Raw genomic sequence first — 144,179 nt, 5'->3', positions numbered from 1 at the left:
GGGTCAGAGGAAGTGTGTCTTTCACCAGGAATTGTACAAGGTTTCGTTTTTGCCAGATGAAAGACTAATTTTTGAGGTTTGCTGGAATCAGTGATATTTGATGGTATTTTACCTTCTTGTAGTGTGCTTTACAGGATGATTCCAAATATTTCCCAGTGTAATTTTAAATAATTTTAAATTTGTACTGATTCTTGAAAAGTTTGGCCTATTTCTACTGAACTGGAAAAAAGTTCAAAGTTTTTTTCCGTATTAGTTATGCCTAAAATAGCTCTGTATTCAAAAGCCAGAATTAATTTCCCAATAAAAAGGGACAGTGAACTTTGCCGCAGTGGAAACTTATCACCTGGTTTTCGGAGCATGCTCATTCTGAGAACATGTTCCTGTTTCTGGGAACTGCTCCTCCATCACTGCCATGGTGTTGCCATCCAAAATCCCAGCACAGCTCCAGTCCCCAGTCACGTTTGCTGATTCCAGCACTAGCATCTGATCATTTATCTATTTATTTATAGTTAATTTATCATTGGAACTAAGAAAGTTAATCAGTTTCTTCCCAGTGGTAGAATTAATAAGAAACATTGCCCTATTTCCCACCAAAGCCAATAGGAAAATGAGCATATGTCTGGGGTCAGGCCCAGAGTGCTTCTGGACCATTTGCCATAGGCTAAGACTTTCCTAATCTGGGAACATATGAGATGGCAAATTCTCAACAGAAGAGCAGGATACAGAAATGCATAGGTTGGTCTGTTTCCTTGAGATTCTTTTTTTTTTTTTTTCCAATTTCAATAGTATGATTGATTTGAAGCTATGCACAGTTGTGATTTCTGCTTATTTTTTAATTTGTTTTTAATTGGAGGATAATTGCTTTACAATATTGTATTGGTTTCTGCCATACATCAACATGAAACAGCCATAGGCATACATGTCCCCTCCCTCTTGAACCTCCCTCCTACCTCCCACCCTGAGATTAGTTTTATGTTAGGACAAAGGCAGAGAAATAATGAATAAATGCCATGTTCTTGCCCCATCACATAAAATTCTTGCTATCTTGCTGCTTTGAAATACCCCTTTAGAGGTATTTCAAAGCTGTGCTTAGTCACTCAGTCGTATCTGACTCTTTGCAACCCCATGGACTGTAGCCCATCAGGCTCCTCTGTCCATGGGAATTCTCCATGCAAGAGTACTGGAGTGGGTTGCCGTTCCCTTCTCCAGGGGATCTTCCCAACCCAGGGAGCGAACCCAGGTTTCCCACATTGCAGGCAGATTCTTTACCATCTGAGCCACTAGCAAAGCCCCTTTTAGAGAGTATACAAAGCCTCAAATATAAAGAGAACCTGGAATAAGATATCGTCACCATCAGTGATCCTGGACACAAAAGAGGGATGCAGATTGTCTCGAGGGAGAAGCGCTGACTAGCTCATGCACGTGATGCTTCGTGGTAAAGGAACTTTTTATTTGTCTCCTCCTAAGATGGGGAGTAGAGTGAGCCCCAGATACGACTGCTCTTTGAAACAATTAAAGGGTGGATGGATGTGTCACCAGAAGAGAGTGGAGAAAAAAATGGAGGCCATCTTCAAATTTTTACCCAATGTATCTAGAGTAGGAAAAGTATTGAATTTTGTCCAAAAAACATCTTCTGATGTTCCTAAAGTTCTAGATCTTCTCCTTATGACCTTTTTAAAGGTACCTGTTAGTTCATTTGATACCTAGCTAAGAAAGATGCTTCTTCTCTGATCCTTAGAATTTCTCCTAAAATATTCTGATGTCATCTGTAAGAAGTCTGTGAATGACTGAAGAATTCTTGTAGGTAAGCAATATGAAAGAGAGAAAGCAAGTTGAGGCATGTATGAATACAGGTTCATTGCTCAATTCCCAATATCTGGTTCAGGGCCTGGTATGTAGTAGGTGCTTAATAAATGTTTGCTGAATGGATGAGTGAATAAGTTTGACGTTGAAACATGGACTGGTAGTCTAATTACTAGTTTTTCTTTCTTTGTTTGCATTTGGTAATCTGACAAAAAATATTTACATGTGTAGTGGTTTGAAAACTTTTTTCTAAGAATCGTAAGAAAAAGTCCACTTTTGCTTATTAAATGAAAAAGGGCTGAGAAAGTAGCCTTTAGGAGGACCTTACATTAAAATTTTTGCACCCCCTAATGGTTATCCATGGGATTACACTTCAGAATTAGAAAGTAACCTAGTTGGAAGTAGGACCATATCTATTTCCATTCAAGTGAGAGGTAAAGAATAAAAAGGCTATCAGTTGAGAAGAACAAAGACAACAGGAGTTAGGTCAAATAAAACCAGAGATTATGCAAATTTCTATGAAGTTTGAAACGCTGAAAATGAAATGGTAACCTGGTAACTGGCCTTAGCTATCCAGGTGAATCTTAAACCTGGTACTGCCAATAATGACGGTCACAAGAAATAAGTGATGAACTGCCAGCACAGAATCCAGGGATGATGCAGGAATTAGGGACACCAGTTACCTCTAAGCGAGGAGGGGGGAATCTGTAGGGTAAAGCTGACAAGGATTTGCTGCTAGTTTGAATGTGAAGCTGATAGAACCCACTACCGCAGATCAGCCCCCTTACCCCAGGCAGCCCAGGAACCTGCTAGCAGAGGAAGGAAGATTTAACTTCTGGAGGGCTGCACCATGGAGGATGGGGAGAGATGTTGCACAGAGGAGTCAGGCTTGCACTCTGGGTGATGACGCTTCTTGGACTGAGTTCCTGTCTGGTATGGGAGCTCTGGTGTCAAACCTGTACATCATGGGAAGAGACTGGAAGACTCTTTTCTGGGGGCTCTGACATTTAAATCTGTGTTAAGTCTATTACTTGGATTCAAACAAAATTAAACTGTAAGAAACAGAGTGGAGGAGCTGATATGTGAATCACCAGGAAGCTGTGATTTATAGCAGACCTCTGGGATAGTGTATGTCATGTGGCTGAGAAGGTCATGAGATGAGCATGGGAGGACAGTCAGCTTCGCCTGGAGACACTTTTCTGAATATGCTTGGGTGAGAAGTTGAACTTACTCTGGATTAATACTTCGAGTGAGAAGAGTAAGGAGTTTATGATAGCCCCAGTTACAGGGTGATGGGGAACAAATCTGGTCATGGGAAACCCAAGAAGGAAGAATTGGATATTTGTAAGGAAAAGTCTCCAAACGCATCTTCATCTCCCACCTCTACCCCACTGAGAGGTCAAGGACAGGGGTCCTGGATGACCTGCTTGATTTACTTTATTTTTTAGCGACGTGCAAGACGTTGGTTTCCCCAGAGAGTCATGTCCCACTATCTTGTTTTTTGTTGCTGTCATTTATTCACCAAGTCATGTCTGAATCTTTTGCGACTCCACGGAGTGTAGTCCACCCGGCTCCTCTGTCCATGGGATTCTCCAGGCAAGAATACTGGAGTGGGTTGCCGTTTCCTTCTCCAGGGGATCTTCCTGACCCAGGGATCGAACCCGCATCTCCTGTTTGACAAACTGACTCTACCACTGAGCCACCTGGGAAGCCTGTCCCAGTGTCTGAACAGATTCTAATGGAGGCAGGTATGGTGGGCCCTGTGACTGGCCTCCTGAATTCCCTTTTCCACCTGGCACCCCTATCACCAGTGACTGCAGGGCTGCAGCCACTGGCTTACATGGGTGAGCTCCCCACATTAGCCTCGGCTGGTGGAAACTTCCTCACCAAGCAGTGGCCTGAGAGGTAAAACCCCCACTCCCCAGGGATGGGATCTAGACAGGGCTGTATGCCTCTCCTCTTGGGAACATTTGACCTTTTTCCCTAGAATTTTTCCATTAAGCCACTTTCAATGTAGACTTACTCAAAGGAGGCTCTTTTTAAAAACTGCTCCTTACCCTTTCGGTAGAACGTCTGCTCTTAGATTTATGAACCTTTTATCTGGTATTCTCTCTTTTGGCTTAGTTTCTGGAATTGTTAACTCTCCAAATAGACAGTTAGCCAAGGCTTTTGTTCTGACTGCAGTGACTTCTGAGAGTCTATCCCGTACTTATCATATGCTGACTTCTTTTTTTAAGTTGTTAATTAACTAGTAGACTTGTTGCAGATTTGGGTTTTGGGATTTCCAAAACCTGTGAGCTCCAACTGGACACTTTGTATGGCACGGGCAACGTCCACTCATATGGGACAGGAAGTTGGCTGTTGAAGCCTTTTTCTTTAGCCACATCACTATACTTTCTTCTGCGGTAGCCCTGTGGCTTAGGTTAGGCTAACTAGAAGCAGAGTCGGTGATAGGTATTTGATGCATGTGGTTTACTGGGGGACTGATCTTAGAAGAGGGGGGATGGAGGGAAACAAGAAGAGGCAGGGGAAGTGGCTGAGCAGGGACATGATCCCAGGTAAAGTCCAGCCTGATCCACAGCTCTGGGGTATGTATCTCACCCCAGTATTGCCCCACCTTAAGGCAAGGAGACATTGTTTCATAGACCCATATCAATCGTTGGGCCCCCAGATTGAGGATTAACCTCCTGGGGATCTCCAGGTGAGGAGACTCTCACCAAGAACAATTCTGAGAAGAAGGTCATAGAGAGCAAAGACAATTCCTGAGAGCAAGTTTGGGGGTACGGAGGCCTGTGTATCTGAAGCTTGGCAGAGGGCGAAGAGAGATGCTGTGGAGCCTTGTAAGTCAGGATGCAATCCTATCATCACTGGTAGGTCGTGAGTGGGTGGGGTAGATGACGAGATGCACATTTCAGAAGGCCCGCATCTAGGGGTGGAAGAGAAGCAAGCACTGGTGCCCACAGCCCACCTGAAGGCTCTAGAGAGAAATGGTGAGGGTCTATATAGGTGTGGTAGGGCTGGCAGGCATGAAAGAAACTGATACTTTGAAAAAAGCATGTTGTGAAAGCGGAGTCAACTTTATTTGCTATTTGTGCAAGAACCAAAGTAGCCAAGATTGACTACATGAGTTTTGCTCTGACCAAAAAAGGGGGAAGGGGCACCTTTGTAGAGAATACGAGGGCATGTGGAAAGAAAGGTTTAGTTTGGGGTGTTTCAATAGTCCTTCCCTTTACACTGCTGAGTAGTGGTCCATCATACTGCGGTAACATGGCTTATCTATCACTCACTGATTGTGGACACTTGGGTGGTTTCCAGTTTGGGACTATTAAGAACTAAAGCTTATAAACATATTCTTATACAGATCTTTAGTGACTATGTGAACAAATTTCTGCTCCACATATATTTAGGAATAGAATTCTTGGGCCAGGGGGCAATTGCAGTAATTTTTAATTCCAGCATTACTATTTGACTGTTGTTTATATATTCCAGTTCTCTGTGGCATTGTCTCTTCCTGCACATACTGTTTATTTATGCAGATGTTAATGTCCCTCTCTGACAGCTCCAGTGACATCACATCCGTGAATCCACTATTGCGTGTTTCTCTCCCAGTCCAGTATCTTACGAAGGCTTTATAATCTCTTGTTGAGCGCTGTGTATTGTGTCAGACTGTAGATACCCTGAATGATGATTTCTCTCTCTAAGAACCCTCAACATCTCCTCTGGTAAGCAGATCGTGAAGTGATGGATCACCTTAATCCAGGCAGGGAATGAGCAGTTCAAGGTTCGGTTGCACTTTGGGCATGAGTTTGCCCACCTCTGGTCCCCCCGGCTTCTGCTGTGTGGTCCTTTGGGGTTTCTGATTGAGCTCCTGGGTTGTCAGTTGGCCTTCTCTCTCAGGATTCATTCTAACTTCAGTTTTTAATTTTCTTAGTACTACAGAAGTGCAGAAGATGCTGCTTTGCCCTTTTTCTTTCTTCGCAGAGTCTTTCTTCCTTGCAAGTTTAAGAATTTGACAAATGCCTCCAGGAAAGCTGACAGCATAAGACTCACTTCTAAGTACTGGCTTCTCTCACTGGAGTCTTGGGCCAGTTTAGGCACCCCCACACCCCGCTTTTCCTCCCCATGTCTGTGAGAGTGTTAGAATTTCTGCTTGATTCTCTGTTAACAATGGTTCTCTAAAGGGGGTGGGGAGGAGGGAAAAACTGGGAGATTGGGATTTACATATACACATTACTGTATATAAAACTCATAACAAGTAAGAACTTACTGGATAGCGCAGGGAACTCTACTCAGTACTCTGTAATGACCTATATGGGAAAAGAATCTAAAAAAGAGTGAACATATGTTCATGTATAACGGATTCACTTTGCTGTACAACAGAAACTAACACAACAGTGTAAGTCAATTATACTCCAACAAAAATTAATTAAAAAACAATGACTCTCTAGCTGTCTTTTCCTTCTGCCTCGGTCAGTGCCAAGAGCTGGCAAGTTCCCTGAAGGCAGGACAGTTCTGGAATGTCTGCTCACCAATCCGCAGTTCTGTTCCTCCAAAATCCAGCCCAGAGCCATTCTGTTTGCTCAGCTGTGCTCTGTAGTCTCCAAACAGAAATTTCGTCTTTTCCCTGGCCTCTCTGGTCAGTCCTAGGAGAGCATCAGTCTGTTGCAAGTCTCTGCATCATATCTGGAAGTAGACATTCCCTATCAGTTAAGTTGGATAACTTTTCATCATGTAGCACGTATCTTCCTTGCATTTGTTATCTTATTTTACTATTTTTAAAATTCCCCTGTATCTGTCACTTTGCATCATTATTTTAAAAACCCTATTTATGAAAAAAATATGGGATTCAGCCAACGTGCACCAAGAAGAAACTACAGAAGATGCATATTTTCATGTTCAAACAAAAGCAAATTAAAAAAATTGTTAGTGAACATTTGACTCGCAAAGTTAGAATACACCAAACAAATCTGAAAAAGAACAGGAGGATTACATCAAGGTTAAAGAAGATGTTAAAGAATTTGACAAAACAAATATATTAAGAGAATGAAAACGCAAACCAGAGACAGGGTGGAAGTCTTTGCAAAACACATGTCTAATGAGGACTGATATCCAAATACAGAAATTCTTAAGACTCAACAATTAAAAAAAAAAAAATGAACAACCCGATTCAAAACTGGGCAAGAAATCTGAACAGACACCTCACCAGAAAAGACACACAGCTGACAAATAAGCACATGAAAAGATATTCAATTTTATATATCATCAGAGAATTGCAAATTAAGACTATAATTATGTACCACTACACACACATTAGAATGGCCAAAATCCAAACCACTGACAACACCAAATGGTGGTAAGGATGTGGACCAAGAGGAACTCTCATTCATCGCTGGTAGAAATACAAACTAGTACAGCCACTGTGGAAGGCAGTTTGGCAGTTTCTTAGAAAACTGAACGGATTCTTACCATGTTGTTGTTCAGTCGCCCACTCGTGTCCAACTCTTTGTGACCCCATGGACTGCAGCACACCAGGCCTCCCTGTCCCTCACCGTCTCCCAAAGTTTGCCCAAGTTCATGTCCATTGCATCGGTGATGCCATCCAGCCATCTCATCCTCTGATGCCCTCTTCTCTTTCTGCCCTCAATCTTTCCAAGCATCAGGGACTTTTCCATGAGTCAGCTTTTCTCATCAGGTGACCAAAATACTGGAGCTTCAGCTGCAGTGTCAGTCCTTCCAGTGAGTATTCAGGGTTGGTTTCCCTTAAGACTGACAGGTTTGATCTCCTTGCTGTCCAAGGAACTCTCAGGAGTCTACTCCAGCACCACAGTTTGAAGGCATCAGTTCTTTGGTGCTCTGCTTCTTTACAGTCCAGCTCTCACAACCATACGTGACCACTGGGAAGATCCTAGCCTTCACTATATGAATCTTTATCGGCAGAGTAATGTCTCTGTTTTTCAACACACTGTCTAGGTTTGTCTGCTTTCCTGCCAAGAAGCAACCGTCTTCTGATTTCATGGCTGCAGTCACCATCCACAGTGACTTTAGAGCCCAAGAAGAGGAAACCTGTCACTGCTTCCAAATTTTCCCCTTCTGTTTGCCATGAAGTAATGGGGCCAGATGCCACGATCATAGTTTTTTTTAAGATTTAGTTTTAAGCCGGCTCTTTCAGTCTCCTCCTTCGCCCTCATTAAGAGGCTCTTTAGTTCCTCTTCGCTTTGTGCCATTAGTGGTATCGTCCACATATCTGAGGCTGCTGATGTTTCTCCCACCTATCTTGATTCCAGCTTGTAACTCAGCCAGCCCAGCATTTCCCGCAATGTGCTCAGCGTGTAGGTTAAATAAACAGGGTGGCAGCAGACAGCCCTGTCGTCCTCCTTTCTCAGTCCTGAACCAGTCAGTGTTTCATACAGGATTCTAACTGCTGCTTCTTGACCCGCAGGTTTCTCAGGAGACAAGTAAGATGGTCTGGTATTCCCATCTCTTTAAGAGCTTTTCACAGTTTGTTATGATCCACATAGTCAAAGGTTTTAGTGCAGCTGATGAAGCAGAGGTAGATGCCATCTTTTTCTGAAATTCTCTTGCTTTCTCTACGATCCAGTGAATGCTGGCAATTTGATCTCTGGCTCCTCTGCCTTTTCTAAACCCAGCTGGAACTTCTGGAAGTTCTTGGTTTGCATAATGCTGAAGCCTAGCATGCAAGATTTTAAGCACGATCTTACTAGCATGAGAGATGAGTGCAATTGTCCGATGGTTTGAACGTTCTTTAGTACTAACCTTCTTGGGAATTGGGATGAGGATTGACCTTTTGCAGTCCTGTGGCCACTGCTGGGTCTTCCAGATTTGCTGACATATTGAGTGCAACATTTGATAGCATCATCCTTTAGGATTTTGAATATCTCCACTTGAATTCCATCCCATCCACTAGCTTTATTGACAGCAGGGCTTCCTAAGGCCCACCTGACTGCACACTCCAGAAGGTCTGGCTCTGCCTGACTGACCACACCATCGTGCTTATCCAGTTCATTAAGGTCTTTTTGCACAGCTCTTCCATGTACTCTTTCCATCTCTTCTGCGTCTATTAGATCTCTACCGATTCTGTACTTTATTAGGCCCATCTTTGGGTGACATATTCCTGTGATATTTCCAGTTTTCCTGAAGAAACCTCTAGTCTTTCCCCTTCTGTTGTTTCCTTCCAGTTTTATGCGCTGTTCATTGAAGAAGGCCGTCTCGTCTCTCCTTCCTGTTCTCTGGAACTCTGCCTTTAGTTGGATGCACCTTTCTTTCCTCCCTCGCTTTTCACTTCTCTCCTTTCTTCAGCTATTTGTAAGGCCTCCTCAAACAACCACTTTGCCTTCTGCTTTTCTTTTCCTTTGAGATGGTCTTGTTCTCTGCTTCCTGTACAGTATTACAGACCTCCACCCGTAGCTCCTCAGGCACACTGTTCACTGGATCTAATCCCTTCAGTCTGTCTCCTCTGCAGCACATTCATAGGGCATTTGATTTAAGTGGTACCTGGCTGGCCTAGTGGTGTCCCCCACTTTCTTTACTTTAAGCCTGAATTTTGCTATGAGAAGCTGATGATCTGAGCCACAGTCAGCTCCAGCTCTTGTTTTTGCTGACTGTGTACAGCTTCTCCATCTTTGTCTGCAAAGAATGTAATCAGTTTGATTTCAGTATTGACCATTTGGTGATGTCCATGTGTAAAGCCATTTCCTGTGTTGTTGAAAAAAGGTATTTGCTATGACTGGTGCATTCTCTAAGCAGAACTCAGTTACCATACAACCCAGCAGTCATGTTCCTTGGCATTTACCTAAATAAGCTGAAAATGTATGTACACACAATCACTTGTACCTGAAGATATATAGTAGATTTATCTGTAATTGCCAAAACTGGGAAACAACCAAGATGCACTTTTTTAGGAGAATGGACAAACTGGTACATTCAAAAAAAGAGTATTATTCAATGACGAAAGGAAATGAGCTACCAAAGCACAAAAAGACATGGGGGAAAGTTGAATGCTTACTACTAAGTGAAAGTGAAAGAAGACAATCTGAAAACATTGAAGTACAGAATGATTCCCGCTCTGTGCCAACATCCCGGAAGAGGCAAGACTCTGGAGACAGTAAAAAGATCAGTGGTTGCTAGTGGATCTGGTGGGGAGGAAGGGAATGGCTGGATGAAGCATGGGAGACTTTTAGGGCCGCGAAACTATTCTATATGATATTGTAAAGATGGATGTCTGGCGTTATACACTTGTCAAAACCGATAATTCTATCATATTAAAAGTGAATTCTGATATAAACAGTGGACTTCAGTGAATAATTTATTAGTATAGGCTCATCAACTGTATCAGATGTACCACACTAATGGGGGATGTTTATTAAAGGGAAAAACTTGTTTGTTGGAGGGAGGGACAGGTATGGAAACTCTAACAGTTCAGTTCAGTTCAGTCGCTCAGTCATGCCCAACTCTTTGCAACCCCATGAATCGCAGCACGCCAGGCCTCACTGTCCATCACCAACTCCCGGAGTTCACCCAAACTCATGTCCATTGAGTCAGTGATGCCATCCAGCCATCTCATCCTCTGTCGTCCCCTTCTCCTGTTGCCCCCAATCCCTCCCAGCATCAGAGTCTTTTCCAATGAGTCAACTCTTTGCGTGAGGTGGCCAAAGTACTGGAGCTTCAGCTTTAGCATCATTCCTTCCAAAGAAATCCCAGGGTTGATCTCCTTCAGAATGGACTGGTTGGATCTCCTTGCAGTCCAAGGGACCCTCAAGAGTTCTCCAACTCCACAGTTCAAAAGCATCAATTCTTCTCACTCAGCTTTCTTCACAGTCCAACTCTCACATCCATACATGACCATAGGAAAAAGCATAGCCTTGACTAGACGCACCTTAGTCGGCCAAGTAATGTCTCTGCTTTTCAATATGCTATCTAGGTTGGTCATAACTTTTCTTCCAAGGAGTAAGCGTCTTTTAATTTCATGGCTGCAGTCACCATCTGCAGTGATTTTGGAGCCCAAAAAAATAAAGTCTGACACTGTTTCCACTGTTTCCCCATCTATTTCCCATGAAGTGATGGGACCGGATGCCATGATCTTCGTTTTCTGAATGTTGAGCTTTAAGCCAACTTTTTCACTCTCCTCTTTCACTTTCATCAAGAGGCTTTTTAGTTCCTCTTCACTTTCTGCCATAAGGGTGGTGTCATCTGCATATCTAAGGTTATTGATATTTGTCCCAGCAATCTTGATTCCAGCCCAGCGTTTCTCATGATATACTCTGCATAGAAGTTAAATAAGCAGGGAAACTCTATACTTACTATTAAATTTTTCTGTAAGACTACCATGCTATAAAGAAAATAAAGCCTATCACTTTTTAACTGAAAATAATAAGATATAACTGATTAATTAAGTTATGCGCTGGTTTCCCCAGGGGCTAGGGAATCAATAATAAACAAGACTAAAATCTGTTAACAATTAACAAAGAAAAATAGTTAACACTTATCACACACCAACACAACAGTCCTAAGACATCAGTGCTATTACAATTTCCATTTTACAACTGAAGAAACAGCTAGGGTAGGTTTGGATAATTCATCCCAGCTTACAAAACTTGCAGAGGGTCACATAGAAAGTGATGGGGCTGGGTGTTAACCCAGTTTATGTTGCCCCAGAGTCTATGCTATTAGCTATGAAGAGGCACTCCCAGAACAGTAAGAAGCCAGTAAGTGATACCTATGATTGTAACAGTCATATAAGAAATAGATTTTGTTGATGACTAAACATAGTAATAAATGTAATAAAGCTGAAAATAAGAAATTGTTATATGTGACGGTGTGACAGAAACTCTCTTGTCTGGGACCCCTGCCCACCCTCCTATGTATGGATTTCTGGGAACTGCCCTAGTTTCCACGGTGCCACACCCACTGGAAGTCACTGCTGATTCTCCCCAATCCTAGCCCCTGACGGCCGCTAATCTACTTTCTGTCACTACAGCTTTGTCTATTCTGGACATTTCATATAAATGGGATCCTACAGGATCAATACCAATGGATCTTGGCGGCCTCACTGAGCATCATGCTTTCAGGGTTCTTTGACTTCGTGGCCTGTTTCAGCCCTCCATTCCTTTCCCGTGCTGAATGGTGTTCCATGGCATGGACGCAGAACCACGTTGCACGTATTCATTCGTCAGCTGGGTTGTTCCCACTTTGTTACTATTGTGACTAATACTGCTAGGAGCATCCTGTAAAAGGTTTTATGGGGTCTCATGTTTTCATTTCTCTTGAGTATATATCTGGGAGTGAAAGTGCTAGAAAATATGATCACTGTTTATTTGAGGAACTGCCAGACTGTTGTCTGCAGTTGTCGGGCACCATGTTACATTCCCACCAACAGTGTATGATGGTCCCAGTTTCTTCACATTGTCACCAACACTTATTATTATCTGTCTTTTTGGTTATAGCCATCCAAGTGTGTATGAAGAGAGTCTCTCACTGTCGTTTTTATTTCATTTTCCTGATGGTTAATAATGTTGAACATCTTTTCATGTGCTTATTGGCCATTTTTATAGCTTTTTTTTAAAGAAATATCTGTTCAAATGCTTCGCCCACTTAAAGAATTTTATTGAAGTATAGTTGATTTACAATGTTGTGTTCCTTTTAACTGCACAGAGAAGGGACTGAGTTATACATGTATGCATTCTTTCTCATTACGGTGTATCACAGAGCATTGAATACACGCCCTGTGATATACAGTAGGGCCCTGTTGTTTATCCACCCTATCTATCCTAGTTTGCACCTGCTGATCCCAACCCCCACCCCCAACCACCCCAGGCCTTTCCTCTGCCACTTCGCCTTAGGAACCACAAGTCTGGTCTCTGTGTCTGCGAGTCTGTTTCATAGATAGGTTCCTTTGTGTTGTATTTCTGATGCCACAGATAAGTGATGTGATGTATTCGTCTCTCTCTCTTTATGACTTACTTCACTTAGTGTGATCATCTCTAGGTCCATCCACGTTGCTGCAAACGGCATCATTTCATTCCTTCGATGGCTGGGTAATATCCCACTGTGTGTGTAATACAGCACATCTTCTTAATCCATTCATCTGTCTATGCACATTTAGGTTGCTTCCATGTCTTGGCTATCTTGAATAGTTACTTTGCCCATTTTTGAAATGGGGTATCTTTTTTTCTTTTAACTGTTGAGTGCAGGAGTTCTTTTTCTGTTCTGGATATAATTCCCTTATTAGATATATGGTTTGCAATGTATTTGTTTTGAACGTTAAAAGTTTAAGGAGTTTATAGTTGATCAAATTTATAGGAGTGTGAGTCTTTTAAAGCACAAATATGTTATATTCCCAAGACTGAGTTATTGACAGAGAATGTATAAAGTTTGTAAACCATTCTACTAGATTATAAAGTAGAAACTAATCTCCAAAGATCTATGTTTAATAATGAAACTTTCCATATTTCACTTCAGCAATTCAATGTTAATAAGGAATGATTTCATTTTTCTCTGTCTTAAGAAATTTTATTAATAATGCATCATCCTTAGACTCCTTAGACTAGAGTAACTATATCAGAACCTCAGAAGAAAAATTGATGGTAGACAGCATTTGAAAAAAGAATTCAATCAACATTATGCCCTGATTCCCTTTCGTGTAGCCCAGGTCTCCAAACAGCAGAGACCCACATGACAAGGTACATGGGGATGTCCTGGAGCAGTGTGCTAGGGACGCCAGTCAATAAAGGGACCGCAGAAATGACCCCTAAGCAGATTCTTGCACGCAAAGCATTCCTTTATTCATTCAGCAAATGTCTATCAAGGCTTGCTGCATGCCAGGTGCTGTTCTAGACACTGGCATGACAATGGAGAGTGGAAACAAATATAGTCTTCACGTTAGTGGGGAAAGATATGTTAGTGAAATAACCACCCAACGGAATGAAGTGTTACATCTGCGACCAGGCAGTGCCAGGGCACAGTTAGGGGTGATCAAGGAGAGCCATTGGAGGCACTGGCATCCAAGCTTTTTCTGAAGACAGAGCTGGGTTGATGAAAAGGAAGGCTGAGAGCTTCTCATTGCTCTGAGCCGGTCTTGAGAAGAGGGGTCCAGGGATAAGTGAGGAACAGAGGTCACCAGTGAGCGGAGAGGCGCTCCCAGAGCAGGTGTTCCAGGCGAGGCTGGAGGTGAAAACCCAAGCTGTGGGTGAAACAGGCTGGGTCCAGGTCTCCCTCTACCTCCAGCTGTGTGACTCTGCATAACTCATTTTCTCTCTCTGATCATGCTAAATAGGAATCTTCTTACCTAATAGGATTGCTATGAGGATTAAAGGAGACGCAGAAATAAAATGCCCAGAACAGTGTTTTGTCTCTAGTAACCACTCCAAAGAAGTGGGAAAAAATAGAAGCCAATACAAGACCACAGTGTCTTCCTTGCCTCTGGCTCCCCCATCTCACCTCTGGCGCAGTCATGGGCCCCCAGCTCTTGATGCCATCCTGGGAAGCCCCAGAGCCCCTCTTAAGCCCAAGCTTTCTTCCTCCAACATATGTAGCTTTTGTTGCATTGTCTTCCAGTATTTTCACTTGGGGATATCAGCAGGGAATTTTAAAAATATTTTTATCTGTTTATTTGGCTGTACCAGGTCTTAGTTGCAGCCTGTGGGATCTAGCTCCCTGACCAGGGATTGAATCCAGGCTTCCTTCTTTGGGAGCTTGGAGTCTTAGCCACTGGACACCAGGGAAGTCTCTCAATAGGGAATTTTTTAAAGTACTATAATTCATATTTTTGAAAATTTTAAGAATCTTTTCCTTCTGAACAGAAATGCACCATCTCCTTATGGTATAAAGTTTTAAAAATAAAAAAAGTTTTCTATTCATATATTTATCAAATATTTATTGAACAACTATTAGGTGTCAGGCCCTGTTCTGGGCACTGGGCAAACAGTGACCAACAAAAGCAGGTGTCGTTGCCGGAACGTGGCCTCCAGTGGGGGAAGACTGACTTTAGTCACCAAGGTTCAAGGTCTTGTTTTTACTGGGGACTGGATTTTCTGAAGTTTCTGCAACTGGCTTACAGATGTTCTCTTGCCCTGGTATTGGCAGAGCTCCCTGCAGGGTATCTGAATTATTCTTGTATGTGTAAAGCTCATCAGATTCTCTGTTGTTTCATCATTGAGGGTTTTTTCTTGCAACATGGAATTTCCTGATAAAGCCAATGACAACCATAGTCTACCTGATGGCTTTAACCATCCTATCATCTGTGGATTTTCTGATTTCAGCATGTATAGCTCTTCCCTAACAATGATTCCAGCATTTTACCAGGCTAGCCATGTGAAACTCAGTTCAATCAGATGTTCAGTTCAGTTCAGTCGCTCAGTCATGTCCGACTCTTTGCGACCCTATGAATTGCAGCATGCCAGGCCTCCCTGTCCATCACTAACACCCGGAGTTCACTCAGACTCACGTCCATCAAGTGAGTGATGCCATCCCACCATCTCATCCTGGGTCATCCCCTTCTCCTCCTGCCCCCATCTCTCCCAGCATCAGAGTCTTTTCCAATGAGTCAACCCTTCACATGAGGTGGCCAAAGTACTGGAGTTTCAGCTTTAGCATCATTCCTTCCAAAGAAATCCCAGGGTTGATCTCCTTCAGAATGGACTGATTGGATCTCCTTGCAGTCCAAGGGACCCTCAAGAGTCTTCTCCAGCACCACAGTTCAAACGCATCAATTCTTCGGCGCTCAGCCTTCTTCACAGTCCAACTCTCACATCCATACATGACCACAGGAAAAACCATAGCCTTGACTAGACGGACCTTTGTTGGCAAAGTAATGTCTCTGTTGGTCATAACTTTTCTTCCAAGGAGTAAGCGTCTTTTGATTTCATGGCTGCAGTCACCATCTGCAGTGATTTTGGAGCCCAAAAAAATAAAGTCTGACACTGTTTCTACTGTTTCCCCATCTATTTCCCATGAAGTGATGGGACCAGATGCCATGATCTTCGTTTTCTGAATGTTGAGCTTTAAGCCAACTTTTTCACTCTCCTCTTTCACTTTCATCAAGAGGCTTTTTAATTCCTCTTCACTTTCTGCCATAAGGGTAGTGTCATCTGCATATCTGAGGTTATTGATATTTCTCCCGGCAATCTTGATTCCAGCTTGTGCTTCTTCCAGCCCAGCATTTCTCATGATGTACTTTGCATAGAAGTTAAATAAGCAGGGTGACAATATACAGCCTTGACGTACTCCTTTTCCTATTTGGAACCAGTCTGTTGTTCCATGTCCAGTTCTAACTGTTGCTTCCTGACCTGCATACAGATTTCTCAAGAGGCAGGTTAGGTGGTCTGGTATTCCCATGTCTTTCAGAATTTTCCACAGTTTCTTGTGATCCACACAGTCAAAGGCTTTGGCATAGTCAAGAAAGCAGAAATAGATGTTTTTCTGGAACTCTCTTGCTTTTTCCATGATCCAGCGGATGTTGGCAATTTGATCTCTGGTTCCTCTGCCTTTTCTAAAACCAGCTTGAACATCTGGAAGTTCACGGTTCACGTATTGCTGAAGCCTGGCTTGGAGAATTTTGAGCATTACTTTACTAGCGTGTGAGATGAGTGCAAATTGTGCAGTAGTTTGAGCATTCTTTTGCATTGCCTTTCTTTGGGATTGGAGTGAAAACAGACCTTTTCCAGTCCTGTGGCCACTGCTGAGTTTTCCAAATTTGCTGGCATATTGAGTGCAGCACTTTCATAGCATCATCTTTCAGGATTTGAAACAGCTCAGCTGGAATTCCATCACCTCCACTAGCTTTGTTTGTAGTGATGCTTTCTAAGGCCCACTTGACTTCACATTCCAAGATGTCTGGCTCTAGATTAGTGATCACATCATCATGATTATCTGTGTCATAAAGTTCTTTTCTGTACAGTTCTTCCATGTATTCTTGCCACCTCTGAATATCTTCTGCTTCTGTTAGGTCCAGACCATTTCTGTCCTTTATCAAGCCCATATTTGCATGAAATGTTCCCTTGGTATCTCTAATTTTCTTGAAGAGATCTCTAGTCTTTCCCATTCTGTTGTTTTCCTCTATTTCTTTGCATTGATCGCTGAAGAAGGCTGTCTTATCTCTTCTTGCTATTCTTTGGAACTCTACATTCAGATGCTTATATCTTTCCTCTTCTCCTTGGCTTTTCGCCTCTCTTCTTTTCACAGCTCTTTGTAAGGCCTCCCCAGACAGCCATTTTGCTTTTTTGCATTTCTTTTGCATGAGGGTGGTCTTGATCCCTGTCTCCTGTACTATGTCATGAACCTCCAACCATAGTTCATGAGGTGCTCTATCTATCAGATCTAGTCCCTTAAATCTATTCCTCACTTCCACTGTATAATCATAAGGGATTTGATTTAGGTCATACCTGAATGGTCTAGCAGTTTTCCCTACTTTCTTCCATTTAAGTCTGAATTTGGCAATAAGGAGTTCATGATCTGAGCCATAGTCAGCTCCCGGTCTTGTTTTTGTTGACTGTATAGAGCTTCTCCATCTTTGGCTGCAAAGAATATAATCAATCACACCTACTATATTCTACATGTTCAAAGAAGATGCTGATTCTTATTTCCCATGACTGATCTAACGTCCTTAAGTCCCCACCCACTGGGTTGTAAGGAAAAGCAACCAACCAAACTAACAAACCTTAAATGCTCCAGTGGATGGTTTCTCAGTCTCTTCTGATTTAAAGCTCTTCCTTTGGATCCCTGAAGCTTTGGGGGCAGATATTTGAAGAATTTGAAGATTCTCTATCATGGAAGTTCCTCCCTTCTATCTCCTTTTTCTCAACCTGGCAAATGAACACGTGGGGAAACTTGGGAATCTACCTTCTGTAGGAGGGGAGAGGCCTCTTTGCATCCTCTGGGTCCTTATACACCCCAGTTAAGGTATCAGATCTTGCTTGTGTCTGGGCAAGAGCCTCTGGTCTCCCTGGGATCACTGACCCTGTCACTGGTTCTAGCCAATGTTTGGGCTGGTAAGAAAGTTCTTTAAATTTATCAGAGACCAAGGCTTCTCCAGGTTCTTACTTCTGTTGTTAATGGATAACCCAAGATGTCTTCATATCTACATTCCCTTCAGCAGAAAGGAGAAAAGGGGAAAGGGAAGTGCAAGTTGCTCCCTTTAAGAATGGCTCCAGGAAGCTCCACATGCTACTTCCATTTATATTCCATTGGCAGAACTTTGTCACATGGCTATACCTGGTGCAGGTCAGGCTGGCCAGGACTAGTGGTTCTTCTGGATGGCCAGGAGCCCTGATACTCAGAGGAAGAAGGCAAGATGCTGAGGGTACTGGTAATTCATTTTTTGTCTGTAAAGTAAGACAACCCTGAAATTGTGCTCAAAGGGATAAGAACTCAATCTGTAGAATCTCATCTTGAGGGAATTTTCCTGGGACCACTCCTGACACCAAGAAGTGTATCAGTCAAGTTCCTGAGGAGCCACCCTAAATTTTTGAAACAGAAAATTTAACGCAGGAGATTCTATGCCAGTGATAGAAAACCTGGGAAACTAAACAGGGAGATGGTACTGCTACTGCTAAGTCGCTTCAGTCGTGTCCGACTCTGTGCGACCCCATAGACGGCAGCCCATTAGGCTCCCCCGTTCCTGGGATTCTCCAGGCAAGAACACTGGAGAGGGTTGCCATTTCCTTCTCCAATGCATGAAAGTGAAAAGTGAAAGTGAAGTCTCTTAGTCATATCCAACTCTGTGCAACCCCATGGACTGCAGCCTACCAGGGTCCTCTGCCCATGGGATTTTCCAGGCAAGAGTACAGGAGTGGGTCGCCATTGCCTTCTCCAGGGAGATGGTAAGGGCACCCCTAAAGTAAACTCAGCAGGAAACTGCTTTCAAACAACTTCGTATCAGAAACCCAGGCTCCTCTTACTCATCAGAACCAGTCACCCCGGACAGTTACCAGCCCCATTTCAATGACTGTTTTGCCTGTTGTTTCAATAGTGTGAGGAACCAACCTGATCAGGGGATGGCCTGTGTTTCAGATTTAACGGGGCCATTGTGTGTCCCCTGGTGAACTCCTCCCTCCCTGAGAATGAAGACCTGGATCAACAGAACCCAAAGTTCTGAAATGGGAAGCAAAAACTCTGCAGCAAGTCACCAAGTGTAAGGATGAGAGAAAGCACTTCCACTTTGTTACTTTGTCGTCAGGTTATGTATCTCAGATGTAGGTTGAGAATATATAACACATTCTGAAAGAAGCACCCCAACCCATTCAGGTTTCCCAGTTAGCAACCCAACCAATGTAAGGGGCCAACTTCTTAGTGATAAAGTAGATGATGAGTCCAGAGAATTCCAGAGGTGAGAGTGAGGTGTCACAGCTTCTGTGCTGTGAAATGGGCTGCTCAGATAGAAGCTATGTGGTGAGGGACATTTGATGAGTCTTAAGGCAAGCAGTGAGTCCATGGGTAGTGGGTACTGGCGCTGGCAGAGAAGTCAGGACCATTCTCTAAACAGGAACCTATCCCGGTAAAGACAGATCGCTGCCATTTCCATGGTGAAATGGGTCCAGTGTTATCAACTTAATGTTCCCCAGTCTTTCATCAGACTTGCAGTATTAAAAAAAAAAAAAAAAACTGCAAAAATTACATTATTGAGCTCTCGAAAAGAAATTTATCTACAGTGTATGTGTGTACACATGCAAGTTTATTCCCATCTTTCTTTTGAAAGGAAATTTTTGAGGAAAAATGTGACAACCTAGATAATTCAAAAGGAAATAGGAAGTCCTAATAAGCTGAATTTTTTTCAAAAAAGACACCTTGCTCAAATATAGAATTAGTCCCTGCCCCCCACCCGCCGAGCCTTCATGCCAAATGTCGTCAGTAGCCTAGCACTTTCAGAAATAGCCGTCTGGTAGTTTCATAGGTTTTTAAGTCTTGAGCCAGATGTTTAATATTCTCTTGAAAATATTGCTTATTTTAGTAGGTTCTTAGCTATACTTAGGGACTTCCCAGTTGGTGCTAATGGTAAAGAAGCCAGCCTGCCAATGCAGGAAACCTGAGAGATGAGGGCTTGATCCCTGGATGAAGAAATGGCAACCCACTCCAGTATTCCTGCCTGGAGAATTCCATGGACAGAGGAGCCTGGCGGGCTATAGTCCACAGGGTCACAGGGTCAGGCACGACTGAAGCGACTAACACTCACTTTCAGCTATACTTGCGTCAGGTGGCTTGCCTGGGGTGACAGCACCAATCTATTTCAGGTAATCTTGTATCTGTGGGAAAGTTTGCAGACCATGACCGGAACTTGGGAACAAAGTTTTCAACTTTGCTTTTGAGAATAAAGGCTTTATATTAATAATATATTCAACCATATAGGCAGAATCTTGGAGAAGGCGATGGCACCCCACTCCAGTACTCTTGCCTGGAAAATCCCATGGACAGAGGAGCCTGGTAGGCTGCGGTCCATGGGGTCGCGAAGAGTCAGACACGACTGAGTGACTTCCTTTCACTTTTCATTTTCATGCATTGAAGAGAGAAATGGCGACCCACTCCAGTGTTCTTGCCTGGAGAATCCCAGGGACAGGGGAGCCTGGTGGGCTGCCGTCTATGGGGTCACACAGAGTCGGACACGACTGAAGTGACTTAGCAGCAGCAGCAGGCAGAATCTGATGTTGGCTCATTCCTTGAGATACTCATCCAGCTTCTCTCTATTAATAGAAGTTTTTAAGAAGTTTTAAATGCTTTGGTTGCTTCATCTTAATTTACCTTTTGGTTTTAGTTTTGTTTTCTTGCTCACAAATCTTGCTCTTTTTTTGGCACTTCCCCACTAAAAGGGCTCCGAAATAAGCCTCATATACTGACTGCTTTGCCCACAACTTAGTCTAGATTCTGAGTTGGAGCTTAAAGCTGAAATAACCTCACTGGGCCAGTTGTTTAATTAAGAGATAAGAATATTAAATGTTGAACTATTCCCTCCCTCAAATAGACATGCTAACTGAGGATTCGAAATGATTGGCCAGTTAAGGGTTCATAACGTACATCAGAGATATTGCCTGATTACAAGGTCCAACCTCCAGATATATAGTCCAGAGACTCACTGTTATCAATATTGCAAAGATGGCTGTGGTCTGAAGAACAGGCTCACACATATCATACTCTCCAGAGACTGGGAACAGAGACTTTCAAACTGTTTCTCTCTGTATAATTCTGACAGCTCTGAGAGTGAATCTGAGTCCTGCAAACCATCGCATTCAACAGTGAAGTGGAAGTTCTGTGTCTGGCTTTGCTAGTCTTCAGGGAGGAGATTCTGTCATTACCCAAGTGCAGAAACCTAGCAAGGCACATTGTGACTGGGCTAGAAGACCTAGGGTCCATTTCATGACAGTTCTAAAGTTCTCATGGAACTCTCCAGGCCAGAATACTGAAGTGGGTAGCCTTTCCCTTCTCCAGGGGATCTTCCCAACCCAGGGATCGAACCCTGGTCTACCACGTTGTAGGCGGATGCTTTACCACCTGAGCCACAAGGGAAGCCCAAGAATACTGGAGTGGGTAGCCTACCCTTCTCCAGCAGATCTTCCCAACCCAGGAATTGAACTGGAGTCTCCTGCATTGCAGGCAGATTCTTTACCAACTGAGCTATCAGGGAAGCCGAAGTTTTCAAATATTTATGTCCAAATGCAGGGCTTCCAGGCTTATTTATTGTCAACATCTGATATCAAGAAGTTAGTTGTAGGGAACAAAATAAAGAACTTCAAACTAAGACAAAAGGTGGTTTCATGTATGATAGAAATCAGTTTGACTTCAGAGAGATCACACAAGCATGCCCGAAGGTCTTTCACCTGAAGCAAAACAAGCACTCCTTTGACTCCTTATCTCCTTCCAGGTGTGGCTACATTTTCTACCCCCTTCAAAGCCAAACCACAGAATAATTGTCTACTCGGTGTTTGCATTTCTTCACTACCTGGTTTCTTTCCTTCCCACTCCAATCTGGCTCTGCCCCTACCACTTTCCTGAAATTTCCATTGCCGAAAGTCACTGACAACCTCCAAAAAACCATGCATAATGGATACGTTTTTTGTCATCACCCTGACCTCCCAGTAGCCTCTGGCGTAGTTGACCTCCCTGGTTTTCAGGAAGCACTCCCTTCTCTTGGGTTCCACAGCACCACCCACTCTTAAGCTTACTGATCACACGTTGGCGGACTGAATTCTTTCCTATAACCCTTCTCCTAGCTACTTCTAACGATTGGATGGACCTCTTCAAATTTCAGTTCTCATCTGTATTATTTATCTTAATGACATTCTCCTGGGTGGCATATTATTTGATTGCCCACAGCTTAGGTCATATGCCTGGCTGATTGGAAGTAAAGTAGCTCAGTCTTGTCTGACTCTTTGCAACTCTGTGGACTATAGCCTACCAGGCTCTTCCCTCCCTGGGATTCTCCAGGCAAGAATACTGGAGTGGGTTGCCATTTCCTTCTCCAGGGGATCTTTCCGACAAGTCATGATTAAAATCCCCCACTAGCTGTACATGGGATGGACAGGAAAGTCTCCAAAGGTATCAGAAACGGACTGAGTGAGAAAGACATTGGGTGAGCAGTTCTAACCCATTGTAATCAGTTGAAAAATTACTAACAGGCTCTCCTCCCATGTGCTTACCCTACAAAAAGTGGCTCCAAATGCTGGGCTCATTTCTCTGTGTTCTGTTCTCTTCCTAGTTCCTGGACCTACATCTCTTCATGTTTTTCACTATCTTCTTAATTCTCTGATGCCTCCAAACAGATTCTTTAAAAATGCTTTCTTATATTTTTCTAAGTGTTCTTGGTGGAAGTCTGGTCTGAATTCCTTAGGCACTGTGATCAGAACTGAAAATTCCTAATCTGGAATCATTGTGTCACAAACACCCATTAGAGTTGGTGTACCTTATCCTCTAGTTTGACGGTCTGTATACTCTGATCATCCACAACTGGGTATTGTCTTTGCTTTGGCTCCATCCCTTCATTCTTTCCGGAGTATATTGGGCACCTGATCTCCAGTAGCATATTGGGCACCTACTGACCTGGGGAGTTCCTCTTTCAGTGATAGAAGCAAGGTCCGATGCTGTAAAGAGCAGTATTGCATAGGAACCTGGAATGTTAGCTCCATGAATCAAGGCAAATTGGAAGTGGTCAAACAGGAGACGGCAAGAGTGAACGTCGACATTCTAGGAATCAGCAAACTAAAATGGACTGGAATGGGTGAATTTAACTCAGATGACCATTATATCTACTACTGTGGGCAGGAATCCCTTAAAAGAATTGGAGTAGCCATCATGCTCAACAAAAGAGTCTGAAATGCAGTACTTGGATGGAATCTCAAAAATGACAGAATGATCTCTGTTCATTTCCAAGGCAAACTATTCAGTATCACAGTTATCCAAGTCTATGCCCCAACCAGTAACACAGAAGAAGCTGAAATTGAATGGTTCTATGAAGATCTACAAGACCTTTAAGAACCAACACCCAAAAAAGATGTCCTTTTCATTATAGGGGACTGGAATGCAAAAGGAGGAAGTCAAGAAACACCTGGAATAACTGGCAAACTTGGCCTTGGAATGCGGAATGAAGCAGGGCAAAGGCTAATAGAGTTTTGCCAAGAAAATGCACTGGTCATAGCAAACACTCTCTTCCAACAACACAAGAGAAGACTCTACACATGGACATCACCAGATGGTCAACACCGAAGTCAGATTGACTATATTCTTTGCAGCCAAAGATGGAGAAGCTCTGCACAGTTAACAAAAACAAGACCAGGGGCTGACTATGGCTCAGATCATGAACTCCTTATTGCCAAATTCAGACTTAAATTGAAGAAAGTAGGGAAAACCACTAGACCATTCAGGTATAACCTAAATCAAATCCCTTATGATTATACAGTGGAAGTGAGAAATAGATTTAAGGGTCTAGATCTGACAGATAGAGTGCCTGATGAACTATGGATGGAGGTTCGTAACATTGTACAGGAGACAGGGATCAAGACCATCCCCGTGGAAAAGAAATGCGAAAAAGCAAAATGGCTGTCTGGGGAGGCCTTACAAATAGCTGTGAAAAGAAGAGAAACAAAAAGTAAAGGAGAAGAGGAAAGATATAAGCATCTGAATGTAGAGTTCCAAAGAGTAGCAAGAAGAGATAAGAAAGCCTTCCTCAGCGATCAATGCAAAGAAATAGAGGAAAACAACAGAATGAGAAAGACTAGAGATCTCCTCAAGAAAATTAGAGATACCAAGGGAACATTTCATGCAAAGATGGGCTCGATAAAGGACAGAGATGGTATGGACCTAACAGAAGCAGAAGATATTAAGAAGAGGTGGCAAGAATACATGAAAGAACTGTACAAAAAAGAACTTCACGACCCAGATAATCATGATGGTATGATCACTCACCTAGAGCCAGACATCCTGGAATGTGAAGTCAAGTGGGCCTTAGAAAGCATCACTATGAACAAAGCTAGTGGAGGTGATGGAATTCCACTTGAGCTATTTCAAATCCTGAAAGATGATGCTATGAAAGTGCTGCACTCAATATGCCAGCAAATTTGGAAAACTCAGCAGTGGCCACAAAAGGTCAGTTTTTATTCCAACCCAAAGAAAGACAATGCCAAAGAATACTCAAACTACCACACAGTTGTGCTCATCTCACACGCTAGTAAAGTAATGCTCAAAATTCTCCAAGCCAGGCCTTAGCAGTACGTGGACCATGAACTTCCAGATGTTCTAGCTGGTTTTAGAAAAAGCAGAGGAACCAGAGATCAAATTGCCAACATCTGCTGGATCATGGAAAAAGCAAGAGAGTTCCAGAAAAACATCTATTTCTGCTTTCTTGACTATGCCAAAGCCTTTGACTGTGTGGATCACAACAAACTGTAGAAAATTCTGAAAGACATGGGAATACCAGACCACCTGACCTGCCTCTTGAAAAACCTGTATGCAGGTCAGGAAGCAACAGTTAGAACTGGACATGGAACAACAGACTGGTTCCAAATAGGAAAAAGAGTATGTCAGTATTGTCACCCTGCTTATTTAACTTCTATGCAGAGTACATCATGAGAAACGCTGCGCTGGAAGAAGCACATGCTGGAATTAAGATTGCCGGGAGAAATATCAATAACCCCAGATATACAGATGACACCACCCTTATGGCAGAAAGTGAAGAGGAACTAAAAAGCCTCTTGATGAAAGTGAAAGAGGAGAGTGAAAAAGCTGGCTTAAAGCTCAACATTCAGAAAACGAAGATCATGGCATCTGGTCCCATCACTTCATGGGAAATAGATGGAGGAACAGTGGAAACAGTGTCAGACTTAATTTTGGGGGGCTCCAAAATCACTGCAGATGATGACTGCAGCCATGAAATTAAAAGACGCTTACTCCTTGGAAGAAAAGTTATGACCAACCTAGATAGCATATTCAAAAGCAGAGGCATTACTTTGCCAAGAAAGGTCCACCTAGTCAAGAAAAGTGAAAGTGAAGTCATTCAGTCGTGTCCGACTCTTTGCGACCCCATAGACTGTAGCCTACCAGGCTCCTCCGTCCATGGGATTTTCCAGGCAAGAGTATTGGAGTGGGTTGCCATTGCCTTAAGGCTATGGTTTTTCCAGTGGTCATGTATGGATGTGAGAGTTGGACTGTGAAGAAAGCTGAGCGCTGAAGAATTGATACTTTTGAACTGTGGTGTTGGAGAAGACTCTTGAGAGTCCCTTGGACTGCAAGGTGGTCCAAGCAGTCCATCCTAAAGGAGATCATCCCTGGGTGTTCTTTGGAAGGAATGATGCTAAAGCTGAAACTCCAGTACTTTGGCCACCTCATGCAAAGAGTTGACTCATTGGAAAAGACTCTGATGCTGGGAGGGATTAGGGGCAGGAGGAAAAGGGGACGACAGAGGATGAGATGGCTGGAAGGCATCACCGACTCAATGGACGCGAGTTTGAGTGAACTCCGGGAGTTGGTGATGGACAGGGAGGCCTGGCGTGCTGCAATTCATGGGGTTGCAAAGAGTTGGACACGACTGAGCGACTGAACTGAACTGAACTGAACTGATACTCTGATCACTAGCAAAGATATCCTCAGATTCTGCCTTTGGTAACCATAGTGTTTTTGAACAAAAACTCTGACAGTGGAAGAAAAGGTTGTTCTAGTTCTTGCATTAAAAGTCTAAGTAGAATCTGGATTGAATGTCCTAATTTTCCAAAGGTAGTGTGGCATTTAATCTATTAACTAAGTTCATTCATGATGAATCATTGCTAGAAGAATCTGGATCACGCACCAGTGATTTTTCTATCGATGTAAATAATTTAGAGGAAAAGCCGTAACTGTCTGATAAATGGTCTAGTTTAGTTGCAGGGGCAGAGAAGGCGATGGCACCCCACTCCAGTACTCTTGCCTGGAAAATCCCATGGTTAGAGGAGCCTGGTAGCCTGCAGTCCATGGGGTCGCTGAGGGTCGGACACGACTGAGCGACTTCACTTTCACTTTCACGCATTGGAGAAGGAAATGGCAACCCACTCCAGTGTTCTTGCCTGGAGAATCCCAGGGATGGGGGAGCCTGGTGGGCTGTCATCTGTGGGGTCGCACAGAGTTGGACACGACTGAAGCGACTTAGCAGCAGCAGCAGCAGTCGCAGGAGACTTGCTCAACTTGTTGTATTTTCAATAAGTACTGAAAACTCAGAGGGAGCATGGATGTTCTCATTTTGAAATATTTTATCATCAGGTTGGTTTGCTTCTAAAATTTATCTGAAAATATAGAGGATAAATGGGCTTTGAGCGAGAAGACGACAGACTCGAGAACTTGGATTTAAATTTATATAAGAGAAGAGACAGAAGATGATGCTAACTGGGTACTGGTCGATAGACACAGTGGCTTAAGTGTGGAACAAGACTTAGTGACCGTCTTAGCAACCAGCTCTCCCGGTCACTCAGGCTCAGTTGGGAGCAGTCAAGTATCCAGAGCCCTAACGCCACACCCCTGCAGCGATCGTTTCCTGTAAACATTCACTTTTGATAATAAATGTCAGTCAGTATTTAGGATGAAATGCAGACACATCAGAAGTGGTGGGTGTAGAGCCCAAACTTGGAAATTCAAAGGATGGAGTCACAATAAGAGAATGTCCCAAGAACTCACTGCGTGGACTACTTGGTTTGTGCTTTAAATTTCAAAGGAAAGTTAGCCTTGTTCTCAGAACAGCTTTAATAAGATCTTCAGTCTCCTATTCTGTGAAGACTTTAAAGAAGCTCAAACAGCCAGTATCTAATTAGATTATTTTAACAGATAGGACAGTGATTTCTTCAGTAGCTGCTGCTTCCTGTGGTAGCCATCAAAATAGCTTTGCATTCCAGCTGACTCTAGTAACCAGGTCAGTTTTCACTGACTTCCCCTGCTTCCAAAAATACTTTAGGCTGATGGAGTACCTGTCATCCGTGGCCTGCATGCTTTAGGAATAATTCATCCTTAACATCTATGAGAATGAGAGGCCTTTCCTCTTGATTAATGAGTTGATAAAATGGTGGCCTTAACACTTGCTCATCCCTAAACATAAGTATTTGGCAGATTTGATTTTTTTTTTTAAGTCAACAGAAAATGCATTTTGGGTTTAATATTTGCTCCATTTCTTTTTTTCTTTTACCATGTACCACACTCCTGAACCCAATCTGTTCTATTGCACTTTCTAACCCTACCACTCCATGTGATGTTCCCCAAATCTAATATGCTTTGGATCTGCTTAACCATATACTTGTGAGTGTACCAGAGGCCATATGGGAGGCAGGGTAGGGAGCCCGATGGAGCCCTGGACTGGGTATTAAGGAGATTCAAAACTCTAGTCCCTACATGAACTTGGACTGAAGCCTTAGGACTGGGCTTCCTGTCCAAGCAGTGAAGTTGGACTGTATCAGAGATTCTATTGCTATTTTCTGTTGCTATCTAGATGCTGCCGAGATAAGGAAAGGAAGGGGAGCAGGCAGAACCCCAGCTCACCTCTTTATACTCACACACACATACACTCATACATCTTAAGCAGAAAAAACTACATTCTGTTCTTATTTTTTTAAAAAAGTAGAATTCTGCATGGATTGCTTGGGAAATGTTCAAATTATAAATGAATTGTTTAAAATCATGGACCTTGATGCTCAAGAGGACCTTGAATGAGGCTTCAGGGATGTTATGAGTTTGCTCCACTTACAGACTAAAATGCTTCCCTTTGGATGAAGCAGGGTTCTCAAGGTGCCAGCCCTAGAGGGAATGAAAATACCCCCTCACTTTATTTAGGCATTTTCCGAGCCCTGCGGGGTGGAAGGTCTGAGAGAAGAGTGTCCATGGGAGGAAGGTCAACAGCCGTGCCCCCCTCGCTGCCCACCTCCTCTCCTCACACTAGATGACCTCGAATCCCCGAGGCAAGCAGAGACATGGCTCCTCAGGAAAGCTCTCGCTTCCCAACGTGAGTAACCACCAGCCCCGCTGGCCTGTGCCGCTTAACTTCCAGGGAATATCATGTGGGATCCCTCTCATCCTCTCCAGAGCCGCTCTCCACCCTTCCATTTTCCCCTCTTCACCAGAATCCTGCCTTCTGTGAATCATCTTAATAAGCTGTCTTGTCTTCTGGCTTCCACTTGACAATTCCTAGAGACTGGAAGGGAGGAGATAAGGCAGGAGTCCAATCATGCGGGGCCTTGCACGTCACGAGAGAGACTTTGGCTTTGAGTCCAGCACAGCGGTAAGCTGGGCTTGAATTTCAAGCCAGGGAGATAAAGATCTCATTTACACATGACAAAGATCACCCCAGTGCTACACCTAGCTAGAGGTGAGGGAGGTGATGGTAATGATGGCCAGCAGATTGGTAAGCCGCTAAGCATCCCCCACTCACTGTTCCTTCATCCCTGATGTAGTGGCTGAACCTCTTACAAGAGAGAGTGAAAGCTCCCGGGGAAAGGTACCATGAGGGTGCTGTGCTTAGTCGCTCAGTCGTGTGCGACTCTTTGCGACCCCATGGACTGTAGCCCGCCAGGCTTCTCTGTCCGTGGAATTCTCCAGGCCAGAATACTGGAGTGGGTAGCCATTCCCTCCTCCAGGGGGTCTTCCCAAACTGGGGATCGAATGCAGGTCTCCCATGTTGCAGGCGGATTCTTTACCATCTGAGCCATCAGGTTAGCCAAGGGTGATGGTCAGCTGAAAAAGCCGGGAAGGTCACTCACAACGGTTAGTCAAACCCAGATTGCAGCACCCTCTCCTTCCCTCGCTCCATCCTGAGATGTTCCCACCTTTCTTTCTTTTATTTTTTTTACTTTACAATATTCTTAACTCACCTAATGAAGTTGTTTAAGAGTTGCTCAAGTTAAGTTTTTAGGCTTGTTTTATTTTTCTTACTGGGTCAAGCCAAGTTAATTCATAAAACAAAATAACCCCACATCTAAGGAATATAAGTGCTCTTCAAGAAAACAGACTGAATGAACTATACTGAGCTAGGCCAAATTAAAGAACCACAGAGAATAAGAATTTAAAGTATGTTTATTATACACCCTCAATGTGATAAGAATCTTTAAGACATGAAGGTTGAGTAAGTTATTATAGTAAAAGAATCAAGCACAAATATAGAGCATGAGAAAGAAAAATCACCCCAAATCTGGTCAAAGAACCTTTTTGTGTCATGTAATTAAAATTTCACATCAAGCAAGATGTGCCATTTTGCTATATATTTTTCTGTGACACTATAGTGACATTTCATTTTAATAGATGTTCAGGTTGTTGCAAAGCTTCTGCTATTGTAAAGACTGAAGCTGTTGTTACCTTTTAGTCAAATCCTTTCATCCTTAGTTGTGCCTCATACTCTTTTTACTGAACCATGTTGCCAATTTGTATATATATATATACAGGTGCTAACCGGCTTCCTGATGGCTCAGAGGTAAAGAGCCTGCCTGCCAATGCAGGAGACGCAAGAGACATGTGTTTAACCCCTGGGTCAGGAAGATTCCATGAAAGAGAAAATGGCAACCCACTCCAGTATTCTTGCCTGAAGAATCCATGGACAGAGGAGCTTAGTGGGGGTCCCAAAGAGTCAGACACAACTTAGTGACTAAACAACAACAGGTGCTAACAAGGAAACATATCCAAGACACAGTGTTAAGTGATATTAAAAATAATTGTTGAGAAACAGTATGTATTATATCCCACATGTCCAAATATATTTATATGCCTTTATATAAACATAGAATATTTCTGAAGTAACACAAGAAATGCTTTAGATTGGTTGCTGCTGAGTAGTTTTTGGGTATCAAATTATGTAGAAGGAAACTTCATTTTATATGTTCCTATACGATTGCACTCATCTCACACGCTAGTAAAGTAATGCTCAAAATTCTCCAAGCCAGGCTTCAGCAATGCGTGAACCGTGAACTTCCAGATGTTCAAGCTGGTTTTAGAAAAGGCAGAGGAGCCAGAGATCAAATTGCCAACATCTGCTGGATCATGGAAAAAGCAAGAGAGTTCCAGAAAAACGTCTATTTCTGCTTGATTGACTATGCCAAAGCCTTTGACTGTGTGCATCACAATAAACTGTGGAAAATTCTGAAAGACATGGGAATACCAGACCATCTAACCTGCCTCTGAGAAACCTGTATGCAGGTCAGGAAGCAACAGTTAGAACTGGACATGGAACAACAGACTGGTTCCAAATAGGAAAAGGAGTATGTCGAGGCTGTATATTGTCACCCTGCTTATTTAACTTCTATGTAGAGTACATCATGAGAAACGCTGGGCTGGAAGAAGCACAAGCTGGAATCAAGATTGCCGGGAGAAATATCAGTAACCTCAGATATGCAGATGACACCACCCTTATGGCAGAAAGTGAAGAGGAACTAAAAAGCCTCTTGATGAAAGTGAAAGTGAAGAGTGAAAAAGTTGGCTTAAAGCTCAACATTCAGAAAACAAAGATCATGGCATCTGGTCCCATCACTTCATGGGAAATAGACGGGGAAACAGTGGAAACAGTGTCAGACTTTATATTTTGGGCTCCAAAATCACTGCAGATGGTGACTGCAGCCATGAAATTAAAAGATGCTTACTCCTTGGAAGAAAAGTTATGACCAACTTAGATAGCATATTGAAAAGCAGAGATATTACTTTGCCAACAAAGGTCCGTCTAGTCAAGGCTATGGTTTTTCCTGTGGTCATGTATGGATGTGAGAGTTGGACTGTGAAGAAGGCTGAGCACCAAAGAATTGATGCTTTTGAACTGTGTTGTTAGAGAAGATTCTTGAGAGTCCCTTGGACTACAAGGAGATCCAACCAGTCCATTCTGAAGGAGATCAGCCCTGGGATTTCTTTGGAAGGACTTGATGCTAAAGCTGAAACTCCATTACTTTGGCCACCTCATGCAAAGAGGTGACTCATTGGAAAAGACCCTGATGCTAGGAGGGATTGGGGGCAGGAGGAGAAGGGGCCGACAGAGGATGAGATGGCTGGATGGCATCACGGACTCAATGGATGTGAGTCTGAGTGAACTCCGGGAGTTGGTGATGGACAGGGAGGCCTGGCGTGCTGCGGTTCATGGGGTCGCAAAGAGTCAGACATGACTGAGCGACTGAACTGAACTGTACAGTTATACTTGCATATATTACATTGATAATACTTTCACTGGAAATTATTTCAGAAGAACTAGTGGTCATAACTGCTAGTAGAATTAGAAGTAGTATCAAAATTATTAGAAGCATCAACACTAGTAAAAAGGACAATAAAAAGAATAAACAGCAACAAGCACGGGACAGCTGAGAGCTCCCTCCCCCTTTCTCTAAGCCTTTGAACAGTCCGTTCCCCTCTAGCCTTCTGACAGCGGTGCTGTCTCTGCAAGCGTGCGCTGTAACTCTGAACTATCCTGCTCAGAGAACATCCTCCTGCCCTTCACCCCCTTACTCCCGCGTTTGTCTGGGCCCTGAAAAGACAGAAATCAAACCCTTGTTTCAGTTACACGTGGGATCTGGGAAGTGTCCTTCTCCCAGTGATCCACTGTTACATTTGTAGAGTCTTTATTCCTCTTGTGCATGCGTGTTCAGCCGCTCAGCCGTGTCTGACTCTGCAGCCCCATGGGCCCGCCGGGCTCCTCCGTCCATGGGATTCTCCAGGCAAGAGTACTGGAGTGCGTTGCCATGCCCTCCTCCAGGGGATCTTCCCCACCCAGGGATCGAACCCGTGTCTCTTGTGTCTCCTGCACTGGCAGGCAAGTTCTTTACCGCTCGCACCACCTGGGGAGCCCCTTTTCTTCCTCGCGTGTACGTAATTCACTCTAAAAGCTGGGAGAGTAAACGAGTTAGCTGAGAGTAGAGAGGGTGGGGTGATTCATGAGGGACCATGCTCCCTCAAAGACATGGGATCTTGCGTAGTTTTTCAGCTTTCCTTTCCAGTGTCCAACTATGGGTTTTACGTTGCACGGTCAAGATGCTCTCTTGTATGCAATATATAGCTCAGCTGTGAAGTTTCTGCCCAGATCATCTTTGCCAGCTTGGCCTCAACGGAGGAATCGGAAGTGCTGGCTTCCCCTGCAGCAGTTTTCCCTTTATATACCAGAAAGGAAGCATGTTCTACCCACCATGACCTTTACCTCTGGGTTTTAGGAAACTATTTGATTTTCTGTTCAAGGAGAGCGTTGTAACCCTGGCAACCGGACACCATGGTACAGATGGGAGATCTAACGTCCAAAGGCAGTTTGACAGGCACACACACTAACGCGGCAGGCTGAGGCCTCTCTTGTCTGAACTTGAAGTTGAGCTCAATTCTGCAAAGTAGAACCTTCCCCTTTTCTAAACACAGAAGGGCTCTCAGTGCTCTGCCTCCTCTCCACCACTCCCCAGTCCAGCTGATGCTCAAGCTCTGATCCCTGCCTCAGTCACAGAATTCAGATAGATAGTACTCAAAATACTGAGCATAACATTCCATAACTAATGTGACCATGAGCTGTGAGTGAGTCAGTGACCTGTTGCCACTTCTGATCCAGAACTGAAGAGACTTGGATTGTCACCGTTACACTAGCTGTGTGACTGTGAGCATGTCGATAAGCCTCTTTTAGCACTCTCATATGACTGCGCTTCATCAGATCTAGACGAAGTATTAAAGTATGGAAGTATGTACAATTTATGACTGATGAAATAAGTAGGGCAGGCTAAATGCTGTAACAGCTAAACCTCCAAATCTTAGCAGTGCAACACAGTACAAGATAACTTCTTGCTCATATCATTTGGTGTTTTATTGATTCATGATCTTTGCGTCATGCAGCTCCACCATCAGGCAGATCCCCAGACCCTTCTCCATTATGTACATAATATACATTCTGTCCGTACGTAATTGTACATTACACCATAATGTACATATTGCCGTTTAGTCAGTAAGTTGTGTCCGACTCCTTTGCAACCCCACGGACTATAGCCCACCAGGCTCCTCTGTCCATGGGATTTCCAGGGCAAGAATACTGGAGTGGGCTGCTAGTTGTGTGACCATGCCTAATTGCATGGGAGTCTGGGGAATGTAGCTTCACTGTGTACCCTGGGGAAAACAAAAAGAGGCTGTGGTGAGCACTTCCAGCGATCTATTACATATCCACTTTATTCTTCTTTTTGCTTAGAGAACATCCAAAACCTCTTCTGCAAGAGACAACCAAGAGTCCCACTGTGAGCCTGTGCACAGCTCCAAGTCCAAGATCTCAGGCCGTTGTGAAGCCCTGTCTGTTAGTTTCATCCTTTTAGGAACGAGACACCTAACACTCAGTGCAGCAGAGACACTGATATCAAACTCTACCTGAAACACCCAGATATCTTCCTTAAGAAGACTTAGAATTTCCCCAGGAGAGGGAAGAAGCTGGGCAAGGACTTTGAGTCCCGGATGTGCAACTAGCATTTCTAAATCATTTATCCATTGCCATGCCCATGGCCTCAGTCCTAGTCTTGTGCTGGTGAGGATAACACAATCCGAAACGATAGTGAGGAAAGGGTTGTTGAGTGAGTTTCCTCAGGCCCCATGGCCTGATAAACCCTTCCAGGATGCTTGTAATCCTCTCAGATGTCTTTCTTTTAGTTTCCATCGAGTGTCATCCCTCACCCTCTTCAGGGACTTCTTTGAGACTCATATTCTCCTTGTTGAGCAGACTAGACGTCTTTTCAATGGAACCCTCCGTGACAAATAGCAGTCTACTGCAACCCAAGGTGACGCAAACATCTGTACACAAATGTGTGCGTATGGGCTTCATCCCTCCTCCTAACGGGTTGGCAGTCGTGCTTGTACCACCTTCCAGCTTGAGGTCCCCTCTGCCCATCTTCCTGTCCTCTGCTCCCTGGCACTGCACTGACGGGTGGGCATACACCTTGTTCACCCAGCATCTAGCACAGGCCCATGCACTCAGACATTTCAAAGAAGGGCCCTACCTCACAGCAGAAGGGGGCTTGGAATATTCTAATCTCCTTTCTGCTTCCCACAGGTTGTGAGACCTTGAGAAATTCCTTGATTTTCTCCGATTTTTTCTTGGTGTGTTTTACTGTTGTTATTTTGCTTAAAAAAAAAAAAAAAACAAGAAAATTGGATACAGTTAACTTGATAATACATTTCAGGGCTTCTCTGGCAGCCCAGTGGTTAAGACTCTGCCTTCAATGCAGGAAGTATGGGTTTGATCCCTGGTTTGGGAACCAAGATCCCACATGGTGCTGTGCAGCTAAACATTGAAAAAAGAAAATATCTTTGAATGAGAATACACTATGATACTACGGCCAAGCTTTTCAAATGGGTTGCCTAATTGTTTCTTTCTTTAGAACCTTTACACCAGGAGTCTAAAAACCTCTCTCCCAGCTCTTGTAGCTTTCAGCTGCCACCTCTAATTATATATTCACATCATTGTACATGTTCTTTCTGATCCTACTCCTAGCACACAGACCCACACATAGACCCACACAGGCACCCACATACACAGAGACTCACATACACAGAAACCCACACACACATGCACAAACACAGACACTCTAATTGTTTTCTCTAGAACAATTGGCTAGACTTCCTTATGATATTTCAGAGAACATCCTGGGCCTCCATGGAAAAGAAATAACTTTTTATTAAGTGCCTATTGTATATTAGGTACTTTTCTTTTGCCCCCATTTAATCCTCATAATTTTCAAAGCTAGGTCTTATTGTCTCCCTTGCTACATACAAGAATATTGGGGGTCAAAGAAGTTAAAAAATTGTGTGTTGCCACCAATTTGAAGTAGAAGCCAGAATAACCTCAGATCTATCTGATTTCATAGCCCTGCCACCTCCTGACAATTTATATTACAGCAGTCCTCCGGTCTCTCCCTCAGTGGGTCGTAAAGCACATATTGGCTCAAAGAAAATTGTCTTTCAAAAACACTCAGGATGTCCTTGTTTCTTGGTCACCTCAAACCATCCTCTAATCCTGTATGTGGTGCAGCAGGGTTGGGGGCCCTGGAGGTTAGGCGGGAGAGTTAGGATCCACTTTCCTTCAGGACCTGGTGGTATCAGTGCGGTCTCTGATAGTAAGAGGCCGCTTTATAAATCTTTACAAAGAGCTTGGTGTCGGTCAGTGCTATGGAAACAGAACTGGGCTGGCAGATTTTCTTTTATTGGACGTATTGTCATAGACTTGATGAGTGAGAGAGTGTGGCTCATATCAACACGTTGCTTAGTAATTGGAGAGCTCCACTGTTTTACTGGAAAGCGAACCATGAAACTAGAAAATATTTCATTGAGAATGTGAATTAAATCAGATGTGCAAATGAATGCTTCTTTTTTTTACAAACTCCCCTTTCCACCCACTCTGAATTAGCTGCTGTTTGTTTATTTTGCCTTCGAGGAGAGCAGTAGCAAAAATATCAAATTCCTCTCATTTTGCAGAAAAGTAAACCTAAGCCACAAAGAATAATGACTTATTTAATAAACATCTGTTTTAGACCAATGTACATATACTCTGAGCATATGTTTCTATTTGGGAAGGGTTATCCCGACTCCTACATATCCTTTTCGTAAACATAATATGTGATTTTCTTTACAGAAAGATAATACATATTAAATATAACTTAAAAACTAGAAAAATGAGAAAAACCATCCGTGGCTCCCCCACCCCAACAGTCATAAATGACTACTGTTGGCATTTTGGTTAATTTTTTTCCATCCTTGCATCCCTAATATGTAAGAATTTTTAAATACAGTAGTTATATAATCATTTGATTACCTGATATGCTACTATAGGTATGTTGTCATGTTTTTCCATATTTGGCAAACATTTTCAACAGAATGGTAAACAAAAGCAAGGATCCCTTTTTTAATCTAGCATGGTTAGTAGTTTTTTAAAACGATTAAAAAAATTTTTTATTGAGGAAAAGTTTACATGCTGGTGAAGTCACCCTGTTTAGTATATAATCCTGTGACTTTTGACAGATCCATACCTGACAAAGACATAGTAAATACCTGTGCCCGTCACTGCAGTCAACATACAGAACAATTAAAAAATTCCTCTGTGTCCTTTTATGGTTAACTTCTCCCCCTGCTCCCAGCTCCTAGCAACCCCTGATCTGTGTTTTGTCCCTGTGGTTTCTTGCCTGTCCCAGAATGTCATGGAAATGGATTTACACAGTGTGTAGTCTTTGCGTCTGGCTTCTTTCACTTAGCTTAATGCATCTCAGATGCATCCTTGCTGTTGGATGTGTTGACATTCTTTTCTTTGTGTTGCTGTCTAGTATTCCTGTGCAGGGCTGTACCACAGTTTGCTTAGTCATTCCTCGTGTTGTTTCCAGTTTGGGTCAGTTAAGAATAAAGTTGAAGGGAATTCCTTGACTGTCCAGTGATTAGGGCTCTGCACCTTCAACACCGAGGGCACGGGTTCAATCCCTGGTCCGGGAATTAGGATCCCATAAGCTGTGCAGCACAGCCAGAAAAGAAAAAATTCTGTTATAAACGTTCACGTACAGACTGTGTGAACAAGAGTTTTCGTGACTTCTCATCCCCCTCGGCCTTGGGCAACTGCTGATCTACCTTCTGTCTCTATGAATTTGCCTGTTCTGGGTGTTTCATGTAAATGTGATTATATAACCTCTAGCCCTTTGTGACTGGCTTATTTCACTTCTTGTAATGTTTGTAAGATTTGTGATGATGTAGCACATATCAGTATTTCATATCTTTTTATTGCTGTATAATATACCATCATGCGGATATCACCTTTTACTTATCCACTCATCAGTTGGTTGACATTTGATAATTTCTATGTTTTGTCTATTATGAATAATGCTGCTGTGAACATTCAGGCACCAGGGTTAATGTGGATGTCTATTTTCAGTTCCCTTAGGTAGATATCTAGGCATGGGTTTGCTGGGTCATATTTGAACTCTGTATTTAACTATCTGAGGAACTGCCAAACGATTTCCAAGATGGCTTACCATTTCACATTCACCCCAGCAATATATGAGCGTTAGAATTTCTCCACATCCTTGTCAAAACTTGCTCTTTTCTGACTTTTTGATTGTAACTAACCATGCTAGTGAGTGTGAAGTAGCATCTCATTGGGATTTTGATTTGAATTTCCCCAACAACTAATTATATTGAGCATCTTTCCACATGCTTATTGGCCACTTAAATATAATTTTTGGAGAAATGTATATTCGAACATTTGGTCATTGCAGACCTGCTCCCTTTTGCCATGTTGACAGTGGGAGGGGCCCAGGTCTTACCTGGCTTCCTCATCCTGCTGACAGTCTCCAGTCAGAGCCCAGCTGAATCACTGTCCTGATAAGTCAATGAATCATAAGCCTGGTGACTCAGCCTTTTCCCTTTTGTTAACATAACAAGGAAGTCTCTGCATACAGCCATGGAATTCATTTTCAGAAAGAAGATTCACTGAGATGAGTTGATGAACACATTTTTATTCAGTACAGAGAAAGGTCACATTAAACTGAAAAATAGAAACTCAGACATTACTTTATAGGTGATATTTGAGGGAGGAAACGAGACCAACGTGCCCTCTTTGAGTGAAAGAGAATTATTCTCTTCCCCCAAGTAAGAAGTAATGGCTTCAGTAGTGGGTAGATTATTGAACTGAAAATGTGGCTAGATGACGGTATGAACATAACAGAATGCTATTTAATGTGATTTTAATCTCTGACACACTAAGGGGAGTGACACAAAAAGTGAATAATAGTGTCACATTTTTATAAAGCAGTCAGTCTCCCAGACTTCAACTGCTTATGAACAAACTTCATTTTTTGAATTTCAAACTTTAATAACCTATCCTAATACATTTTTGAAAACTTAATATATGAACACAGCATTATGTTAAACATAGGGAGACAAAATTTGGTATGTGCTATTTAAAAGCTCACAGTTGGTGGGGCCTAAAATTTGTGTTTACATTTATTTATTCAATATTTCTTTAGTGTCTCCCATATAGCAGGTAAGTTGAGGGTAAATCAACATGTCCTCTGCGCTCTGGTCTCACACTGGCATTTTCCCCCATTTCAGTGTCATGCTAGGAAGGTGTTGGCCTGGTTGATCATCTTCAAACACTCTTTTTGCCTCATCTCATTGTGTACAGAACAATATGGGAGGTCTTGTCATCCTGCTTTACAGATGAGAAAACTGAGATCCAGAGATGTTAAGTCATTTACACACAGCGATACAGCCAGTAAGGGCCAGGATTTGAACCTGTGTTGTGTCACCGTAAATCTGAGCTCTTTTCAGCATGCCATACTCTGTGTTATGCCAAGAAAATGGTAAATCCTAAACTTTCATGAGATAGGGTTCAAGTGGAAGCTGCTTCTTCCCCCTGGCTTCAGTCTTATTTCCTTGGATATGAAAGGAAATGGGTTGATATTTCTGTAGCCAGACTGGTAGATGGACAGTGTTTCAGGATGTCACAGTCGTGACAGACATGAATTGTTTAATGTGATGGTTAATTTTCTGTGTCAACTTGTCTAGGCTACAGGGTGCCCAGATATTTGGTCAAACATTATTCTGGGTGTTTCTGTGAAGGTGTCTTTGGATGAGATTAAATTTGAACCAGTACACTGAATGAAGCAGATTGCCCTCTCTAATGTGGGTGGACTTCAACCAATCAGCTGAAACATGAATGGAAAAAAGATTGGCCATTTCATGAGCCAGAGAGAACTTTTCCTTCTTGACTGCGTTCAAGCTGGGATGTCAGCCTTTTCTGCTTTTGGACACAATGGAAACTTCTTGGGCTTCGAGCCCACCAGTCTTTGGATGGTTCTTGTGTTTCTCAGGCCCCCCGACTGCTACCAGAACTACACTGGCTGTCCTGGGGCTCCAGTATGATGACCTACCCTGTAGATCTTGAGATTCATCATTGGTTATAATGACCTGAGCCAGTTCCTCACAGTAATCTCTTTATAGATACAGAGTCACCATATGTGTTAGTCCTGTGTCTCTGGGAAGCTCTGTGGCTATGAAGGCACTGGAGGACCCCTCTCCATCACTCCCAGTGGATGTTATCCAATGGGCAGGTGTTTCTAGCACACAGGCAGAGGGAGGATCCAGCCAGACCACCAGGATCAGTCCTCTCAACATGGCCATGCTGCCACCTCCTACACGTCTGGGCTGTGGCTGAGTCCAAGCTCTGAACTAGGTGAGGAGTTGGCCTGTAGCATCCTGGGCCTTGTGTCAGCAAGAGCTGGCAGCAATGAATGTGGAAACCCAATGCCTGTCTGAAGGGAAAAGACAAGTGAGCCCGAACTCTGGAATCCCATCAACCCCCTTGCTTTACCGTGAAAAAGTATATTAAAAAAGAGCCTACACACTTTCCCAAGTCCTGACCCCAAGTCATCTCCAGCTGTCCCTGTGTGGCACCATCCTGATTTGCCCACACTGCCCAGGTATGGACTGGTGATCTACAGAGATCCTACAGCATCCCCTGCTTGCCTTCTTCACAAACCCAGGTGTAAAGAGCGGACACAGTGGCCTGCCCTTGAAGAGAGCTCGAAAGAAACGGAGCATGTGCTTTGCTCTGTCAACAGAGCCGGGAGGATTTTGCTGGTAAAAGGAAGGGAAAAAAATCAATGTGGCTGTTTAAAATGTAACTGTGGCAGTGAAGCAGTACAGAAAGGTCATTGCAAGGAGGAGGTTCAAGGCCTTGGAGGATGCTGTGCCCCAGCCTATTGAGGAGGACTGTCCAAGGAAGCCAATTTTCAGAAAAGATTCGATTCATCTCCATCCATCTTTCCCCTACTTCTGAATCATCTTCACTTCATCCCACACGGCATCAGCAGTAGCTTCCAGATCTCGAGTACCCACCAGGTACTCCTGACTGCTACTAGGACTACATCGATTGTCCTGGGTCCCCAGTTTGATGACCTACCCTGTAGATCTTGAGATTCATCATTGGTTTATTCAGCATGTTCCCTGCCTTTGGAAATCTGCTACACACTTTATACACAAATATAGATGCAAAGATTATCTCTAGTTTACCCTTAAGGAAACTCAACCCAGCAAAGTTAAGCAACCTGTCCATTTTGACACAGATAGGGGAATAGAAAAATTCCATTTAAGTCCAAGTGAACCTTATTTCAAAGCATACACTCTTTAGGTCTTGGCATGTCACTCCAGCCAAAGTCAGCCAAGAGGAGGTTTACCTGCTTCTGTGCATTAGAGTTGGTTGGTAATTTTGGAGCCTCTAGCAAGTACATCACTTGGGTATTTGGCTGCCATTCAGCCCCTAAGCTACTCATGGGTCAACTCACTAGTCATCCAGGCAGGATTAATGGGTGTATTAATGGCTGCTGAGTGGTGACAGTTTTAGTCCTTGGTGGCTGATTAAAGTTGCTTTAGAGTCTTTGTCCCTAGGTCTGATGTTCAGTGGTTCATTTCCCATTTAAGAGTGTGGCTTGCGTATACCGGGAATTTCATATCCAACTCAGAATTTGAAACAAGATATACAAGCCCTTTCATGGTGCCTGACTTTTGTATGGTTCTTTTCCTAGATCTATAAAGAAGTTCTAAGCATGAGGCTGTCAGTAGGAGTGAAAAGCAGGTAAGAAAACATGCCTGTAACTTATAGTTGATTTTAACCAAGTTTCCTCCATCTCCACAGGGCCGCATCTGCAGATTCAACCCACCACAGATCATGTAATACTGTCATACCCGTTGCTGATAGAAACCCGTGTAGGAGTGACCCTGTGCAGTTCAAACCCATGTTGTTCAAGGGCCAGCTTTATATGCATATACATATCACATTTTGCTTATCCATTCATCTATCAGTGGACACTTAGGTGGCCTATTAGATATTGTAAAAGAGTGTTCCTATGAACCTCTGTGTGTAGTTTTGTCCTGTTTTTACAGATAAGGATCTTCAGGTTCAGAGAAGTGGGGTAACATTGTAACATCGCATAGTCACTATGTGATAGAGCTAGCTTGGAAAGCTAAACGATCAGGGAGGTAAGGGAACTCTGCACTTTTCATGGAGGCCGAGCTCCTCTGGTCTGCGTCCAGGGTGGTGGTGGATGGGACAGCTCGCCGAGGCGGGGCTCAGGGCTCAGCTGCCAGTGCTCCCCGGCGGAAGTCTTGCAAAGGCTACTGGAGGGATGCTCGTCGGGGTGATGGGTCCTCTCCCTCCCCGGTGCCCACAACCCAGAGAAGAGAAGAACCAGTGGTGACCTGTGCCAAGGGTGGCCCAGGAAGAGAAGGGACCATCCTGAGAGCTTTCCTTCCGAAGGGGTGAGCAGGAGACGCTAGAGTGGGAAGGGGACACGGACAGTGTTGGGTATGGAGGTCTGGGTCTGTGTGCCTCATCTTAGAGGGACCATCTGGAGTGTGATCTATAACCAGCGGCGGCAGCCCCACCTGGTGAAAATGCAGACCCCAGGCCCCACGCTAGAGCAGCGGGGTCACACCCGGAGTTGACAAGTTCCGCAGCCGTCTGAGCAGACATTAAAGTTGGAGGAGTGCTGCCTTAGAGCCCCTTGAGGCACGCGTTTATGACATTTCTTCATTGTTAAATTTCATAAAGTCCTCACCAGACAGGACTGATGGTGCAGGGAATGAGCTGCCTGCTTTTTGCTGTTTCCTGGAGACAGAGGCAGCCCCGCTGGGGAGAAGGGCACCTCCTCCAGAGACAGGGAGATGGCCAGAGGGGATGAGAGACTTCGGGAGGGGCGGGAGGGGCGAAACGGGAAGCATCACTTTTGTTGAGTAAAGATTCAGTTGTGCAAGGCACTTACTTTAGAGACTTACTTAATCTCTGAGTAACCCTCTGAGGAATTCACTGGGTTTACACCATTTTGTAGATAAGAAGAAAGATTCAGAGAGATGAAGTGCCTTACCTGGGGTCACACAGCTAAGTGGCTAGCTCCCCTTGAAGAAGGTTGTCCCAAAATGTAGCTCTTTCCCTTGCTGCCAAGTGTTGGGTTTGGTGTTTCGGTCCCAGTGCCAATTCCTCAGTCTTAGGACACTCAGGCAAGGGTGACAAGGTCAGCCATTGCTCCCAGGCTGGGAGCAGAGTGTGTAAATTTAAGGAATTAGGATAATGAGTCAGTGTGCGCTTCAGTCAATAGCTTAGTTCCAGGCAACATGGGTCACCCAATAGGCATGTGTTGAATGAATGAACAGAAGAAAGAACAGATGTCTGGCCTGTTCTCCTGACTCTTAGACCCTTGGTTGTTGTTATTATCAGTCGCCCAGGTGTGTCCGACTCTGCAACCCCATGAACTGCAGCACGCCAGGCCTCCCTGTCGCTCACCATCCTCCAAGATTTGCCCAAGTTCATGTCCATTGCATCGGTGATGCCATCCAGCCATCTCATCTTCTGATACCCTCTTCTCCTCTGCCCTCACTCTTTCCCAGCATCAGGGACTTTTCCAGTGAGTCGGCTGTTCACATCAGGTGACCAAAATACTGGAGCTTCTGCAGCATCCGTCCTTCCAATGATTATGTCACGCGAGTGTGTGTTCCTCGGTTCTTTGTCTCGTCACAACAAAGATTTGGAGTGACGGACATTAAAGTCCTCGGCACGTCACAGCTCTCGGGTCTTGGACAAACCATGTTAATGCTCTTAGGCAAATCAGTGTTACAGCTCTATTTTATTTAGAAGATGGCAGGAGAATCCATCCTTGAAGCGTGAGGGCATGCCAACCCAAAGACTTGAAGAGAAGAGAGTGGAGGAGCACGTGGGAGAGGGGGGAGAGAGAGAGAGAGCGCACGCATGCAAGAGAGGAAGAGAGAGAGAGCGCGATTTGGCTCCTCCTCTTATATGTTTTCCTCCCCCTGGGCCTGCCCTGTGCGAACTGGGCTTAGCCAGGGGTGCTGTTTCTTCTGCCTGACGTCTTCGCTCTGGTCCTCGGACCTTCCTCTGTTCTGTTTCCGTGGGCTTTTCCCTTCCTTGTCTTTTAGCCACCGCCATTTTGGACTCCTTTTCCCTGTTCTACCTACCTAACAATTTTCCAGGGTTGATTTTCCTTAAGATTGACTGGTTGGATCTCCGTTAGACCCCTGGAGACACCTGTAAATCACCTGTTTTCAACTTCCCATGTGTTGCCAGGAGCCAACACTAGAATCAGAGAATCCAGAGTTTCAATCCAGAGCACTCATCATCACCTCCCACTTTTCTTGTCAGGAAGCAGCAAAGACATTTCAGTTTCAGTTATAGATTTTGTTTTTGTCCTGGCCTGTGCTACACCTGTATGTCATCCCATCACTGTCTGTGCATTTGGTAGTTGCCACACCCCCTGCCGCTGCAAGGGGAAGTCCTGTGTTGTTTTAACTCTCTCCCAGTTCCTGCCCCGAGGGAATATCTGTCTCCTTAGACAGAGAATTTGGGGGTGGGACGATGCAGTTATTTTTTTTCCCCCTCTCTCTTTTCCCTCACTGGTTTGCTCAGAAGGCAGCCCAAGTCACAGGCAGGTCTGTCTCTTGGGCCAGAGGAATCAGGAAAAGAAGCTGGAAAATGTGGGGGAAGATGCTAGGAAGAAGAGAGTACTTCTGTGGAATGTATATATACCTAATAGTGGAATTACTGGGTCAACATTTGGATTCTTCTTATGGTTTTACTTTGCATTTCCCTGATGATTAATTTGCATTTCCCTGCATATTTCATATATTTTACATATGAAAAGTGCCCATCTTTCTACTGAGTTGCCCTTTTCACTGATTTGTGGAAGTTTTTTATATTATCAATATATGGACTGCAAACGTTTTCTCCAGCACTATCGGGACTTTTTCACTTCCTTAATGGGGTTTTGATGACTAAAAGTTTTGAATTTTTATCTTTTTTTTCTCCTCTTTTAATAAGGAGGGAAGATTAGAGAAGGGTCTTTCTCTAAAAGTTCTTAGCTTTTCTGAACGCCAGCTTATCAATTTTCCCCTTAAGCACTCATGCTTCCTGTTACCCTTTGAAGAAATCTTTGCGTACTTGAAAGTCGTGAACGTATGTTTTCCTGTGCTATCTGCGAGAAGCTTTAATGGCTTCATATTCACATTTAAATCAGTAATCTATCTGGAGTTGGGTTTTGTGAATAGTGAGGGACAGGGGATCTTACACCATTTATTGGAGAGACCTTGCTCCCCAAACTGTACGCAGCATTACCTTTGCGACAGTCTGATAGAGCCCGGAAGCGGATCTGTTGCCAGACTCCCCACTCTATTCCATTGATCTGTTTACCCAAACCCACATTCATTCGTGCAGTTGTAAGTCGTCTCAACACCCTCCAGCTTTGTTCTCCAATACTGGCTTGGCTGTTCTTACACTTTTCCACTTCCTTAATCTCTCCTTGTCAGTTTCTCCCCACAGAACAGCTTTCTGAGATTTGACTCTGTATTGAATCTAAACATCTATTTGGGGGGGAACTGACATTTTCACAATATTGAGTGCTCTGTTTCATGAACATGGTATATTCCCTCTATATTTTTTTTTTAAAGGTATCCTTTAAAGTCTCCTATGCTGAATTTTGGTTTTCACTGTGGAGGTCTTGAACCTAGTTCATTATATTTATTCCTAAATCTTTGATACACTCTATGCAATTGTACTTGTAAAATTTAAACTTTATTTTCTATAGTGTTTCTATAAAGAAATACAGTAGGGGGGACCCATAAAAAAAAAAAGAAATACAGTAGGTATTTATGCACTGCCCTTGTAGCTCATGGACTTTTAGAATTCACTTACTAATTCTAAAAATTCACTTATTAATTCCAATAATTCTATTAATTCTCCATCTATGTCTTTCCCTACTCTTCTTCATCTCTCACCTCTACCCAATTTGGTAACAATGCATGGAAGAGAAATGAAATTCACCTCATCCCATAGCCCTTAATATGTCAAGAGTATGATGAGTACTGGGGCAAAGCATGGTCTAAAATGAGTCTGGGCTTTTATAATCAAGTTTGATCTTTCTGTCAAACTTTATTTAGCAACCTACATTATAAGTGGGTTGAATTTGTGAGGATGTACTCGCTAATGCTTCCTTATATTCTCTGTGATGTTATATGGGAGATATTTGGTGTGACAGCTATTATGACTAGTCAAATGTTAAAAAGGATTGATGAGGAAGCTGGGGAGCTTGGTGCTGCCACAAATGTAAAAGCCGGCCCCCTCATCCTGTGTGCTGCAGACCGTGACAGGGACCATCTCTTTAAATTGCATTTGCTTCATTAGCAGAAGCAGCTCAAGATCATGCAAGCTCACTCTAATTTATCTTGGTTTGTTGTCATCCTGTGACTCAGGAAAGGGACTGCATTTCTGTTTCCAATTAAGGCTTGATGAACTCCGAGGCAAGGAGCCGGGGTGGAAAGCTGGTCCTAGGGAAGCAGGAGGATTAAACCTGCTGGAGCATAGCCAAGAGCATTTAGCAAACCCAGGCGTCCTTCATGGGAGTCTGCTCTGTGCCTGTGACTCTGCCTCAGAATAGCAACAGGAAAAAACAGCAAACAGAAAATCTCCGGATCTCCAGGAGGGCTCTGCACACCTCACTCCTCCCCAGTCCACAGACTCTCCCTAGCTGTCTGTGTCATGACCTGCAGGGGGAAGGCACTCAGAGACAACGTCGTGTAGGGGAAAGAGCAAAGGTTTTGGAATTCAATTCAGTTCAGTTCAGTTGCTCAGTCGTGTCCAACTCTTTGCGACCCCATGAATTGCAGCACGCCAGGCCTCCCTGTCCATCACCAACTCCCGGAGTTCACCCAGACTCACGTCCATCGAGTCAGTGGTGCCATCCAGCCATCTCATCCTCTGTCATCCCCTTCTCCTCCTGCCCCCAATCCCTCCCAGCATCAGAGTCTTTTCCAATGAGTCAACTCTTCGCATGAGGTGGCCAAAGCACTGGAGTCTCAGCTTTAGCATCATTCCTTCCAAAGAAATCCCAGGGCTGATCTCCTTCAGAATGGACTGGGTGGATCTCCTTGCAGTCCATGGGACTCTCAAGAGTCTTCTCCAACACCACAGTTCAAACGCATCAATTCTTTGGTGCTCAGCCTTCTTCACAGTCCAACTCTCATATCCATACATGACCACAGGAAAAACCATAGCCTTGACTAGACGGACCTTAGTCAGCAAAGTGATGTCTCTGCTTTTGAATATACTATCTAGGTTGGTCATAACTTTTCTTCCAAGGAGTAAGCGTCTTTTAATTTCATGACTGCAGACCCCTCTAAATTGGACTCTGGGCTCTTTCACACCTAGCTGAGTCACCTTGAACCCACTATCTCTCCTCGCTGAGCCTGTTTCTTCAACTATGGAAAGGTGACCCTGATACCTACTTGGCACCATGGGCCCCACCCTGTAGCATGGCACCAGCTGACATGAGCTGAGTCTCAGCTTAGGCTCTCCAGCTGGCTTCACTCGTCTTCACTGGCCACCCGGACACCTCTAGGGGTTGAGTTTGCAAGCCTTGACCTGGCCCAAGTACGAAGCTACTTCCTGTTTCTGTGGAGAACATGATGAGTGAGCCGTTGACGAGCGCAGCCATCTGTCTCTCAAGCTCGGTTTAAAATGCCCCCAGTCATCGGTGTCCTCTGTAAGCCACCAGGGCAGAAACCGTTGGTGGGCTGAGAGTCAGGGATAAAAGTCTTCCTGCAGGACTGCCTGGAGGGTGGGCTTCGGATCAGCAGATTGGCATCGCCTTACACTTGTTAGAAATGCAAGTTCTTAGGTCCCTCGGAGACTGCTGAATCAGAAACACCGAGCAGAGCCCAGCAACATTTGCTTCAGCAAGCTCTGAGGGTTCCTGTAATGCAGGCTGACATTTGAGAACTGCTGGTCTGAGCAAGCGCTGGAAGCAACGCAGACCCAGCTTGATAGTCTTCTCCTGCCTGGGACTGAGGAATAGCCGCGGGACTCTGGGGTGCTCACCTAGGGCCACAGGGCAGCCTGTGAGCTTCTCAGGGTCTATCAGGAGGAGGCCCGTTGAGGAACATGACACACAGCTTCCTCATGAAAGTCTAGTCCTTTTTCCAGCTGCTCAAGCCTTTCCAAATGGCACCTTCTTCTCTAAGCTTACCTGCCAGACTGTCTGCTCTGCTCCAGCTCTTGTTATCCCTTGTGTGGATGCTCCCCGTTTGTTCACGTCTCCACTGAGCTCTTAGTATTCTGACGGTCCTTCCACAGTGTAAACGTCCAGGTCAGCGTTCCCAAAATGTGCTCCTATTGGCATCAGTCGGTGATGCTGAAAATAAGCTCCGTGGTCAATGAATGTGGGAAACTGTGGCTTACACGGCTTACCTGGTGCGGGATCTACCACAGTGTTTAATAAATTAATATCCATTGTAACTTCCCAAGAAAGTAGACTTAAGAGATAGAATTTTCAAGACTGATTTAAACACGAAACATTTACCATATTTTGAAGGATGTTTTCTGTGGGTCACACTTTGAGAGAAGTATGTGTTGTCATATACTTCCTCACACAGTCATTTAGGTTTATTTACGAATCCAGGCTCTGCAGCTAGGCAGATTATACAGCTGTTCCACTGTGCTAACACCAAGCTCTGTGTATCTTAGGTATCTTTGATGCTGCTGCTACTACTGCTTTCCATTTGAATAACATTTCTGAAGCAGCCATTTAGTCTTTACAGTCTCTCTCTAATCACTGTGATGAAGTCACCTCTAAGATCCAGGTGCTTTAAGAGCTGGGTTGGGCAGTAGATTCCTCAGACGTTCAAAAGTGATATTTGCAGGATGAGCTGGTCCAGAATGCTGGTGTCCTGATCACTGGCTCTGGGGGAGGAACAGCTCTTGGGTTTTTTCCCATATGCCTAAGTGGCTCACTGTTGACAGAGGGGGGAACATGAGGGTCTAGGCAACAGCAGGAGTCTGTCTGGTTGTTCCTGCTCCCCATTGTCCAGCATTAGAAATACTTAGATTTCATAACACTTTGTACACCTCAAACTTAAACAGTGTTATATGTAAATTATATCTCATAAAGCTGGAGGTGGAGGAAAGAAAAAAGTTATCTTTCAGTAAGCACAACACAGGAATTCTGGCTTATCTGGATGCCTAGAAGGTGCCTTTCTTATTAAAGAAGAGCTGGTAGCAGAAATGAAAAGGTAGAGAGAGGGGCCAATGAGGAAAGTTATTCCTTATTCCTAGCTCTCAAAACACCTGTCATTAAATCACAAACCACTGTTCAAAGGCAATGCGACATCTTAGCATCTGGAGGTGGGATTCCCTGGTCACTTAGGGGCTTGAAGTCTGGTCAGGACACTGCCACTGCCTAGCCATTAGGTCTGGCTCCCTGGTTCCACTGGAGCAAGATAGTTACAACTTTCAAAGTATTATCTGAATTCCTCAGGAGAATCTATGTTTAGCACAATGGTATACTTCTTTGCTGATCCCCGCCCCCCATTTGCTCCAGAACACCTAGATCCTGAAGGAAACTTACTTTGGTGATTGCTGTGCTTGCAGGAAGTAGGGGAAATCTCCAAGGAACCCTCCTTCCTAAAGAAAGGGTACTAGCCTCAGAGCTAGAACTAGAGCTGGGAGCAGAAAGCAGTGACTAAGCTGAAAGAATGAGGCTGCCCCCAGGGCAGTGCTATGGTTTGCAATGGAGATAGGAACTCTCAGGCCACAGCAAGGAGGAGAGCTGAACGGAAATCTCTGCATCACACCCAGCGGGCAGTGACCCTCCGATTCCCGTGCATGCCGTGTTCTTGTGTTTCAGTAACTGCAAAATATAATTTCCCCGTGCCCTCCACTCTTCCTTTTCAGGATTTTTGTGTCTGTTCTCATAAGCTTATTTTTCAGATGGATTTTATATTGTGATATCACATTCTAACATGATTTTAGATTGTCTTGGGAAAGACATACACTTTCTTACAATGTCAAATCGTACCATGTATGAACAGGATGTGTTGGGAGGTATTGTCTTCTGGCATAAAGGTCTCTCATTGCTGATAAACGCCACCACTGTGCAGTGACAAAGATGGCTTTGGTAAGAGAGATTTGGTTCAACGTGTTGTTGAAACCAAAGGGCATTCCATTTAAAAGCCACTCACTGTGGTCGTCCCTTGGGCCAGGCACTCTATCATGTCCTGTTATGGAAGATTCAGTCATGAGTGAGAGCCCATTAGGATGGCTACTTTCTATCATACCAAAAAAAACCCAGAAAATAGTAAGCGTTGGCAAAAGTGAAGTTGCTCAGTCGTGTCCGACTCTTTGCGACCCCATGGACTGTAGCCTATCAAGCTCCTCCGTCCATGGGATTTTCCAGGCAAGAGTGCTGGAGTGGATTGTCATTTCCTTCTCCAAGGATGTGGGGAAATTGGAACCCTTGTGCACTGCTGTTGGGAATGTAAAATATTGCAGTGCTTTGAAAAACACTGCAACGGCTCCTAAAATATTAAAAACAGAGTTAACATATTTTCCTGCAATTCCACTTATTGAAAGCAAAGACTCAAAGAGATATTTGTACACCTAGGTTGACAGCAACATTTTGCACAACAGTCAGAAGGCAGAAGCAAACCCTAGTGTCTACTGACAGATGAATGGATAAACAAAGTGTGGTATATATGTATATATACACAGCGGTATATTATTCAGCCTTAACAAGAAAGGAAATTCTGACATGTGCCACAGCGTGGATGAACCGTGAGGACGCTATGTTGAGTGAAACAAGCCATTCACAAAAGGACGAATACTGTACGGTTCCACTTATATGAAGAACCTGGAACAGGGAGGTTCATAGGGAGAGGAAGTAGAGAGGTGAGAGTCAAGGACTGCTGGGGAGGGGGAAAGGTAGTTAGAGCCTAATAGGGGCAGAGTTTCAGATTTGCACGATGGAATGAGTTTTGAAGATGGATGGAGGCCGTGATGGTTGTATAACAGTATGAATGTACTTGATGCCGCTTAAAAATAGTTAAGATGGAAATTTTATGTGTAAGTATTTTACTGCAATTAAAAATAATTTAAGAAACATTTTTTTAAAAAAAGATGAGCGAGGAAAACTGTGCATGTTCAGGGAACTCCATGGGGGAAGAACAGTGGCAGGGGCACAGGACATAGGCACCCTGGCCTGCCAGTAGTCGGTGGAGCGCAGCTCTGTGGCCCAGATCAGCCTCAACAGGGGACTTAATCCCTCAGTGCATGGCGGCTGGGCGGCTTAGGGAAGGACTCCAGGCTGGCAGAATAATGGTCCGAAGAGATGGGGGAAGGGATGGTGAGGGAGTTGGGGGTGGACATGTACACACTGCTATATTTAAAATAGATACCCAACCAGGACCTACACTATAGCACAGGGGACTCTGCTCAATGTTATGTGGGCAGCCTGGATGGAAGGAGAATTTGGAGTTGCTCTGCTGTGCGCCTGAAACTATCACAACATTGTTAATCGGCTATACGCCAATATAAAATAAAAAGTTTTTTTAAAAAAAGAAGAGACTTCCTAAAAGCACATTCCAGAGCCCACCACCACATTTATCTTGTCATTGGGTATGTTCATGAGCTTCCTGAAACCTAAACATCACTCCTGATTTACGGATTTCCTTGCTTTCTCCTTCTCCCTCTCACGCCTCTCTTAGGTGCTCTGACTTTTGACCTTGCTACTGACAGATGCTGCAGCTCACACCCAGCTCCGGCCATCCTCCGTGGAACTCAGGTGAACAATTTCCCTGCTCCAGAAGCTTTCAGTTCCAGTTGCAGAAGGTCACATTATTAATTACAGCAGGCCCAAGCACATTTGGGGAGGTAACTCTGTTACCTTGCAGGAACTGCAGAGTTGACACTTCGTTAACTGCAAGTGTAGATGCTGCCATTGAGCATCCACAGTAATCCATTAAATTGTATCTAAATGTAATCTAAATGCTGAGAAGAAAGGGGGTCCAAAATGCTTCCAATAGAATTCCTGCAAAACTCGTGACTCATTAAAACCAAGCTCCGTTATCTCAGCCCCAACAGTGGATCACAAATATAAAAGAGCCTTCCTTCTTAGTCACATAGTTTTTGTTTTGGGAAATACAGTTATTTATTATAAAAAGATAGCATTCATGTTAACATGTAAGGGGTTGGTTTATTTTCAGTGAATTAATACATATTTGTAATGTCTTGCTATTCATTTCTAATATGGTAAATACCATGTCAACAGTTTCTTTGGGGGGTTCCTTAATAACTCATGAGAGTATAAAGGGGTCCTGAGTAAAGAAGTGAAGTGAAAGTTGCTCAGTCGTGTCCGATTCTTTGCAACCCCGTGGACTATAGCCTGCCAGGCTCCTCTGTCCATGGAATTCTCCAGGCAGTAATACTGGAATGGGTAGCCATTCCCTTCTCCAGGGGATCTTCCCAACCCAGGGATCAAACCCAGGTCTCCCACACTGCAGGTGAATTCTTTACTGTCTGAGCCACCAGGGAAGCCCAAGAATACTGGAATAGGTAACCTATTGCTCCTCCGAGGGAACTTCCCAATCCAGGAATCGAACCAGGGTCTCTCGCATTGCAGGTGGATTCTTTACTGGCTGAGCTACCAGGGAAGCCCATGAGAGGGTCCTGAGAGCAAGCATTAAAGAAATCTCTCAGTGTAGAAGTCCCCCAGGGAAGAGGAAAGATGTTGGTCCGTACAGCCCAATATGCAGGTGGTGATTCCCCAGGTTTACATTGCTGACGCTAAGCAGGAGGACCAACAACCTGAGCCAAATGTGAGAACTGTGCCTGACAGTGAGGGCCGTCTGGGAGGAGCGGGGCTTGTCTGCATGGCGCTTGGTACAGGCACTGTGGCCAGGCAGCCCTTGTTATTTCATCCCCTCCTCGTCCCCACAGGTCACCTCTGGAAGTAAGAACTGTGGTCTCCGAGTCCTCTCTGCCCACATCTTCTGCCCCTGGATGGCGCCCCCTGGAATCTGGCCAGACTCGTCTCCTGGGTAAGTGCCCATGTGACCGTCCACACCGCCACACATACCGTCCATGGACATTGTTCTCCTGGCAAGGCCAGCATGCTCTGCAGCGTGTGTCAGCTGCTTGGCGAAATGACCTATTGTCATTGTCACGGTTGCTATTCAGATTATATTCGAGTTCACTTTGCCTTTCTGAAAAGTGAAGATAATATTCCCTGACTTCCCTCCTCCCAGGGTTGCTTCAGGAGACAAACTGGTTAATGTGTCACTCAAATACATGCTTAGGGCCCAACCATCAAAGGTGGTCGATTCAGGACGTAGGAGGGAACATGCCACATCCCTCTGTGGAGTCAGGCTGGCTGGTTTGATCCTGATGCAATCGCCAAGCAGTGAGCTGATCTGGGTGACGTTATGTAACTTTCCTGTGTGTGTCCATCTGTAAATGGAAGCAGCAGACGCCCCTGAAGTTCAGGGCTGTAGTGAGGATGATCTAAGATGAGGCATAGAGCTCTGCGTGTGGATGCCTTGGCTATAGGAAGCTTTCAGTGGAGGCTCTTATTTGTAACATGAAGGGAGACACCTGGTTTTATTATAAAACTCCACTGGAAGAAGGTATCGTCTCTGTTTCTGGAACTCTTTGCTCAATGAAGGGGATCGAGTGTCTGGACAGGATGCAGGGTCCATTCATTCAGGTCAGAATTCTACAAATGATGGGGAATCATGAAACTGCCTAAGTAGGGGAGAGGTTTCTTAAGAAGATAAGTCGGGTTCCTGTGCATGGAGACTGTTCCATGGAGACCATGTACTGAGGAGGCAGACAGGTAGGAGCTGCAATGGTACAAGAGCGGAGAAGCGGCTGGTTCTAGCAGGCTCTGGGAAGTGGAGGTGATGGGCTTTGGTGACTGGGTAGATGATGTTGGAGCTAAGGAGTGGAAGGGGTGTAGAGTGACTTCATATTTTGAGTCAGAATAAACCATGTTTTCCTTTTGCTGACTTGGGCTCTGGAGAAAGTCAGGGAAACAAATGTTTCCTTGCAGAATTTAAGACTTTTCCAAGCAGCGCTTGCCAGCATCCTTCCTTCTCCACCTGGCCCCACTCAAACCTCCTGCAAACCCCAGGCCTCCAGCTGCCTAAGAAGCTGACAGCCCTTTGGATAGTGTTCATCCATCTAGGGGCATGACTTCCTTCCTTATGGGAAGCTGGGCCAGCTCACAACATGTGGGCCGCTTCTGCCCCCGTCAGCAGACACCTGGCCCCGAATTCCTTCTGTTTGAGCCAAGAGAGGCCTGGACTCTGCTACCCATTGAAGACCCCTGCTTAGGAGCCAGAAGCACACAGAACCTCCTCCTCCAGGGAGTCCACATGTCACCAACCTCCTTTTCAGAAAGACCAGGCGATCAGGTCACACAGCTCATGAGGAACAAAGCTGGGATCCCACGTCAGGGCAGTTAGACTCCAAGCCATTCCCCCTCCTCTGCTTGGCCTTGGCTCTGGGATCTTCTCTGAGCCCCTTGGCCCTGAACTGCTAGACCACCTGGGCTGCTGTCTAGATCCATCTTCCCACTTCTTTGCAGACGCTGTCACCACACACACCTCCTATGAGAACCATGTGTTCTCCTGGAGATGCAAAAATTCCTGTCCAACCACAGTGTTCAGTCATTCAGCAAATGGTCACTTAGGGCCTCCACATGGTAGTGAACCTCACACTCACACGCGCACACACACACACAGGAAGTCTGCTCACTTTCCTTCCCCTATTGATTTGTGCAGCTCAAATTGGCCTGGTTTTACTCCTAGACCCAGGAAGAGGCCCTCATTTACCCATCATCTTTCAAAGCAGAGTGAGCAAGCATACTCATTTGAGCCTACTAAAGATAATTTAAAAGTAGCCCAAGAAGTTTCCCTCAAGGGCAGGGCCATGGATTTTTTTTATCCACCCTCCCTCCCCCACAGACAGAATCCAGGAAATGCCTTTATGTGAAGAAACAGTTTGCTGAGCACTAGAATAGTGCAAATGAGATTATAGGGAAACCGTTTAATCTTCCCAACAGAATAATTCCCACTCAGCATTCTTAAACTGAGCATCTCATAGGGGAAAAAATTAATGCTTATTATAAATCAGCCTTATCTGTTTCTTGATGCACTTTCCTAAGTCCCAACCACTTCTTTAAAGATATAGGATAACCCAGGCCGCTCTGATTCAGCCTCTAAGACAGAATTGGTTCTGTTTCTGTGTTTGCACAGACCATTCATCTTCAGAAGAGGATGTTCAGCCCTAACCCTGCCCTCTAGTACTTCCAGACCTGTCATTCCGCTTTGTGGAAACTTTCCATCACCACCAAGCGAACAAGGCAATTCCACAGGAAGAGCAGATGATGAGAGAGTTGGCCAAGAAACAGGGCAGACTCATCAGATAGATGTCTTCTTCTTTATTACTCTTTTTTTCAACACCAGTTGTTTCCTGAATGAGTGAAAGTGAATTATGAGTAGTATTAAATTAGTTTCCAACTCTTGCCAGTTCTGTGAACCTGGCTTCGCACGATCTGCTCCTGCAAAGAGTGCATCTTTTCTTGATGTGGCCAGATGGGTTGGGAGGGATGACAGAGGATGAGATGGTTGGATGGCATCACCGACTCAATGGACATGAGTTTGAGCAAGCTCCGGGAGATGGTGAAGGACAGGGAAGCCTGGTGTGCTGCAGTCTCTGGGGTCGCAGAGTTGGACGCGACTGGAGAATTAGTGATTTCCTCCCTAATGAGTGTCAGTTAGAGCAGCAGAGCCTTGTTAGAGAAGGGACCCGATGTGACGCTGCAGAGCTGTGGGAGCAGATTGTCTGAGACCAACCCTCCCCTTCTCTCCTCACCGGGGGGCCCAGTAGGACTCTGGGCTTCTGGACTAGGGTTAACCCCTGACTCCTTTCTTACTGAAGTTTATCTAAAGCAGCTTCTGGTGGGTGGCGAGCAGCAGTCAGCCTACCCCTGCAGAGAAGGAGGGTCAGGAGGCCTGAAAATAAGAGAGAAGAGAGAACCAACCCAGCTAGAAAGCACACTGAGCCCTGGCATTGTCCCATCAGCCTTTACATATTCCCCACTGTCCTCTTCCTTTGCTCTGAGTCTCTTTCATTTCATTCTTTATTTCCTTTTTCAATTTTTATTCTTTTGCGTTGCTCATATTTCTCTAACTGCCCTCAGATCTTCTTTGTGAACAAGGTGAGGTTTACAGGAATAAGTGAGGATGAGTGAGGGACCAACCTACCTCACAGCATCCTCTAAACCAATGTAAGGATATTTCCCCATCTGCTTGGAGAAACATCCTTACAGGGCCGGAAGGGGCCTGACCTGAGAATCTCTGCCACTGGAAGGAGAAGCTGATGAGAAACCCCGTCACTTGCTTCCTTTCATGAGCTCAGCCACTAACTGTTGGAAGACTCGTATCCAGTGGCCCAGCTAGGAGGAATCTGCCCACAGCAGGCCACCCTGGGTCCCTGTGGACCCAGAAACTCATAGTGGGGCTGTAGGAAGCACATCCAAGGTTGACTGTCCCTCCACTTCTGATCACACTGGCCCAGCTGGTGGCCATCTGAAAGCTGACTCTGGATGAGGTGCTTCTGTAGAGTGAGCATCTGCAGGATACCCAGGGCTGTCTGGTAGGTCTTTGGGGCCAAAGAGAGCCTACTTGGTTTCTTCCGCCTCTGCCAGCAGCAAAATGTACTGTCGGTACCACAGTCTTTGGCAGAGAATGCCTTGGGCACCAAGGCAGAAATCCTATAACAGGCAAGGCTCTCGGCCAAGCACATTTAAATAGCGCTGGTAATAGCGTGAGGACCTTCGTTTCCCCAACACAGCATTCTTTGTAAGCAGGGATCTTGCCAGCTGGGCAGGAAGCCACCATCTCCCTACATTTTGTGGAGAGGGGGTTGTAAGTGCGGATTCATCCAGAACACTAACCAAGGTCATACCGTTGGTCTAGGATAGAGGTGACTTCTGTCTGCGAGGCTGGTGTCCTATTTACTCCACAAAGACACCTGCCCTCAGGCGCTATCAGTGCTGGGAGGAAGCTGCAATCAGCCTGTGGCAGGACTCACTCTATAAATGTGCTTATTTGGAGAAACTCTGATAGGAGGGCTTCCCTGCTGGCTCAGACGGGAAAGAGTCTGCCCACAGTGCAGGAAACCCAGGTTCGATCCCTGGGTCGGGAAGATCCTCTGGAGAAGGGAATGGCTCCTCACTCCAGTGTTCTTGCCTGGAGAATCCCATGGACAGAGGCGCTGGTGGGCCACAGTCAATGGGGTCACAGAGTCGGACACGACTAGACGACTAACACGTCACTTCTTTCTGTGATAGAAAGAAGGGAGGACTTCCCGGTGGGCCTAGAGATTAAGACTCCATGCTCCCACTGCGGGGGCTGCAGGTTCGATTCCTGGTCAGGGGGCTAAGAGCCCCCAGGCCTCATGGCATGGCCCCAAAGCAAACAGCCCTGCGGTAAGTTCTTAAAGGAAACATTCTACAGTAGAGTACGCCTGCCCACCTACGTTCCCATGGAAGCACCTCTCCACTCCCCACGTCCATCCTGCTCTTACTTTGCCACTGTTTATCAACTCTGGGAATCACGGAATGCCCTATGGGGGCCCTGGCAGGTGGGGTGGGCTGCAACCTCAGATGCCTGTTTGGTTCATAGGGAAAGCATCCATGCTTAATAGGTCTATGCAAGTCTACATCAAACAAAAAGTGGCATCATTGAAAACAGGAATATAATCAGACCCACGTCCCTTCTGCTCTTCCTTTGTCGTAGCAGTTCAGCCAGACATGGCCTCATCACCTCAGTTAGGCTCCTGCAGAAGGTGAGTTTTGCCTTGAGATGATTTAACAGAACACTGAGGCAGGCCCACGCAACATGTCTCAGGGGTTCCGATGAGGATTAAAAAGCTGCATGAATCCTGTACTGGGTCAGCTAGCTGTTACTTCTCTGCCCTCCCCGTTTGGTGACTGAGAGAAGTGAGCCCACCCACAGTTCCTACTGAAGGGATAACCTGAGGTTGACCATAGCTGAGCAAAGGTGGCCATCTGACCCCGCTGTGGGGAAAGATGCAGGAAGAGCGAATCCGTGGACTGGGCTGAGGCTTACAAAAGCCAGACCCTGCAACTAGACCCTGGGGCATAGAGAGTCGGGCCCATCCTGCTGCCGGGGTGAGTCTGAGCCAGTCTTTCCAGTGTTCGTTGAGAATCTCTGATGCAGAGGAATCAGACAGGAGCAGAAGTGGGAGAGTCTTAGGGCCGAAGAGTCAGAGACCCTGGGTTCTGACTCAACAGACTCTGTCCTGTGGGCCTGGCTGACTTTATTTTCAGCCCTTGGAAGTCTATTCAGTTGCCTGTTAAGGCCTCACAAATAACCCTCCTTTTCTTAAACCTCCACAAGAGGGATTCTTTTGCTTGCTGATCTGTGTGCCTGGAGTAAGACAGCTCTTTATACCCACCATGAAAGTCAGTGATGGTGGGATGTGTGTTCAGGCTGGTGATCCTGCTGCTAAGGGCAGGAGGCTGCCCCGGAACCATCCCCCGATGGTTCAGTCTCTGGGGTGCAGGCGCACTGGCCGGATGAGAGGGCTGTGTGTGGGAGGCAGAGCTGCGGTAGCACGTGCTCAAGGAGGAAAAGCATAGCTGTTATAGTGAAGCAGATCCAAGGTGTTTGTCTCTAAAACATGCTTTTTTTTTTTTTCCCTTCATAGTTTCTCATTTGTGAAATCAGGATATCTCTCAGAATTCATGGTCTGGCAGCTAGAACCATGACAGTTATTGTGAACAAACTTGGCCAGGGCTGTTCCCAGTGTTGTCACTTCTGCTGAGTTATACGCATCTGTCAGACCCACAAATGCTGAATTTGTTATTGAAAATATCTTCAGAAAGATTTCACTGTAATTTGGCAAACAAAAAAGTCATTGTGTTTGCAGAAAGGCATGAAAACGGAGCAGTGGAGTATATATTTTATATTAATGAAGCCGGTATTTTTGTTAAAGGAATAATTGCAATCTCATATTTCTTTCAAAGCAATAACCAAGTGCTTTAGAAACTTGCGGGTAGAAGAAATGGAGGTACATTTTGTTACTGAGATAAATGCACAAGGATGGCTTATCACCCACCAGCACAATTCGACCGCAGGCAGGAGAGATTGCCAAGTCCCTCAGAAGAGATGAAAGGCATTTCAAAGCACCAGGAAGCTGGCATGCCCTGTCCATGCATTGCTAAGGCTGTGACCCAGTGTACTAGGCAGTGGTTTTCTCTTTTTTTGGTGGCATGTAAAATATTGATATGACTTACAGTTGAAGGAATCTTAGATTAGATGAAATGCATTAATAATAACCACCAAACTGTGGCTGAACAGGCTTACGCCCAAAAAAGAAGCACGCCAAAGGCCACTCATGCTTCAGTCCCTGTTTATCCGCAGCAGGTAACAGTAGGGGAGAGCAAAGGATCTCATAGCTCTGCAAAACTGTGAAGTCAAAGGCTTTGTGGCTCTGGGTTTAATACATGAAACCCACCCTCTGCGCTACACCAGACACTCAGAAACTTGCCCTTGGTCACGCTGTCTGCCAGCGTTAATGAACATGTGGAGTGAAGACAAGGGGAGTTTCGGTATCCTGTGTTTCTCTTCACTTCAGGGTGCCCACACTCCTGGGCCCGCACCTCGGTTCTCCTCTTCCCTACCTGACTCTCTTGTTCCTTCTTTCTCCATCACTCTCAGGGTCTTGAGAAGCAGTGATGTGAAGGCGTGAGTTCCTCCCAGTGTATCGAAAAAGTCCATCAAGAAAAAATATAGATGTGTTCCCCAGTATAAAGTACCTCCATTTGCATTCTTTTTATGGCAGAGTAATATTCCATTTAGTGTGTGTGTGTGTACACAACAGCTTGGGTATCCATTCATCTGTGGATGGACGTTTTGCTGGCTTCCATGTCTTGACTCATAAATAGTGCTGCTGTGAGTGCTGGGGTGCATGTGGCCTTTTGAATGATAGTCTTCTCTGGTTATACACTCTGGAGTGGGGCTGTAAGGTTGTGTGACAACTGTGTCTTTAGTTTCTTAAGGAACCTCCATACTGTTCTCCATAATGGCTACACCAATTTACATTCCCGCCAACAGTGTAGGAGGGTGCCTCTTCAGTTTGCAAAATGACTGACAACTCTAAAACCTTATTCCATGACAATGCTTTCAATTGATTTGTCATAGACTATTTCAATTTTTATATTATCGTTGCTGAAGAGAAAATTTGTCTTTACGAGTACAATGGTAATTATAAGTCAACTGTTGTCATTTTGACAACACCAACTGAAAGTCATCCCAAAGAGGCTTAGCAACCCATTAAAAGTTCAGTGCTGTCCCTTCAAGACAGGGATCGCTCGGTACCCACTTAATGTCAACAGAGCTCATAGACTGTACGGCAGAAGCTGGGTCGAATGTTGAGTGTATCATCCATGTGACTGAGAATATGCTTAAGGCAATTCAAACCAACAGTTTTTGAGACCATAACATTTTCAAGGTTATCTTTGGGGAAAAGGAAAAAACCTTTAACTCTCCAGGATTCTCCCATCCACAGATACAAATGTGTATTACACTCTTATCTCTGCCACCTTCATTGCTGGGGAGAGACAATAGGCCAGGAGAGAAGGAAAGCAAGTGACCCAAGGCCATTCAGTCGCTTCCAGGCATGGCTGGAACTCAAGCCCAGAGCCTGCCCCATTCCACCCAGCTTTGCGTTTGTATCATTTCAGCTCTTGTGCTCCGTGAAGCAAGTCTGGGCTCACTCAGTTCAGAAATACAAAATGGTGCTGCTAAAGGATCTCTTGGTTTCGTTTTTTTTTTTTTTTTCTTTTTAAAATATATATTCTCTGTGTCTCCATTAAAACCTAGAAACTTTCCCGTTAACATCAATTCATGGAGGACAATTTTGTTTCTAAGCTGCAACCAGAGCTCCCTCTAATGGCTATTGATTTGAAAAACAAATTCTAGGGGAAATGAAATAACTCTCTTTCTTTTAGAACTGAGGATCTTTAAAACTATTATTGTCTAACGCGTCATTACCGACCTTTGCAACTAGGTCATTTTAAATAAGACGTAACCCGATGTGCTGATTAATTTTGTGTGTCAGCGTGACCGAGAGACGGGATGCCCAGATATTTGGTCGTACGTTATTTGGGATATTTCTGTGAGTGTGTTTTGGATGAGATCTACGTTTGAATCAGTAGCCTGAGTAAAGTAGATTTCCCTCCGTCAAGTGGGTGGACCTCTTGCAATCAGCTGCAGACCTGGATAGAACAAAAAGGCTGATAGTGTCTCAAGCTAGAGGGAACTCGTCCTGCCTGACTGTTGAACTTGGGTGTCAGTTTTTCCTGCCTTTGGGGTGGAACTGAAACATCAGCTCTTCCTGAATCTTGAACCTGGCCACTCTGGGGTTGAAACTGAAAATGTTAGTTCTCGCGGTTGTCAGGCCTACCGTCTCAGACTAGTTACACCATCGGCAAGCTTGGGTGTCAGCTCGCAGCTGCAGATCTCAGCTTCTATAATCAGAAGAGCCAATTATGTGTGCACATATGTATACACATGCAGTTTGTCGGCTCTGTTTCTCTAGTGAACTCTGACTAATACACTAAAACACTTGATTTCAAGGAACTTAGAAAAAAAAACATGAGGGACTTCCCCAGTGGTCCAGTGGGTCAGACTCCGCCTTTCAATGCAGAGGGTGTGGGTTCACTCCCCTCTCAGGAAGCTAAGGTCCCACATTATGTGGGATACAGCCAAAAAGTTTTAAAAAACTAAATTAAAGCAGTTGTACTATTAGAAATGTTCCACTCCACTGATGTTGCCTTTACCTACGCTTATACCACATTCGGTGGTGCTGTGAAAGAGCTGCACTCAATACGCCAGCACATTTGGAAAACTCAGCAGTGGCCGCGGGACTGGGAAAGGTCCGTTTTCATTCCAATCCCAAAGAAAGGCAATGCAAAAGAATGCTCAAACTACCGCACGACTGCACTCATCTCACTTGCTAGTAAAGCAATGCTCAAAATTCTCCAAGCCAGGCTTCAGCAATACGTGAACCATGAACTTCCTGATGATCAAGCTGGTTTTAGAAAAGGCAAAGGAACCAGAGATCAAATTGCCAACATCCGCTGGATCATGGAAAAAGCAAGAGAGTTCCAGAAAAACATCTATTTTTGCTTTATTGACTATGCCAAAGCCTTTGACTGTGTGGATCACAAGAAACTGTGGAAAATTCTGAAAGAGATGGGAATACCAGACCACCTGACCTGCCTCTTGAGAAACCTGTATGCAGGTCAGGAAGCAACAGTTAGAACTGGACATGGAACAACAGACTGGTTTCAAATAGGAAAAGGAGTCCGTCAAGGCTGTATATTGTCACCCTGCTTATTTAACTTCTATGCAGAGTACATCATGAGAAACGCTGGGCTGGAAGAAGCACAAACTGGAATCAAGATTGCCAGGAGAAATATCAATAACCTCAGATATGCAGATGACACCACCCTTGTGGCAGAAAGTGAAGAGGAACTAAAAAGCCTCTTGATGAAAGAGGAGAGTGAAAAAGCTAGCTTAAAGCTCAACATTCAGAAAACAAAGATCATGGCATCCCATCACTTCATGGGAAATAGATGGGGAAACAGTGGAAACAGTGTCAGACTTTATTTTGGGGGGCTCCAAAATCACTGCAGATGGTGACTGCAGCCATGAAATTAAAAGACGCTTACTCCTTGGAAGAAAAGTTATGACCAACCTAGATAGTATATTCAAAAGCAGAGACATTTCTTTGCCGACTAAGGTCCATCTAGCCAAGGCTATGGTTCTTCCTGTGGTCATGTATGGATGTGAGAGTTGGACTGTGAAGAAAGCTGAGTGCTGAAGAATTGATGCTTTTGAACTGTGGTGTTGGAGAAGACTCTTGAGAGTCCCTTGGACTGCAAGGAGATCCAACCACTCCATTCTGAAGGAGATCAGCCCTGAGGATTTCTTTGGAAGGAATGATGCTAAAGCTGAAACTCTAGTACTTTGGCCACCTCATGCGGAGAGTTGACTCATTGGAAAAGACTGATGGTGGGAGGGATTGGGGGCAGGAGGAGAAGGGGACGACAGAGGATGAGATGGCTGGATGGCATCACGGACTCGATGGACGTGAGTCTGAGTGAACTCTGGGAGTTGGTGATGGACAGGGAGGCCTGGCGTGCTGCGATTCATGGGGTCACAAAGAGTCGGACACGACTGAGCGACTGAACTTACTGAACTGATACCACATTTGATAGGATCCTCACAGCCATGCTGAGAGACAGAGCAAATATCCTGAGCTCAGAACATAGATAGAACTGGTGCCCTGATCCCCACAGATAGAGCTGACCTCTAATATTGTGCCTTTTCCATTATAATCACAGTATCACTCTGAGTCATTCTCTGCCGTAAAACAGGAAGACAGCCTCTCCAGTTGTTTCAGTGATCACTTAGACTATTGATGATTTTCAATCCAATACACGCTCTTCAGTGGGCTATTTTCTGGCTGAGCTGGTCCAGTAATCAAGCACACAATCTGAATAATCCCCGGCTCTTAGGAGAGACAAGAGAATAAGATTTCTTACTGTTTCACACAAACAACTTCATACTGGAATTCCAGGCACTTTGTTATTTTTTCAAATAGTTTTACTGTGATCCTTTCTGTCCCACAGATTTCTAAGTGGAAACCTGATTTTGAGGCTCCTGCAAAAGTATTGATTTATCTGTGGGAAGGAGGTATAAGTGATCCACATTTACCAGTATTACCATTCCCCTGGATCTAAAAATGAGCAGGAATTGTTCCCAATAAAAACCAGGACTTGCTCTTTAAACTAGGCTTCTCTATCATCTCAGTTTCCCTGGACCTTGACCTCTTCCTTTAGATATCTTGGAGATTATTTAATAATAACAAACAAAGCTTTCACTCATTTCCCTAGTATTGTATATTATTCCCTTATGTGAATTCCCAGTAATTAATGGGACAGCTTAATAATAAAATTCAAGTCTGAAGGCAGAATAGAATATATTAATTAGTGATGAATAATAAACATGTCTCCAAGACCATGCATTTAATCTTCTTTTTATACAGAATGTTTATAAATATGGTGATTTTTACTTGCCTGTCTTCATGGAGAAAACTGTAACTAGAATTCCAGATGAAGATGGATGGGTTGAAATTCCTCAGTCATAGATCTATAATATGCATAATCACAAGTTGGGAATCAGGTCATCTGTATTACAATTTACAGGAATATCCGTATAGAAGAGAACCATGTTCAGTGTATAACCTGAGAGCTGTAAAACCTTGGCAAATGTTACCCAAATGTAGGCCTTTCCTCAAGAACAAAAACAAGAGCAAAAGCTTGCTGTTTTCCCCTTTTCTTTTCCATCTGTGTGTAGAAGAGATAGAAATATTTTACACTCTACATTCATTTATATATATATTATTATTGAAACATAGTTGACTTGCAATATTGTATTAATTTCTGCTGTAGAGCAAAGGGGTTCAGTTATACAAATACATGCATTATTTTGTATACATTGTTTTCCATTATGGTTTGTCATAGGATACTGAGTGTAGTCCTCTGCTATACAGTAGGACTTTGCTGTTGATCCTTTCTGTATATAAAAGCTTGCATCTCCTAACCCCAACCTCCCACCCCAGCTGCCCCCAGCCACCTCCCTCTTGGCAACCACAGTTGTGTCTATTTGTCCACAAGTGTTTCTGTTTTATAGGTAGGCTCATTTGTGTCATCTTAGATTCCACGTAGAAGTGATATCAGATGGTTTTTGTCATTCTCTTCCTGAGTTACTTCACTCAGTGTGATCATCACCAGTTGCATCCGTTGCAAATGGCGTGACCTTCTCTTTCTGGCTGAGTGGCCTTCTACTGTATGTATGCAGCGCATCTTCATACCCACTCATCTGTCAGTGGACATTGAGGTGGTTTCCGTGTCTTGGCTATTGTGAACCATGCCGCTATGAACATATGGGTGCAGGGACCTTTCTGGATTAGAGCTTCATGTGGATATATGCCCAGGAGTGGGATTGCTGGCTCATGTGATAGTTCTATTTTTAGCTTTCTGAGGACCTTCCATGCTTTTTCCTTGGTGGCTGCACCAAGTTACCTTCCAACCAACAGTGCGGGAAGGTTTGCTTTGTTCCGCATCCTCTCCAGTATTTGTTATGTGTAGACATTTTTAACGAAGGCTCTTCTGACCAGTGTGAGGCGGTACCTCATTGTGGTTCTGATTTGCATTTCTCTAATAATTAATGACGTGAAGGATCTTTCCATGTGCCTTTTGGCCATTTTTATTTCTTCTTTGGAGAGAGGTCTATTCTGGCGGTCAGTCCATTTTTCAACTGGGTTGCTTATTTTTTTGTTGTTGAGTTAAATGATCTGTCTGTATATTTTGGAAATGAAGCCCTTTTGGTTTGCCTTGTTTGCAAATATCTTTTCATTCTGTCGGTTGTCTTTTCAGTTTTATGTTTCTATGGTTTCCTTTGCTAGGGAAAAGCTTGTAACTTTGATCAGGTCCCATTTGTTTATTTTTGTCTTTATTTCTATTGCCTTGGGAGACTGACCTGAGAAAGCACTGGTATGATTTCCATCAGAGAATGTTTTGCCTATGATCTCTTCTAGGAGTTTTATGGGGTCTGTCATGTCTTATGTTTAAGTCTTAAAGCCATTTTGAGTTTATTTTTGTGTATGGTGAGAGGGTGTGTTCAAACTTAATCGATCTACATTCTATTACATTCATTTTTTTTTAACTTTCTGCCACTTTCCATAGAAGACTTAAGAAAAAACACAATGAAGTAGAAAACTATTACTATATAAAACTGACATCAAGAAAATGCAAAAGAACAAACTGAAGGACAAAGTCAAATATGAGTGTGTAAACTATTACTTATCAGAAGTAGAGTGGCAGGAACCATTCATTGTTCACCAAAACCTGTTTTACTTCTTCTTGGGCACATAACTGGATCGTACTCCCCAGCCTTCCTTGCAGTTTGAATTTCAGCCAAGAGAATGTGAACAGAAGTTGTGTGCACTACTCATGGTCCATGAAAGCCTTCCTTTACATTCTCCCATACTCTTTCCTCCTTCCACTTGACCAGAAAGGACGTGGCAGAGCCCTGCTCTGATTATGGCAGAGCATCTGTCATCCTAGGTCTTAAATACTTATGTGAGGGAGAGGTATCCAGCCAATCCACACACCTTCCCAGGATTGTTCCCTGAGCCAAGGCCCAAATTTTGATTGTCTTTGATCCATTAATCAGTGTTTGTTAATTCAGCTTGCTGCTGCTGCTGCTAAGTCACTTCAGTCGTATCCAATTCTGTGCGACCCCAAAGTCCACCAGGCTCCCCCATCCCTGGGATTCTCCAGGCAAGAACACTGGAGTGGGTTGCCATTTCCTTCTCCAATGCATGAAAGTGAAAAGCGAAAGTGAAGTTCCTCAGTCGTGTCCGACTCTGTGCGACCCCATGGACTGCAGCCTACCAGGCTCCTCCGTCTGTGGGATTTTCCAGCAAGAGTACTGGAGTGGGGTGCCAGCCCAGTGTAGTCTAAATAATACATGCAATTGACACAAAGCACGATAAACCTGTATTTCCTTTTTGGAAAGTCTTTTGACAAATGGGAAATAGACTAGACAGAGATCCATGCAGCAAACAGCAATCCAGGGCATGCCTGGCTTTAAATTAATTTGTCCTCTTTTTTGACATTGGAGTGAGTCTCAGCTGGAGGAAGAGATTAGTTTATCGACCGAAGGGTTAAGCCCACAACACTTGGCCAATGTGTCCATTGAGCCTCAGGAACCTTCGTGGCCAGGTGTCCAGCTGAAGGACATCACCAGTTCAAAACACAGAACCATAACTGGAGACTGAGGAGCCCATGTTGTCTGTGAGTCCCTGATTTGAAACCAAGAAGAGGAGCTGTGGCCAGTGTCTGGAGTCGATCCAATGGCAAAATCAAGAGCCCTGGGGAATGGCAGGTCTGTGTGGAAGTCAACAAAGCCAGGATCCAAGCTGCAGGGCCCATATCCCAGCTTCACTCCTGACTAGTTATGGAATCTTGAACAACTTATTCATGTCTGTGGGCTGATAGATTTCTTTTCTTACAAAACTTGGATAATAAAGCTATGTAATTCAGAGCATCATGAGAATTAAATACACCTAAAGGGCTTAGTTCAGTGTCTAGCCCATGATAAGCATTCAGTAAATGATGACTGTTTTTTATTCATATGAATGAGAAGGATGATCAAGCACATCTTGGAAGCATCAGGATCCAGTGCAAACCAGGAGCCTGGCCAGCAAGAGCTGAGCACCAGGCTTTGCCCAATATAGGCATTCCCCTCTGTGCGATGTGGCTCTCTGTCTTGGCCCACCTGGATCTGAAGTGTGGAGGAGTAACCAAGTCATCCCACTACCCTACAACTTCCGTGATTCACCTCCAGTGGCCACCAGTGGCTAGATAGCACGTAGGAGCTTGCTGGCCACTCACATGGGGGAGAGAGGGCAGCAATAGCAGGAATCACCCATCCTGAGGGAAGACACCCCTAAGGCCTCCCAGCCATGCAGGGGGGCACCAAGCATTGTCAGTTATTGAGATTTACCAGGAAAAGAGGGTTTGCATGGGCATCAGAATCTCAGATCCTCTAAATATCAGCTGTGTGACTTTGGGGTAAGTCTCTCAACTTTATTTCTTCCTCATCTAAAATACTATCTTAAATTGCTGTATGATGAATAAATACAATAGCATGGTATCTTATGGAATAACCAACAGGATATAGCAGAGTAAACCTTTAACACATGTCAGTGGAAGGAGGGAAATCGTGTTTATATGATCTGTGCTAATGGGTGAGTGGCTGGGTCGGGCATGTGAACAATTCAGTTTATTCCACAAACCATACTTGGAAGCATGGTTGGTTGTGATTAAACGCTTAATAACGTCCGGTGTGTGGTGAGCTGGTCCCCGTGCGGTAGAGCACCGCCAAGACGCTGGGAACGACTCTAGTGGGCGCACCATCCTACTCGGGGGCTGCCCCCGGGTTCCTGTCTCCACATCCTCTGCATTAGCAGTGCTGCTAATGTGGGTGCAGAAGCTGCGGGTGATTGCATCTGCACTCCTTTTATTACTGGGCTTGCAGTATTTCCACCGTATATTGAATCCTCCTCTGGGACTTCACCACAGGCTGAGTTCCTGGGTACAGTGAACTTTGTCCAGACTTTGCGAGGAAGTCCTGATTCCACGGAAGTGGCCTTATGACCTGCTTTCCCTCTACATGCCTCTTAAACCTCATCCAAGCTGAATCACTCGGGGCCAAATTTCCTGCCTCCGTCTGACCGTACACGGTGTTACCTCACCTAGGAGGGTCTGGTTCCTGGGAAGTGTTAGGGATGGGCAGGTGGCTGGGTCTCTGGGTCATTTGCTGGTGAGGCAGTTTATCTAACAGAAGAATTTCTACTCCTTTGACATTACAGTCTATTCCTTCATCAACTATTTTTGGACTTTTAAACATCCTCCTATATGTTTTTCCTGCCAGTCTCCTCCCCACTTATCTCTCTCCTCACAGCCTCCAGAACTGACATCGCTTACTAAACTGTGCTCTTAATGATGGGAAGTGTTTTGAACAATGAGTCTGGGTGTGTCGCTTCAGCACAGCTTCTCTGAGGAACTTGGGGCAGATCGTGTGCCCCTCAGGGACGCAGCTTTTCACCTGTAAATTAGGCATGTTGGACTATATGAAGTCTACAGGTGTACTTGCTCTAGAGGGCTGAATGAAGGGAGTGGTTTCACAACCTTCACCGTCTTATAGCAAATGACACCTATGCCTGAGGACATTTCTGACTCAAAAATGTCACTGGCTCTTATAAGAAACTGTGGGATCCATTTTGTGTAAAAATAATGTTAGTGAAGAATTAGTTGGGGTGAAATGCCCACTGGTTTATGAGAGCACAGAGAAGAGACGGACTGCATGGTGAGAGAGGACCAGCGTGGTGTGTGTGTATCACGGGAGTGTGGCATGAAGCCCCGTGGGTAATAGAATTCAGGTAGGGGAACAAAGCCAGGAGCAGACAGCCTCTCAGCATCAGGAAGAAGCTACTACCCAAGACCTAGGGGAAAGCTGGGTTGGGCCACACACAGTTCAGATGGTGATGGCAAAAACCAAGAAGAAGCAGGGCAACATCAGGAAAAAAAGACTACAAGATAAAAACCCATTCTGTCAGAGCAAGGGAAATCAGAGTGTAAGGCGCAGATTTGAGAGAATTTGTATCTGGAATGTTATTCTGACTATGACCTCAGCAGCCTGTGATTATAGAAATGGATAACGTATACTAAGGCTCCCAAAACAAACTTCAAGTCCCAACAAAATACCTCGAATTTCCGGAGTGATCACAGTGGGGTTGGCCCCCCAGGCTTCCTCAGCAATTCCCGTTAAATCTGCCTTCTCTTCATGCCGACATTCCCATCGGCAAGGGCGCCAGTCTCTTCTGCTCTCCGAAGGTCTAGAGGTAGAGCCTTCTGGGTTATTTTACTAGATCCAGACCATAGAGGCTCAGCAAGGCCAGAGCCGTATCCCTTAAATCATGTTCAGAGATTTGAAGAGCCAAGACGGGGACAACGCTCACGTGGTGACAGGCTTCCCTTTCACCCTGTCTTCAGGAGCCTCATGTTTCCTTCAGAGACGCTAGGAACAAGGGCAGCTTGCTTAGAGCAGCGGGCTGTCTCCATCACTGTGAACCCAGCCCCTGGTGTGAGTTCTCACAGGGACACCCATGGGAGAGCAGAAGAGACTAAGCTGCCAGGCCTGTGTGATGGACACAGCCCTGCGTGATTGACACAGACCATGGACGGTGCTCAGAGGCTCACAAACACCCATCCTTGGACTTACACATTGAAACAAAGCCCAAAGCCTCCAGTTTCCGCCCGTTACTTCCTGATGCCGCCCGCTACTTCCTGATGCCGCCCGCTGAGCAGCCCCTCCGTGTGCTGACTTCTTGCTCAAAGCAGCCCCCCTCACACCCCCACAGCACCTCCTCGGGGGAGAGGGTATGACCTCCTCCTCGCATGGTTGACACCCTGCTCTCCTTTGTTGATGATAAACCTGTTGCTCGGTGGATTCCTTCCGATTTTCTGTAAAGCACACTCTGTGCCTAAGATACCGATTTTGCAAAGAACCAGATGTTCTCAGAAGCACCAATTCATGTCTGAACGACCTTTTTCTCGTTTATCATACATTTAGTTCTTATAGACATCAGTTGACACTGTAGTGACCTGCTTTCCACTTGATTTCTGTGCTCTTGGTTGGGGTTAATGCAGGCATTTCTCTTCATCTATTCATGACCAAGCTTATCCCTTGTCATTCTACCTTCTGTCCCTTATCTTCTATACTCCCTTAATTTTAAAGTCTCCTTAGAAAAAGAAGCTCACTTAAAATTTACATTTTTATGGCACATTTTCCCTTTATTTTTCTCCCCTTACTTTAAAACTAGCATTGATACCCTTTACCAGCATGCTTTCTTTCTATTTGATATTGCCGATTCAGAGTTGTCTATTCTTCAGGGTCCACTTAACATTTTTCTGACATCTATGAGATTTTCTCCTCTTCTAGTGAGACATGGTGAGGGTTACTGCAGGAAGAGAAGCTGGTTCTGACTTGCCACCTGAGGCAACCAGTCACAGGGCGGTAAAAATAATGTAGAAATAGGATGTAGAGCCCCTGCCTGTGCGAAGCAAATCATTGTTGGATAAATGGTCACGTGTGTGTGTATGTGTGTGTGAGTGTGAGCATGCGCACACGTGTGCTCAGTCGTGCCCGACTCTTTGTGACCCCGTGGACTGTAGCCCGCCAGGCTCCTCTGTCCGTGGGATTCTCCAGGCAAGAATACAGGAGTGGGGTGCCATACCCTCCTCCAGAGGGTCTTGCTGACCCAGGGATTGAACCTGCATCTCCTGTGTCTCCTACACTGGCAGGTGGGTTCTGCACCACTGTGCCGCCTGTGATGCCCAAATGGCCGTAAGCAGCATGACGTATATGACGTGTACAGCGCATGTGTATTGACTACTTGACTAAAAATCCAGCAGTTTTCAGGGGGTGCCTCTCTCCACTATGCAACCACAGTGGGCAGTACTTAGGAAAGACTGTAATTTATTGCTGGAAAGATAAGAGAAAGTACTCTTTAAAAGCCACCCCTGGCATCATGAAAAATCCTGATTCCCTCCAATTCACTTTTCTATCAAATAAACCACATGTCACAGAGATCTTGAATATTGCTATTGTCTCATGAGTATGTCCTGTTACAAGTTCATCTCCTTATAGGAAAAGACAGTTTCTTGCATTTTCAAACTGTTGCTTGTGTGTAGGCCTCACGTAATTTTTATTAATCAACATATAGCCTTTTCAGTCTGGAGAAGGGCATGGCAACCCACTCCAGTATTCTTGCCTGGTGAATCCTATGGACAGAGGAGCCTGGCGGGCTGCAGTCCATGGGGTTGTAGAGAGTTGTCCGCAACGGAGCAATTACACACACACACACACACACACACACACACACACACACACACACACACACAGCCTTTTCAGTAAACAATTTCAGAGACTGGCTGTATTTTTTTCAGGCAGCTCTGTTTTATCTTCTCTTTTGAACCACTATGGATTTATGACTCTGATACCTTAAGGCAACCTTGCTTTCTTTTTTTAAAATTTAAACTTTTTATTTTCACTTGGGGTATAGCTGATTAACAATGCTGTGATAGTTTCAGGTGAGCAGTGAAGGGACTCAGCCATACGTATGCATGTATCCATTTCTCCTCCAAACTCCTCTCCTATCCAGGTGCCATATAACATTGAGCAGAGTCCCATGTGTTGTACAGTAGGGCCTTGTTGGTTATCCATTTTGCATACAGAAGTGTGTACATGTCCATCCCAAACTCCCTAACTAGCCCTTCCCCCCGTCCTTCCCCCTACCCCCGCCAAACTTAGAGAATAAGTTCATTGCCTAAGTCTGGGAGTCTCTTTCGGCTTTGTAGGCTCATTTGTGTCACTGCTTTTTAGATTTCACTTATGAGGGGCGTCATACGCTATTTCTGCTTCTCTGGCTTACTTCACTCAGGATGACAGTCTCCAGGTCCGCCCATGTTGCTACAGATGCAACCTTGCTTTCTTCCTTTTTTTTAAATTTTACTTTATTTTATTTTACAGTACTGTATTGGTTTTGCCATATATCAACATGAATCCACCATGGGTGTACATGAGTTCCCAATCCTGAACCCCCCTCCCACCTCCCTCCCCACAGGTGGATGAAACCTTGCTTTCTTTCAACATCTAGAATTTACAAACGAATCCTGAATTTTCCCCCTGCCCAGAAATATGGAGTCAACTATCCCCCAAGGGCATCTGTCCCTCTCATTGGAGAATAGTTTTAGAAACCATAAGCACTATTCTACAAATAAGCTTGTCCTACTTTCTGACTGGAGTTTGACAGATGGCAGCAAAAATATCCAATGGCATAAATCACTGCAGGGACAGAACAGATAAAGCCTCCTTTAAAAACATGTCCGTGGATTCTTATTGAAATTTCCGATTCATCTCAAGTTTAATAAATTTCTTCTTGGCTTACTCTAATAGAAGAGTTTATTATTCCATTGTTTTTCAATTTTTGAACAACTGGTTTTTCTTGTTTTCATGAGCATTAATTTTTTAAAAGTAATACATGATCATACCAAACCATACGTCTAAATATTAGCATCGCCTCCCCAAACTCAGGAGGCTCTGTGTCTTCTCTTCTGCCTCCACCATCAGCTCGGCCCTCCTGAAAATGGCTTCACGATGAGTAGGTCCCATCGATTCTTCGGTCAGCATCGTCTTAGCACCAATATCTGAAAGGAGAGGGAACCCTAGCCTCTATCCAGGGGAACACCAAAGAAACTAAGAGTTCAGAACACTCAGGGTAACACATAGATGCTTAATAAAAGATAATAATAAAATGTAGACTATAGACAAAGTTTTTCAAAAAATCTTCTGCCAGTTTTCTCTGTTTGAGCTCCCAGTTGGAATTTATTTTTCCTTTCACTAATGCCTTTGTATATTTATGGGGCAATATTTTTAGTAAAAAAATGTAGTTTTACACAGGGCCACAAGTATATACAGTGTCCTATACCAACTCACAAGGATCAACGTTGTGCACCTCTTCCCAATTCTGCACTCAGTGATACCACATTTGTAGCCTGCAGTCAGCCATAATGGAAGTATTTACAGCATGGAAATTGGCAAACACTATCAACCAGGACTTTCCACCCAGAGAATCACAGTTTAAGCATGTCTCAAGACAATTCCAGATACACACCACAGTTTTCCCAAAACCAGTCAAAATGTCAAAACAAAATCAGTTAACATACAGAACTATTAGAATAATATGCCAAACATTACAGCTGGGAATTCCCACTCAAGAAATTTACCTAGAGTAGCTTTTGGAGTTTCGTGTGATTTTTGTAATGTTCACTGCATAGGGCGCCGCAGAACCAATCGTTAAAAGACAAAAAAATACAGTTGGATTATGGTACATTTTAGTTATAATTCTGTTTAGTTATTCATCAGTTTCAAGTAATTTCCAGATATTTTTGATCCACCTCCCAGTGGCCTTTGTGTCCACAACAGACAACATAGAGAATCCAGTCATTTCTAGTTATTAACATTTCTGTGCTGATATACAGTTTCTTACATGAATTAATACACACCATGCTCTCTGCTCAGTGTCACATTCTGTAGTAACCCTGTTGTATCTCCTGGATGACATGGAGGGTAGAACCCAGCAAGCTTGGAGCATGGGGTCTGGCTTTGCAAGATCTACAACAAGCTAAAAGAACATGAAGTTTCCTCCCCGGGTCTGAGTGGGGCTGGCCCACTAATGCGCTCTTTCTGGCATCTGTCACGGCACCCCGGGCGTTACTCCCAGGAGTGTAATGACTCGGCGTTCTCATTGCTGGAAACTGTTCATTAGAGGTTCTCATTTGGTTGGTCATTTAGCACCTGAATGTAGGCAGGAAGCATGTCTATCTGAAAGCTCTGTGTCATTCGACTCCCTGCCTGTTATTAACATCACCACTTTCACCGAGAAGGGACCTCCCTACGTGAGGAAGCCAGGGCACTCTGTCCTTCCAGCTGCCTTGGGACAGTACTTGGCCAACTTCCACTCTCCGGGAGGATGGCGTTCGGAGCTAAGCCCATCTGAGTCTCGCATGCTTCCTCCCGGCTCCCAGCACTCCCTCTCACCCAGCCGCCACCTCAAGCAGGGCGTCCCCTGGCATCGTTCCTCCAGCTCCTCACGTGCCGCTCAAGCCTGGCTCCGCCTGGCTGTGCCCACTCAGGGACACGGGTCTGTGGCCTTGTTGGTACTTCAGGCATTCGTGCTTGGCCGTCCCAGCCCCCAGTGCCATGCAGGCCCACGTACCCTCGCCCTCCTTGCTCTGAGCTTCCCTCCACTTAATGCTGCCCATTTGACATCCCTCCACATTCTACTACGTTCCATTATCTTCTACTGTGCCTTCCTGCCTGTCACCAAGGGAAGCTTGGGAGGGAGGAGTATATTCTAACGCTTCCCCTTTTCCCCTGTCAGAAACCACAGTTCAACTCAGATTTTAAAAAAATGGACTCCAAACAAGTATCTTTGTTCTCTAAGACTTTTAAGCCTGGAGAGACCCCCAGGTTGGTCATTTGTCTCCCTTACCTCCCCAAGCACATTTGTGTCTGGCTAGTACTATTGACCACTTCTATGCAGCGTTTAATTTCTGTTATTTCTTCAAGCCAGGAATTATTTCAAATCTTCTTTTTGGTTTCCATGAGGATAGATATTTCTTGGATTGCCTTTTATTCTGTTGTCTCTCTCTCTCTCTCTTTTTAAAAAAATTCTGTTGCACTGTAGAGAGTGAGCGGTCTTACTGTTTCTGCATATTGGACAATTATTGCTTTGTGGGTGGTTAAAATCTATACATAAGGCATCACTCCATTTACCATCTATTTTTTATATTCCTCATTTTGTCTTCCAAATTTATCTACCTGGTGTGAGAATACCTGATTCATTTAACTGCTGTCCAGGATTTATTTATTGGAGATCCCATTACTGATTCTCCTATTGATGGACATTTTGATTAATTTCTTTCTCTCCCTGCCCCCCAATGGCAAGCAATGCTTCGCTGAACAGATGTACCTGTATCTCCTTTTTCTATGAACGCAAGTTTTCTCAGGATTGGTGCCTAATATCATAATCACTTGATCATAGGCTATACAGAATCTTATTTTGCTGGTACCCCCAGATTGCACCCCAGAAGTGTTGTGATAATTTATAAATTCTCAACGGTGGCTTGAATTTTTCCCACATCCTGGCCAACAACTGATAATTTTTCTTTTTGCCTTTACCGTGGTTGTACAACAATATCTTGTGGTTTTATTACACATCCCTGAAGAAAGATACATGTCTTCAGATTGAGAGAAACTTGAGTCCTGAGCAAAATAAATAAAAATGAATCCATACTTAATGACATTATAGTGAAGACAAAGAGAAAAATCTTTAAAAGTAACCAAAGAAAAAAATACAATTTACTTACAATGGAAGGACCGCATATTTCTCATTGGCAATTATAGAGGTCAACAGACCACAGGACAGTATTTTCAAAATGCTGTTGAGGGAGGGGGGAAAAAAAAACCTGTCAGATGAGAACTCCATTTTCCCAGTGGCTGCGTCTGTGCAATTGACCTCCCCACCTTCTTCAGAAATAGATACTGTTCCTTGACTGAAAGGATGGGTAGGTGTCTGAAGCTGGGCAAATTCTAGAGCCTCATGCCTTCTGGCCACATGATTGGTCCTTTCCTTTGTTCAGTGCCCTTTCGCCTTATTCTAGGATTGTAAATACCACTTGGCAAGGCAAAGCGCTTTGGTTAGCCATGCATTTCCTGTTCCGACAGGCTGCCCTACCTCAGGGAACTTTGTTCACTTTGCTCAGCCCTAGACATGCATGAGTCTGGGTCCAGAGTAGGGGACCAACATATCCTCTTCTCATCCCAGTACAGTTCCAGGCCTTGTTCTGTATCAGTAAACAGACTGGCTAGACTCTGATCACAGCAGTCATCATAGCAGTCAAGTTCCTGGCGTTCTAGACGAATGAAAAGTGATAAGCCGACCTCTGTCAACTAGCCTCTGAAAGTAGCCCCTCCAAAAATTCATTTCCATCTTAGTGTGCCAAATCTCTTAGATTCAAAAAGCTCATCTTCTTCACTCTGCACAGTAGCCCTGTGAGAAAGCGAAGGAAAGGCAGGCATCATCCTTTCCCATTCACAAATAAGCCACGACACTGGTGAGTTGAATGACTTGGACCCGAGTCATACAGCTGATGAGAAACAAGACATGTCTGAGTCCGTTTTTGTTATAAAGGCCCTTTCCAGAATCCAGGATTTTTGTCCATTTTCCTGAAACTTTCCTTGAGCCTCTACTTTCAATGCCAGCAATTGAAAAACTTACTAATTTACTATATTTGCTCTTATGTGAAGGTATTAAAATTTTGCAAAGTAAAGGTGTAGACAGCAAGATAAGAAATATCAAGAAACTGAATGTATGTTTAGAAATCAGATAATTTTTTAAAAATCCACATATATATTATACTTAAAGGTTAACATATTCAAATGAAATCTTACTTTATATTCATTGTGGATAAAGCCTAAATAGAAATATTCATAGGTATATTGCTCAGGGCAGAGGAAAAATGATTTGAAAAACCAAAGAATTTTAGTGCAGTAGATTCTTATTTTCTGAAAGCCATAGCTTAAGTGAAACCGGGTGCCTTGATCGTGAGAGTTACTCTGCGGAACAGTGGCAAGGATCCGTATGTGGGGTCTGACATCATTATCTCCTTTTAGATACTCTAATGGAGACAGAGGGCCCTGCAACAGAGGAAGGACTCTGCCCATTTCTTTTGCTCTGAACTGATAACATGAGTTCATATTTGGTCTTTCCATGGCATAGAGCCTCTGGCTACAGCCCTTCCAGTAAAATGCCTTATTCCTCACTAGGGCCAGGGCATGGAAAATAATCGCCTATTTGTCAAAGTCCCAGCTGTAATCCCTGAGTAAACGAGCTGGAGGATGAGGGGAGATGGCCATGCGCTATTAGGTGTGCTCTGCCAGTCTCTGAAAGAGCTTTGTGACCTTGAGCATCTCAGGTTGTCATCTGGGCCCTCTGCCTGCTGGTTGGCATTTTCATTTCTGAGTCTTTACTTACACACTACTCAGTAAGCCTCTAAATAATTTTTTCAGTATATTTTCATTATTTACTCAGTCAGCAAATATTGACCTTGTTGGCCGACGACTCTGGGGATGAGCAGACTTATCCGTGAACTTAGGGACAGACCCTTTTGTTTTGATCTCTTAGGTATAAATATAAAAGTGCTTACTGCTCCAGGGTCGTATGTGAAAAGAGGGCTCCTAAAAATTACGGGTGGAGAGCAAAAGTCAGGTAGTCCTCTAAAATGTTTTAATGGGGGCTGAGATTTTGAGGCAAAATGAGCTCTCCATTTAGGAAGGGAAAACACACACACACACCCCGCTGATTTGCCCCCCGTGTAAATAGTGTCTTTGTTTAAACAATTTCATTGGCATAATGAATTCCCTGTAGGAGAAAGTCACTGTATAATACTGTTCTAAATCAGTTATATCCCAGTAGGGGTTAGAAGTGTTCAAAAAACAGAGCTGCTTTAAGAAGCAGCTTTAGGAAACTTTGTTGGATGATATATGTACACTAAAGCGTCTCCATTTTCACAGCAACATGAGTTTCACAAGTCAAAAGAGAGAGGGAATTGGAATGATGTGCCAACCAAACCTCCTTCTGTGTGGGCAAGAAACACCAGTGGGTTTACCCTTGCTGGGGAACCCTGTACCTCCCATCATCTGCACATGATTTTCAGCACAGGGGTGACAGGGAGTCAGGGGGTGGAGGAAGGGAGCCAGCCTCCCCAGAGCACCCGAAGCAGCAGAAGGAAAGAGGCCATAAAAAGGAAAGACTCTGTCTCTGTCTCCCTATCTGTCTCTGACACACACATGCACACACACACACACACGCAAACACACATGCACACACATGCACGTACGCATGCACACGCACGCATGCACGCACACACACACACCAGTTTGGTGCTAGATGCTCCCAGCTCTTCCTTTGGACTCCAGACATTCTCTTAGTAGGACTTCAAGAGCTCACTGAAGGGAAGTGTACACCAGAAGAAAAGGGAGTTGTCATCTGAGGAGGCGGATTCAGGTATTTGGAGGACCTTTGGAGACTTGAGAAGACGCAGGTAGCAGCAAATTAAAACCGTGGGTGAAAGCAAGTTAAGGAGGCAGATTCAGTAGTGAAACAACCGTTGTGACTCAAGAGCCTGACATGATGGCACCTTGACAAGGCCAGTTAGGGAAGTGAAGAATAGGGACTGGAGAGACCTGGAGCCAGAATACACCTGGGTGTGAGTCCACACCCCTCTCGGCGTCACTCTTGGTCACCTGAGGGTGGAGACCTGCGCAAATCAACGTGCTGGTTTGGGTAGAATCTCCATGAACAGCTGAGAAGAGCATCTGGAGAAGGCAGCGAAGACATTGTGAAACCCAAAGCAATAAAAATGTGTCAAAACTGTTAGTAGCTCTGCTAGAAATCTAAGCACCAAGATCTTCTGTGAATTTAAACTGTAGAAAAACAGATGAGGGCGGGAAAGAGATGAAAGGAAGACGGGAGCTAGAAGGAAAGGCAGCCATTGGAGGGGGCAGGGTGATCTCCTTCTGCCCCTTGCTGTTCCTACCCTCCCAGCCCTGGCCATGGGGACTGGTGAGCAAATCAAGTCAGATTTCAAGTCTCAGGAAGAAGCTGTGACTTAGAAAAATAATGGCATTGAAGTTCTCAATAAATATGCTCTGCAGCTCAAACCTAGTCATGAAAGTTCAGAGGAGAAAAATCATAGGGAAGGAAATGAACGGGATAATTTTAAAAATAAAGATTTGGTTGGCAGATTACCATTGTAAAAAAAAAAAAAAGTCAGGAAAGTAGAAAATCCACATTAACAAGAGTTGAAGAAAACAGACACTATTTACATTCCAAGCCAAATAATGAAGTGTCAGCGAGGCATCAGCTAGAAGAAAAAGAGTTGGAAAATGATTTTCTTTTTCATTGCTTGCAGGCAAAGCTCTGGTTGAAAATAAATGCAAAATCTTGCAGCTGGCAGAAGAGGTCCTTAATGATCTCCATCAGCAGAAAACTAAGATTCTGTTAAAGGGTCTGACTCACAAAGCTTATAAGCCAGAAGAGAAAGAACAGAAGCTCTCAGCTGCAGAAGGGGATGTTCACAGAGAATTCAAGAAATGGAAGATGAATTATAGTGAAGATAGATTATGTAAAAATCTGTTAGATCACCATGTGGTGAAAAAAAAAGCCCAAGAAACCAGAATTTTTATTCCTGATGCATCAAGATTTCTTCCTGGAGAGAAGAGAGATGCTGCCTTGTGGAGACAGGAATTGCAGATAGCAAAGCCAAAAATGGATGTACTTCAGAGGTCTCAGAAATTAACCAAATCCAGGAAGATCACTAAGTAACTCCCATCAGTGAGACATCCTGGGAGCTCAGGCTCCCTGAGCACACTCCCTAGCAGTACTAGGGCACTCGACCCCACTGTGACCTTTACTTGCTTCTTGCTATGGAAGAGGCATGCCTACAAGTGAATTAGTTGTGAAAGGGATACCACCTGGGTAGAGGTACTTATCAGGTATCAGGAAAAGCTTTGCTTTTGATTTGTAAACATGACTTGATGAAAAACTGCCTATTGAATCCCACACTCTCTGAATGACAGACTACCCAGCCCTCCTTAATGGTGAACACAATGGGGATTTCTCCACTTCATTGCTAATCAAACAGACTTACTTGGTGGTCAACAAGGGGCTACACTGGACCACCTCCTGAGCCAAGGAACTATTTTCAGGATCTGATAGAATAACTGCAACTAATATTGGCCCTGGTGTAGCTTCACTGACAAAGACTGGCCCCAAGAGCTCTTAACTTTCTCCAGGGAGGGCTGGCTTAGCTAATGCCGGTGCCAATAACTTCCCATCTTCACCAGGAGTGTCTGCCATTAACTCAACACATAAATGACTAACACTGCCATCAGCCACCTTCTCAAACATGGACCCACACATCCCCAGTCTTTCTTCCTAGCGAGCTTATATCTCTTTGCTGTAGGAAAGTTTAGAAACCTAGAACCTCTGGCCTTGAGACAGCACCTTCCTTCTTGACCCTCCTTACTTGAGGTTATCTGTCTTTCTCTCGCTACAGAATACATGCAGCCTAGGGTTCTAGAAAGGAGCTTCTCCTGATATTACCACCTGCTCCCCCAGGATTCCAGCCTCGGGATATGTTGGGATGCTTCCAAATCCACTGTGAATGTTATTTTAGTAATTAGGCAAACACTGTCTTAGAGCTCAGGCTTCCCAGATGGCTCAGTGGTAAAGAGCCCACCTGTCAGTGGAGGGGAGACAGCAAATGTGGGTTTGATCCCTGGGTCGGGAAAAGTCCCCTGGAGGAGGAAATGGCAACCCACTCCAGTATTCTTGCCTGGAAAACTCCATGGACAGAGGAGCCTGATGGGCTACAGTCCAAGGGGTCAAAAAGAGTCGGACATGACTTAGAGATTGAGCACAGCTCAGAACTTAGTTTTATTGTTAAGAGATCTTTTTGAATCAAATGACTCAAATCGGATAGATATTTGATTTGTTATGAAGACCACCCCTTGAGCTGTCCCCTTTCATCTCCTCCACTCTCCTCAAACCTGTTTTATGTCCTATTAATATAGTTTATACAGTTAATGTATCTTGTGTAACAGAGATGAGTTTGAGTATGATCCATGTTGAATATAAAACTTTTATATCAATTTGCTTAAAAGGAAAATAATTATCAGAACTATTGGCTAATCTATGTTCTTTTGCTCATCCAAATGTTGGCTAAACCTTGATCAAAAGTCAAAACACTCAACTCGGTGGTAGATGAATGTTGCCTTAGAGGAAATAAGCAGTCATTGAAATACCCTTACCCATCAACTGAACCTAAATCTATAATGTCATTGCCAAAGAACACACTCTTCAAGAAATCACTTAGAAAATTACTAACATAAGTATTCTGTCAATATTTGAGAATTCCCTGCTGGTCCAGTGGTTAGGACTTGGCACTTGCACTTCCTGGGCATAGGTTCAATCCCTGGTCAGGGAACTCAGATCCTGTAAGCCCCATGGCAAGGCCCCCAAAAAAATTTTTTTTTTTCTGCTTTAGCTATGAAAGTAGAGATTGTTTGACTCTTTTACCCTAGTGGGACCCTTTATCTATATAAAATTAGAAATCTACATAGACCCTAAAAGCTGCTTTAGTTGACATGGAGGTGGCCTGGACCCCTATTGGTTCTACTTCCCACTTATCTCATACGGTGGCATCTCCAAGTACCCCAGGGTTTCACCAAGCTCAGTTTGGCAACTTCCATTTTGCGACATAATAGCAGTAAGGTCAAGGTCACGATTCAATGGCCATGGAGGCCATAACCAACTTCTCCTATTTACAAACATAAAACTCTATGTGGCCCCAGATAGATATATAGTTGATACTCAACAAAAAAATTTTATCACTATCCTTACCCAGCATTCTTGCAAGTGTGTACCTGTGTTACAAATAAGAAGAATAAGCAAGCAAAGTCTCACCGAATTGGAAATAAAATGCCCCACTTTTGGGCCAACAGCATCATCTCTGTCTGTTAAAAATACTTCATTTTATTTCAGTAGAGATAGTAAGTACCCGTTATGATGTTATTAATGGGGCTGACATATGTGCTATGGAGTCAGGCAAGAAGCTCTCCTGGGAGAACAAGTTTTCACATTTCTCTGGTGTCTGAACAGCAACCTAGATGGACACTCAGCAATTTACTGCCCCATAGCACAGCCCCATCTCACTGTGATGCGTCAGCATTTTTGCAGCTTCCCATAGTGAAAGCTTCCCTGTGATTCTATATTCTTTGGGAAGATTAAACTGTGCCTTTCCTCTCCAACTCTTCCATCTTCCTCCTGAGACCACATGAGTCTCAGATTTAGATTTTAGATTCACATTTAAATGTGACATTATAGACAACAATTTAGTGTCAAGATATTGCCTTGAACTATAACTTAATTAAGGAAATTCATCTGGAGAAAGGTTTAAGAAGATTTCAAAGACCTTAGATAAAGTGATTTCTTGATAATCCTCTCCACTCTCCTCATATATCTGACCCCTAACAGCACCACCATCACCCCCATTTGTGAACAGGGCACTTTCCCTCCTATTCCAGTAGAAAATCAAAGCCATGGGCAGGAATTGCCTCAGGCTCCCGTCACTGACCCTGCAAACCCGCCAGAACCTATGCTCTCCTTCCCTTTTTTCTGATGAGAAGGAACCCCTTCTCCACACCTGATGCCCCCGCCTATGCCCTGGCTTCCTCTCGCCAGCCTCCTCACTTCCTGTCATTCAGTCGCTAGGTTGTGTCTGGCTCTTTGCAACCCCGTGGACTACAGCATGCTAGGCTTCCCTGTCCTTCACTGTCTCCCAGAGTTTGCTCAGTTCCTGACTCCCCCAGTTATCTCCTCCTCCTCACACCCACTCCGCTGCCTCCTTCCCAGCAACATTCAACATGCCAGGTGTCAGCTGGCTTCATGGAACACCCCTGCTATGGCCCCTCCTCTGCCTCCCTTCCTGGTGGGGCTGAGTTGAGGGAGTTGCATCTTCCTTCCCCAATTTCTGTCCTCACCTCCCATGGACTCTCACAGAGGACGCCCTACAGAGTCACACCCTAGAAGGTTCCTTGCTGCTGAACACAATAGACACCTTTGACTTCTCTCTCTGAACTTTTGGAAAATTATGCCTATTTTAAGAATAACAAACAAACACCCATTCAGTCAACAAGCATTTATTGAGTTCTTACTAGTGTTAGGAACTTAGAATATGGCAGTAAACAAGTATTGGCAGTTGTGGAGTTTACATTAGGAGGAGATGGGGTCCCAAGCAATAAACAAGTAAATATATGAACAAGATGGTTCAAGAAGGTGATCACTGCTAGAGCGATGCGATAGAGCGTAACTATGGAAACCACACTGACTTCCCAGGGAAGCCTCTCTGACATGGTATTTGAGTTGAAGGCATTAGTGCAAAGATCTTGGGCCAGAACATCACAGGCAGAATGAACAGTAAGAACGGAGCCCTGAGGTTGGCACAGCCACTAACAGATAGGACAACATATCACTTACACGTACAAAAGCAGACACCAGAAAGAGGCAAGACAGTGTGATCCTGCTGGGCAGTGAAAGGGCTTCTGAGTCGCAAGCAAAGCGGACCAAGTCTGGAAGAACAACAGGCTCTGTACCCTTTGGGGTTGGGGCCTGGCTCCGCCTCCCCTCCTCCAGCCTCATGAGTAGAAGGGAGGAGTGGAGGACTGGGAGGAGGATCTGCTCCCTGTATCCGCCACCCTCCAACCCCGGCTTTAGAAACCAGTAGGCGCACTGGCAAAAAGAAGTTGGAATAGCCTTCTGGAATGGCCTCCACTCGAGCCTGAAGAGAGGTGGGTGCCCCCAACTCTCTCCTCCCACCCCTCCTCTCTGAGCTGGGTAAGGAAACTAGCCCTAGGAGGGGTGCTCCTACAAGGCCGCTGCTGGGTTTCACAGTGGAATCCTACATCAAGGTCGGCCCTGAAGGGACCGTGGTCTTCTCTCATGATCAGCTTCAGCGGTCAGGTCCTCCAGGGTCATGTCATGGGATCGACACAGAACTCAAAGGGGCTCTCCAGTATTTGTGCCTGGGAGCGAAGACAAGCCCAGAGATATTCTCCCAAAGCCAAGTTTCTAAACACACACACACAGAGACACACACACCAATCCGCAGGAGCACCAGGTGATCTGAGGGTCCTCTGTTTTACCGGGGGCACTGCCCCCCACACATGCATATGTATGGGGTGTATAGTAGAACCAGAGTGGAGTGAGGGAGTAAGTTCCTATGGCCCTGATCAAGAGCCCATCCTCAAGATCAAAAAGTCCTTTTCAAGAGCCTAGGGCTACAGATAGAGGGAGCAAATCAAAACGAAGAGATGAGAAGTCAACCCCAACCCTGCTCCATGATAACTGGCTTCAGACCTCCACACCCCACGGAGTGGGTTCACACACAGGGAGGGAAGTCTTGGACAGCTCAGCTGCCCCAGCTCACCCCTCCCCTGGCTTAATTCTCCTCTCCCAAAGGCCAACTTCCTCTCCTAGCTTTCCTGATCCCTCTATAGTATATAAAGGGGTCCAGGCACGGAGAGCGGGGGTGGGGGTGGGGGGGCAGGTCTCAGCCCTCCCCCAGGAATTTGGGACTCCATGGCCTGAGAACAGCAACTCTCTGAGCACCCTTTCTGGCCCTGCGAAGGTGGCCTGGGGTCTGCCTGTGTCCTGAGGTGGGGAGGGGGGAAAACAGCTTCGCTGCCTCCCAAGGGGCCGACTTAGCAGCCTTGTCTCTGAGCCTTCGGGAGAGGGGAGGCGGGCAAGGTACTGAGCCCAGATTACTTGCACAGGGTTGCACATTTTACAGAGCAGATAGTGCTGGAGTTGAGACTGTCCAGAGGGGCTGGACTTAGACGGTTGCCTGAGAGTATTTGCTGTCACCCAGGGTGGGTCGGGAGAAGACACCCACAGATCGCTGTGTGAAGCTGGAGACAGGGGCCTGAGGGTGGGAGGGAGCGCCTTCCTCAGACTTTTCTCCAGCTTCTGACCCAGCACATTGGCCTCCTCTGGCAACTAGACAGCTCCTACGCTCCCTGGGAATCTCCGTGCATCTCCGGACCATTTGGCAGCCTAATGTCTTACTACAAAAGAACTTGTAGTTCTTTGAAGCCAACTGGGCCTCTGACTGTGAGCTAGTACAGGGACTGATTAAGGAGGTCAGACGGAGACCAAAGGGCGCTGGGGGACAGAGGAGCCCAGGCAGAGGACTGATGCAAAAGAAGGAGGCCAGGATTACAAGTCAGCCTAGGCAACAAGATGCCAGGCACGGAGGGGTCTTGAGGTTGGAGCACAACATATGGGCTGGCAGTGGGGCCGTCCTGCTCCAGAGATCCTGGAGGCCTGTGTACATCCTCCAGGGGACAGGACTGTGGCTGAGACCAAAGGGTGCTGCGGGAACCCACCGCCTGGAGCCTAATGCACAGAGGTGTCCCCTCTCACCTCCAGGCAGGCTGCCCGGCGGCGCCCGCCCCACGGGGACTGTGGGCATCGGCTGTGGCCACATCAGCAGGTGGCGGCCCCTGCGTCATATTCAAAGCCGGGTGACCTGTCCCAGGGCACGTGCGTCGAGAAGCAGTGAGTCCAGGAGCTGAGGCCAACCGTTCACCTGAAAGTCCTCCATCACTTCTTCCGAGGGGTCGGCTTGGTCCTCCTTTTCAATCTGGTTAACAAAAAGAAACAGAACAGCCCTCAGCATTGCTGAGGGATGTGTCCTTTCTTGGGGCTCGGTTACTAGAATTGTAGATTTATAGACTACCTTTGAGGTGATCACGTCTGGTAAACTCAGCCTTAAAAATCTCTCTTTAATTTCTCACTTCTGGAAGTATCTGGCCAATATTTTTTATTTTATAATATTTTATATTTTGGGCCTAAGCCTGGGAAAGGTATTCTTTAAAAACTCTTCTGTCTTTATATCCAGTGATTATTGTTTCGCTGTTAATCATTGCAAATATTTTTAAATACAGAAAAGTGAAAGTGAATGAAAGTGAAAGTGAAGTCGCTCAGTCTTGTCCGACTCTTTGCGACCCCATGGACTGTAGCCCACCAGGCTCCTCCGTCCATGGGATTCTCCAGGCAAGAATACTGGAGAGGGTTGCCATTTCCTTCTCCAACTGAAATACAGAAAAACACAAAATCAAAATACCACCACTCCTAGAAAAAGCTAGTTTTACTGCCTATAGACATGCACACATGAACATATACACAAATACACATAGGGGTGTGTATGCACATTATAAAGTTGTGACCATATTGATGTGTTCCTATTTTGATGCAGAATAGACTTTTCAAGAAGGAGATAACACCCAGTTATTTCCTTATAAATATGTGATCATTATAAATATGTGATCATTATAAATATGTGATCCCAAAATACTATTGCTTGAACGTTTATTCTCCAGCTGAGGGGTTAAATTATTTAGACTGCAGAAATCTATGTGGCTACCTTCAAAATAAGGTCCTGTCAAATAGTTTCAAAATATCATCAAAGTTCTTAATTGAAAAAATAAATTAAAAAAAAAACAAGACAAGTGCATCAGGAATATGCATTTTTTCCACCAGAGATTAACCTTATGAGGATCACAGCTTTTCCTATAATTTGGGGACTTTGAAAAATTTAAAATAAAATTCGAAATAAAAATAAAGTGTTAACAACAGCATTCTCCCAAACCCCAGATTATATGGCAAGTGCTAGTGCCCATCAGAAAGGATCCAGGACACCAGGAAAAACAATGAAGAAATACTTTGTTGAAACTTGCCCAGTGAACTGTAGCCTGATAGGCTGGAACACGTCTCTTGACGTTTAGGAAGAGAATCTGTTTTCTGGATCTTTTCCATGCCTTCCAAACATGGGCCAGCCTGTTCACATTAGAACATCCTATAGATCCTGCTGAATATAAAACCCTGGATGCTGACACTCGTGTGGGTGCTCACATAGCCTGGGTACCACCTCTGCAGTTACCGCGGCACAGAGACCACTTAGCATCTTAGATACTCTGAGCACCTGGTTATGTCACAGGCTCCCCTGTGTCCAACCTGTGCAGCAGCAGCCCCTGAGTTCCTTCTCAACCAAGGGAAGCAACCAAGTGGGGGAGGATTTGCCAGTAGTTAGGACTGAGTGACACAGTGTATCTGTTAAATAAAAGTTCTAATAAGAGCCACTTACTAGTAGTAGAAGATGATGAACTAAGCATTTTATCATGATCACAGATAAGGTAGATAATAGCCACATGACACAGATGGGAAAAACACAGCTTTAAGAGAATGAGTGACTTGGATAGACAGCTGTGCTTAGCCTCAAATCTGATGCTGGGGTTTGACCTTTCCATCGGGCTGGACTGACTGCTAGGTGTATTGATAGGTCTGTTCAGTCAAGCCCTGAGTCGGGCCCTGGGGTTGTGAGTATAAGATAGAGTCCCCGGAACTTCCCTGGGGGTCCAGTGGCTAAGACTCTGTGTTCCTGATGCAGCGGGCCTGGGTTCAATCCCTGGTCAGGGAACTAGATCCCACATGCCACAGCTAAAAATCCCATGTGTCACGATTAAGACCTGATACAGCCAAATAAATAAATAAATATTTAAAACAAAAAGGAAAAAAGAGTCCCTGCTCCCGTGACTCCTGCACCCTCCACCAAGGCAGATGGACCCTGGGGTGTCAAATGTACCAGCTGAGCTCACACTGGAATTAGCCTCTGCTCAATGAGAAGGCTTGGTCTAAGGGCCATTCCCAGGCTCCTTCCCACTGACAGCAATGATGATTCTGCAGACACAGGGGTCCTCTGGCTACGTGACATACTCTGCATATCATCCCCGTTGGCCACATCTGGCCACTGGCCAATCCAAAATAGGAAAATAACTGGTCACTATTAAACAAAAACCAAAGCTGTATAACATGTCCTAATCATCATCTTGGAGCCTAGCTCTGAAGGGTGAAAATTGTAAAGACCTTCCACGTGGCAGAGCAGAGGAAACAAACAGCTCGAGGCCCTGTGGGGCTGGGGAAAGAAGAGGTGTGAGTTCTGGCCTACACATAGTCAGCCCTCACAGGACTGTTCTTCGGGGTCTTAGTTCTCCTTAAGAGCTGGCCCTAAATGTAGGTTAGAATTAAGTCCATCAAGTAAATGCAACCCCGAGAGCTTCATCTCTCATAAGCATCAAGGTGGTATCAGTACCTGGTGATCCTGGGCAATTGCCCAAGTTCAGAATTCTACTGGTAATAGGAACCTCTTTGATTCTGTAAATGCAAAGCATATTCATGCGCATTCTCTAGTTTGATGCTAGAGGATGTCAACCAATGAGCTATGAGGAAAGACAAGCCACATCCTGAAATAAGAATTTGAGGTAAAAACAGGTATGAACCTACAACTCAACCCAAGTCCAATATCTGGTTGGGCCCAGGCCTTTGGGATCTAATCCCTTTTAATTATTCAGAAAGACCATTTGGCAAGGGCTTAATCTTATTAAAATATTTTTCTAAAAATAAAATGTTCTAGGTGAAATAGCAGGATAAACCACATACAGAAACGAGGCATAGAGAGCAAAAAGGAAAAAATAAAACTCTTTTTACAGATAACATGACTATCAATGTAGAAAATTCCAGAGTCTACCCTCCCCCCAAATAAACTAGAATAAGTGAGTTTAGCAAGATCACAGGATATAGGATCAGTATAAAAAATCTTATATGTTTATGCATTGGCAATGAACAATTGAAACTGAAAAAGAACCATTTTAATAGTACATAAAAGCATGCAATGCCTAAGTGTAAAGCAAACAATACGTGTAAGACCTGTATGCTGCAAACTACAGAGCGAAAAAGAGCTGAATGAACGGGGAGATACGCCATGTACTGCTCGCCCCAAGCAGACTTACAAACTTAACTCTATCCCATTCGGTTCTACCAGGATGTATTGCAGAAAATCACACACTAAAATCCCTATGGAAAAGTGGAAGAATGAGAACAGCCAAAAACAATTTCAAAAATGAAAAAGAGTGTTGGAGAGTTTATCCTAAACCGATTTTCACACTTACTACAAGGCTATAGTTAATGAAGCTTGTTAAAAAAAAGACACATAAATTAATGAAACAGAATAGGAAGTCCAGAAATAAACTCACACATGACCAACTGATTTTTGACAGAACTGCAAAAGTTATTCAGTGGAGAATCTTTTCAGCAAATGAGGCTGGAACAATCGAATATCTGTGTGTGAAAAAACTTGAACCTCAATTCCTATCTCACACCATTTACAAAACATTAACCCCAAGTGGATAGCAACGTAAAAGTTAAAGTTTTAAATTTTGAAAAGAAAATACAGGGGAAAACCTTTGTGACCTTTGGTTAGGCAAAGAACTCCTACACACAATACAAAAAAGCCCATGATCTACAAAAAATAAAAAATTAATAAGTTGCATTTAGCCAAGGTTTAAAACTTTGGCCCTTCACAGGGACACTGTTAAGAAAATGAGGAAATAGTTGCAAAACATATATTTAACAAAGGGCTTGTATCCAGGTATATATTTTTATATATCTGATATATATAAAATAATTATATTATTTTACAATAATATGGTATACAATAATACAATATTAAGACACAATAATAAAATAATTTGCTTTTTAAGTGAGCAGAAGATCGAGTACGCACATCACCGATAAATGTCTTTGGTGGATGATATACAAGTTCATTTAAAAACCATCATTAATCAATAGGAAAAGCAAAATTAAAACTACAGGGAGGTACCACAACTCTTATATTAGAATGGATAAAATTGTAAAGGGCTTCCCTGGTGGCTCAGTAGTAAAGAATCCACCCACCAACGCAGAAGACGCAGGTTTGATCTCTGGATCAGGAAGATCCCCTGGAGCAGGGAATGGCAACCACTCCAGTATTCTTGCCTAGGAAATCCCATGGACAGAGCAGCCTGGTGGGCTACAGTCCAAGGGGTTGCAAAGAGTGGGACACGACTTATCGACTAAACAACAAGAAGATGAACCCTTATGTTCACTGCAGCGTTATTTATGAATAGCCAAGATATGGAAACAAGCGTGCATCAGAGGATAAGTAAATGAACTGTAGAGCATAAACACACACACACACACACACACACACACACATAAACATACATATAGTTGGCAAAAAAGCAAAAAGTTTTTCCGTAACCCCTTGCATATATATGTATATGCAATGGCCTATTATTCACCCAGAAAAAGATACGGAATCTTTCCATTTGCAGCAACATGGAAGGACCTGGAGGGCATTATGCTAAGAAACAGAAGTCATAGAAAGACGAGCATCATAGGATCTCTTCTACATGTGGAATCTAAAAAAGCAAACAACCAAATGAAAAACAAGCTCAGAGAGAGCATAGAGGCAGAGAGTAGGGAGGATAAGTGGGTAAACTGTTTTGACTTTTTTTTTTAGTTTAAATAAACTGGAGCACTTAAATGAATAAATAATGAACACTTAAAACATTTTAAAATCAAACTACCAGGATTAAAAAAAGGAGTCTGATGGAGAGAGAAGGAAAAGCCAGAGGCACCTGGTGAAGTTTAAGAACAGCTGCTGTTGGCACCCTAACAGCATAGAAAAGCAGGCTGTTGATGAGCTGGATGTGTCCACTGGTGATTTCAGAACCGGCTCTTTGTTTCCGTCACTGGAGAATAAACTCCATACGAACAGATGGTCCAGACGCAGCTCCATCCAGCAGAGCTCAGCAAGCCCTCAGCACAGCCTCACAGCCTGTGTCTCTGGTATTCCTAACCTACCCTAACCTTCCCAACCTCTGATTCTCTCCTCCTCAGAGTATGGCTTGCCTTCATCTTAGCCCATTAATGGGTCTCTCTGCTTTCCAAAGCCAGACGGCTTCTCCTGCTCCCACCAGCGGCCCATCCCTCCATACACACCATGAAGGAGCCTTACTCTACCCACCACCTCTATATCCCCTTTGTTTCTAGGCTCAGTCTCACTTCTGCATCCATTCACATCAACTCTAAATGTACTTTAAGTTATGGTTAAAAAAAAAAAATCCAGAAAGTAAAATTGGCAAGCCTGTGTGTGTGGTGAGAGGTTGGAAGTCAGACTGGCGCTTGGGTTTCCAGTAGGAGTGACTAGAGGGGCTGTGGTGTTATTTGCTGAGATTGTTGGTAAGAGGAAGAGTGAGAATTACTAAAGACCCAAAAGGCCTTTGTCAAAATTGTATAACCTCTAAAGGTCAGATTTCAAGAATGGCACCATTTCTAAAAGTAAGTCAGTTTCAGGAAAGCTTTTTGTGACCTTTTCTTCACATGAAATTTAGTAGCTCTGCTTCAGAGTGAATTTTTTCCCATTAACCTTCCTCCTACCCTTTGATTTAGGACAGTCAGTGTCAGTAGAGTATTGTATGCATTTTGCATAGTACGGTGAAGTAGTAGCCCTATTGCATTGCCTTAGGACCTTTGGGAACCTGAGCAGGGAGAATGAGTACCACAGGAAGGGTTCAGATGAGTCTGGGATGTCACTGGACATTATGACTGAAGCCTGTCAGGTCCCCTGGTCCCAGGGAAGGGCCAACAACTGAGGAGGTAATAGCCTATAGAGGTATCTTCTCTGATACCCACCGAGAACAGCTAACTGGGGGAGTCAAAATATGCCACCACTAAAATATTTAAGTAAGTAAAACCAGCGAGGCTAAATCCAGACACATCTGTGTCTCAGAGGAGATTGGCTTTCATTGTCTTCCTCCTCCTGATGTCCTGGTTCAATTCCCAGCCACCCAACAGCCATTACGCAACTCACTGGGGATGGTAGGCTTGCAGCCACCACTATGGATGCCTTGCCATATACGATTAGTTTCCTCTGCTCTCCACATTTCCTGCTGCTGCTGCTAAGTTGCTTTAGTCATGTCTGACTCTGCGCGACCCCATAGACGGCAGCCCACCAGGCTCCCCCGTCCCAGGGATTCTCCAGGCAAGAACACTGGAGTGGGTTGCCATTTCCTTCTCTAATGCATGAAAGTGAAAAGTGAAAGGGAAGTCGCTCAGTCGTGTCCGACTCTTCGCGACCCCATGGACTGCAGCCTACCAGGCTCCTCCGCCAATGGGATTTTCCAGGCAAGAGTACTGGAGTGGGGTGCCATTGCCTTCTCCGCCACATTTCCCAACCTCTTCTGTGTATCAAAACTTACCTGTCATAGGACCTTAGTACTCAGGCCCCTTCGGAAGGCATAAATTAACAACCAGATTACCTGGTATACAACTTCCTATTACACTTTTAGTGACTTACCAGTCACTTACCAATCTGTTATTTCTCTTCACAAATTAATCTCACCTCATCTATGCTGGGTATGGGGTGGTTACTTGTTGAAAATGCAGCTCCCCTGACCTCAGCAGTGACTCAAAGAATTAGATTCTTTGCGAGCATTTTAACATTCCCCAGTTGATTCTTCTATGTACTAAATCTGAAAACATCATGAGACATCCACACGCTATTATACTCTATGTAGTCTCTGAGCATCAAAGCATATATGAGAATCTCAAATACAATTAATACCCACGGTTAACTTATAAAACAGGTTCATTTTCAAATATTCAAAGAATTGGCTAGCCATGCGTGTGGGCAGAGTATATGGGAAATCTCTAACCTTCTGTTCAATTTTACTATGAACCTAAAACTGATCAGAAAAAGCCATTTAAAAAAAAAAGGCTGACCTGCCTAAGATGGAGCTGATACGCATCACCCCCTTTGGTTGTTCAGCCACCAAGCTGTGTCCAACTCTTCGGGACCCCATGGACTGCAACATGCCAGGCTTCCCTGTCCCTCACCATCTCCCAGAGTTTGCCCAAGTTCATGTCCATTGAATCGGTGATACCATCCAGCCATCTCATCCTGTCGCCCTCTTCTCCATCTCCCTCTTATCCTCTACTTATTCTAACCTAACCTCTTTGAAGCCCCAAACGGGGAGCCATTCTCCAGGTTCCTATCGCCCAATGCACATGCTGATTATGCAAGTACTAGAGCATTTAACCCTACGCTGTGGATAACTATTCTCTCATTTGGTCCTGCTGAGTCACAAACAACCTGGTTGTTCCAGCTGCATCCCCATCCCCAACATAGTATGTGGAACTCTATACATATGCAATCAAGCTTGTTGAATGAATGAATGGTCTTGCCATTGAGGTTAACATCAGATGAAGTGTGTTGGGAGGAGGGTTGAATGATCTGGCTGACCCTCTCCTTTAGCACACACACAGACACCCCTGAGAGTCCCCATTCCTTCTCTCTCTGAGGCACAGGAATCGAGGGCCTTGTTTATTCAATCTCGCACTGCGGTTCACACTCTGACTTTATACATTAATCATTTCCAGCCCTGTTAGACAAAGGAAGCAACCCATGCTGCCACCTGAAGTATTGCACCAACAGCATCTCTGAGCAAAACGGGAGCCACACTAGGAGTTTCAAACGAGGGGATTTAATGCAGGGACCCGAGGACAGTTTGTAAGGCTGAATGAAGGAGGACCATTGAGATAACGCATTGGTAGTAAACACAGGAAGCAGCTACTAACCTGAGGGCTGGGGGGAGCAAAAGGGAAGAGATGGTGTTACCAGAACCTAGAAGCTTTGACGGGGGACCCCCCACGGCTGGTGCCTGGCCCTCTCTGGGGGCTGCTGCGCGGCTGCTGCTTGGCCTTCTGAGGGGGCCGCTGCTTGGCCGGTGGAGGTCGGACTTCTGGGCGGGGGCGTGGCTGGCGTTCGGGCCTCGGAGGGGACCGTGGCTTGGCTGGCGCTCTGACCACCGCGGGGGGTGCAGCTGGCTGGCGCTTGGGCCTCTGAGGGGACGGTGCGCGGCGGCTGGTTCTGAGAGGGCCAAAAGAAGCTGCAGGCTGGGGCAGTGGCTCTCCTCTGCTGCCTACGTGATGCTGACCGGAGCTGGAACAGGGAGGCAGCCCTGCGCCCCCTCCCGCCTTCCAGTCTGCCTCCAGTACCTTCCAGCGGCAGAGCCTAACGGGGAGCCGCCTGCCAGCGGGCTGGGGAAAGCGCAGTTTGCAGAGAGCCCCGGCCCCAGAGCAGAGCAGGACGGGGGAACTCGGAGCCGCAGACAGAGGCCAACGCCCAGCCCAGGCGCCGGGCGGCAGCTCGACCACTCACCTGGTCTTCTGGCAGGCGCAGCAGATCCAGTCCTCCTCTTTCTTCTGGTAGAAGCAGCCGCTTTTACAGATGCTGTACTTGCGGTCCACGATCTCACGTTTGGAATTGAGGAAGGTGAACGGCGGGCAGCAATGTATGCTGAAGTGCTCGGAGAACTTCTGGTTCTTGGAGAGTCTGGGGCCCTCCTTAACCGCTTTCTGACTCATCTCACTGGAAAAAACAGTGATGGGGGCAGGGGAGACATAAAACAGCACATCAGCAAGGAGGTTTCTACTCCAGGAGCCCACCCCTGGCCACTCGCTGGTCCCAGCTCACATCCAGGGCTGTCTTCCATCCTGAATCTAGGTCAGTTTCCTGCCCAGCTCTATAGAAAGGCGCTATTGAATAAATTGCCCTTTTTAAAATAAAATTAATTTAAAAATTTTGAGTATAGTTGCTTTCCAGTATTGTGTTAGTTTCTATTGTACAGCAAAGTGAATCAGCTATACATATACACGTATCCCCTTTTTTGGATTCCTTTCCCAGTTAGGTCACTGCAGACCATTGAGCAGAGTTCGTTGTGCTATACAAGTTATCATTAGTTTCCTGTTTTATAGGCATCAATAGTGTATATATGTCATAGTATATATATAAATGTCAATCCCAACCTTCCAATACATCCCATCCGAAATTAAAAATATATATATTTATATGGTTTTTAAAGGTTGCATTCCATTTAGTCATTACAAAATTTTGGCGGTATCCCCTATGTTGCACAATACATTCTTGTAGCCTACCTTACACCAAATAGTTTATACCTAGGCAGGAGAAGGACATGGCAACCCACTCCAGTGTTCTTGCTTGGAGAATCCCGTGGACAGAGGAGCCTGGTGGGTTGCTGTCCTTGGGGTCACAAAGAGTTGGACAAGACTAAGGCAACTTAGCAGCAGCAGCAGGCAGTATAAGGGAAGAGTTTGTTAATTTCTATTTGTGTATTTTAAAATCATGTTTTCTGAAAATGGACTCTCTTTTCTCTTATGTGTTAGCCGCTCATTTAGGACAGGAAAAAAATATTATAAAGCCAAATACATCTATGGCAAAATAATGTTGAAGATATAGGAGTGACTATTTCTCTAAAGAATCAAGGAAGATTTGTTATTAAAAACATAATTGCTATTCATCCCATAATATGCTACACCAGAGAAACATCAGGCTATAGACACACATCAACATGTTTGAATCTCACAGACATGATGTTGGACAAAAGAAGTCAGATCCAAAGAAGTATAAACCATGATTCAATTTATATGAGGTTCAAAAACAGGTAAAACCAGTCAAGTGCATGGTGCTAGAAATCAGAACATAGTTGTATTTGGAGAAGGTGGGGTCTGAGAAGAGGCAGGAGGGAGCCCGCTGGAGCAGAAAATGTTCTGGATCTTGATCTGGAGATGACTGCTGCTGCTGCTGCTGCTGCTGCTGCTGCTGCTGCTGCTGCTGCTGCTGCTAAGTCACTTCAGTCGTGTCCGACTCTGCGACCCCAGAGACGGCAGCCCACCAGGCTCCCCCATCCCTGGGATTCTCCAGGTAAGAACACTGGAGGGGCTTGCCATTTCCTTCTCCAGTGCATGAAACTGAGAAGTGAAAGTGAAGTCGCTCAGTTGTGTCTGACTCTTAGCGACCCCATGGACTGCAGCCCACCGGGCTCCGCCATCCATGGGACTTTCCAGGCAAGAACACTGGAGTGGGGTGCCACTGCCTTCTCTGGGGAGATGACTACACAGGTGTATATGTATATAAAAGTTCAGTGAGCTCTGCACTTCATTTTTGTGCATTTTACTGCTTACCTAAGTTAAAAGGGGGCTTCCCTGGTGACTCAGACAGTAAAGACTCTGCCTGCAACACAGGCAACCCAGATCTGATACCTGGGTCAGGAAGACCCCCTGGAGAAGCAAATGGCAACCCCTTCCAATATTCTTCTGGGAAATCCCATGGACAGAGGAGCTTGGCGGGCTACTGTCCATGGGGTCGCAAGAGTTGGACACGCCTCAGCAACTAAACCACCACCGAAGTTAAAAAGGAAGAGTAAGAGGAGGAAGACAAGAAACTAGGGAATTTTGATTCTTGGAAAACTTCTGAGAGGGTGGGTAAAGTCTTAATCACTACAACATCCTTCGAGAAATGTGTCACATGCAGAAATAGTCCTATCACTGCAAAACACTGAAGCACACAGGGGACTTAAATGACTGGTAACCAACAAGAGCCTGCAGATAAGCACAGGAAATGTGCATATGTACTGGACACTGGGCATGTTCTTGCTGTCAGCAGACTCAAGGTCAAGTTGCACACCCAGGCATGCAATATGTCATTGCAAGACAGGACGATACCAACCAACAGAAAAAAGTACAAAGATCAAGGAAGCCGTGAAAAAGTGTTGAATTCTTTGAAGACAGAGCAGATAATCTGGGTTGGGTTTTATTGCTGTTGTTTATTTGCCTGCGCCAGGTCTTAGCTGCGACGTGCGAGATCTTCATTAGGGTATGTAGGATCTAGTTCCTCAGCCAGGAATTGAACCTGGGCCCCCTGCCCTGGAGGCCCAGAATCTTAGCCACTGGACCGGGGAAGTCCCGGTCTAGGTTTTAAGGATGAATATGTTAAAAACAACTAAGTTACTTTGAAGGAATATTTTGATTTCTGTTTTTGGTTTCTTTTGTTTTTTATTCAAGTATAGTTGATTTATAGTGTGTAGTTTTTGTTGTTGTTTTTTGATGGGGTTGCCTTCTGCTGTAGTTAGAAGTGAGGGCTGAGGGGCAAGTTGAGTGTAGTTATAAAAAGAAAATATGTCCTTTTCACCTCATAGACCTTGTAGAGTCCAAATTTTGTGTTACACCTGTTATATACATTGCAACTGTTCTTTCCTGATGTTTCACCATCTTTTATCATGTCAAAAATAATTAATCTTTTTAAAAATGAGTGGCTGTATCAGGGCTTAATTGCAATGTACAGGATCTTTCGACGCAGCAACGTGGGCTTCTCCCTCGTTGTGGCACACAGGCTTAGTTGCCCTGAGACATGTGGGATCTTAGTTCCCCAACCAAGGAACAAACCCTGGTCCCCTGCATTGGCAAGTGGATTCTTAACCACTGGACTACTAGGGAAGTCCCCCAAACTATTAATTTTTAGGTAATTAAGTTTCCTACTTCCCAGGGAGGTCAGTGGTAAAGAATCTGCCTGCCAGTTCAGGAGGCCCAGGTTCAGACGCTGGATCAGGAAGAGCTGCTGGAGAAGGGAATGGCTGCCCACTCCAGTATTCCTGCCCGGAGAATTCCATGGACAGAGGAGCCTGGTGGGCTACAGTCCACAGGGTTGCTGAGAGTCGGACACAACTGAGCGTGCACACACACAATGCAGTTTCTTACTTGGGGTTTTATATTTTACTTACGAAAGTCTTCCTCACTTCAGAAGTTCTTGGTCATAGTCATGAATATCCCATTTTGGAAGAGAATCTTCTCTGAACCTCATTTTCATGTCTCTATCTCTGTAACTCCCCACTTCTATAGAGAAGTTATCAATAAATACTCTTTTTTCTCTATTTCCACATCTCCTCCCCATCCATACGCTTTTGTCTGGCTTCTGTTCCTATTTGCCCAAAAAGAAGTGCTTCCCATAAAGACCTCCGTGCTGCCAGACCAGCCGTCTTCTTGTCTGAGCTCTCTTTCCATGTAAACACTTCCCTGTCTGGTCACTGACATTCTCTTAGATTCCCTCCACCATCTCTAGCACTTCCATCCCAGTATCTCTCATAGGCTCATCTGCTTTGTCCAAAACTTTTAATATTAGAATTCTTCAAGGCACAACAAATACTAAATGATTAATACTAAGTGATTAATGGGGTTGCTTCAAGCATCCAATTCAGCATTTATTATATGTTCCAGTTTTGCCAGACACAGCCTCTGTAAAAAACACAAAGGTGAGTCCTGTCCTCAAGAAATGTATCCACCAGCTGGGAAGATAGGCAAGGATGCACATGGCACGCTCATGAGTAACAAGACCCATCTATTGAGCCCAAATATGTACACATCTCTGGATCAGATAAACATCCTGATGATGGCGAGCTCACAGTGTACACGAGGAACATTGCATAGATGTCAGTAAGTGCAATTCAAGGATGGCATGCTCTGGAACACGAGAATGTGCTGAGCAATGGCACGGAGAGTCCACAAGAGCGGGGCCATGTGTCAGCTGGGGAAGCAGGTAGAATATAAGTGGAAATCTTTCATCTGGCCCTGAGATTTGGACAGTCAGAGATAAGGGTTTGTGGAAGGTTGGGAACGGTTGATTCCTAAGCAAAGATACAGAAAGGTGAATTGCAGCATGGGAGAGGTGGTGGTGTTGGGACACGGGTGATGAGGTAGCAGAGTTACCCGTCACTGTGAAGGCTCTAGCCCTTGCGGGTCGTGCCATCAGCTGATCCGAAGTCTAAATAGAGGAGAGGGAGAGACCATCTCATTGGTCTGGCTTATTGTTAAGTTGAAGTGTGTATACAACATCTGCGTGGAAATGGACACCTGAAACTCAGGAGCTAGAGCTGTCATCTCGAGGGTCCTTCACCTCACGGAAGAGGCACCACCTTGGGAGTGGGTGTGGTGGGTGTGAGCTGAGTGAGGCGCCAGGCCAAGCGAGGCTCCCAGGAGCAGCAGTGGGCCTACCTTCAAGCCCCAGGAAGAGGGTCTGGGAAAGGAGCCTCAGGGGCAGCAGGGAGGTGGGAGGAGCGTCTTGGACGTCTCCAAATTTGCAGGAGCAGGGAATGGGTCATCAGTATCCAAAAAACTGCTTTGTACAAACAAGCATTTTTAGACCAGTGAGACACTGAAGTTGATTTTTAGAGTCTGACTCACTGTAATTACAACCCTGATGATCTTCCAAAGCCCTACCAAACCCTACACACAGGCAAAGTCCAGCTCAGGTTTCTGCTCCCCTGGGAAATGATGAACTGAAACCCTCTTTAGGCTCCCAGCTCACAGACAATGCTACCCAGCTTTTCACAGGCACTTCAGTCATCACCAGTTCCTCTAGCCTGCTCGGGTCATCTTTCCCCCTGGTGTTAGAGGGAGATTTTAAGTCTCCTGGGCCTCTAAATTCCTGCTCTGACTAAATTCTCAATTCCCACCCACCTGACAGGATGCCTGGGCCCACACTATGCCCATCTAGACTCCTACCCAGAGAGTTCTCAAATTATTCCCTGACAACTCTCCTTACTCTCCTCCTTACTCACCGTGTCCAGCAGGGGGCAGCCTCACCGCTTGTTACCCATCGAGTATGTTCCTAAAGGGGAAAGCAGTTCTCTTCCCTGGAACCCTGACATTCTAGAGAACCAGCTGAAAATTCACCCCGCTTTAACACAGCACTTCCCACCTTCCTTTAGTAAAATGTTTACAGTTGGTGGAAAGTCTCTGGCTACTATTGCCTGTGGAAGCAGAAACACTGCATTTGGTTGGGGTACATGGTTAACTGGTTATGTATACTCCTCCAACTCTGCCCACGCCATGCCCCAGCTTAAGAATGCTAAGATCCATGTCTGACCCATAGCAACAACACACACACACAAGCCATCCTTTCCCACCACACCAGGCTTCCGAGTAAGTTAGTTGTGTTGTTGCTGTTGTTCAGTCACCCAGTCTTGTCCAGCTGTTTGTGACCCCATAGATTGCAGCATGCCAGGCCTCCCTGTCCCTCACCATCTCCCAGAGTTTGCCCAAGTTCATGTTCATTGCATCGGTGATGCCGTCCTGCCATCTCATCCTCTGACGCCCTCTTAGTTGTAACTGCAGGCAAATAGGGCTGGGTGGCTCTGTAGTAAAGAATTTGTCTGCCAATGCAGGAGACGCAGTTTCAATCCCTGGGTCGGGAAGATCCCCTGGAGGAGGAAATGGCAACCCACTCTAGTATTCTTGCCTGGACAATCCATGGACAGAGGAACTTGGAGGGCTATTACTAGTCCTTGGGGTCACAAAGAGTCAGACGTGACTAAGTACACACGCACGGGCAAATAACTAATGGTAGAGGAGCAAATTCACACTTCCTGAGACCCTGTTCTGTGGCGGTTGCTGCATACTCTTTATCTCACTTTTCTAATATTGCATAATCATCAGCAAACTAAAGATGAGGTAGGCTAAGGAACATGAGTAAGTGCAAAAAGTCAGTGAGAGGCAGATGGGGATTTGAACCCAGGTCCCTGTAACTCCAGCTTCCGGTGCACATCTGAGCTCCCTGTGCTCAGCCCTCCTCCAGGGGGAGCAGGTGTCCAGGCGATGGGACCAGCTTGGACTATGAGGGCCCGGAGGTCGGCCCAAGGATGGGATGTGGGCACAGAGATGCATGGGCCTATGTCCCAGGGTGACAAACACCAGAAGCTGGGGAAACAGCTCCCTGAAGAAAGGCAGAGGGTGGAGTTTGGAGACATCACAGCCCCCTGCCAGAGCCCAGGCTGGAATGTAAACTCCCGTCAGTCCCTCTCCCTCCAGCCTTTAGGTGGTTTTAAGACCTATATTCACTGTTGAGACTTAGAAAGCCTGGATAAAGGAAAATAATGAAAATTCCTAAATTACTATCTCATAGTTAACCACTTATAAAATATTTGAACATTTTTTTGCCTTGAGAATTTTACATGTAAATATATAGTTAATAAAAAAGAGTCAGGGGATTTTCCAGGCAAGAGTACTGGAGTAGGGTGCCATTGCCTTCTCCGAAAAAAAGTCACACCATACCTTATATACTTTTCAAATTATATGCTTGAGAACTCAGTCATTTTTTAAGTTTCATTCATACAGACATAATAGTACTTGTGGCATTTTCTTATACCTTTTAAAATCTGTAATAACTTTATAGTCACAGTCCCCTTTATGGTTGATAACATATTTGCATATTCTCTCATTTTCTTGATTAATCTTGGCAGAACTTATCCCCTTTGTGACTTTTTAAAAAAACAAACTCTTGGTTTTCTTGCTTGTCTTTGCTCTTTTTTTCTAGTCCATTAATTTCTGAGTGCATTTATTATTTCTTTTTTTTTTCCAGTTTTCTTTAGATTTATATTCTTGTGCTTTTTCTCACATGTGCATTTATAATATAACATTTGCATACAACTTCAGCTGCATACCACAATATTAACATAAATTTTTCATTTTCTCTTCATTTTGAATATGAATGAGTTCTTCTTTGATTCATCAATTATTTTTTAAAACCTGTTGTAGAATTTCAACGTGTATGATGCTATTTTTATTACAGTGACTTCTGGCTTTAAGGCATTCTAGGCAGAGAGTTGAACTTGGTAGAGTTCATGTGTTGTTCACAGTCAACATTTTTAAATGTTCCAGGTGTGCTTTGAAAGACTGCATTTCCAAAAACAATTTGGAATTATATAGGGAAGATAGGAATGTGAACAAGCTACAGTCTAGCAACTTATTCTGCGCACAGACTACAATCTAGCAATTTATTTTTGGCTCATAGCTCAACCTTGCTGATAGAGCCCCTTGGTGGAGCACAAAGCTGGAGGAGCCCGAATCACTGATGAGAGTCATTCTAGCCCTGGACCCCTGGGTACTGATGACCTTTTATGGGAGAGACAAACCAACTTCCACCTTGTTTAAACCACTGCTTCAGCCACATGTGGTGAAATACAATTCTGACTTAGTACACTCCACTCTTTCACCTTAAAAAGTGTGTCTTAGTCAATTTGGGTGTTATAACAAAAATATCATAAACTGAGCAGCTTATGAACAGTATAGATTTATCTCTCATAGACTAGAGGCTGGAGAGTCTGAGATGAAGGTGCTGGCAGATTCTGGGTTTTGCAAGAGCCCACTTCCTGGCTCACAGATGGTAGGAAGAATAATAGAGTCTCTGGGGTCTCTGTAATAAGGGCACTAATTCCATCCGTGAGGTCTCCACCCTTATAACTTCCCTAAGGGCCAACCTCCCACTACCATCACATTGGGGGTTAGATTTCAAAATATGAATTGTGGGAGATACAAGCAGTCAGTCCATAATAGAAATAACAAATAATATTTAGCTCAGAGGGCCTTTGATAGAATTAAATGAAATAAATAGGATAAGAACCTAGTACTACCAAATATGAGTAACTTGCTTCATAAATTCCATTTTCCTTTCACTAAGAATTCATTCAAATGACGTGTCTAATTCCACTGACTTCTTCAGGCACACTCTTTATGTATCTCACATGACATTTAATTCAAGCATTAATTAAATGCTTAATAAAGACATCTTTATTTACTTCTGTGACTAAAAGCAGATCATTATAAACACTACATGTGTTTTCACAAACCATACCACCTAATCACAGAGAAAACATAAACTGTCTGACAGGATGAAGAGAAAAAATGACTGAATTTGAAACTAAAATTATCATTTCTTCCAGGCTTTCCAGATGTCTCCATATACTCTAAAACTAAAAAGGAGGGGAAAGTGAGGCAGGTATTTGAAGGAGAAAAAGTGAAGGAAAGGAACCAAAGGGAGAGCAAGAACCTCCTCTCACTGTTTCTTGAGCACCCACTATGCTCCAGATGCTTTCTGTCGTTTCTACACTTGCTCTTAGCCAAAAGGCTGAGGAGCGATCTGTCATTTCCAGTTCTCAGTATAACCTTCCAGGTAGTCTCCACTGTCCGCCTGTTAGAGATGAGGAAACTGAGGCCTGAAGAAGTTACATAAACTCTCCAAAGTTGCATAGTAATGATAACAATAAAAATGATAGAAAACTCATAATGTCCAGTATGACTACTGACTACCCGATATCTGCACTGCCCTTCTATAAAAAAACCTTGCTGATATGCCCTGTTAAATATACATAACTTCCTATGTGACCACATTCTGGCCAAGGATGGAGGCAGAAGTCTATGGATACTTGACCTTTTCCTTCAGTAATAAGGCTCTTATTCAGTGAGGGACTCTCCCCTGGTGAGGGCATTCAGCCCATCCCAGCTCTTCCTGGACCCCAGGGGGCAGCATTATTTCAAGCCTTTGGACCTTGAGCCTTAGGGCTCCTTCCCGTACTTCCTTCCCACCCAACAATTAACAGAGCAAATGCTTCTAAGACCTTGGGGCTCAGCCCAAAGCCAAGTCACTTCCCAAGGAGGTTTTCCAGAACCTTCCTTTCCCCCCAAGGAGAAGCGATCACTACTCCCTCTCTTGTGCCCTAGCCCTGTAAGTGAAAAGTGAAGTCGCTCAGTCATGTCCAACTCTTTGCAACCCCATGGACTGTAGTCCACCTCCGTCCATGGGATTTTCCAGGCAAGATTACTGGAGGGGGTTGCCATTTCCCTCTCCAGGGATCAAACCTGGGTCTGCCGCATTGCAGGCAGACGCTTTACTGTCTGAGCGCCCAGGGAAGCCAGCCCTGAATGTTGTGCATAATTCTAGGGGAGCATCTGGAACCTGGAAGGGTGCCCTCGTTAGGTGCCTTGTTCAGAGCAGGTGTTCCGTAGATGCTGAGTGTCAAGAGCGTGAACAGGGGTCACCTCTCACGGCTTCTGCAGGGGCCTCAGACTGCCACTGCCTGCCCCCAGATGCTCTTCCGTGGTCCCCGCGCCCCTCGGGGACCCCTGCGCTGATTCAGACAGCAGGTCTGCCCAGTGAAAAAGGCAACATAGGAAGGGACTTTCCCAACTGATCTTGAAAATTACAGAACTGGGCTCTTTAGGAAACAATAAAAGACACTGTGAAATCACTACTCTTTTGCTTTTCCTTCTTTTTTAAAAAATGCTGTTGAAGTATAGTTGATTTACAATGTTGTGTTAATCATTTACTCTGTACAGTGGAGTGACTCAGTTATATATTCTTTTTCATATTCTTTTCCATTGTGGTTTATCATAGGGAATTGAATATAGCTTCCTGCGCTATACAATAGGGCCTTCTTGTTTCTCTGTCCTATATACCATAGTTTGCATCTGCTAATCCCAAACTCCCAACCCTCCTCCCCCTATCCCCTCTCCCCCTTGGCAACCACAAATCGGTTCTCTATGTCTGTTTCATAGATGAGTTCCTTTGTGTCCTATTTTAGATTCCACATACAAGGAAGATGACATGGTACTTGTCTTCTCTTTCTGACTTACTTTGCTTAGTTTGATAATCTCTAGGTTCATCCGTGTTGCTGCAAATAGCATTATTTCATTATTTTTTATGGCTGAGTAATAGTCCATTGTATATATGACCAAATCTTCTTTATCCATTCATCTGTTGATGGACATTTAGGTTTTCTCCATGTCCTGGCTATTGTAAATAGTGCTGCTGTGAACATTGGGATGCATGTATCTTTTTGAATTATAGTTTTGTCTGGGTATATGCCTATTTTTGGCTGAGCGCTGAAGAATTGATGCTTTTGAACCATGGTGTTAGAGAAGACTCTTGACAGTCCCTTGGACTGCAAGAATATCCAACCAGTCCATCCTAAAGGAAATCAGTCCTGCATATTCATCGAAAGGACTGATGCTGAAGCTGAAACTCCAATACTTTGGCCACCTGACGTGAAGAACTGACTCATTGGAAAAGACTCTGATGCTGGGAAAGATTGAAGGTGGGAAGAGAAGGGGATGACAGAGGATGAGATGGCTGGATGGCATCACCGACTCAATGGACACGAGTTTGAATAAACTCCGGGTGTTGGCGATGGACAGGGAGGCCTGGCATGCTGCAGTCTATGGAGTCACAAAGAGTCAGACATGACTGAGCGACTGAACTGACTGATGCCTAAGAGTGGAACCGCTGGATCATACGGTTATTCTTAGTTTTCTGAGGAACCTCCATGCTGTTTTCCATAGTGGCTGCACCATGTTACATTCCCACTAACAGAGAAAGAGGGTTTCCTTTTCTCCACACCCTCTCCAGCATTTATTATATGTAGTTTTTAATGATGGCTATTCTGACCAATTGTGAGCCTATTTTTTTTTAATCCCATGGACAGAGAAGCCTGGTGGGTTACACAGTCCATAGGGCCGCAGAGTTGGGCAGGACTGAAGTGACTTAGCACGCAGAGATGGCTCTCGCATATCCGTGTTCCCACCAGTGTCCTGGGGATCTTTAAGCACACTTTCACTCTTCCCTAAGACACTGCAGGTGAAAATGAGAATCATGAACATAAAATGGATTTTCTTCCTTCGGTTCACCCTTCCTAACATCTTTTTAAAAAGGCAGCTGGGGTGTGGGTAATTGGTTAACAAAAGCAGTATGTGGCCCCTAGCTGTGGATGGTCCTCTGGAACGAAAGACAGTGCAAGGAGTAAGTTGCCATGCTATATGTCCATAGGATCACAGGAAGTCAGACATGGAAATGGCACAGGTGCTACCGAGTGAACGGCGGCGTGCAGGTTAGTATTTGGAAAACAAGACGCTTCTCCAATTCTTGTCAATCGGATCCCTCAGCACCGTGAGCAAGGGCCTGCCCTTGTCTTGTGATTAGAGAACTCAACGTGGGAAGGACAGGAGGCAGCCTTTACCCTGACTACCCAGGGCCTGAGCCCTCTGAGAGAACAATATTCTGGCTTCAGATATCAAAACTCTAAAGGAGTAAAATTATCAGTCCCAAGACCTCTTAATATGTTACATGGATTAAGGAGAAGAAAGTTTAATATATACTTGGTAATTTAAGTTAATAAAGCAAGAAGTTTCAGATGTATTAAAAGTAAGCTCAGTTGTACCTATATATATATATATGACTTTTTCATTGCTCTATGTTTGTACAAGTGACACGATACTACAAGAAAGAATAGGGAGAGGGAATGAGAACCTCTGAACTCATACCGCCTCGATTATTTCTGGCATGAATTGTCTCTTGCTAATAAGTAAAGTTCAGCTCCTTATCAGGACTATTCCTAGCCTCCCTGTATTCCTCCTCAAGGTAGATAAGAGTATGGGGAAGCTGAGAGCCCTTGGGGCAATGAGGAAAGGGGTGGCTGGTCCTTGTGGTGTCCACCCCTCCTGGACTCTGTCTTAGGAACCTGGTGTGGTCTCACCTAGCCCCTTGCCATGAATGACACATGTTGCTGCTGGATACTTGACCCACCAAAGCCACAGGCCATCAGGACCCCAACTCAGCAGCCTCCTATCCTGGTCTAGGCATCCTCTCAACTCCTCAAAATTGCTAAAGGTAGGAGTAGAGACTGAGCAGGAAAGGAAGTCCAGCAATGAACAGGACATGCAGATAAACTGAACATAGACAGGAGGGATGAACAGGATTTCTCCAAGAAATATAAAGTTGGGTGATGAATCATTTTGCTAAAGTTTAGGGATGAGAAAAGGGAATAGTCAGAAATTTAATCTGAGGCGTGTTAAGTTGAAGAAACTTATGAAGCCTCCAAGCAGCTACGAAAGAAAGTAATTTGGCCACATGGGTCAGATCTTGAGAGACAGAGAAAGGATGAGAAATAAATTTAAGAGTATTTGATGCTGGATGAGATTTATAGCCAACGGAACACAAAACACCCTGGGAGAAAGGGAGTTTAAGAAAGGGGAGAAAAACTGGGAAACATTTCATTCACAATAGCAGCAAGAATCCTCAGATACCTAGAAATCAAGCAGAAATTAGAATGTGTAAATCCTTGTGGGGAAAAAATTCAGTATCCATTCTTGATAAATATCCTTAGTGGAAAGGGAACAGGAAGTCCTTAACATTATAATGGGCTAGCTACTAAAATATCCACGGAACAGCTTACTGCTGGTGAAATCTTGGAAACACTTTCATACAAATCAGACACCCCAGGGAGGATGCTGTCAGCGCTACTATTCAACACCTGAAGTCCTAACTAGTACAAAATACAAAATAAAAAACTGTGAGACTCCATCAGTTGTTAGAACTGAAAGTCCAGTGAGATTTCTGGACCCAGGATCTATATGCAGCTGCTGCTGTTCCGTCTCACTGAGTCGTGTCCGACTCTTTGGGACCACTGTGGACTGTAGCCCACCAGGCACCTCTGTCCATGGGATTCTCCAGGCAAGACTACTGGAGAATCTATTAAACTATTCCAAAGGAAGACAAAATGGAAGTAAACGAAAGATCCCAACAAGAAAAATGATAGCAGACACATGCGATGGAAGTCAGGTACTATTTAAAAGGGCTTTATGTGTTCAACTCAATCCTCGTGACCTCAGAATAGCCCCACTTTGCAAATGAGCAAGCCAAGGTACAGAGAAGTCAAATAACCCACTGGAAGACACAGAACTAGAACTTAGGAGCCCTAAGATCCCAGCCAAAGTAGACTAATCTCTATCGCTAATCTTCACAGCATACAGCTTCTAACACAGCAGACGTGAAGAGGAGGGAAGCAAGTCAAAGATAATTATTTTTATAGAATAAAACACACTGTGCAGTTACAAGTTTAAAAACCTGTGCCAGGAGAGAAGAAAATATACAAACACATAAAACTGTAGTTTTAATAATCTGAATGTTTAAGAAAAAACAAACTACAATTTTTTTAAAACAGGCAAAAAATAGAAAGAGAAGATTCTTTAAAAGCCAGTTGCTGCTGCTGCTGCTGCTACTAAGTCGCTTCAGTCGTGTCTGACTCTGTGCGACCCCATAGACGGCAGCGCATCAGGCTCCCCCGTCCCTGGGATTCTCCAGGCAAGAACACTGGAGTGGGTTGCCATTTCCTTCTCCAGTGCATGAAAGTGAAAAGTGAAAGTGAAGTCACTCAGTCGTGTCTGACTCTTAGCGACCCCATGGACTGCAGCCTACCAGGCTCCTCCGTCCATGGGATTTTCCAGGCAAGAGTACTGAAGTGGGGTGCCATTAAAAGCCAGTAATCATATACAAATATGTTTAACTCTGAAGGACTCTAGGAAAGAGACAGTAACAGCAAGGGAATGTCAATTCATACCCCTTGTGATTGGCCCAAAAATGGGATTGGAGGATGACGCTGTGGAAGGAAGGGGGGAAGGCAGTCAATCAGAGCATGGGGAGGGGCACAGGGGCTGGCACCTTCCGTGGTCAAGGTACTGTCCCAGGCTGCCAGAGCCCAGGCTTCCTTCCTTCCTTAAGAGAGGAATGCACCTGGGTGCTTTGTCCAGGAGCTGTTTCCGGGATAAAAGCTGCGACTTCGAAAGTTCCACTGCAGTTCTGAGCTTCTTTCACCTAGACTTACAACAGCCTTCTGCAGACTGCTCAGCCTCAAATCCTCTGCAGTGAAGACCATTACTTCTGAGCAGCAAATTCATTCCACATTCACCACCTCCCTTAGAGATCTTAAATGTTTCTTCAGTTCAGTTCAGTTCAGTCGCTCAGTCGTGTCCGACTCTTTGTGACCCCATGAATCGCAGCACACCAGGCCTCCCTGTTCATCGCCATCTCCCGGAGTTCACTCAGACTCACGTCCATCGAGTCCGTGGTGCCATCCAGCCATCTCATCCTCTGTCGTCCCCTTCTTCTCCTGCCCCCAATCCCTCCCAGCATCAGAGTCTTTTCCAATGAGTCAACTCTTCGCATGTACTGGAGTTTCAGCTTTAGCATCATTCCTTCCAAAGAAATCCCAGGAGTGATCTCCTTCAGAATGGACTGGTTGGATCTCCTTGCAGTCCAAGGGACTCTCAAGAGTCTTCTCCAACACCACAGTTCAAAACCATCAATTCTTCGGCGCTCAGCCTTCTTCACAGTCCAACTCTCACATCCATACATGACCACAGGAAAAACCATAGCCTTGACTAGACGCACCTTAGTCGGCCAAGTAATGTCTCTGCTTTTGAATATACTATCTAGGTTGGTCATAACTTTTCTTCCAAGGAGTAAGCGTCTTTTAATTTCATGGCTGCAATCACCATCTGCAGTGATTTTGGAGCCCAAAAAATAAAGTCTGACACTGTTTCCACTGTTTCCCCATCTATTTCCCATGAAGTGATGGGACCGGATGCCATGATCTTCATTTTCTGAATGTTGAGCTTTAAACCAACTATTTCGCTTTCCTCTTTCACTTTCATCAAGAGGGTTTTTAGCTCCTCTTCACTTTCTGCCATAAGGGTGGTGTCAAACCTTGCTAATTCTCAGGTCAGGGGCTAATGCTTGCCTCTGAGAGCAGCTTTACATAGTAAAAGACGGTGCCTTCCATGTTTGTCCAGAGCAGCAAAAATACAATAAGGGAAAAGAACTTTGCTTGTAACTACTAAAGGCTGTTTCTAAGGATGGCTGTATCCATTTGTCCTTGCTTATTCATTTGTCGCCTTAGCAACCAAAATGTTTACTAATTAGTACAGCGAATGTTGAACAATAGATTCTTGTTGGGAAACCAGTGCCCCAGTAATGGAAACTTCATACAGATATTTATTTTGAATCGGAGTGCTTTTCCGCAAAGAGCAACATCCTGCCAAAATCCGACCCTGATTTGCAGAGCTGCTGAGGCTTGAAAACATTCACAGTAGTAAGAGGATGCTGATGTCTTGAAGCTGACAACTCATTTTGGAAGACAAAGCCCTGACTGCTTTACTTTGTTTCCAAGTGATAAAGACAAATTAAAGTGGCCCAAGGACCACACTACCCACAGACAACTATCTCACAGATTCATGCAAAAGCCCTTTCTGATTGAGCAAAGTCTGCCTAATCCCAGCTAGATAGATAATAGCACAAAGATAATATATTTAGCAGTTTGAGGGAGAAAGGCTACATGTATATGTACTGGCTGAGTGGCTCTGCTGGCAACTGAAACTATCACAGCACTGTTAATGGGCAACATTCCAATATAAAATAAAAAGTTTTTAAAAGATTATATGTTCAGCAAATGTTTTAGGAGTCAAAACCCTCCTCATTATAGTGGAGCTAAATAAACATGTAAGAGGTACAGTAAGTTTCTGAAAGTTTAGTAACACAATGTTCATTTTTTTAACATCTAAAATTACAGAGTACATTGTTTTAATTGTGCGGATTTACACTGGAATTGAATGTGAATGAATAATCTCATGCTTTTCTGTAGAAGAGGGCAAGCAAGTCCAGGAGAAGCAACCAAAAGCGTAAGCCTATCTCCTCATTTAGCCATTCCCTTACTCAAAACCACAGAGACTCTTCCCAGTTACAGAGCAAAGTCCTTGCTCCTTAGTTAATACGGTGCATAAGATTCTTCATCGTCTGGCCCTCTCCACCTTTCCCCCTTCTCTCGCCTCCCCAAACCCACACACTTCTGTAGGTCAGAAACGTCATCCTATGATCAAAAGATGTGCCTTTGAACAAACTGTTTCCTTTTCCTGGAATGCATTTGCCCCATGGTGGCTGTGTAGTAAACTCCTATTCACTCTGGACAACCCGCGCGGTTGGTTGGTTGGTCGGGGTGGGCTGGCGGGGCCAGGGGTGGGGTCAGCAGGGGACCACCCCCCTGCCGGCGACCTGGCACCGCTGGGTGCATTTCCAACGCGGCAGTGCCTTCTGATCGAGGCCCAGCCCATGGACTGTGAGGCCAGTATGGGTCTTCCCTGAGTCGGGTTGCTTGGGAATGCAGCCCAAAGTGGGTGGTGAACTCCATCTAAGGCTAAATAACAGCACGAGGCCGATTGTCAACAAGTACTGTAAGGGAAAGTTGAAAAGAACCAAACAACCCAGCTAAGATCTCAGCCCAGCAAAGGGTCCTCTCTCCTCTGGGAGGTCATGTGTGTGCACTTCTGTTGGTGAGCACGTCACACTGTTATAATAGTGTGGCTGTGTGTCTGAACCTCCGCTTGGACTCTGTGAGGGAAGGGTTTCCGTCTGAATCCTCAGGATTCTGCCGCTGCTGCTTCTGCTCAAAGAATGCGTATTAACTGGGACGGAATTACAAGTGACCCCTGGGAGGTCATATAGGACTCAAGCACTTTTGTCAGATTCCCAGCAAGGCTATTTTAAGAATTAAGGCTTTAGCATAAAATGGTTATATTATTATTATTTCATTTTTTCAAGATGTGAAAAATTGTCTGTCTTAATCCAATGTTTGTGATAAAAATAAAGATGTTTCTCTTTCTTTGTGAAAATGATGGGGTTCTGAACACACACAAACATAGGTAACACAAATCCTCTCTCTTGTAATTCCTTCCAGGACGATGGACAAGGAAACCAGTCTTCCAGATATGCACTGTCTTATTTAAAACCCTGAATGTTGATTTGGCCTATAGTCATAGTGGGGTGGTGGAGGTGCTGAAGAAGAGAACCTAAATTAGCTGACTGACGGATTTATCGCTCCACTCAGAATGTTTACCATGCTTTGGGTTCTGCCTTGGGTTTTCAAAGGGCATCAGTCTCAGGGAGACCAAGAGACCAGGCTAGAAATAAGTCAATTGTCAACCACACCTTTTCCCAAATTTTGTGTCCAAGGTCACCACCTGAGTCATCCAGTAGCAGTGATACTTGTGGGCTTCCTCAGCTTGATGAAAGGCCACTTATCTTTGTTCCCTTTTGCAATTTGTATTTACCGTATTTTATTGAATTCATTCACCTATTCCACGAGAAGCAAGAGCTGTCGAGGGTGACTTCGAGGTATATAGTTTGAGTGGCTGGGTCAGTGGTAGAAGCCCCTACTGGAGGAGGAGTTTTGAGAAGAGAGGCTAAATCATGAGTTCAGTTCTAGATGCCTTCACGTTGAAGTGTTTGAGGGCCATCTAGACGGCAACGTGAAGTGGAGAGTTCAGAGAAATCTGGGCAGGAGATGGAGTTTGAAAGTTGCTAGCGTGCAGGTGGTGACTGAAGCCACAGGATGGATAGGCTTGCCCAGGTGGCAGATGGTGGGCTGGGAGGCGAGCACGGCCGTGTGCGGGGCACTCCCACACTTGCAGGTCGGGTGGAGGGGCAAAGTGATTGACGAAGGAAAAAGAGAAGAGTCAGAGAGGGGGGGAACCCAGAGCATGCGGTGTCCCGGGAGCCAGGGGAAGGAGTGTTTAAACAGAGGGAGTGGTCAGAGCTGTATGCAGAGTGATTCTGAGACGTGGTGAGATAGAAGGCTATAGAGAGTACATTAGCGTAAGTGATAGGGAGAGATTTGGTGAATTTAACAGGAACTGTCTCCACGGAGTGGTTGAAACAAGATACACTGATGGCCCAGTCGAGGTCACTGACCATTAATTTGTAGCAGTACCAAGACTCCTTGTGTTTTTCTCCAAACGTTCTCAGCAGCCCGGGTGGAGACACAGAGAAGACACATGGGTGCATCCAGGGCTGGGGTTTGCTAGAGAATGTGCAGAAGAACAATTGAAGTGATAAACCCTGGAGTCCATTCATAATAGAGAGAAAGGCAGAAATGAGTGTGTGTTGAACGGATGGGTGAATGCATTGACGGAGGGGTAAGTAAATGGATTTATAAATGGATGGGGAGATGAAGGGGCAAGTCAATCCGAAGCACCTGATGAAAGAATAGCTGTAGTGGGGCACTTAACAAATCAAGTTGAAAGAAAGGAAGGCTGTGAATCAGATGCTAGCCAGATGTTTGCACTATTTGATTCAGAGAGGACAGTTTCGAGTATCGCTAAGTTCCAGCATAGCGGTGGATGGATGCGGCAGAGTGGATAATTCACTGGAGTGGTGAAGAGTTTATTCACACAGACACTGTCATCTAAGTGGGTGCAACTGAAATGGAGAGGGGGGGGAGAGTACACTGGAACTGGTAACAAATCTATCTGGTAACAAAACTATCAGTGAAAGACAAGGGGTGACTGGGAAGTCAGATGAAGACTGACGCAGGGAACGCAGCTCGGCTTCAGGTTATGGAGAAATGACGAGAGGGTGAAGGAGCCGTGGCCTGAATGCGGCATGGGGAGGATGCTGCCTTGCTCTCAAATCTGGAGCTTCCTGGAGTGTAAAATGGCCCTCACTTGACAGCCTGACAGATGAGGCATTGTTCTCAGAAGACTGGCTGGATTCAGTTAAGACAATGAGATGGACAGAATCTCCCGAGGAGAGTCCGAGGCTGCAGGGGATGAAGCCTCTCTTCCCACTTCACTATGCACTGTGGCGCATGGGTTTGTCAGAGGTGAACAAATGGTCGCTTGGGTCATAGTGCCTCTGACTGATACAGGGAAGTGTCTTTTCATGTTTCTATTCCCCAGCCTAGAATACTATAAGACACCTGGAATCGTTTTCTAAAGTGTGTAACTCTTATTGAAAGTTTGATTGCTCCACCTTTTCTGATTCTACATTCCACTCTGACATTCTGAATACTAGTAATCATTATACCATAATTTAGTTGCTGATCCGAAAGAGTGTAGGAGATTCATTTGTACCTGTATTTTCATCCGTGCACATCTGGTGAATAGATCTCTGTTATGGGCTTCTCTTGGTATCATTTGCTTCTTTTTTCCCTAAAAATGAAGCAGTAGAATGTATTCTGGTTAATTCAGTGTTTTGATGACCGAAGTTGTAGTTAAGTGTCTTAATCACAGAGCTTCACACACACAGCCCCAGGAAGGATCATGGTATTTCATCTAGATACTGTCTGTCAGATGGAGGAAGGGCTAGGAGGGGATATAACAACAAAATTACATGCAAACTTTTTAAAGTCCACCTTATCATCATAGAGGAAAAATGCCATATATCCAGGTAATTCACCATCACTAGGTAAAAAATAGTCATTTCTCTCAGTAAATCTGAGCTCTACAAACCTGATTTTTGCTTATAATGCTAATAAAATTCCAGAGTCCTGCTCTAAACATATCTTCATAATTAAGTAAAGCACCTCAAGAAAAGATTTGAAGGAATGTCCTTCTCCCTTACAGCTCTGGAAAGAGACCTGGTTTTTGCATTGTAAACTCAATGAAATATCCTTTGACAAGGTAGCAAATTGAGAACTTCTAGAAAATTTCAATGTAGTTTTCTCATTGCACTATAGAGATTTATGTCATTTGTCCTGTTCTTAATACATCTCAGATCTTGGAAGTATTCAAAGGGGTCTTATAAAATTGTGAAGATTCTAATCACAAAAATAACCTCCAGAAAAAAATCTGTAATTCTGACTGGTTGTCTTAGTTGATACTTTTTCTAGTGATAATGATGTAATTGGCAACTTCCGTCTAACTGTATAAATCTTGGTAAGATTTTTCTGTCAAATCAGATGAAGATCACTAGAATGTTCCTCTTTTCCCAACTACTTGACAGAATAATTGAAATCCATGACTCTACAAGCTTTCTTACTTAAAAAATTAATCATGATCTATTAACAAGAATTGAACTTACACTCCCACTGAAAACGACCACAAAAATTGAACAAAATATGCAGAAGAATTGTTTGCAGGCACTGGAGAGCAGATATTGCAGGGCTTTGATCCTTGAGAGAAAGGAAGCAAGAGATTTCCCCTGGTTTTCTGCCGAAAGATAGTTTTCAAAGTGTCCTATGGGGGAGAAGAGCGTGAGCATGGAGAAGAGACAGATCGGAGCCAGGGGTCACTGAGACTGCAGGGACACAGAAGGGGGTTGAGATGCAAGCCGCAGAGAGTAGGGACCTGCTAAGAAGATGCATATAACTTTTCTCAGATCCTTGGCCAGTTCCAAAGCTGTGCATTTGCAGGGTGGAACTGTGGGAAGCCAAGGGGGAAAAAACACAGCAGTTATAAAGAGGCTGATAACTAAGTAGAAACATCAGGGCTTACACATTACTGGGGTAATTGCGAGACTTTGGTGAACACCCTAGACTTTCAGTTGAAGCCCCAGAAAGATCTCACCCGAGGGCAGGAGGCATGTCTAGGAGAAAGGGCAAAGATAAATAAGCCCTAACAAGGCCTAAAACCAAACCTGGACAGGACCAAGGTGATCCTCCAGTAATTTAGCTTAATCCAGAACCTCTGCCACCTACTATCACGCTACGACAGTGTTCAGCACACAATAAACTTACAGGATTGGAAGATACAGGAAAACGTTCATCATGGAAACACGTAATCCTTTAAGTCAAAACACTTCCTCAAACTCCAGAGTGACTTTGGTGGCCCAGATAAACCAGTTGTAATAGGTAAATCGGTAATATACATTTTCTCCAAAGCTTCGTTCCTCAACATTAAATAGCACCACGTGCAGAACCCCAGACTTGAAAGTATCTACCAAATCCAGGGAACAGTTCTGTTAAAGCCATAATATATTCACTTGGCCAAAGAGATAGTAATCAAGTTAATCAATTGCCCCATACTCAGATTTATGATGAATATAAAGTTTTCTCTGGGCGGGGAAGATGATTTTCATCTGCATATCTAAAGAATCCAGTTTAGTAATACTCCCCAAACAAAGGACATTTGTTGGGAAATTCTGGAATGATAACTGCCAAATACTTCCAAACAAAAGTTTTCCCACTTACAAACAAGATGAAAGTTCTTTCTCTACCAGGCACCCTGTCAACATGCTAAAGGCCAGGGAACCTGGACTTGCTCCTCAGGACAATACTTTATTGAATCTGTTTTCAGCAGATGATTTTGCTTAGAAAAGAAGGGTCACATTGGTGAAATGAATACTCAGAGCAGTAGGCATGAATCCAACACACACAAAAGAAACTCGATAAATACTTCACTACATGCCTATCAAGTTCTCGTACATATCATTGAAATTACCATTTATAGTTCAAGGACAGCATGTACATGCTTCGGTTGAATACTTGAGAATTGCATATAAAAGCTCTGGGTTTTTAGTTTTTTGTATTTTCTTGTAAGATTTTAGGTGCTCATTTAAAATCCTGGGTACCACTAGATGAATCAGACCTCAAATTAAAAGTGTGTACAATTCAAGTATGAATTTGGATATGTATGATCTAAAATACAAGCCTATCCCTACAAAACTGCCCAATTATGGCCTAATCATGAGAAGACATCAGACCAAATCCAAACTGAGGACATTTAACGAAATAACAGGCCAGTGCTCTTCAGAACTATAGAGATCATGAGAGCATAACTGTCTGAGGACCCTTCCAGATTAAGGGAGGTTAAAGAGACATGATAACTAAAGGTGATGGCTGATCCTCGATCGACTCCATGGATGGTTGGTGAAATCTAGATGTCTGCTGATTAGATGAGAGCATTTCCTCAGTGTCATTTTCTGATTCGGATCACATCTGTAATTTAATCTCAAAAGGCTTAGAAAAAAATATATAAGTGCGTATACAGAGAGAGAGTGGTAAAGCAAATATGATGCAGTGTCAACATTCAAGTGATGGGGGGTGCATCTGAAATTTTCCTACTGTTGGAAGGTTTTGTTTTTTTTTTTTTTTGTAAATCTGAAACAGTTTCTAAAATCCGCGCACCAAGGCATTCTCCTGTTTTTCTAAATGAACACAAAACGGCATAGCTGCCTATCTGGTGGCAGTCTGTTCTCTGCCTCCCAGTTTTACTCACAGAGCATTCAAAATTCTTTCCCCCATTTTCCCCCTAGTATGCTAGCCAAGTTGAATAGTTTTAGTCCCCAGACACACAAAATCTTTTCATTCCTTTTTCTATCAACCACAACACTGAAAATGGTTATTTTTAGGAGATTCTGTATGAGACAAAGCATTAGCATCTTTTCATTGAAAGTTGCTAGTCTACAGGGAGCAAAATTCTAACAAGATGTGGGCTTTGTTGTTCCACAAGTATTCCCTACACGTAAACCCGGCTGTATGAGGAAAGAGGCTGATCCTAAATAAGAAGAGAAACTCATTTTCAAATTATGACAAGCAATAAAAGAACTGGGAAAAAAAAAAAGAAACCAATGAATGCTGTTGATGTAGCCCCAGTAACGTGGGGCTTTACACCCAGGAGAGCCTGGGTTAAGGTTTGGAGACTCTCCCAAGTCTCAGACAATCTCAAACACTAGCCAGAACCTTCCAGGAAGGCCCACGGCCCACAGCGGAATCCCCTTGGGGTCCTCTGTGCTCATTTCCTCCATTCTGTGTCCTCCCGACCTTGGCTGCTATTATTACCCCGTTTCCCTTCGGATATAGTGAAACTGACCCATACAGAAACGTGCGCCAGCCACCAGAAAGTGAAGCACAGCAAGCAGCGAGAAGGAAACCCGTGGAACCCCTTACCTTCAAGCAGCAGCTGTTTGAAACAGGTTCCACGTCTGTACCGGGTCCTGGGGTGGGGTGGGGGCCCCCTCAATGCATGCAGAATATATAGGGGCCGATTATATATCCGGGTTTTTCATTACACAAGGTGTTTTTGATGGGTTCTCAGCCAAGATCCACTTAAAAACAAAAGCTACACAAAGACTACAAAAAGGCCACACAAAGTTTAAACAAAAGGCTAAAGAAAGACCCAACAAAAGCCAAAGCAAGTTTAAACAAAGAATGAAACAAAGGCAAAACAAAGGCCTAACAAAGACAAAAACAAAGAGAGAAACAAAGGGCAAAAGAAAATCTAAACAAAAGCTAAGCTAAGCCACAACCGTATCACTCCCTCACATACACACACCATATTACATGCTATCCCCACACACACACTAACTCTGGTCTTCCACCTCCCATGTCATCAACACCCCATGCCTCACTAAGGCTCACTCCACACCAGCTGTACCCCATCAAACCACACACCAGGTCCAACCACACCACACACCCTTCCGTTGTGCCAGCATGTCACCCCACCGTGCTATACACCACACCACACACCACAAGCCAAACCCCCCAACCGCAAAAGGAGCTGGAGTTATGCTGGTACTTCTCTATTTTTAGGCTTCTGTTTCCATACTCTATGCAGATTAAATACACATACAGGTTGCCGTCCCTAACACACCTACCCACACAGGCCCAAGATAACACTTACACACACATGCCCTCATACACTAAACTTAACAAGAGCACCTTGGTCTAGTCACAGCTGAACTTGGATTTGGAAGATTCTGTAACAATTACCTGCATTCAAATTTATGCAGACTTTTGAAAAAGATCATCTCTTTTGGTAACTGATTTCTGTAACTGATGAATTTCATGTAACTAACATGGTAATATCGACTTCAGTCTTAGACATTTGCATTTTCTTATCATTCCCCTATAACTCGTGGGTCACACCATTGAGTCCTATAGCTCTGTGCCTCTGTTAAATTTCATGGTTCCTATAAGCCTGTGCTTCTGCAAAAGTTCGTTTTATGTACATAGAACTACACACAAATGATTTGAAAGAGGAAAGATCACTTCTGAAACTAATCCAACCAACAGCAGCCTTGCCTCTTAAATTCCCAGGGCTCCCTGCTTGACATGTGATGGTGAGGTATCAAGGCCAACATTGCCATCAAGTTTCCTTTTAAGCTTTTGTCTGTTGTATGCAAAAAAGAATCATCAGGGAATCTTGAAAAAGCAACCTGTTGGAGTACAGACATCCACAGAAATCTCATTGCACACTAGCCTCATGGCTAGTTAAACACGTGTCTCTGAGTAAGGAGCTACAAATGCATGCTGACTGACTCCTGCTATGAGGCCAGGGCTCTGCCAGTGCGGCAGGGGGCGGGTTCGAGGGCCAGGTAGAGGGAGGTGGTTGAGAGCATGGGCTCTGAGCCCTGGGATGGTCACAGGACTCTGACTCCAAGCACAAGCGCTGGAATGGGCAGACAGGCTGGCCCTTGCATGGGCAGCCCTCAGAATCCAAGTAGCTGAAGGCTTTCCCATTTGGTCATTCGGTCTCTTCAACAAAGAGCAATCTATCTTCTGGGCTGGCAGGGTAGGGAAGGTGGGGAAGTTGAAGTATCTTACCACTGATATTCTGTGATCAGGATGGGCAAGGGGCCCATATGAGTTATGTAGATGTTCCCTTTTTAAGCCCTGTCCATCACCCTGCCCTCCCCAGCTTCTGAATCTGGAAATTTCTCCATAATAAACTTCCCAGAACCAGGGCAGGTCGGTGTAGTAAACCTGGAAATCTGTTCAGAATGTGCGCCTTCCCCACACCTTGCCATACTTTCTGCTCTGCCTGCCACCCCAAGCCTAGAGACGAGTGGGGTTTCGACACATGATTGTGACTTGCCTTTTTCTGGCATGGCCCCTGCCAGCTCTTACAACAGAACTTCTCCGGACAGCCAAGTGAGTTACCACCCTCCACTCGCTTCTACTTTCCCAAATTGTGTTATATTCACCCATCTTTTGTTTAATGGGTTAAAACCTTTTAAAAAATTCTCTACTGCCCCTGTGAAAACTAAAAAAAAAAAAAAAAAATCATTCCTTACCTTTTAAAAAATACTGTACTATAATTTTAGTAAAAATTTTTGGATAAAAGTAGATAAATAAGCTTGTATAGTTAACCTGTTACTTTTAATGAAAAAGAAAAACAATTATTGTTCTTATTGGGATATGGTGGCTCACTAATAAAGGGTCTGCCTGCAATGCAGAAGACCTGGGTTCAATCTCTGGGTTGTAAAGATCCTCTGGAGGTGGGCATGGCAACCCGCTCCAGTATTCTCGCCTGGGAAATTACATGGACAGAAGAGCTTGGCAGGTTACAAAGATTCAGGCATGACTCAGCAACTAAACGACAACAACATAATTTACATACTATAATAGTCATGATTTTAAAGTGTAAAATTTAAAGATTTAATATTTAATATAATCACTCTACACGTGGACATCACCAGGTGGTCAGTATCAAAAGCAGATCCATTATATATTTTGTAGCCAAAGATGGAGAAGCTCTATACAGTCAGCAAAAACAACACCAGGAGCTAACTGTGGCTCAGATCATGAACTCCTTATTGCAAAACTCAGACTTAAACTGAAGAAAGTAGGGAAAACCACTAGACCATTCAGGTATGACCTAAATCAAACCCCTTACAGTTATACAGTGGAAGTGAGAAATAGATTCAAGGGATTAGATCTGATAGGGTGCCTGAAGAACTATGGACGGAAGTTTGTGACATTGTACAGGAAGCAGTGATCAAGACCATCCCCAAGAAAAAGAAATGCAAAAAGGCAAAATGATTATCTGAGGAGGTCTTACAAATAGCTGAGAGAAGAAGAGAACCTAAAGGCAAAAGATAAAAAGAAAGATATACCCATCTGAATGCAGAGTTCCAAAGAATAGCAAGGAGAGATAAGAAAACCTTCTTCAGGGATCAATGGAAAGAAATAGAGGAAAACAATAGAATGGGAAAGACTGGAGATCTCTTCAAGAAAATCAGAGAAAGCAAAGGAACATTTCACGCAAAGATGGGCATAACAGACAGAAACGGTCCTAACAGAAGCAGAAGATATTAAAGAGAGGTGGCAAAATACACGGAAGAATTATACAGAAAAGATCTTAACGACCCAGATAACCACGATGGTGTGATCACTCACCTAGAGCCAGACATCCTGGAGTGCAAAGTCAAGTGGGCCATAGGAAGCATCAGTACAAACAAAGGTAGTGGAGGTGATGGAATTCCAGTTAAGCTATTTCAAAACCTAAAAGGTGATGCTGTGAAAGTGCTGTACTCAATATACCAGCAAATTTGGAAAACTCAGCAGTGGCCACAGGACTGGAAAAGGTCAGTTTTCATACTAGTCCCAAAGAAAGGCAATGCTGAAGAGTGTTCAAACTACCTACCGCACAACTATACTCATCCCACACGTTAGCAAAGTAATGCTCAAAATTCTCCAAGCGAGGCCTCAACAGTATGTGAACCAAGCACTTCCAGATGTTCAAGCTCGATTTCGCAAAGGCAGAGGAACCATAGATCAAATTGCCAACATACATTGGATCATAGAAAAAGCAAGAGTTCCAGAAAAACATCTATTTCTGTTTTATTGACTATGCCAAAGCCTTTGATTGTGGATCACAACAAACTGTGGGAAATTCTGAAAGAAAAAGGAATATCAGATCACCTTACCTGCCTCCTGAGAAATCTGTATGCAGGTCAAGATGCAACAGTTAAAACTGGACATGAAACAACAGACTGGTTCCAGATTGGGAAAGGAGTACGTCAAGGCTGTATATTGTCACCCTGCTTACTTAACTTATATGCAGAGTACATCATGAGAAATGCCGGGCTGGATGAAGCACAAGCTGGAATCAAGATTGCCAGGAGAAATATCAACAATCTCAGACATGCAGATGACACCACCCTTATGGCAGAAAGCAAAGAAGAACTAAAGAGCCTCTTGATGAAAGTGAAAGAGGAGAGTGAAAAAGCTGGCTTAAAACTCAACATTCAAAAAATTAAGATCATGGCATCTGGTCACATCGCTTCATGGCAAATAGATGGGGAAACAATGAAACAGTGAGAGGTATTATTTTCTTGGGCTCTAAAATCACTGCAGATGGTGACTGCAACCATGAAATTAAAAGACACTTGCTCCTTGGAAGAAAAGCTATGACCAACCTAGTTCAGTTTCAGTTCAGTCGCTCAGTCATGTCTGACTCTGCGACCCCATGAATCGCAGCACGCCAGGCCTCCCTGTCCATCACCATCTCCCGGAGTTCACTCAGACTCACATCCATTGAGTCAGTGATGCCATCCAGCCATCTCATCCTCTGTAATCCCCTTCTCCTCCTGCCCCCAATCCCTCCCACCATCAGAGTCTTTTCCAATGAGTTGACTCTTTGCGTGAGGTGGCCAAAGTACTGGAGTTTCAGCTTTAGCATCAGTCCTTCCAAAGAAATCCCAGGGCTGATCTCCTTCAGAATGGACTGGTTGGATCTCCTTGCAGTCCAAGGGACTCTCAAGAGTCTTCTCCAACATCACAGGTCAAAAGCATCAATTCTTCAGCGCTCAGCCTTCTTCACAGTCCAACTCTCACATCCATACATGACCACAGGAAAAACCATAGCCTTGACTAGATGGACCTTTGTTGGCAAAGTAATGTCTCTGCTTTTGAATATACTATCTAGCTTGGTCATAACTTTTCTTCCAAGGAGTAAGCGTCTTTTAATTTCATGGCTGCAATCACCATCTGCAGTGATTTTGGAGCCCAAAAAAATAAAGTCTGACACTGTTTCCACTGTTTCCCCATCTATTTCCCATGAAGTGATGGGACCAGATGCCATGATCTTTGTTTTCTGAATGTTGAGCTTTAAGCCAACTATTTCGCTTTCCTCTTTCCCTTTCATCAAGAGGCTTTTTAGCTCCTCTTCACTTTCTGCCATAAGGGTGGTGTCATCTGTATATCTGAGGTTATTGATATTTCTCCCGGCCATCTTGATTCTAGCTTGTGTTTCTTCCAGTCCAGCGTTTCTCATGATGTACTCTGCATAGAAGTTAAATAAGCAGGGTGACAATATACAGCCTTGATGTACTCCTTTCCCTATTTGGAACCAGTCTGTTGTTCCATGTCCAGTTCTAACTGTTGCTTCCTGACCTGCATACAGATTTCTCAAGAGGCAGGTTAGGTGGTCTGGTATTCCCATCTCTTTCAGAATTTTCCACAGTTTATTGTGATCCACACAGTCAAAGGCTTTGGCATAGTCAATAAAGCAGAAATAGATGTTTTTCTGGAACTCTCTTGCTTTTTCCATGATCCAGCAGATGTTGGCAATTTGATCTCTGGTTCCTCTGCCTTTTCTAAAACCAGCTTGAACATCAGGGAGTTCATGGTTCACATATTGCTGAAGCCTGGCTTGGAGAATTTTGAGCATTACTTTACTAGCATGTGAGATGAGTGCAATTGTACGGTAGTTTGAGCATTCTTTTGCATTGCCTTTCTTTGAGATTGGAATGAAAACTGACCTTTTCCAGTTCTGTGGCCACTGCTGAGTTTTATACAGTGGAAGTGAGAAATAGATTTAAGGGCCTAGATCTGATAGATAGAGTGCCTGATGAACTATGGAATGAGGTTTGTGACATTGTACAGGAGACAGGGATCAAGACCATCCCCATGGAAAAGAAATGCAAAAAGCAAAATGGCTGTCTGGGGAGGCCTTACAAATAGCTGTGAAGAGAGGCGAAAAGCAAACGAGGAAAGGAAAGATATAAGCATCTGAATGCAGAGTTCCAAAGAATAGCAAGAAGAGATAAGAAAGCCTTCTTCAGTGATCAATGCAAAGAAATAGAGAAAAACAACAGAATGGGAAAGACTAGAGATCTCTTCAAGAAAATTAGAGATACCAAGGGAACACTTCATGCAAAGATGGGCTCAATAAAGGACAGAAATGGTCTGGACCTAACAGAAGCAGAAGATATTAAGAAGAGGTGGCAAGAATACATGGAAGAACTGTACAAAAAAGATCTTAACGACCCAGATAATCATGATGATGTGATCACTAATCTAGAGCCAGACATCTCAGAATGTGAAGTCAAGCGGACCTTAGAAAGCATCACTATGAACAAAGCTAGTGGAGGTGATGGAATTCCAGTTGAGCTGTCTCAAATCCTGAAAAATGACCAACCTAGACAGCATATAAAAAGCAGAGACATAACTTTGCCAACAAAGGTCCATCTAGTCAAAGCTATGTTTTTTCCAGTCATGTATGGATGTGAAATTTGGACTATAAAGGAAGCTGAGTGCCAAAGAATTGATGCTTTTTGAACTGTGGTGTTGGAGAAGACTCTTGAGAGTCCCTTGGACTGCAAGGAGCTCCAACCAGTCAATCCTAATGGAAATCAGTCCTGAATATTCATTTCAAGGACTGATGCTAAAGTTGAAACTTCAGTGCTTTGGCCACCTGATGCGAAGAACTGACTCACTGGAAAAGACCCTGATGCTGGGAAAGCTTGAAAGCGGTGGAGAAGGGGATGACAGAGGGTCAGATGGTTGGATGGCATCACCGACTTGATGGACATGAGTTTGAGCAAGCTCTGGGATTTGGTGATGGACAGGGAAGCCCGGTATGCTGCAGTCCATGGGGTTGCAAAGAGTCAGACATGACTGAGCAACTGAACGGAACTGAATATAATCACAGGGATGTGAAAGCACTGTCACTAATTATGTAGCATTTTCATCACTCTAAAAATAAATTCATAATGATTAGCAATGAAACATAATACTATTTGATATCAGCACATAGAGTCAGATATTAAAGGAGTTAAGAGGATATAGCAAATATTGTGTTGGCCATTACTGAATGTTAAGACAAAGTGAGGGAATCTCTGTAGAAAAATTTACCTTAGGAAAGACACTGATGAGAGAAGAAAGTGAAAGAGAGTGAAGTCGCTCAGTTGTGTCCGACTCTTTCTGACCCCATGGAGTGTAGCCTACCAGGCTCCTCCCTCCATGGGATTCTCCAGGCAAGAGTACTGGAGTGGGTTGCCATTTCCTTCTCCAGGGGATCTTCCCGACCCAGGGAACGAACCCAGGTCTCCCGCATTCCAGGCAGACACTTTAAACTCTGAGCCACTAGGGAATGTCTCCATATTCTTCCTAGCAGGTTAAATGTGCATGAAGTCACCTCCACAATTAGGCAGTTGTGTACCTGATAAAATTATGTCCCAAAGTATGTGTTGTAAAAGATAGGCTAGAGACAGACATTCAGATTAATGGCAATGCTATTTTTCCTGTGGAAATATGAAAAAATGGCCTTTATAAATACCGTAAAACCATTAAATTATTGCAGGGTAAATAATAATGAATTGATCAAATCAGAGAGAAACAAACTGAAGTGTCTCTTCATTTGACCTTCAATCCTCACTTTCAGAGCAAATCTGTCTCCTTCGAGACTTGGACCTGGACCTTACCAATTTTGAGCTGTCCCCAACTTTCAGTAGTAATCAGAGGACTACGACACCCACCGAGCTACCAGCCATTGAGACAAAGCCTCTGTGTGTTCCCAAGCTCCACACCCAACGTCTCTGTCTCTCTCTTTCTCCTCTTGGACTCAGTCACGACTGTGTTCTGGCTAGTAGTGACCTATAAGTACATTATGTTCTCTGCTTAAAGGACTGGATTTCATCCAAGTTGCTGTGTTAAAAGTCACTCTTTAGCAGACACACTTCTTCTGTTCAACTTTCTGGACCCAAAGCATGGATTGAGTGTATGACCCCTTGTAATATTACCATTAGAAAAGGAAAGAGTGGACACAGGGTAGCAATAAGCAAGGATTCTAGCAAAAGGAGAGATTCGGAATAAGAATGTATGGTTGTGATGTGTTAAAGAAAACCCAAGCTAAATAGTAATTAAAGCGTTAAAACCAGAATTTACTCAGGAACTATTGCACTAAGAGAAAAGAGACCACAGTATAAACCAGTCTCAACTCCAAATACAATATGGACAAGCGGGGATTAATACCAAAGAAGTAGATTGGAGGAGCTGATGGTTGGAAAACTACCATCAGGGATAAGGAGGGGATTTCTAACTAAACTGACTGGACAGGATTCTGGTTAAAATCACAAGCTATAACGGGTCACTGCAGGGTCCCAGGTAACATGTCACACAGCACTTCTATATATAAAACCCATGGTTTCCAAATGCTGCAGGAATCCCTTCTATGCACAGCAGGCTCTCAGGGTGTCATGGAATATTTAAAATGTCAAGAAAAACTCAACAATACTGGACCTCTGTCCGACATCCATGGACCAACAGCTTGAGATAATTCACCATCTCAATAGTACATAAAGCTTGGTATCTTGGCTGCACTGAGAGGCTTGCGGGATTCTGGTCCCCTGACCAGAGGTGGAATCCGCACCTCCTGCAGGAAGCGTGGAGCCCTAACTGCTGGACTGCCAGGAAATGCCCTGTACTGTGCTGTATTAGATGATATCATATTCTTTATAAGGGTGGATTTTTAGATGTTCGCTTGATAAAAAGCAAGTATTTCAAGAGAATCATGAGGAACAGGACCTGAGAATGGTATTGTCACAATTCAACCCCTGCATGCAGCCCCGTTATAGGGACTTGCAGTTTCTTAAGAATAAATATATTTTAAAAATTACTGTTTTTTTGTTCCTTCTCTTTTTAATTTTTTTTTTTTTTTTTTTTTTTTTGGCTTCACCCTAGCTTATGAGATCTTAGTTCCTTGACCAGGGATTGAACTCAGGCTCAAGCAGTGAAAGCGTGGAGTCCTAATCCCTGGGAATTCCTGTTTTTTTCAGTTTTTGTGTGTTTTCAAATTACTGCTTAGTTTTGAGAACATAAATTCTAATGAAGTTATTTGGGTCTAACTGCCCCATGAAAAGGACTGTTAGGGACTTCTTTTGGCCTATGGGTGCTGTGAAAAAAAATTATAGAAACCCTAAAAACTCCTTGAACCGAGATGCTCAAGAAGTTCTGATATAAAATGACTGAGGTGTGCCACCAGAAGAGTGTCTTTCCCTTACTAGAAAAGTGTGTATGGTCTGTGGAAGCTCTGCAATGGCTCTGAAGAGCCCCGGGTTTCCTCCTAGAGCAACAGTATGAAAAACACAAAGAACAGAAAGTAGCATATACACGTGTCAGTCCCAACCTCCCAGCTCGCTCCTCGCTCCGGTCCCCTGCTTGGTGTCCGTGCAGCTCTTCTCTGCATCGGTGTCTCTATTTCTGCCTTTCAAATGGGTTCATCTGTACCGGTTTTCTAGATTCCACATATATGCATTAATAGACAGTATTTGTTTTTCTCTTTCTGACTTACTTCACTCTGCATTTTCTCTCTTCTAAAATAGTTCACCCCTGAAAAGAATCAAATGTCCTTTTAATCAAAAGTCTGTCTTTTAGAATATTTGTTTCGCTTTGGCTGTGTCAGGTCTTAGATGGGGCATGTGAGATCTTCACTGTGGCGTCTTTTGTCGCGGTGGGCAGGCTCAGTTGCCCTGCAGCATGGGGGATCCTAGTTCCCGTTCCAGGGCTTGAACCAGTGTCCTCTACGTTCGAAGGCAGATTCTTCATCACTGGGTGGCCAGGGAAGTGCCTCAGAAGTCTGTCTTCAGAGGTTCTGGTCAGCTCCCTTACTTCAGGATCAGTTCTCATTGATCTTGGGAACATGTCTGTAATAGGTTGGGTCTGCCTGGCTGTGTACAAGGGACGCGGCCAGGCCAAGTCGGTGGAAACAGCAGGAAGTCATCACTGCTAGGAGGACGGTGATATAATGTATGGAATAAGAAGTGCCTACTCTTACTGGCTCGGGAATGGGATTCTTCCAGACTGCAGCCTGGCAGAAATGGTGACAGTGAAAGTAGCTTAGTCGTTCCCGACTCTTTGTGACCCTGTGGACTATACAGTTCATGGAATTCTCCAGGCCAGAATGGTGGAGTGGGTAGCCTTTCCCTTCTCCAGGAGATCTTCCCAACACAGGGATCGAACACAGGTCTCCCACACTGCAGGCGGATTCTTTACCAGCTGAGCCACAAGGGAAGCCCAGAAATGGTGAGATGTTAGCCAAAGCAGCTTCTTCCTTCCACCAAGGTTCACAGGCAGCTCGAGCTGGGTGACATGCCTAATAGAACTCACACCGCCATGGGCCTGGGCAGGCCTAGTGTCCCTTCTGGTTTATCATTTGTCTGCATTTTCTATTTTGCCATAAAGTATTCTCTTTAATCACCACCTTGGAATAAGCCAGGACGAGTTCGGTAGGCCTCTGCCATGTACGTCTGCTTCTGCCATGACCTCTTCTGCCGGGGTGTGAGACAGGCGTGCAGTGAAAGGGACTCTCACTTAGACGTGCTAAAGTCTGAAAGATGACCCCAGATAACCAGCTCTCTTTTCAAACACAGCAGCCTAACTAATGCCTCCCTGTCGAGAACAGCATTCAGGACGCTTGCTAAAATTATAGTGAGCTGGGACACCAGCTGGGGCCAGTCAATTCCTCCTTGTCTCGGCTGGTGAGAGAAGTACCCCAAGCTGCTGCCTCTGCTGGGGACTTGAGTACCAGCCAGCTGCGCAGTGACAAAGAGCAGTCTGATGGTTTTTGCTGCAGTGCTTTTTAAATTTCTTTGTATGATATAAAGCTACAACTGTTTAATTATTTGGCAGTGGTTTTTGCATTTTGCAATAAAGTTTTTGATGACCAAGAGCTCAAATAGATGAAAGCCATGGTTTAATAGAAAACTGTGTTGAATCTCAGTTTCTCCAGAGAGTTGGTGATGAACGTGTAGCTTGCACAAAAGTTGTACAAGCATTTACACGCCGCTGTGAACTCGGTGATGATGTCAGTGACCCTCCCACACTCCCCCCCCCCCGCCAAAGAAAAGAGAGAAATCTTTTCTGGACGTGAGAAATATCTTTGTGGATGTGAGAAAGCAACAGCGTCTACTTCAAAAGAATGTTAAGAAGGAAATGCATCCTAGAATGGAGGGGGTCTGACAGGCGCGGCTACTGGACGTGCAATCACAGAGCACGCCGTGAAGTGACGCTCAGCTTACATCATACGACAGCCCTCTTTTCCCCCAATATTTTTTATTTGACTGTGTCAAGTCTTAGTTGTGCTATGCAGGATCTTTAGTTGTAGCCCGTGACTTCTTGGTTGCGACATGTGGATCTAGTTCCCCAACCAGGGATTGAACCCAGTTCCCCTGCACTGGGAACGTGGAGTCTTGGCCACTGGATCACCAGGCAAGTCCCAGATGACTGCCCTTCTAAATGTGCTTATTTTTTATTCAAAATTTGCTGCTAAGCATCAGATTTTAGGAAAGGTTGAGCCTTTGAAAAACTACTTCATAAATCAAACTAAATATCCCTAATCACTTTTATAAATGAATTTGAACTCCATTAAAACACATCCTGGAATGTGAAGTCAAGTGGGCCTTAGAAAGCATCACTACAAGCAAAGTTAGTGGAGGTGATGGAATTTCAGTTGAGCTATTTCAAATCCTGAAAGATGATGCTGTGAAAGTGCTGCACTCAATATGCCAGCAAATTTGGAAAACTCAACAGCGGCCACAGGACTGGAAAAGGTCAGTTTTCATTCCAATCCCAAAGAAGGGCAATGCCAAAGAATGCTCAAACTACTGCACAATTGCACTCATCTCACACGCTAGCAAAGTAATGCTTAAATCCTCCAAGCCAGGCTTCAGCAATACGTGAACCATAAACTTCCAGATGCCCAAGCTTGTTTTAGAAAAGGCAGAGGAATCAGAGATCAAATTGCCAACATCCACTGGATCATGGAAAAAGCAAGAGAGTTCCAGAAAAACATCTATTTCTGCTTTATTGACTATGCCAAAACCTTTGACTGTGTGCATCACAATAAACTGTGAAAAATTCTGAAAGACATGGGAATACCAGACCACCTAACCTGCCTCTTGAGAAATCTGTATGCAGGTCAGGAAGCAACAGTTAGAACTGGACATGGAACAACAGACTGGTTCCAAATAGGAAAAGGAGTACGTCAAGGCTGTATATTGTCACCCTGCTTATTTAACTTCTATGCAGAGTACATCATGAGAAACGCTGGACTGGAAGAAGCACAAGTTGGAATCAAGATGGCCGGGAGAAATATCAATAACCTCAGATATGCAGATGACACCACCCTTATGGCAGAAAGTGAAGAGGAACTAAAAAGCCTCTTGATGAAAGTGAAAGAGGAGAGTGAAAAAGTTGGCTTAAAGGTCAACATTCAGAAAACGAAGATCATGGCATCTGGTCCCATCACTTCATAGGAAATAGATGGGGAAACAGTGTTAGACTTTATTTTGGGGGGCTCCAAAATCACTGCAGATTTGGAAGGAAAGTTATGACCATATTGAAAAGCAGAGACATTACTTTGCCACCAACAAAGGTCCGTCTAGTCAAGGCTATGGTTTTTCCTGTGGTCATGTATGGATGTGAGAGTTGGACTGTGAAGAAAGCTGAGCACTGAAGAATTGATGCTTTTGAACTGTGGTGTTGGAGAAGACTTTTGAGAGTCCCTTGGACTGCATGGAGATCCAACCAGTCCATTCTAAAGGAGATCAGCCCTGGGTGTTCTTTGGAAGGACTGATGCTAAAGCTGAAACTCCAATACTTTGGTCACCTCATGCAAATAGTTGACTCATTGGAAAAGACTCTGATGGTGGGAGGGATTGGGGGCAGGAGGAGAAGGGGCCGACAGAGGATGAGATGGCTGGATGGCATCACTGACTTGATGGACTGGAGTTTGGGTGAACTCCGGGAGTTGGTAATGGACAGGGAGGCCTGGCGTGCTGCAGTTCATGAGGTCGCAAAGAGTTGGACACAACTGAGCAACTGAACTGAAAACACTCCAAGGATGGAGCACCAGAAACTTCAGTGTTTGAAGTTTCAGCAAATCACAATTATCATTAAACCCAAGAAACTTGTTAATTCTCCCCACCCCATCATCCTTCTTTGAGAAGGATGTGCTCTATTTTTTATCTTATTTGGCTTCACTGAGTCTTAGTCGTGGCATGTGGGATTAGTTGTTTTGTTTTGTGCTGTTTTTAGTTGTGGCAGAACTCTTAGTTGCAGCATGTGAGATCTAGTTCCGTGACCAGGTATCGAACCTGGGCCCCTTGCATCGAGAGTCTCAGCCACTGAAGCACCAGGGAGTCCCAAGATACTCTATGGTCTGTGCTGCCTCCAAGTCCCCAGTGGCTGCAGCCCCATGTCCCTTCCCTACATATGGGGGCTTCCTGCCTTCACCTCCCTGGTAACTTACTTGGGAGTCCTTGTGCCTGGGTCTGCTCCTGGTGGGACCCAATCTAAGGCTAGACCACAGGACAGTCTTCCTGTGAGTCATGCCCTTTTTTCCTTCACCTAACGGGGCCCTCATCGAACTTGGGGTCTGTGTCTACCTTGTATGAGAAGTCACATTTCCCCAGCCTAGCCCCAGGTCATCCTGAAGTTTGGCATGGTTTAGCCAAGTGTTTGCTGTCAAATCGGATGCCTTGTTCCTAAGAGCAGCTTCTGCTCCAACAAGTCCATTAACATTTGCTGAAACCCGGGACATCTCTGTATGAAAGGGTTAATTCGGCCACTCAACTGTTATTTGCTTCAAGAAATACTCTCTTTTTAAAAATAATATAAACAGATTTTACCTATTTGTACAAATACTATAAAATTATATTTGGTGTATACATAAACTACATTGCATAATATGTAACATTCTCTTTGATTATTAAAGAAAAAAAAAACTTTATGCTTGGCCAGTCAGAGATTACAAAGAAGTGCATATCTAATTCCAGGGATCAAGTAAAGCAATTAAGTCCTCCCGTGTGAGGCTGCAGACTTGGTCTCCTGGAACCAGCAATTGGAAGAACTGAACACCGAAAGGCAGAGCCTCCAGCCTTGCAAATGAGGAACTTGCTGCCTCTCTCTGCATCTGCAGTGTCTTTGTTAATCACAAAGTGTGATTTTGCATTCTGACTACAAGTGTCATCAGCCTTTGTACAGATTTGAGCAGAGCAAATCACAATCCTAATCATTTTATGACATGGGATTCTAATCTCTTCCCAAATTATTAACATTTTGAATATTATTTAACTGCAATGGTTGATTTAAAAAGACACACACAAGACTGAAAACCAAGCTCCAACAAATACTTTGGTTGAAAACAAAGTATTTTAGAAACCTGCTGTGCAAGCTATATTTTATGGTCAGTATTTTTATTTAAGTATTTGATATTGGTTAAGTCTATTTTTTTCTTAGTAAATTTTAGTGAAGTACCATGTTCAACATAACTTGTTAATTTATCTTTATTATAAAGACTTTTAAATACACACAAAATTGGGGGGACATGCTCATTTTTTTACCTAATTTCAGCAGCTGTTGACATGAGCCTCTGTTTCATTTATACCTAATCCTCACTCACCCTCTCCCCCACCCACATTCACTTTTTTCTTTCTTTCTTTCTTTTTTCTTTTTACTGAGGATGGGTTAGAAGTTTCAGAATCCAATCTCAACCATTATTTCACCCACAAATCTGTACAATTTACTGTCTCTCTCTCTCTAACAAATTACGACTTTTTAAATTGCCCACAATGCTGTTACCATGCCTAACAATTTAACAGTAATTCCATAGCTAACAAGATGATTCATTTGTGATTGTTGTTGATATTCAGTAATTCAAATTGGCAGTAGGAAAGAGCTTAGCCGGTACTTGATTTTGAAAATATAATTTGTCATAAGATTTTGCTTCTGTTTCAAATTCACCAGCTAATCTTCTCTGCAAATTCAGTGAAGCTGGAGAAAAAAGCAGAACTCTCCCTCTATTAAGGATTGTTTAAGGTAAAGCTACATAAAAAGACAGTTTCTTCTATCCCCAATTTTAAATAAAATGTTTAAGCTCTGTTTTGTAAATTCTCAAACAACATTAGGATTCTGTGGGACTTCCCAGGTAGCTCAGTGGTAAAGAATCCACCTGCCAATGCAGGAGACACAGGAGATGTGGGTTCGATCCCTAAGTCAGGAAGATCCCCTGAAGGAGGAGATGGCAACCCATTCCAGTATTCACGCCTGGAGAATCCCATGGACAGAGAAGCCTGGAGGGCTACAGTCCATGGGGTCACAAGGAGTTGGACCCGACTGAGGGGACTTAGGACGGCAGACCAAAAATGATGACTTTGGTTTTCCTGAAGTTAAATTATGGCCCTACTTTGGGTGGATATTAAATAGCGGGGCTCCCTGTCAGTTAAAGCCTTGACTTCCCTGTGGCCGTAAAGGCGTGCTCACCCCATGAGGGAAATGTTGAGCGCTCTCTAGAGTGGGGACTGCTTCCCAGGCAGCTCAGCGGTAAAGAATCGCCTACCAATGCAGGAGACACGCGTTTGATCCTTGGGTGGGGAAGATCCCCTGGAGGAGGCCATGACAGCCCACTCCAGTGTTCTTGCCTGGAGCATCCCATGGGCAGAGGAGCCTGGCGGGTACAGTCCACGGGGTCACAAGAGTCAGACACACTGAGCGCACCGCATTAGGGTTCCACACACAGTTTCTGAACTGTGTTCACGTTGTGTCTATCGAGGTGGAACATAAGAGGACTCCGGGGGTATCTGGCGTTTCAGGAATAAAATGATGCATTTGCATGTGGTGTCAGTTTTACTCCCATGTATTATGGAGTAAAATCTCATATTTTTAAACAGAAGCAAAAGCTTTTGAAGAAATACCATCCTTTGTTTGAGCTCCTTTACCAGACCCTGTTAGATTTGAGTTCAGGCTCATCTTTTCCTCCTCTGCTAAGGAGAGGGACAGCTTTGCTGAAGAAACTTGTAAATACTGAGTCAAGGGATTAAGAAAATGTGGCTAATTCCAATTGAGGGATATCTTTATTAGTCAACACATTTCAACACTGCTGCTACTGCTGCTGCTAAGTCGCTTCAGTCGTGTCCGACTCTGTGCGACCCCATAGACGGCAGCCCACCAGGCTCCCCCATCCCTGGGATTCTCCAGGCAAGAACACTGGAGTGGGTTGCCATTGCCTTCTCCAATGCATGAAAGTGAAGTCGCTCAGTCCTGTCCGACCCTCAGCGACCCCATGGACTGCGGCCTTCCAGGCTCCTTCATCCATGGGATTTTCCAGGCAAGGGTACTGGAGTGGGGTGCCATTGCCTTCTCTGCATTTCAACACTGCTTTAGGTGAAAAACTTGCCTTTGATTATACAATCCAGATTCCAGCCTGAAAATTCAGAGCAAAATCCTAACTAGCACATTTTAGTCATGCCAGAACCAAAGTCTTTATTATGTTAACAAAAATAATTACAAAACCCAGCAATCCGGAAGTTAGCAGACGATCTAAAATACACCCACCCTCATTTAATAAGCATGAAAAATAGTTTATGGATTTTCTTTTTGCTGCAATGAGTCCCAGCTTGCAAATATTTCAGGACTTATCATTTCTGCTTGTTGTTAACAATACCTGATTGGTATGAATTTGCAATTATCCACAAGATAAAGGCACAGGAAAACAGGAGAGAGGATAAAATAATATACTTTCTAAACAGTGGAGTAAAAAGGCTTAGGCCATTATTCATCATATCTCTTAGGAAAAAATTGGTTCACTTTCAGTTATATCATTTAATAATACCATTAACTTTACATTTGTCTTTTTTTTTTTTTTTTTTTTAAACTTCAAGTCCTCTTTATCGCCATTCCCAATTCCAGGGCCCACATCAAGTCCTTCTAGGTAGTAAATGCCACAGAGCAGACCTCCCATTTTCATTCCTGTGAGGTTTGTACGCTTATTCCTTAGTACATGTGAGGTATTGGGAGGGATCAGTATGATTAGACTCATACGCTTCCGGTTTTTTCAGCAGTGGCTTTAGGATCTATTCAGATGTAGGGGTATGTGAATTCCTTTTAATGGCTGGATGTTCTGTGTCATCACACACAGGTTTTATCTGTGATTCTGCCTTCCCCCTTTGGATGGAGACGAAGGTGTTCCCACAAGTGCCTCTGCTGGAGTGCCCAGTGCCAGGCTAAGGTATGAGGAATGAAAATGCGTTTTGGCAAAGGGGACGATGTCCTTGAGCTGGTTGTTTCTGAATGAAAGTGCAGGACAGGTTAATATGGATGCAGGCTTCCCTGGTGGCTCAGAGGTTAAAGCATCTGCTTGCAATGCAGGAGACCTGGGTTCGATCCCTGGGTTGGGAAGATTCCCTGGAGAAGGAAATGGCAACCCACTCCTGTATTCTTGCCTGGAGAATCCCATGGACAGAGGGGCCTGGTGGGCTACAGTCCACGGGTCGCAAAGAGTCAGACACGACTGAGCGACTCTAGGCTAGGTAGAAAATTGTGGAAGTTTTGTAGGGGAAGAACACTGAGCTTTGCGCATGTTCAGGATTGGCTGAGATAGGATTGAATTTCATTAAGAAAATGAATGTGAAAGGTAAGTGGTTTAAAACTTGAATCTGGTTCTCTAAGAAAACAAAGTTTTCTTAAAATACTGAACTGTTTTTGGTTAACTGTGAATTTCTTTGTTTAAGTGATCTCTATTTGCCAGTGAGATCTTTTATTACCACTGGTTACAGTTTTTTCATATTTTGATAAACTTCCCCTCCGGGGGTTCCTGTTACATCCAGATCTGGGATCCTCGGCCCCTCAGCTAATCGGAGGCCCTTTTCCTTTTTTTTTTTTTCCTGCTGGGCACACCAGCCTCACCAGGGCAGCTGCTCTAACAAACACACATACACATATTTAGACAAACGCATGCACACTCCCTCCCAAAGGCCTGTTGGTGAGCAGAGGGCAACCAGAGACAGTAGACGCCTCTTCCAGCGTGGGGGCCTCCGATCTCAAGCCTCGACTTTCTGCTTCCTTGAGTGTGGAGTCCAACCAGAGAACCAGGCAAGGGAAAGAACGAGCTGGGGGGTGCAGGCTAGGCTCTGGAAGGGCAGGAGGGAAGTTCTAGGGTCAGTTTATAATCATGAAGCTCTCCCGTCTATCCCTTTTTTCCTGGATATAGAACATAAAACACTCAGCCTTTTGCAGTGGTCCCTGGGGGTTCCCATGTGGACAGAGGGGCTGTCATCAAGGAGCCCCAACCCCACTGCAGGGATTGGACTGGAGAGGGAGCCATTGTTGCCACCATACTGCTCCAACACGGATTCCAGAAAGCAGACGTGGGCTAGAGGAGCTGCCATATTGCTCGCAAGTCATTGCCAGGAGGAAGACTTACATTTTAAAAGGGCAATTAAAAAAGCCTCTTTAAAACACAGTAAATCCAAGCAGAGCAGAAAGGCCCCGAAGTTCCCAAATCCCCGTGAGTCCTACCTCAGCCTGCCTGAGAGTCTGACCATCTGGGCCTGAGAGCTTGGGCAGTTGGCCGGAGAGGTTCACTGGGGCGAGGCAGGCGGCGTGCCTTCTTACAGAGCCCAGGACCAGGGAGGCAAGCTGGCCGCGCCCGCCCTGGAGGGCTGGGCCACTCGAGTTTGAACTTGGCTTCCTACCCATGTACTAGGTCCATCCGAAAGGCTGAGTTACACCCCCCACCCTCCCAGGAAGCGAACCCTGCCCCCAGCAGCCGTTTCCAAATGACACCAGGGACCCTCCCACTCTCTGCTTAGGGTCCCCAGAAACAGCAGGGCTAAGGGGAGGTCTGAAAAGCAGTGGAGCGTTTTCTCGGGCGGGTGGGACTCGAGGTCAGAGAAGAGGGCCCATGGAGCCCTGTGTCTCAGCTGCGTCCCCACAGTGAGCTGAAGACAAAGGGAAAAACGAGGGAGGGTTGAATCGTGTACTTTCTAAACAGTGGAGTAGGGAGGCTTAGGCCTCTATTAAGTACTTAAAAAAACACTTTCAGCTTTATCACTTTAAATTATACTAATAACTTTACATTTGCCTTTAAAAAAAAAAGCAAAACTCCAAATTCAAGTTCTCTTTAATACCACTCCAAACCCTGGGGTCCTTCTTAATTCTAACTGCTACAGGGCAGACCTCCAATCTGTTCCTTACACTTTTGGATCTGTATGCTTATTCGTTAATACACGAGGTATTTCCTCCTAATAGGGGTCGGGATGAATATACTCACGCACTTTCAGCTTTGTCAGCAGTGTCTTCAGGACCTATTCAGATGTACAGGTGTGTGAATTCCTTTTAACTGCTGGATGTCCGGTGTCATTACAGGCAGGTATCATGTATGATTCTGCCTTTGTCCTATGGATGGACATGAAGGGTCCTCCCCAAGTTCCTCTGTTATAAACAATGCTGCAATAATGCTTTACCCAGTGCCAGCTCGAGCTGGAGGGCTGTATAGCAGCAGTTGGGAATAGTGGGAAGAAATAGTTTATCATGGACTTTCAGAATTTCTTTCTCATGGTGCTAATTACCAGGCTTTAAGTGAGATGACTTTAAAGTCTGCACCACACACTCCTATCGCCAGTGGGAATAGCCTGCTGCCCACGGCTCCACCTCTGCCGTCACATGCCTCCTATTTCCTGGTAGGTACCAGAAAAAATCACATTTAATTTCCATGAATGTTGCCAAATGTTTGTTCCAAATCTGATTTTTTTTTTTTCATCAGCCTTTAAGACAACTGTACCTTGGATTTTCTTCATTTTCCCTCCCCTGACCTCCTGAGACTCCTACCCAGTTTCTCCCACTCTACCTGGACCTGGGAACTCACTCTTCTCAGATCTCATCCAGTTGCCTGGCGAACCCAGCCCCTCTCTGATGCCCTGTCCACACAGTGCACCTCTCCCTGTGAATCTTGGCTGGGCCCAGGTTATCTGTTCACAAACGATTCATCTCTCCAGTTGGCCTGGTCACACCCCTTCTCCCCAGCACACCCCGACTTCCTTCACCCCTGCCTCTTCATCTCAGTTAAGGGCCGGGGAACAGCCAAGTACAAGGGTGTCTTTCCAGTCCCTCCCCCATCAGAATGACTAGTTTGTCACATATATTCATACTTGTTTATAGCTTTAAAAAAAAGTCAGCCATTCTCCAACCTAAGAGCCATCCCTAGCCCAGGTCGCGTTCCCCCTGCCCCCACCTAGGTCACTCACACAATCTCCGGCCAGCTTCCAGCCCCTGACTTGCCTGGGAATTTTGTCTTTGCCTCCAGTGTCCCTAGAACGTCCCTCCGCACCACACGCCTGATGGCACCCCTCAGCTCTCTTCTTCCGGCCATGAAGGCCTCACGATGTTGCCTCTATACTTCTCTATCCAGGGGTGTCTCTCTCTGCCCTTTCCTCTCCTGCAGCACAGTAGGCAACCAGAAAGGCTTTCAAAGTCAGGACCTTCTCCAGGTAGCTCTCCAGGACACCATGCCGCCCTTATCCTCAGCGTAGGACACCCTGAAGACCATCTTCTTTTGTCAGTTTCCAGCCCCCCTAAACGCTGCCTCCTCTAGGCAGCCCACCCAGTGTCAGCACCCACCCCACCAGGGGGAGAAGATTAAAGCCTGAATCCAGAGTCACTGGGGGCCTCCGGGAGCTGGATGTAGGCCTTAGGGTTTGGCTGGAGGCTATGGAGATTGGCTGGGGCCCTTGTTGATTGGCTGGGGATGTTGTTGACTTGCTGGGGCCGTTGGGGATTGGCTAAGGTCGTTGGGGGTTGGCTGGGGCCATTGGGGATTGGCTGGAGCCATTGGTTGGGGGGGGGTGTTGGGTGGGGCCCTTGGGGATTGGCTGGGGCCGCTGGGCGTTGGCTGGGGCCGTTGGGGATTGGCTGGAGCTGTTAGGGATTGGCTGGGGCCATTTTTGACTTGCTGGGGCCGTTGGGCGTTGGCTGGGGCCGTTGGAGTTTCAGACAGTTACCAGAGAGGATCTGCCCGAGTCCAGGGTAGGGAGCTGAGGCCAATGGAACCAGGAGTTGGGGCCCAATGCCAAGGAGCCTGGCGACACCCTCCCACCAGTGCCAGGACCTGAAGTCGGGGAATCCAACCCAGAGTCTGCCAGCCTGCCAGCCACAGAGGGGCCAAGGCCAGGCGATGAGCAACAGCCAGGGAGCCCCTGGGCACCCGCCCTGCCATCTGCAAGCTGCGGGACAAGGGCGCCCCCCCAGCGAAGAGCAGGTCTGGTGTGTGCTGGAGACCGAGGCCCCTGCACCGTCCCTGGGAGAGTCGGGCCCGCAGGGGGCTCAGCTGGCCCCCAAGCCCGGGGCCGCGCCTGCTGAGAGCCGGGAGACCCCTGCCGCATCAGCCCTGTGCCCGCGGGAGCCGCGAGGGATCCTGGACTGGACCCAGTGCCCCGTCTTACTCTGGCTCTTCCCAGATCTTTTTGAGCACAGGCTCCAGTTTTAGAGGTTCTGGAGGAGTGGGGCAGGGGGCTTCCAGCCTAAAGGCTCCCATAGCTCTTTCTCCATCACTCACTCACTCCAGAGGAGCTGTCCAGGTGCCTTGGCCACCCTCTTTTCTCCTGAAGACAGGGCCAAGATCCCCTGCCTCACCCGGTCCTGGGAACCTCCTATTTATTTACTTTATATGAGTTGCCTTTTGCTTCTTCTCATTCCCCCATGAGGTAGACTTCAGGGCCTATGTTTGCCCATGCCTTCCTGTATCCACACTCTCGGGGAACTCTCACCTCCTGAGGAGGCTGGGCTTGGATAGGTTTATTTTGGCCAATAAGATACCTAAAGTGTTGCAAGAGGAAACTTGAGAATCGTTTGTTACTCCCGGAACCTGCCTGGGTGTGCACAAACCCTGGCTGTTCTGACAGATGACTGTGGCCCAGACCCCTCAAAGTGCGGCTGAGAGGCCACCTTGAATCATCTGGCCCATGGGCCCCGACCCCAGACGCGTGAGTAAATTCATCCCAGGTTGGCTGAGCCTATGAAAAGAACCAAATCAAATGTGTTGTTGATTTGAGATAGGTTGTTACAGAGCAACAGTTGACTTACATGCCATACTCAAATCCCTTTGTTCTCTCCAGTTCCCACCCCCATTTCTTTTCCTGACCTTGTCACTCTAGACGGCAAGCCTGGAAGAACCTCACTAGGGTTTCTGAAGAAGTGTTTCCCAAAAACTTTTACAGAGATCCCTTGCCTCAGACTCACTTGGAGAATCTCTTGGAAATAGTCGTGGTAATATTTGTGAGTGCAGGGTGGGAATCTCCAACTTGGCAAGTCCCTCTGTCCTGGAGGAGGAAATGGCAATGCACTCCAGTGTTCTTGCCTGGAAAACCCCATGGACAGAGGAGCCTGGCAGGCTAAATCCACAGGTTCGCAGAGTCGGACGCGCCTGAGCGGCACTGGCCCGCTGGACACATTTCAACAGTCCTATTCACACATCCACAGTCGCAGCGTCCTTCCTTCCCCAGTTCCTGTGAAACAGGGAGAAACCTTTGTATTCTATACAAGTTAATTGGGAAACAGATGTTGCCTATAAGCTGGGACATCTGGCCCTTCTCTGGGAGCCCTGCCTCCCAGATAACAAGCATTAAGCTAAAATACCTTTGTTTAGCACACAGGAACCGTCTTGACCAGATCCGTCTATGAATGACTGCAGGCGGGAAGAAAGTAACACACCCTCTGTGAAGGCTGACAGGAACCAAGAAACGTTTGTTCATTCCCTGTCAGTTAAAGGAAGCCTGAGTTCCAGCTCAGGACACAAGTCCACCATCTTCGTGGGGTGCTGGCTTTCCTACTAAAGTCGCCATTCCTTGCCCTGACAGCCTGTTTCTCAACTTATGGCCTGTCCTGCAGAGAGCAGTACAAGCTTGTACTTGGAACCAGCTGGTGACTAGCTGGCCCTGATTGGGGATTTTCAGGTAAGGCCCTAGCAGCTGCAGGAACCACTTGTCCTGAGGATCTTCCCTTCAAAATTCCTGAAAGCAGCACCGGCTGCCCCAGCACTTGGCAACTGGAGCAAGGAATTGACATCCAGGAGCTAACGGGCTCGACTCAATAGGGTAAGTGGCTCCAGTGCTTACAGCTGGGAACTTGGTTTACTGTTTCGGGCATTTTCTCTGGAATAGTCAAGTTGGGGAGCCCTGCTGGAGACAGGGAAGGGTTGCTGGACTTTTACCCAATCTGTGTGCCAGTCCTTTCATTTGTTTGGATGCTAGCATTTGTGTTTTGTCTGTCTTGAATTTCTGGCTTTAAATATGGTGAATGCTTCAGCTGTTCCTAAGCTGTGAGAGGAAGATGATATTTTATTGCACCCATGTGTGGCCAGAGCGTCTGTTAGGATCTCCACGGGGGTTTAGGCAGGATTACCTTCGGGCCCTGTGCGCCGTGTTTGTCATTGGGATATGCAAAACCCTGGGACCAAACTTGAGGGTTTCTTTAGGATTCCGTCTGTCCTTTGGATTTTTCATTTTGTTTGGTACTGTTTCTCCATTTACCTCCAAATCAAGTTTTATCCTGGTAAATTACATCATTTGTTTTGATAATCTCAAATTGTTGCATGTCACAATAGTGATTGAGTTTCTTTTCAATTCCACTGTCCTCCTAGTTGGTTGACACCAAGGCAAAAACGCATCCTTTCAATGGTTAGAGGTGAACTCTGTGTGCAAGTGCCTGAGCTGTGACATCAGGGAAGATACGGAAGGGAAGGAGAGTGAGGATACGTCGCTCCAAACTTTCACTCCTCCAGCTGAGCCGGCGGTCCGAGCTGCTCTGGCCTCTGCGCCAGCATAGCTGCCACTTGTACCCCCATCCAGCCCAGTTCCCAGCACTGGGACTCGGGAGGGCCTCTGCGTACAGGCGTCATTTAGAAAGCCCGTGTCATTGCTGCAGCCCTGGGACTCGGTCTGGCCTGTGGGAGACCTGGGAGGGCCCCCAACTCAGTCCAGGAGCCGCTCCCAGGGCAGGCGGTTTCCTTTGCTGTCACCTCACGTGGGGGGTTATGCACATGACCAGTCAGCTGGCTTTCTCAGACTGACTCCTGTAACTAGAGACTGCACCCCTCTGTACAGGGAAGATTTCTGTACCTGTAGCCCACTTGGCAGTACCCAAAGCTGAGCCGCATTGTGGTCCCCAGTGAGAGAGGAATGCCCTTATTAGATGACCACGTATTAGCCATCTTGGCAGGATCTCAGTTCCCTGACCAGGGATGTGACCCTGGGTCCTTGGAGTGAGAGCAGAGTCCTCACCACTGGACTGCCAGGGAATCCCCCCTGTAGGTGTTATCTTACTCACATACTTCGTTCAGATTACTGAAGGGGAGGCTGGCAAAGAGATCTGCTTACTTCTTCTTGATTTCTTAGGCCAGGTGTTGTGAGATTAAGATTTGAAAGGTGTGCTTGGGCTGGAGATGAGCAGAGCATGGGGATTCCCGACTTAAAAGTTCCTGTAGAGCTTTGCTAAAGGGACAGGCAGATGGACTGTCTGTTGATGGTGGTTTCCTGTAAAAAGCTGCCTACAAGCAGCTCACTGCTTTCACCCAACATAAGCTCTCTGCACCACTGGCTGAGGGTGAGTGCTCAAAAGGCCTTGCCTACTGCTCAGCCAGGCCTTGCCCACAGGCTGTGTGCTTACGGCCAGAAAACCGTGTGACCTCAGTGACTTGGAATGAAGGGATGACATGAGCCTCTGAGGGCCCTGAGATGTCCTAAGCCCCCAAACCCAACTCCTAGGCAAGGTTTCTCAAGGTCAGTCTGATATTAGCTAGACATGTCCACTTTTACCAAAAGCTTTTCCAGCAAAGACCTGGACAGACAAGGGCTGTGCCTTCTACTCCTAAGAACTGGTCACCATGGAGGGACAAGGCAGTTTCTTAAACCCACAGTTAAAGTAGACAAATGCATAAAAATAAGCAAGGAAGATAAAATCATGAAGGCCTGGTTGTGATGGCCACTTGAAATCCCCCATACATGGCCCCAGACCAACTGCCTTAATCCTACCTGTCCCAGGCCTGTTTCCAGATGACAGAAGAATTTGCTACCCAATTCCTTCAAGTCACAAGTTATTTTTTCCTTTGAATATTAAGTATGCCACAAAGCGACTTGGTCTTGCAATGTCTTTTTTCTAATGATGACTTGGACTTGAGATTTCTTTGGTGTTTGAAGGTATTTGGTAGTATTTAAGGGACAGTTATCCAGACAGATGCCCTTCTTCTTCAGTTTTTTTGGACTCTGAGCTCACAAAAGGGACCAAAAGAGGAATTTGGGGGTGTGAAATGCAAACTCTAGCAGCACTGTTCCTGTTCCTTGAGAAGGAAGAGAACGAAAGAACACAAACTGTACGCCCACCATAAGCTGTCCACTGTGGTCGGTCCTTTGTCTTTACACAATCTCAAGTCCTTACACCAATTAACTGGAATAACTAGCTGGACAGTCCTTACACCTGTGAGGACAAGCACAGGAAACTCAATTCTTTCTTTCTCTGAGACGATTGCCAATGTGTACTAGTGGGGTTACAAGTGATTTTAGCTAAATTGCTTCAGACTAGTTCTTCAACTTGGAACAGCCCCTGGATTCTACCCAGATTTTAGCTGTCCTGCTAGGGAGGGGCAGAGGTTGATCAAAAGAAAAAAGCTACAAAAAAAAAAAGGGAAACTTACTAGGGACTTTTTTCCTGTAGGGAGTCTATTCCCCTCAAGAACCTTTGCTTTAGCTTTCTCGTCAGTATCCTGCAGCAAGTTTTTGTTTTTTGTTTTCATTGAAAGAGTTTCAATATCAATGTAGATTCAGGTGTATAGCAGTCACTCAGTTATACATAAACTTCTGTTCCTGTCTTCCCTTATAGGTTATTACAAACTATTGAGTGTAGTTCCCTATGCTATACAGGGGGTCCTTTTTATCAATTTTATACGTATTTGTGTATGTTACACCCGGACTCCTGATTTATTCTTTCCCCTAGGATAACCAGAAGTTTGTGCTTTAATTCTGCAAGTGAGTTTCTCCTTGGTAAAGCAGTTCATTACTGATCATTAACCAATGATCAGATCTCACTTATAAATGGTATCTGATGATACTGGTCTTTCTTTTTGCCTCAGTTCACTTACTGTGATCCTCTCTAGATGCATCCAGGGTGCTGCCAGGGGCATTATTCCACTCTCCTTTCTGCCTGAGCAATATTCCGTTATGTCTAGGTACCATTCTTCTGTTCGCGGACACGGTGGGTGCTTCCCTCTTTTGCCTTGTGTAAGTTAGTGCTGCGCTGAGTGGTGAGTTGCATGTGTCTTTTTGAATTCTGGTCTTCTTCCTGTAGACACCTAAGAGTGGAACGGATAGATCACAGGGTGGCTCTGTTTCTAGAGCTCTACTGTGTTCTCCGTGGACTGTCAACAGTTTTCATTCACAGAAACAGCGTGGCCTTCCTTTTCCCCACGTCCTCTCTAGCATTCATTGCTTGCAGGCTTCTTTTGGCTATGCTGGGTCTTCACTGCTGTGCACGGGCTTTGCTCTAGGTGCAGAGTGGGGGCTGCCCTCTAGTTGAGGAGCATGGCTTCTCACTGCTGTGACTTCTCTTGTGGCACACAGGCCCTCAGGCCTCAGTAGGTGTGGCTCGCAAGCTCTAGAGCGCAGGCTCAGCTGTGGTGTACAGGCTTAGTTGGCTCTGTAGTGTGTAGAATCTTCATGGACCAGGAATCGATCCCGTGTCCCCCTGTACTGGCAGGTGGATTATCTACTGCACCACCAGGGAAGTCCTGTTTGTAGACAGGGTGATGACGGCCTTTCTGACTGGCAAGGTGATTCCTGGTTTCAGTTTTGATTTGCATGTCCCTGATATTAATAATTACTGATGTGGAGCCCTTTTTCATATGCTTCTTCTAAAAGCAGGGATAGAAAATGAACTCATGGTTGCCAGGGGGAAGAATGCGGGTAAGGGATAGTTACAGTTTGGAATGGCCATGTATACACTGCTGTATTTGAAATGGATAACCAACAAGGAGGTACTGTATAGCTCAGGGAACTCTGTTCAGGGTTATGTTGGAGCCTGAATGGAGTTTGTGGGAGAATGGACACACATGTATATATATGGCTGAATCCCTTCACCTTTTACCTGAAACTGTAACATTGTTAATCAGCTATATCCCAATACAAAAGTTTACTAAAAATTAAAAAGTGAGATGGCACCCCACTCCAGTTCTCTTGCCTGGAAAATCCCATGGACGGAGGAGCCTGGTAGGCTGCAGTCCATGGGGTCATGAAGAGTTGGACACAATTGAGCGACTTCACTTTCACTTTTTACTTTCATGCATTAGAGAAGGAAATGGCGACCCACTCCAGTGTTCTTGCCTGGAGAATCCCAGGGATGGGGGAGCCTGGTGGTCTGCCATCTATGGGATCACACAGAGTCGGACAGGACTGAAGTGACTTAGCAGCAGCAGTGGCAAAAAGTGAGAGGGAAACTTCCCTGTTAAAACTGACTTCCTGACACTGTGCCCCATTTGAATTTTTTCTTTTTCCACTTTTCTGATCAAAAGAGCAGGTGTCATTTACAGCCCTGGAGGCCCTGTGAATAAGTGTCCAGGGTACGGGTTTTTAAGTCGCTGCTACCCAAAACAGCCACAAGGGGGCAGGATTTCTTCCTAGCCTCAGCTGGTTACTCGAGACCAGTTCCTAGGCAGAAAGAAAAGACCCCAAACCTTGTCTCATTACTATTTCCTTATTTTAAATGGAGTTGTCACTTTATGGTGTTGGTTGTATATGTACACCATCTTGTCCATTTATACATATTATCACTTCCTCCTCAGGTTCCCTCCCCACACAGGTTGAATGTTGAGTCAAGTTCCCTATGTAGTACACAGGTTATTATCAACTTCGTATGTATTCAGTGTTTTTGTTCAGTTGCTAAATTATGTCCAACTCTTTGCACCCCATGGACTGTAGCATGCCAGGCTTGTGTATGTTAATCCTAAACTCCTGATTTACCCTACAGTAATCAAGTGTTTCTGCAAATTTCTCCTTGGTGAACTAGTTCATTACCACGACTGTTCAGATCCTACTTATGATCTGAACTCTTTTTGATCCCCTGGAGAAGGGAAAAGCTACCTACTCCAGTATTCTGGCCTGAAGAATTCCATGGACTCCATAGTCCATGGGGTTGCAAGTAGTTAGACATGACTGACTTTCACTTTCTTTTCACTTTAAGAGGGTGTTAGGGAT

At 44.7% G+C, this 144,179-nt stretch overlaps 1 protein-coding gene across 6 annotated transcripts; it reads right to left on the bottom strand.

The window, feature by feature from the left end:
* Window positions 71,713-116,165, bottom strand: MOBP (myelin-associated oligodendrocyte basic protein). Of its 6 annotated transcripts, none has more exons than XR_001917023.1 (7): window positions 116,053-116,165; window positions 112,298-112,375; window positions 93,099-93,308; window positions 92,516-92,807; window positions 84,422-84,641; window positions 74,745-74,816; window positions 71,713-74,640 (listed from the first exon to the last, which is right to left on the bottom strand). XR_001917023.1 is itself a non-coding variant. In XM_018038376.1 (5 exons), exons 3-5 carry the CDS (start codon window positions 93,302-93,304, stop codon window positions 84,602-84,604), a joined length of 492 nt encoding a protein of 163 aa, XP_017893865.1. In that variant the 5' UTR covers window positions 93,305-93,308; window positions 112,298-112,375; window positions 116,053-116,164; the 3' UTR covers window positions 82,125-84,601. The 6 variants fall into 6 exon arrangements, 2 of the variants coding, with proteins under 2 accessions (XP_017893865.1, XP_017893866.1); XR_001917024.1 differs by having other exon boundaries at window positions 92,556-92,807; window positions 116,053-116,164; XR_001917022.1 differs by having other exon boundaries at window positions 92,562-92,807; window positions 116,053-116,164.

This window comes from Capra hircus, chromosome 22 (genome assembly GCF_001704415.2).
Source record: "Capra hircus breed San Clemente chromosome 22, ASM170441v1, whole genome shotgun sequence".
NCBI lineage: Eukaryota > Metazoa > Chordata > Mammalia > Artiodactyla > Bovidae > Capra > Capra hircus.
This window is presented reverse-complemented; position numbering and strand designations above follow the sequence as displayed.

Coding starts and splice junctions, on each gene's coding strand:
- MOBP (XM_018038376.1), bottom strand. CDS start 93,304: ATGAGTCAGAAAGCGGTTAAGGAGGGCCCCAGACTCTCCAAGAACCAG. Junction 92,808..93,098: donor TGCGCCTGCCAGAAGACCAG/GTGAGTGGTCGA, acceptor TGGCCCTCTCAG/AACCAGCCGCCGCGCACCGT. Junction 84,642..92,561: donor TCCCCCGTCAAAGCTTCTAG/GTTCTGGTAACA, acceptor TTTGTTAACCAG/ATTGAAAAGGAGGACCAAGC.